The sequence below is a fragment of the Hyperolius riggenbachi genome, chromosome 4, assembly GCF_040937935.1.
Source record: "Hyperolius riggenbachi isolate aHypRig1 chromosome 4, aHypRig1.pri, whole genome shotgun sequence".
Lineage (NCBI taxonomy): Eukaryota > Metazoa > Chordata > Amphibia > Anura > Hyperoliidae > Hyperolius > Hyperolius riggenbachi.
The window spans coordinates 45,970,076-46,114,254 of NC_090649.1; the positions used below are offsets into that span (position 1 = coordinate 45,970,076).

The 144,179-nt window shown below is 45.6% G+C and overlaps 1 protein-coding gene across 2 annotated transcripts; it reads right to left on the bottom strand.

Annotated features, from left to right (window-relative positions):
* Window positions 1–5,718: 5,718 nt before the first annotated feature.
* Window positions 5,719–101,971, bottom strand: RHAG (Rh associated glycoprotein). 2 transcript variants are annotated; one of them, XM_068278986.1, is made up of 10 exons: window positions 101,554–101,971; window positions 47,312–47,495; window positions 42,479–42,626; window positions 40,946–41,093; window positions 35,665–35,831; window positions 29,358–29,495; window positions 25,202–25,323; window positions 23,268–23,341; window positions 17,055–17,128; window positions 5,719–6,645 (listed from the first exon to the last, which is right to left on the bottom strand). In XM_068278986.1, exons 1-10 carry the CDS (start codon window positions 101,600–101,602, stop codon window positions 6,574–6,576), a joined length of 1,176 nt encoding a protein of 391 aa, XP_068135087.1. In that variant the 5' UTR covers window positions 101,603–101,971; the 3' UTR covers window positions 5,719–6,573. The 2 variants fall into 2 exon arrangements, with proteins under 2 accessions (XP_068135087.1, XP_068135085.1); XM_068278984.1 differs by lacking the exon at window positions 101,554–101,971 and adding an exon at window positions 87,153–87,382.
* Between the last annotated feature and the right edge of the window lie 42,208 nt (window positions 101,972–144,179).

Here is a 144,179-nt window from a genome sequence, read left to right on the forward strand (position 1 = left end):
TTTCCGTAAATGGCTTTTGTTATTGAAATGTTTTGTGTGTTATTGTCAATCTTAAACGGTTAGTTTGAACAAAGGGTTGTATGTGGAGTTGATTCACAAAAAAATCCTCATATGAATTTTATTTTCTAATGGGCCTGATACACTAACTTGCTTTAATACTGCTGTGTACAGACTGCACAGCACAATATTACCGTTACTACCAGCAGTGTGTACCACGAGTTACACTATTAGTGCAACCTGCGGTACTCAAGTAGTGCAAGCGTTGTTATGGTAACAAGCAGTACTAATGTTAGTAATGTGCGTTGCCATAGCAACATTCACGCTACTTGATTATGGCAGGTCAGGTCAGGCTAAGAGCGTAACTGGTGGTACACGCTGCTAGTAGTAATGGTAATATTGTCAGACAACGCATGACACAGTTATTGATGTTTTAGTCAGGGATGAGCAGAAAATACGCCAGTGTGAATTTACGCATCATAGTTTGTAGGTGAAGTTTCAAAACTACGCTTACGAATTTACGCGTAGTGAAGTACCGCTACGCGTAGCTTACACCCACTATGCGTAGTTAACATGTGTATTGCGTAGTGAACTACGAATGCGTTACTTGCGTCTAATTTTACGCATGCGATTGTAGGCTTACAAATTTACGCATTGGAAAAGGGGAATGTACGCATAGAAGAGTTCCCGGTATAAGCATATAAGTAGTAATTAATGCGTAAAATTTTCTGCATACGGGCATAAGCATCCGCATACAATACACTTCATACTACGCGTAATTGCGTATTTTAATGCGTATTCTAGGAAATGCATACGAAGAGAATATTTGATTGCGAAGCCGTAGTTTGGCGAAGCGTAATTGCGTAAAACTTTGCGTAGTTCCAGCGTAATGAAGTAGGCTGACAACGACCATCCCTGGTTTTAGTAAGTATCACATTTTTTCTTGTATAGTCTTCAATTCAAGCAGATTGTAGAGTAAAATTCAGATTTCACATGTGGAGTTCCCAACAACGAATGGACTGACACTTGTTTCGTGGTGAGGCACCGCTTCCTCAGAGGAACACAAAGTAATGTGATAATCCTTTCCAGATTTCAAGCCAACTCAAACATATCTGTGATACCATTCAGGGACGCAGTCCCTGCCAAGTGCGTTCTCCTATGGACTGTGAAGGCTGCATGTAAACTATGCGAGGTGCTGAAGTCTCATATCCATTTTCAGAAACAAAATCAACAATGCAATGTAAGTGCATTAGCGATCAGAAGGAAATCCTAAATGTTCTAATACATGCAGTCACGCTTACATCTTTTTACAAAGTCAATATTAGGCATGATACATTTTTCAGCATAGATCCATGTAAATGTATTTTACATTAAAGTGGCCCTGAAATATACCTGAGCAATGCAAAGTGTGTACATGATAAAAAGCTAACTTCAGTGAAAACTGCAAGTCAAAATATTTCACGTAGGAATGGTTGGAAATGACGATTTTGTGGAAATTCTAATTTTCTCCAATGTCAATTTCCGAATTCTGATTTTCTGATTCCCGTTTTTCCGATTTCTGAGAAGTCTTTTTTGCCATTTTTTGCATTTTCTGACTGGCTAAAAAATTCCAAGCTGACCCAGAAGTATTGGACCAATCAGATAGTGCAGAATGTTACTTCGGTAATTGAAATACCATGGATAAGACTCAGGAATACTCAGTAGTTTTCGAGTCTTGTTATTGGTCTATAATTACCGCAGTAATACGACTTTTGCTGAACAATTTTGCATTATCTGATTGGTTCAAATGCTTATGAGTTCTTTGATTGGGCTAAAATTACAGAAATTTGGTGAATTGAATTTGCGCAGAAGTTCCGTTTCCTGAGTTCCGATCAGAAATGCTATAATTTCAATCCTGTGGAATCTCAATGAGCATCCCTAGTTTCATGTGAAACAATTACACCAGCATTTGTTCACTATGCCTCAATGTCCATCTACATCTGCTCCAAACTCTGGAAAAGATAGGTTAAGTTGTGCAGATGTCACTGTGGTTAACCTGTCTATGCATTTTATGATCATTTTGCTCAGCTTATATTGCCCAAGATTAGTTTTTGGGGTCACTGTAAAGAGCTTCTGAAGCTAAAAGAAAAACAACAAAAAACAAAAACAAAGTCATAGACATAGCTCATCATAGAACTCAAACAGTCTAGTTGCAGGGCCTTAGTCAGCTCTCTTGTCTGTGTGCATTACATTAACACCTACTACCATGTAACTGGTTGGAATTGATACAATGTAAGGCTAGGTTCACACATAAACGTTTTTCAGTCCTGTCCTATCAGTTTCTATTTTTTGGGGGGGGGGGGGGGCATCAGTTTTGTATGAGTTTTCTATGGCTTGGCTTACAAATAAAAGGTACATTTCCGGTCTGGTCCATTCCTGTTAGTTTTGTATCACTTCTCTATGGGTGTGGTCACACATAAAAGGTGTACAGTTTGAATCCTGTCAGGTAAAACTGATAGATAACTGATGCAAAACTGACAGGACTGGACTGGACCAGAAATGTACAGATTTATGTGGGAACCAAGCCTAGCTGCGGCCAAATCCTTGTATTTTAGATTTGAATGAATGTTGAGGTTGGTTGATTTGTTTATGGGCACCTTAAAGGGACTCCGAGTTCATAAAAAAAATGAAAGTTGTACTCACCTGGGGCTTTCTCCAGCCCAGTGCTGGTCGGGAGGTCCCACGACGGCGTCCTGGCTCTTCTCCTTCTCCCCGCTCCGGAATGGCTGACAGGCCGCAGCCCGGGCGACACTCGGCAGAGTGTCGGGCTGCTCCTTCCGCGTATGATGCGGATTATGTCACACGCCGGCCGCCTCGCGTCATCACGGCGGCCGGCGTGGCAGTACGGCGCATGCGCGCTTCAATCGCGCATGCGCAGTACTTTCACGCCGGCCGCCATGATGACGCGAGGCGGACGGCGTGTGACGTAATCCGCGTCATGCGCGGAAGGAGCAGCCCGACATACGCGGAAGGAGCAGCCCGAGTGTCACCCGGGCTGCGGCCTGTCAGCCATTCCGGAGCGGGGAGAAGGAGAGGAGCCAGGACGCCGTCGTGGGACCTCCCGGCCAGCACTGGGCTGGAGAAAGCCCCAGGTGAGTACAACTTTCATTTTTTTATGAGCTCGGAGTCACTTTAAGGGCTCATCTACACAGTACAACCTTCCTTCAGATAGACAGATCTATTAGATAGATCTAATAAGAAATTGCATCGTGTGTAGATGTCTAAATTGTTTCAGCTCAATTTTGCGATAGATTTTGCTTTGATAAGTACTCAAAATCAAATTGCAAAATCTAATGTAATCCAATTGGATCGGTTAGAAATGATCTAATAGATCCGTCTAATAGATCTGATCTGATGGAAAATTGTACCATGTAGATGAGGCATTAAGGTGTCCATAATGATCCAATTTTCCCAACGATTGACTGTCTGATCATGGAGATCGATTGGAAGCGATCGTTTGGGCCCACCTCCAGAGTGGAAAATAATAAGCAATCTGATCAGACTAAAAGAACCGTCCCGAAATTTGGATCCACGGAACTATTAATAGAACAATCATTTGTCATCCATAGGCACCGTTAGACAGATTAGCTTTAAACTTACTGCCCCTTTCACATCTGACCCAGAACAGAAAATAGATAGAACTCCAAATTCTTACATTTGTTACCAATACATCTTGGACAACTATCTGGAAATTTTTAAAATGTAATTCATAAGATTTGTAAAATACATATAAACACATGCAACTAGTAAGTACATGAGGAGATGGACGAGACAAATCCTGCCAGTTTTGTTAGATTTCTACTACCTATTGTAAGTGACAGAAATATAGGAGAAAAGTAATGTATGGCTCATTTTATTCTAGAAGAAATATACTTATTATTTTTGTGTGTTTACATGTATTTTACATTTTTTTCACGACAGTGGTCCTACTTTAAAGAGAAACCGAGGTGGGTTTGAAGAATATTAACTGCATACAGAGGCTGGATCTGCCTATACAGCCCAGCCTCTGTTGCTATCCCAAACCCCCCTAAGGTCCCCCTGCACTCTGCAATCCCTCATAAATCACAGCCACGCTGCTGACAAACAGCTTGTCAGAGCTGGCTGTGTTTATCTCTATAGTGTCAGTCTGCTGCTCTCCCTGCCTCCTGCAGAACTCCAGTCCCCGCCTGCATCCCTTCCCTCCCTGCTGATTGGAGGGAAGGGATGGGGGCAGGGACCGGAGCTATGCAGGAGGCGGGGGAGCAGCTGAGACTGACACTACAGATGTAAACACAGCCTCACAGCATGGCTGTGATTTATGAGGGATTGCAGAGTGCAGGGGGACCTTAGTGGGGTTTGGGATAGCAACAGAGGCTGGGCTGTATAGGCAGATCCAGCCTCTGTATGCAGATAACATTCTTCAAACCTACCTCGGGTTCTCTTTAAGATAAGAGTAAAGGGAAATGTCCCCAGCAGAGACAAAGAAAGGTATACAATCCTGATGGGGGTGTAATCCTTTCTTAATGTATCCTAGATTTGAAAAGAAGGCTACAGTTCAATGTTACATCTTGGAGTGGAGCTAAGTAACAGGAATGGGTGGAGCTTAGCCAGGAAGGCCATCCATCATAGATGTTCTCTGTGTACACGTAGCTCTATCTTCTAGGCATAGCAAGGGTTGGACTTTGGTACGTAGATTGTTTAATCACTTTGGTTGTTTGACAGATTATCATCTTATTCAATATCTCCTTTAGGTTTAATCTAGAGATCTTAAAGTAAACCTGTAACTTTATTCTCTATGTGAAAATAATATTGGTATAAGAATGACAGTGAATTTTCATTTCACAAGTCATTACGTTGGAGAAAATAGCGATTTTGCTTTCAAAAAAATGTGCATTAAAGTGAACTTTCTCAAAAATGCATTGAATCCTTTTTAAGACATTACCCTCAACTTCAAAGCATGTTTCTGAAAATACACAAAAAAATTACAGAAAACTAACAAAAACTTTGTGAAAATTCCAAAAATAGAGGTATTGTTTGTCAAATTACAATGGCCGTTTTTAAGCATAGCAACGTTTTGTATATTTGTTTTAGAATAGCACAGCTCCCTTCCAAGCAAATTTGAATTTCAGTTTTGGATAATGTGGGGCTTGGATACCTCTTCTGGAATGTATTGCTGCCTCTGTCTTTGTTTAAGAGAATTTCCCACACCTTAGAGTCAAAACTCTCCAACAAAGAAAGACTGATACAGCAAAAAAAAAAAAAAAATTAGAGAGGGGACAGTTAGAACTTTTGTCAACTTTTTATTGCTGTCCCTATTTCTTGCCTCCAGAAAACCGAACTTAGATCAAAGACACGGAGGTTCATGAAAGCAGGGCCAGTTTAAGGAGCTCCGGGGCACTGGGGCAAACTAAATCGGATGCCCCTGACTGATACGCCCCCCCCTCCCCGTCCCATCCTGCATTACCTTTCTTCTCTGCCCCAGGGTTCTTGTGTGAAGCTGCAACAGTAATTAACCTATCCTGGCGGGCGGCTACACAGTCCGGGCACTCTCTCTCCATGCAGTCCTCCTCCTTCTCTATGACCCGGCGTGTGTTATGTGTAAACATGCGCCGGGTCATAGAGGAGGAGGAGGACTGTGTCGAGAGAAAGTGCCCCAGACTGTGTAGCCGCCGCCCGCCAGGATAGGTTAATTACTGTTGCAGCTTCACACAAGGGCCCCGGGGAGCAGTGCGAGCGGGGGGAGCAGGTATAATTTAGCAGGGTCGGCGGCGCAAGACCCCTGCAGAGGTTGTGGCCCTGGGGCAGTGGCCCCCTTTGCCTCTATTGTAGCGCCGGCCCTGCATGAAAGTCAGAAGAACTGGAAGTGGGGAACTATTTCACCAGTGGAGACTAAAACAGCAGTAACAACCTGACATAAGCTTGTAATGGGGATGGGTGGAGAATCAGGCTAATCTGAAAATCTCTGTCACTTGAAAAGATTAAGTGGAGGCTAACAAATGAATCCCACTAGCTGACAATCAGTTAGCCAGCAGTTGTGTTGATGGAAGGCTAGTAATGTTCATTTGCTAGTATCACTTGCTTTTTCTGGATGACACAAAGTTACAATTTAACCTGAGACTGGATTCACACTGGCACTAAACGTCTTCATTTCCCTCACTGGGGGGAGTGTCAGAAAGGAAATAAAGACAAACTGAGGTGCAATGGCAGCATTCATACTGATATTCGTACTTGACAGTTGATTGGCATCACATTTGGCAGTTGCCACTCGCCGCACTATTGAGCTGTTTCATGGGCATTCCATGGTCATTTCCCATATTGAAATTTTCATGTAAATCGGAGATGGCGCCACTGCTGTGTTAACGTTGCCTCCAAATGTTAGTACTATGCCCATTCCCGATGCTCCTTGTCGCCAGTGTGAATGTAGCCCTATTCTCACCTCATCCCTAACTGTAACTCTTCCCCACTCTAATAACAAGCAACCAAAAAAGGTGTAGATAGAATCGGTATTTGACGGAATAGCTTAATCACGGAGCATAATTATCTTGACTGGTAACATATTTAGGCATCCATTTTAATTTTCCCATGTTCTCCTTGGTAGTGGTTGTCGTGTTCTTCCTCTTCTAGGGGTACCTGTAAGGGTAAAAACAAAAACATCAGTGCGCTTAAAGGAAAACTGAAGCCAACCTGAAAAAAAAAGTTAGATCTTCACCTCTGTAGAAAGAGAGCTCTAAATCCCGTAGAGCCTCCCCGGTCCTTTCACTTCGCCCTCAGTCCACCGTTGTCCCACATTGAAAGTTATTTGACCAACTGGTCGAATACACCTTTGGGAGTTCTCAAGAAGACTTCAGAAGTACTCACATCCCGAGTACTTGCAAAGATGCTCCCGTCTTTGGAGGGATATGGGGAGTGCTTCTAAAGCCTTCCTAGGAGTCCTGAAGGCACAGACTTTCACAGGCACAGCAGTAGACAAAGGGCACGGAGAGTGGGCTGGGAAGGCTTTATGGGATCCAGAGCATTCCCTCCCCACAGGTAAGTACAGTAGAAGCCCAGTAATATCGAACTCAACTAGCCAGAAGCCTCAACCAACCAGAACAAATTGCCGGCAGTACTCACAGAAGTCCAACTTCTTAAGTTTTTTTGGTAGCCTCTGCTGTGCTTATAGACTTCCATGGCTCCCCCAAGGTATTTTGACATTTCATTCAGAGATCATGGTATGTATATAGAGTGGGGTATTTTCCTGTATTAGCTGGGCCTGTTTTTAACATTGAATCTCAAGCAAGCAACCAAAAAGCCCAATTATCCGACATCATCATCCGATCCTAGTTGGTGCCGGATAACTGAGACTCAACTGCAGGGACGTTGCTAGTATCCTAAGAGATCCGGTGCACTTTGGGTATTCATGCCAGAAAATGGGTGTGGCCAAACACCATAATGTGTGTGACCATGAGTAGAGCCAAATCTACATGAACTTAACAGCGGTCTAAGTAGGTCTGCCCAGCAAAATGTTGGATGAAGCCCCCTCTCCATTAATACAAAAAAAATAAAAAAATAAATAAAAATGCAGCATATCACATAAATAGGCAGTGTCACTTAAACATAACTAACTAAGCGTTACTTGGCTTCTGTGCTGGCTGGTCTGGCTTTCTGGCTGGCCTGTCGCAAGGTTGTCTGGCAGTTCCCCCATAGCATTCCCTGACCTTCTACTGGACCCCCTCCCATGCTCCCATGGGTCTCCCATTCAGGACTCATAACTCCCAGCATGCCCCCATAGTAGAACCACAGCTCCCTGCATGCCCCCGCAAAAGCATCACAGTGCCCAGCATGGCACCACAGCACCTAGTATGCCCACACAGAGGCACCCAGCATATCCCCAATTGATGCACCAAGGCTCTCAGCATGTCTGCCATTGAGGCACCACAGCTCCTAGCTTGCCCGCCGTACTGCCAGGCTTTACTGCGCAGGCGCAGTACTTCTGCGCCTGCACAGTACAGTCCATAGGACGTCCAATGATGTCAGCGCGGCGACGTAAGACGCACGTTGGAGCGCAGGAGAGCCCGACCTGGAAGCCGGCCTGGCCAGGTCAGGAGAGCCACGGGAGAAGACCGGGAGCCTCCGGAGCGGTGTCGAGGGCACGTCCTGCCTGCCACGGGCTGGAGGAAGCCCCAGGTAAGTGGATTAGTAGTTTTTTGTTTTTGTTTTTTTACACCGTGGACCCTCCCTTTAAATCAGCTAAGAACAATACTATCTTTTTACATTTTTTTTTTTAATATAATGTAAGACTGGATTGGACCACTAAGTTGGCCACAAATTATACATTTTTTTATATTTCTTTTCTATTTGAGAACAATTAATTTTTCTGATTAATTGTAATATTTAAAAATCTGACCAACTAAAGAAAAAGATTGAAAACTTGCTTGGATCTATAAATAAATAGACAATCTATCCTATACCATTACATTTTCATAGAAATTGACTGGAAAATCAGCTACTCCCAATCAACTTATCATATTATATCGATAAAAATTACAAATTTTAAAAGATTTTTCTGTACAACTGATCATTTTCATTAAATTGCCAAGAAATTGAATCTTTTTTTTTTCCCTTGGTATTGTGCATGGTCACCTTAAAATACCTTAAAGCAAGGAGCACATGGCGGCTGTCATATTTATAATCTTTTAAAGAACAAGTGACACACATGCTAACCTAAATAAAAAACACATATATAAGTAGATAAATACTAGTTCTACTTACATAACAGATGTATTGCACTGTGCACAGTATGATTCCTGTGAATTTTATAAAGGAAAAGCAGAGAATCCTATTCTAGACAGTTTCCATCTTGGTTACCTCTGGCCTCCTGACATTATTTCCTCCCCAACTCTTTTTTTCTCCTCCTGCTAATTGTGTATTCGTTACCCGCCCTCCTCCCAGAGTCTTCAGACACTCCCACTGGAGGAGGGGGAAATAAGGGGAAGAGGAGGAATATTTTATAGATAAAAAGATCCCCCCCCCAGCATGTAACTGTTTGGCAATGGCAATTAAAGGGCCAGTGCTCCTAAGGTATGTGATAACTCCAAACCCTAACAGCAGAAACATTTTTGAATGCAGAATTAGCATCTTTATCTCTTAATACACTCAGACGAGCTGTTGTTGAAATTTGATTTTTATGGTGACAATCCTGCTTTAAAGAGACTCCGTAACAAAAATTGCATCCTGTTTTTTATCATCCTACAAGTTCCAAAAGCTATTCTAATGTGTTCTGGCTTACTGCAGCACGTTCTACTATCACCATCTCTGTAATAAATCAACTTATCTCTCTCTTGTCAGACTTGTCAGCCTGTGTCTGGAAGGCTGCCAAGTTCTTCAGTGTTGTGGTTCTGTGATGCATCTCCCCCCTCCTGGCCCCTCTATGCACACTGCCTGTGTATAATGATCTCTTGAGATACAAAAGGAAGGATGTATACAGCCTGCTTGTGTATGAATGTATTTTCTATGTGTGGACATACTGTACATCAACCTACTTCCTGTTTTGGTGGCCATTTTGTTTGTTTATAAACAAACTTTTTAAAACTGTTTTTAACCACTTTTATTGCGGCGAGGAGCGGCGAAATTGGGACAGAGGGGAATAGGAGATGTCCCCTAACGCACTGGTATGTTTACTTTTGTGCGATTTTAACAAAACAGATTCTCTTTAAACAATACCAGTAGCCACACTGGGAGCCGTGCATAGAGGAGGCTGGAAAGCCATTGGGAGTTACATGGAGGTCAGAAAATGTAGCTGGAAAAGATTGTATCATTAGTGGGCATCTTTACACTTCAAATATGGTCCGTTTGAAAGAGGCCTTGCTCCCCCTACACTTTGTAAGCAGTTGGTTTGATGGTGTTTTTGGAAGGTCCTTATAGGGACTCCGAGCACTTCTCATGGGCATGCCTTTAAACCCGACGACTTCCAACAAAGTCGTGCTATGACCCCTCAGGAGGAGCCTCTTGCAATGGCCATGCGTGTCACTTCCTCTTCCTGCCTCATTCAGTGATGCACTTCTCTAACAGAGAAGACAGGAGTGACCCGGAAGTTATAACATAGCCAAGATGGCAACCACGATTTTAAAGTTGAAATCGAAGGAAAATTATTTGGTGTAGAATGGCAATTCAGTCATCAAATGAAAGAGGAGAGCACAAGCTAGAGAGAAAGGTATGCACCTTTAAGTACTTTGCAGTACTGGTCGGAGTCTTAAAGGCATGCCCATGAGAGGTGCTCGGAGTCCCTTTATGCAATTTAACACTGAAAGTGGATTTGCTGTATTACATTTTCCAAACAATGAAATTCTCTAAGACTTTCACCCGAAATAGCCAGTTGTTTTTGTAATATAACACCAGTGAGATGCTTGTGCAAAATTGCTCGTCAGAAGTTGTTTTTTACATCTCCTGTAATGTACTGACTATATAAATCATGCAGCCAAACCTGTTCCGCCTGTGCCACGAACTGTAATAAAATGTTATTTTTTTCTCTCTAAACTGTTATCATGCTACTATCCAATTAAGTACCGTCCAATAAAGTAAATAAATCATTCACAGCTTTGCTTAGGTTTCCAATGTTCAAGCAGGATTGTCAGCTATAAAATCAAATTCCATTTACCCACTGCGCTGTGTTTATTATACAGTCCTAATCCTGACCCTGCTTTGCAAGCATTCCAATATAATCATAAATGCTTCTGCTGTAATGAATCTTATCTCAGTCAGTCTGGCTCTATCCTAGTACATTCCATAATATCATCATACAATCTGCTTTGCTCAAAAGTCTATGAGTTCTGTTTGTGATGTTTACATTTGGTTCCTATTATTGCTGAACTAGTTAGCACTAATTTATCACCTGAGTTAAGCAAAAAATATCTAAAGCTCGCTATACAAACATTGATTTTGATCAGGGATGAGCAGAAACTATGCCAGTGCGAATTTACGCATCGTAGTTTGCATATATGCATCGTAGTTGGTAGGTGATGTTTCAAAGATACGCTTACGAATTTACGCGTAGCGAAATACTGTTACGCATAGCTTACGCTCACTATGCGTTGTTAACATGTGTATTGCGTAGTCAACTACGAATGCATTACTCACGGCTAATTTTCCGCATGCGATTGTATGCTTACAAATTTACGCACTGGAAAGGAGAATGTACGCATAGAAGAGTTCCCGGTATAAGCAATTGAAAAGGAACGAATGCGTAAAAATTTTCTGCATACGGGCATAAGCATCTGCATACACTACGCTTCGCACTACGCGTAATTGCGTATTTTAATGCATAGTCTACGAAATGCATAGGAATATTTGATTGCGAAGCCATAGTTTGGTGAAGCGTAATTGCGTAAAACTACGCGTAGTTCCAGCATAGCGAAGTTGGCTGACTACGACCATCTCTGATTTTTGATCACCCAAATGGGCCCCACCAGCTAGCCATTGTGCCCCCTTTGTGCCTGAGACACCACTGCCCAGTAATTGCTCAGTTTCTCCCTACGGACACTCTTGTCCTGTCCCCCAAATAACCTCTTCCACCTGTGCAAATGTGGTCACTAGAAGTGAGCCAAAAACAGATTACAGAGTATATTTGACCTGACCTGCTACAATGCAGCACAGCAAGGAAAGTGTGCATTCATTCCATAGATGTGCCCCTGGCCTGAAATGATGTTTGTTGTTGAGACAATCATTAACTAAGGGATATGCATGAAACTTTTACGGTACAGACTCACTTTTATACAGAATAACCCTCCTCGTCAATGAATTACATGTCTGATCTCCAGTTTTATTTCAGCAGCAATCTGAAAGCACCAGCCCACTCCTGAGCCAATGATAAGCCGGTGTCTTTATTCTGGGGTGGTGGGAGCCACATGTGTGCAGTTGTGTATATACATCCCAAATGTCAAGCCAGGGTTATTCTGTGAATACATGATTTGTGGTACTACAGTAACTTCTTGTTTCTTTCCTTTCTTTTCCTTCCCTGTTCTACTGTATTTAGTACATATTTTCCCTTCTATATTACAATAAGAAGGATAACTGTAGCAAGAGAGGCATATGGAGGCTGCCACATGTATTTCCTTTGAAACAATACCAGTTGCCTGACAGACCTGCTGGTCTATTTGGCTGCAGTAGTGTCTGAATCACACCAGAAAAAAAACATGCAGCTAATCTTGTCAGATCTGACAATAATGTCAGAAACACCCGATTTGTTGCTTGCTAGTTCAGTGGCTATGGCTAAAGGTATTAGAGGGAGAGGATCACCAGGGCTGCCAGGCAACTGGTATTGTTTAAAAGTAAAATAAATATGGCAGCCTCCATATACCTCTCACTTCAGTTGTCATTTAACCTAAAGTTAAATAAATGGGACCAGTTTAATGTACCGGGGCTTTTTCCAGCCCTCCTGAAGTCCTCCTGGCTCAGCTCTGTTCTATTCAGCTGCCGTGCCCTGTGGCATAGCAATAGCAGCTGCCCAAGCCGCAACCATACCAGTAGAGGTGCTCCTTCAACCCGTTATTAGCTTTTTATTGGTTCTAAGCTGGTAATGATCATCTCTGTATGTGCTGTGATTAGTTGTAACCACTAATAGACTTTTTCCTACCCAGCCTGCACCTCTGTGACACTAAAGCTGTCCCCTGCCTACACCTCTCTGACACTGCAGCTGTCCCCTCCCCTGCCTACACCTCTCTGACACTGCAGCTCTTCCCTCCCCTGCCTACACCTCTCTGACACTGCAGCTGTCCCCTCCCCTGCCTACACCTCTCTGACACTGCAGCTGTCCCCTCCCCTGCCTACACATCTCTGACACTGCAGCTGTCCCCTCCCCTGCTTACACCTCTCTGACACTGCAGCTGTCCCCTCCCCTGCCTACACCTCTCTGACACTGCAGCTGTCCCCTCCCCTGCCTACACCTCTCTGACACTAAAGCTGTCCCATCCCCTGCCTACACCTCTCTGACACTGCAGCTGTCCCCTCCCCTGCCTACACCTCTCTGACACTGCAGCTGTCCCCTCCCCTGCTTACACCTCTCTGACACTGCAGCTTTCCCCTCCCCTGCCTACACCTCTCTGACACTGCAGCTGTCCCCTTCCCTGCTTATACCTCTCTGACACTGCAGCTGTCCCCTCCCCTGCCTACACCTCTCTGACACTAAAGCTGTCCCATCCCCTGCCTACACCTCTCTGACACTGCAGCTGTCCCCTCCCCTGCTTACACCTCTCTGACACTGCAGCTGTCCCCTCCCCTGCTTATACCTCTCTGACACTGCAGCTGTCCCCCCCCCCCTGCTTACACTTCTCTGACACTGCAGCTGTCCCCTCCCCTGCTTACACCTCTCTGACACTGCAGCTGTCCCCTCCCCAGCCTACACCTCTCTGACACTGCAGCTCTCCCCTGCCCTGCTTATACCTCTCTGACATTTCAGCTGTCCCCTCCCCTGCTTACACCTCTCTGACACTGCAGCTCTCCCCTCCCCTGCCTACACCTCTCTGACACTGCAGCTGTCCCCTCCCCTGCCTACACCTCTCTGACACTAAAGCTGTCCCATCCCCTGCCTACACATCTCTGACACTGCAGCTGTCCCCTCCCCTGCTTACACCTCTCTGACACTGCAGCTGTCCCCTCCCCTGCCTACACCTCTCTGACACTGCAGCTGTCCCCTCCCCTGCCTACACCTCTCTGACACTAAAGCTGTCCCATCCCCTGCCTACACCTCTCTGACACTGCAGCTGTCCCCTCCCCTGCCTACACCTCTCTGACACTGCAGCTGTCCCCTCCCCTGCTTACACCTCTCTGACACTGCAGCTTTCCCCTCCCCTGCCTACACCTCTCTGACACTGCAGCTGTCCCCTTCCCTGCTTATACCTCTCTGACACTGCAGCTGTCCCCTCCCCTGCCTACACCTCTCTGACACTAAAGCTGTCCCATCCCCTGCCTACACCTCTCTGACACTGCAGCTGTCCCCTCCCCTGCTTACACCTCTCTGACACTGCAGCTGTCCCCTCCCCTGCTTATACCTCTCTGACACTGCAGCTGTCCCCCCCCCCTGCTTACACTTCTCTGACACTGCAGCTGTCCCCTCCCCTGCTTACACCTCTCTGACACTGCAGCTGTCCCCTCCCCAGCCTACACCTCTCTGACACTGCAGCTCTCCCCTGCCCTGCTTATACCTCTCTGACATTTCAGCTGTCCCCTCCCCTGCTTACACCTCTCTGACACTGCAGCTCTCCCCTCCCCTGCCTACACCTCTCTGACACTGCAGCTGCCCCCTCCCCTGCCTACACCTCTCTGACACTGCAGCTGTCCCCTCCCCTGCCTACACCTCTCTGACACTAAAGCTGTCCCATCCCCTGCCTACACCTCTCTGACACTGCAGCTGTCCCCTCCCCTGCCTACAATTCTCTGACACTGCAGCTGTCCCCTCCCCTGCTTACACCTCTCTGACACTGCAGCTTTCCCCTCCCCTGCCTACACCTCTCTGACACTGCAGCTGTCCCCTTCCCTGCTTATACCTCTCTGACACTGCAGCTGTCCCCTCCCCTGCCTACACCTCTCTGACACTAAAGCTGTCCCATCCCCTGCCTACACCTCTCTGACACTGCAGCTGTCCCCTCCCCTGCTTACACCTCTCTGACACTGCAGCTGTCCCCTCCCCTGCTTATACCTCTCTGACACTGCAGCTGTCCCCTCCCCTGCTTACACTTCTCTGACACTGCAGCTATCCCCTCCCCTGCTTACACCTCTCTGACACTGCAGCTGTCCCCTCCCCAGCCTACACCTCTCTGACACTGCAGCTCTCCCCTGCCCTGCTTATACCTCTCTGACATTTCAGCTGTCCCCTCCCCTGCTTACACCTCTCTGACACTGCAGCTCTCCCCTCCCCTGCCTTCACCTCTCTGACACTGCAGCTGCCCCCTCCCCTGCTTACACCTCTCTGACACTGCAGCTGTCCCCTCCCCTGCTTACACCTCTCTGACACTGCAGCTCTCCCCTCCCCTGCCTACACCTCTCTGACACTGCAGCTGTCCCCTCCCCTGCTTACACCTCTCTGATGCTGCAGCTGTCCCCTCCCCAGCCTACACCTCTCTGACACTGCAGCTCTCCCCTCCCCTGCTTATACCTCTCTGACACTGCAGCTGTCCCCTCCCTTGCTTACACCTCCCTGACACTGCAGCTCTCCCCTCCCCTGCTCACACCTCTCTGACACTGCAGCTGTCCCCACCCCTGCCTACACCTGCGTGCTATGCGTTAACGCTGTGTATTGCATCACCCCATTGGGCCATATGCAATTCACTTTTTCTCCTGAGTTTTCTCTTAGGTGATATTTTTTAACTTGTCAATAAAATGCCTTTCAAGCCAACAGAAAGCAATATAATACTCCAAATAATTTTGATAGTTACCTTTTCACCTACTTTTTGGTACTTTTTTTTAGTTGAGAATTCCTGGAAAGTTATTTTAAATCAAAAAAGAAAAATGATCTCCTAGGAGAAAACTCAGGTGAAAAAGTGAATTGCATATGGGCCATTGTTTAAAAGGAAATAAAGATGGTAGCCTCTCCATATCCCTGTGACCTTAGGTTCCCTATAACCACTTCACCCCCGCCCATAGGCGGCACCCGGGGCTGCATTCTGATCCTCTGGCTGCTACACGGATCAGTTTAAAACGTCTGTTTTGCAGGAACTGAAAATGTTCTTTTTTTGTTTTCCAGCCAGCTAAATTGACAATAAACTCTCACACTTCACTGATGTGATCGCACTTTACTTTTTGGCAACCATGTCAACACCAGTACTCAGTTTGGAATACAAACTGCTTGCAAATTCCGGCATGAGTACAATAGTTGCACAGAGTAGGAGTAAAGCTACGTACACACATACGACAACGATCGTTCGTTTTGAACGACGAACGAACTTTTGATTGACGAAAGAACAACCTAAGTAAAGTTAGCTTTTAAAGGTATGTAACGATCTGATTGTTAGAATGAACGTTATATCACGTAACACAACTATTGCGCTTGCGCATAAAAAATGAAAAGTTCGATGGAGAAATAGCGAAATGCGCATGTCAAGCCTAGTAGGAACGACCGTTTCCACCGATGTACTACTTTTGCAAACGATCATCGTTGGAAAAAATCCGCCAAGCTAGATCGTTCGTTTTTAACGATCTAGCTCGTCCATCGTTAGACTTCATGGACGTTGGCTGCTTTTTTTTTAAACGATCATCGTTTGAAACGATCGGGGAACGATCGTTTCAAACGACTATAGGCGCATGTGTGCACGCACCTTTACTCCTAACAATTTGCACTGAGCAGCAGCAAGCTTTGATGCCCTCATCTACTCATTTTTGTCTTCAATAGTGTTGCTTGCAAATGTTCCCCAGTGTAATGTACTGACAGACTGGCCATAACATTTTGGCCAAAGTGATGTTGAGGCTAGGTGCACACATAACATAGCATGAAAGGTTGCCACTTCTGTCATGTGCGTTGTCTTTTTGTGTGCGTTTTTAGTGTGTTTTTTTTTTTTTTTTTGCATTTTTTTGTGCGTTTGCATTTGTTTTTTTGTTGCATATGCATTTTTCATGTGTTTTACGCGGTTTTTTATGCATTTGCGGTTCGCATATACAAAAGCAAATGCGTTTTGTATGCATTTTCATATTGCGTTTTACGCAAAGCAATAGAAAGACAACAAGAAGCGGAAATACATCATTAAACTTTATTTACAAAAACGCACATAAAAACGCATCAAAAAATACATTGCCTTTCAATTGACTTTCATTATGTGCGTTTCTGATGCGTTCATGCATAATATGCAGCAAAACTAGTTTTTTTTTTTTTTTTTAAACGCCAAAGTCAAAACGCACGCCCATGCATTTTTTTCCTGCGTCCCATTAACTAACATTGCTGCATAAAACGCAGCGTTTTACGGAACGCTAGTGTTTCTGCCATGTGTGCACTTAGCCTGAACAATTTCTCCAGATGGCATAACTCTGGTGTTAGCACAGGGCTTGTGTTCCCATAAGCTGATGGACATACTTACCTCCCAGTAGATGGTGTCATCATAGCATTCTCCATCAGATGGTTGGCCCCAGATTGGAAGTTTTAGTATGAAGCCTGGAAAGAAAAAAAATAATAATAATGTTCACATTGGTGCAAAGTCTATGTGAATTGTATGGTAATTTGTGCAGGTTGGAAGTGGACCAGTCAGGGGCGTTTCTATGTTCCTGTGAGATCCGGGGCACCCCTGGGCACTAAGAGGGAATGATTGTGCGGCACGCGCATTGGTAACAGCGCCCAGAGCTGGGACAAGGTCCTCCAGCACTCAAGGCTGAGACATCAAAGTGCGCCCCTCCATTCCTCCCACCCCAGCTGTCACACACTGATTGCTATTAGACTAAAAGGCTCCCCAGGGCCCCCAATCCCCCCAACATCTTAATCTCTAGTTATCTGGCTTGCAGTCACTGCCATGTATCCACTTTTCTTATTTCTCTTTGCTTCAAACACAATGGGCCCAATTCATAAAAAAGTTGTTGCGAGAAAACTCCTGGAGGGAAAATACCGCAGCGGTATTTTACACTTCTGGGTGGTCATTCAAAGAAATCTTGAAAGCTGCGATGCAAGTGCGGAGATCTCCCGCTGAAGGCTGGCGGTAAGCTGTCGGAAGGCATGCGGAAACACTTCAGCCGGCAGAGTCCCTCCGTGCACTGCTCTCTCTGGGAGGTCTGTCCCATTCACTTGTATGTAATCCGCAAAATCAGAGGAAGAGGTATTTCCCGTCCACATACCGCTTCCTCTAATCTTTATGAATGGCCATTTTGTTACTTTTTTCTAGATAAATCTAGAAAAACACTGGAGAAGGCGGAAATTTCTCGCTCTGCTGGGGGATTGTAGATTTTCATGCGGGAACAGCTTTTATGAATGCCCACTTTGCTAAATGGACGAGAAAACCCACTGTTTTGAGCGGAAAACTTGCGGTAATGGTTTATGAATAGAGCCCAATAGGGGAATGATAGCTGAGTGAGTTGTGTGCCCCTTCCTACACTGTGCCCTGAGGCTGGAGCCTCTCTCGCCTCTGCCTTGGCCTGGCCCTGCGCCCCTCCTACACTGCGCCCTGAGGCTGGAGCCTCTCTCGCCTCTGCCTCGGCACGGCCCTGACAGCGCCCCCTGTGATGACATCGGTCAGGTCATCACAGGGGGCGCTGTAACCAAGACGATGGACGCCGTGGGAGGAAGTTGGAAGAAGATGGAGGCTGTGCCTCCGGAGATCGGAAGGTGAGTTTTTAACTACACTATGTCTGCTCCGCCCAGTGCCCCCTCCTGGCGCTCAGTGTGATCCAAGGCACTATGGAAACAATTTCAGGGGCGGTGCCCCGGATCAAAGGCCCTAGCAACACAACTGGGACCAGTTAAAATAATTAATCAGCTACTGCACTGGAGCCAATTCCATTATACGTACTAGTACGCCGTGTGAGTTGAATCACGGCTCAACCTGCTGCCGCTCAAATTCCCGGCGACGTTAGATACCATTCCGCCCTCCAAGTCATAGAAACTCAGAGGGAGATGTAATTTGGGGCCCGTCGATTGCCAGAAGCCCGAATTACCCTTGTGTGGGGTGCACACTATGGCATTAGTGCTATAGTGGCATTCAGTTCAGGCGCCGAAACTACCTGCTTCGCCAATTCCATGTTGACAAAATTGGCTTAAAATTTTTTCAGATCCTACAATGAGATCACCCACATCACCATAACCCCACCCCCCGCACTTACTTTTCCATCCTCTGGGCAGGGGAGACCTGGGTGATCTCTACACCACTGCCCATAAGGCGCCTTTAGCAATAAAGAAATAAGTAAGTAAAATAGCATTAGCACTAATCTATTGTCCTAATCAAAAGTTCTGAGAATGACACAAATACTGGTTTTCACAAGTTTGCTGCTTCAGAGTTTTTAGATCTTTTTGTTAGTTGTTTCTGTGGTATATTGTTATCTAATTACAAACATTTTTTGAGTTGCCCAGCCTTTTATTGACAACTAGCCGACCCGTGGCGTACCATACGCCACATAAGAGGGTAGAGGGCAGGAAGGGGGTATTGGGCACAGCGGCGGGGAGGGGGAATGGAGCCCTCCTCAACTGGGTCCCCCATGTGCGCTCCCCCTCCAGCTTAAGCTCAGCAGGAACCCCCCCCCCCATCACCTGGGCCCCCCATGTGCGCTCCCTTTCCCGCTTAAGCTCAGCAGGAACCCCCCCCCCCCTCATCTGGGTCCCCCATGTGCGCTCCCTTTCCCGCTTAAGCACAGTAGCAGCTGCCACTGTTAGTAAGAGGCAGTGGGCGGGGATGACTCACCTCTTCCGTGTTCCAGCGTGCGTTCCACTGTCGTCACTTCCTGCAATGCTGCACACTGTATTGGTGTAATTTGCCTTTTTAAAGGAGAACTGTAGTGAGAGCAATACCAGTTGCCTGGCTATTCAGCTAATCCTCTGCCTCTAATACTTTCAGCCATAGGCCCTGAACAAGCATGCAGCAGATCAGGTGTTTCTGACAAATTTAGACAGATATGACAAGATTAGCTGCATGCTTGTTTCTGGTGTGATTCAGACACTTCTTTAGGCAAATAGACCATCAGGGCTGCCAGGCAACTGGTATTGCTTAAAAGGAAATAAATATGGCAGCCTCCATATCCCTCTCACTACAGTTCTCCCGTTAAAACAGAAGGAAATCTGCAATAATTCAGCTATAAGGCCTAGTGCACACCAGAGCGGTTCTGCTGCGGTTTGCGATCCGCTTGCGGGTGCGGATCCGCTAGGGTAATGTATTTCAATGGGCTGGTGCACACCAGAGTGGGAGGCGTTTTGCAGAAACGCATACTCCCGGGCTGCTGCAGATTTTGGATTGCGGATGCGTTTCTGCCTCAATGTTAAGTATAGGAAAAACGCAAACTGCTCTGAAAAACGGCACTTCAGAGCGGTTTGCCAGGCGGTTTTTGTTACAGTAGCTGTTCATTAACAGCTTTACTGTAACAATACATGAAATCTACTACACCAAAAACACTTCACAAAACCGCAAAATGCTAGCTGAAACGCTACAGAAAAAGAAGAAAAAGCGTTTCAAAATCTGATAGCATTTTTGCGGATCTGCTAGCGGTTACTGTGCACCAGGCCTTTATGAACATATGTGGTTACCCACAATGCACTGCTACTAATTATGCAAATTACCCCTTTTCCCCCTTGGTAAGCCAAGCAAGCATCCAGAGCTGCTGATGTATAGCAAGCATATAGCTTTAAATTTAACACAGCCATATCAAACCCATATGTAGACAGCCTGTTTCAGACTTTTGGTCCACATCAGTACATGGCAGGGATTGATACAGCTGTATGAGATAGGGCTTGGACCAGTACAACAGAGTAACCAAGCAGCTCAGAGTGACCCAAACCACTCGGAATGTATAGGGGAATAAAAGGGACCAAAAAGACCTCCTACTAAAAAAAGCAAAGCTTGGTGTAATGTGCCTTCCTAAAACAGAAGGAAATATGCAATAATTCAACTATAAGTGAACATTTGTGGTTACCCACAATGCACTGCTACTAAATATGCAAATAATTCCTTTCCATCCTTAGTAAGCCAAGCAAGCATCCAGAGCCGCTGGTGTATAGCTAGCCTATAGCTTTAAATTTTACACAGCCATATCAAACCCACATGTGACACAGCCTGTTTCAGACTTTTGGTCCTCATCAGTACATGGCAGGGATTGATACGGCTGTATGAGATAGGGCTTGGACCAGAACAACAGAGTAACCAAGCAGCTCAGGGTGACCCAAACCACTCAGAATGTATAGATGGATAAAGAGGACCAAAAAGATCTTCTACTAAAAAAAATCAAAGGTTTGTGTAATTTTCCTTCTTAAATCAGAAGAAAATCTGCAACAAGTTTGCTATAAGTGAACATTTGTGATTACCCACAATATACCGCTACTAAATATACAAATTATTCCTTTTCACCTTTGGTAAGTTCAGCAAGCCTATAGCTTTAAGTTTTACACAGTCATATCAAACCCACATATGACAACCTATTTCAGACTTTTGGTCCTCATCAGTACATAGCAGGGATTGATAATAGTGTTGTCCGGATCATGAACGATTCGGATCTTTGATCCGAATCTATTTTATGAGTCGATCATCCGAATCATCAAAATTAACGATTCGGATCGCAAAAGGGGCGGGGGCAGGAGCGACACGCCCCCTCTCAGCGGGCAGCGGGGTCCTGGAAGCAGGGATCGCTCAGTTGGAGGGGAGCCAGCCTTGCAGGGAGACAGGTAGATGAGAGAGAGGGGACATGGGTGCCACTGCCAGATATGTGTAGAGCACACATACTGGCTATAACGTGCTGCCCATTATAGGCTGTCTGTTCCGTAGTGCTGCACAGTGAACACATGGGAAGCTTTTGGCTCAGCACAGCTCAGTAACTTTGCAGACAGTGTGATTGAAAGGCAATATAATCCTCCTGCACTCAGCACTAAACAGCTGCACTTATCTTCTGGGAATGCTTTCTTTCACTGTGCGACCTTTTCTTTCAAAGTGTACAGATGAACATATAGGTGAAATATATGTAAAGCATATGATTGCAGCATGTGGGTATTACGTGCAAACATTTCTGCTCTCTGCTCGTCCCTCCTCCCATCTCTGTCCACTCCCTGCCCTCTGTCCATCTTCTCCCCTTCTCTGTGTGTCCACCCCCCTCCCCTTCTCCTGTCCACAGACCTGTCCTGCTGTTCATTTCACCCCCGAATGCTTCCTGTAGTAAAATGATCCGAGATTCGGATCAAAGATCCGGATCTCTTCAATGATCCGATTCGAATCATCCGGATCATTGAAAAGATCCGAACTTCCCATCTCTAATTGATAAGGCTGTATGGGATAGGGCTTGGACCAGTACAACAGAGTAACCAAGCAGCTCAGGGTGACCCAAACTACTAAGAATGTATAGGGGGATAAAAGGGACCAAAAAGACCTTTTACTAAAAAAAGCAAAGCTTGGTGTAATTTTCCTTCTTAAAACAGACGCAAATCTGCAATAATTCAGCTATAAGTGAACATTTGTGGTTACCCACAATGCACTGCTACTGAATATGCAAATTATCCCTCTTTGCCCTTGGTTTGATATGACACTACTTCTTCTTCTTCTTGCTTGGACCAGCCCCTTCTTCTTGCTTGGACCAGCCCTGGGGGCAGGGCGCTACTTCTTCTTGCTTGACGGTTGAGGCACTTACTCTATTATGGGCTCTATTCATAAAACCTTACCGCAAGTTTTCCGCTCAAAACAGCGGATTTTCCCGTCCATTTAGCAAAGTGGGCATTCATAAAAGCTGTTCCCGCATGAAAATCTACAATCCCCCAGCAGAGCGAGAAATTTCCGCCTTCTCCAGTGTTTTTCTAGATTTATCTAGAAAAAAGTAACAAAATGGCCATTCATAAAGTTTAGAGGAAGCGGTATGTGGACGGGAAATACCGCTTCCTCTGATTTTGCGGATTACATACAAGTGAATGGGACAGACCTCCCAGAGAGAGCAGTGCACGGAGGGACTCTGCCGGCTGAAGTGTTTCCGCATGCCTTCCGACAGCTTACCGCCAGCTTTCAGCGGGAGATCTCCGCTCTGCTATCGCAGCTGGCAAGATTTCTATGAATGACCACCCAGAAGTGTAAAATACCGCTGCGGTATTTTACCTCCAGGAGTTTTTTCGCCACAACTTTTTTATGAATAGAGCCCTATATATATATAGATATTTACAGTGCTTGCCCCTTTTTTTCAAGACCTCTGTAATTCGCCCTGGCATGCTGTCAATCAATTTCTGTGCCAAATCCTGTCTGATGGCTGAAAGATCACATTTTTGGATTTTATTCAGTCACTTTTATCTGAGGGGGTAAATAGATTTGACACCGTCCAACACTTGCTGTTTATAGTATTCTGATCATACCTCATGTCGAATGTTACCAATGTTTGTACGCGTCCCCACCTTAGATTGTAAGCCTTTGACCGTTTTGGCAGGGTTCTCCCTTCCCTAGTGTACTGTATTCTACATGATTGTGTGCTCCTGTACTTGTATAACTGGGCCTACCTAACCAGCCCATAATCGCATGATCTTGTCATTGTATGCATTTATTGTCCAGCGCTGCATAATATGTTGGTGCTTTATAAATACAATAAATAATAATAATAATAATGAATCAGGCTGTACGTTGAGATATTTGCCATTTACGTACCTGTGATAACTCCTCCTACCACAGAGATGCCAAAGGTGGCGGCCAGAGCGGCTCCCTGCAGGATGGGAGAACAGCTGGAAGAGATATAACACAAGGCATGAGATGTGGCTGGGAGAAGATTCAGGATTATCACTCTGAGCTGCTGATTTCGGATTACCACTAAGGAGGTTAAAGCACCTAACGTGTTTCCCTGAAAGTAGGACATCCCCTTAAATTAAGGTCTATCACATATTTTGAACATGCTCGAAATATAAGACCTACCCTTAAAGTAAGCCCTAGTGGCTTTGGAAGTGCCGTCCCATCTGTCTGCCCCTCCCCCCCTTCGTCACCCCATCCTACAGAAAGATGCATCCCTGCTCTCCGCTGTCCGACATACCAGTAATTTAAGCGCAGATCAGCGGTAAACTTCTGATCCCCCCACCGCTGCTTATCCTCTGCTGGCCTCGTTCTCCATTGCCAGCCATCATAATTTAAATCGCTGATCAGCGGTAAACTGCGTTAAGGCAGCTCGTTACACTGTGACAGGCAACACTTCCATGTACAGAAAGTGACATCTCTGTTTACTTCCTGTACACGGAAGTGCTGTTACAGTGTGTGTTTTAATTATGATGGCTGGCAATGGAGGGGGGCCAGCAGACGATAAAGCAGCGGTGGGGGACCCAGAACTTTACCGCTGATCTGCGCTTGAATTACTGGTACGTCGGGCAGCGGAAAGCGGGAATGCATTTTTATGGAGGATGGGGTCATGAGGAGGTAAAGTGGCTGTGGGGGAATGGGGATCTTGCTGCCCAAAAATATATAAGACTTCCCCGAAAATAAGACCTAGAGCATATTTTGAAGGACAAAATAATATAAGACGGTGTCTTATTTTCAGGGAAACACGGTATATAGGAAAATATATAAGATGAACATCCCCATAAGTGAGATTCGTAAGAGAGTGGGTCGTTGGTGGGGGTGATTGGCATTACTTACCCCTAGCTGCTCCCTAGATGCCTGTCTGTATGGGATCCCCCATCTTTCCCAGGGAGACCCTCAAGTGCCGCAGAATCAAGCTCTCAATGGTGTTATGTGCCCTCTGACCAGAGCAATGCATGCTGGGGGCTCAAGCTGCTCCATGCTATTGCATAGGTGCAGCTGCACTCGTTCATGGAAATAAGCATGTCTGCAAACTTCCAGAGGTTCCCTTTCTTTCATTGGTGGTCTTCAGGATGATGTGAGAAACCTCTGGAGGATCTAGAAGCTTCCCTCTACTGAGGTAAGTATGTGAGTTGCTCTCTTTTCTCTTCACAGGTTTTCTTTAAAATGTATAAAATGTGTATGCAGATCTCGGAACTCGGTACATAGTAAAACAATTTTTCCTTAGATTTTTTTCAAAATTGATTTTCTCAAAGTCTTTTTGAGAATGTTTTTTTCTTTTACTTGTTCCCACAGAATAAAATTTGGGAATGTAATTAGTTCTGCACTAAATTAATGATACATTTCCCATACATTTTTGCATTAGAATTTTGCATTGTAATTGCAAATTTCAGTGCAAAATTAAAAATATGTGAGATTTGAGCTCAACACGATTGATTATTGCAGATCTGCTTTCACTTTCTTCCTGGAGCCTGAGATGGGGTGCGGTGAAAATACCACACACCGCACCGGCCTAGTGTGAAAGACCCCTCAAGTGACAGTCATCCCAAGCAGCTATTTATTGTTTTTTTCCATGCACTGGCTCCTCCCACACTTACTGGACTGTCACCATATGGGAAATGTGATTTTCTACATAGATGATATTTCTCTGGGATAAAGGCTGGTAGGATGACTATACAGGCAATAAAGACACAGGTATTATTATGCAAGACATAATACATCTGGCACTGTTCTCTGTTAAAAGTGAATGAAAGAATAAAGGGGCATCTAGGGTCCACCCTTGTACAAGAGCTACTCACTTTGTCTTGGCTCCCAAAGCAGCTGCTACAACGCCGGCGGTTCCTCCCAGAATTCCTGGCAAGCCATGCAGGTTATGCACGCCACACGTGTCCTGGATTTTCATTTTGGAAGCTACAAATGGCTGAAAAGCAAAGTCTGGTTATTTTAACATCACAGGCTGCCTTTTCATTGCATTTTTGTTTTCTCTAAACTCACCATTCTGTCAACGCAAGAGATGGGTTAAAAAAGGTATTAGCCAGTGGTGTAGCAAAAAAGGGATACAGAGGTTGCGACTGCACTGGAGCCCTTGGGCCAGAGGGGCCCCAAGGGACCCTCCGTCAACCATCTCATCATTGGTCATGTGTTATTATTATTATTATTGATTTATAAAGCGCCAACATATTCCATGGCGCTGTACAAAGTAAGATGTGATAGTGATGATCCCTTCTATAGATGCTTTGTATAGTGGTAATCCTTCACAAACTGTTCCCCATTCTCTGTTTGCCCCTCTAATACTGTGGTGGTCATTGGCCATCAATTTTTATTTATACAGTACTTGTTGGGGGGGGGGGGGCAATGTAAAACCTACACTGGGGCCCAAAGCTCCTTAGCAGTGTTGCGTGCAAATTTTCTCATCGAAAATGATATTTTTGACTTTGAAAATATATATATTGTAAAACAAATACATTGTATTTTTGCAATTTGCATTTTATTTTTAATCACCAATATTTTAGCCAAAATTGCCAGGATTTTTGCCTAAATTGCCATTCATGAGTTAAGGGAAAATTACCTTTCAAAGCTAAAAATAACAAAAAAAAAGAGTTAAAAATCACACCCTTTAAAGTGACAAATTGTTAAAAACGCCCCAAAAAATATCATTAGCGTATTACAAAATGATTTTCAAAGGCACTTTCACTCGAAAGTCAAATTTAACATTCTGTTTACATTCTGTTTGCAAAATTAATGAGAAAAGAATATCAGAATTTCCGCGTATCACTGATCCTTAGCTACACCACTGGCATTAGGCATACAGGTCATTATAAACTTGATGAATAAGCCAATTTAAAGCTGGTTCCCTCCAGAATTTCCTATTGTATTCAACAGGTCTCCATAAGTTAAAAAAATAAAACTATTAGCTCCTTAAAGTGGTCTGAAACTCTGACAACTGACGTAACATTCAACAAAAATGTGTTTTCCTACTGTTTATAACCCACACAGTTACCATATTTCATTTTGTGCAGAAGGAATATTGTCCATTTAAAAATTACAAGTTACCAAAGTACAGTTTATCTGCTCTGAAAGCTGCCATTGCTTTTTATTCATAGTTGCTTTTATTACATCTTCTAGTGAGCGACAGTATTCTCAACATTGTGCATGCTAGGAGCAGAGAGACAGCTCCTTCTCACTTAGCACCGCTAAGAATGTAACAACTGAGTAATGAAAACAAAAGATAACGTTATCTCTGGATGAAGAACATAAGCTGAAGGGGCTTTACACTGTGTAAAGCCCCTTCAGCTTATGTTCTTCAGAGCAAAGTGCTGTGTTTAACTGTTTGAATGCTGTTCTGCAAATATATATATACGTATTTTGTGCTAGTAGGTGTAACCACCCTGGCGTTTTGATTTTTTGCGGCGCTCGGCTGCGGGTGGGTTTTTCCCCCGCTATCCCTCCCACCCCTCCGATCGCCGCTGACGATCATACCTAACAGGAAATCCCGCTCTGAATGGGATTTCCTGTTAGGGGGTTTCCTCATCTCCATGGCGACGATCGGAATGACGACATCGAAAATTGTAAAAAAACGACCCACCAGGGGCTGAGATATCCAGCCTGGTGGTAATGGACGAGCTGAACACGTCCATAACACTAGACTGGTTAAGGCATCTTTGAGAGCAAAGAAGAAATGCTGAGTTTCAGACCACTTTAAGAGCGAGAGTCAGGGTTGCTCGTAAACTACGCCAGCGTGAATCTACGCGTCGTAGTACGCAACTACGCATCGTAGACGAAGTTTAAGAACTACACGTACGTATAGTTGTAGTCCCGCTATGCGAAGCTTCGCCCGCTACGCGTAGTTGACGTATGTATTGCGAAGTCAACTATGCGTGCGGTAACTGCATCTATATGGATCATTGCGCATTCGCAGAAATATTATTGCCCTTTTAGACGCATACAATTCCGCATTGGAAGGTGGAATGTACGCTTATATTAGTTTATATTTGCAAATAGGTTGAAGATTATTGCGGACATTTTTCCGCATAAGGGCATAAGCGGTCGCATCAACTACGCTTCGCACTACGCAAAGCTTGCGTAATTTAAAGAGACTCCGTAACAAAAATTGCATCCTGTTTTTTATCATCCTACAAGTTCCAAAAGCTATTCTAATGTGTTCTGGCTTACTGCAGCACTTTCTACTATCACCATCTCTGTAATAAATCAATGTATCTTTCCCCTGTCAGACTTGTTGGCCTGTGTCTGGAAGGCTGCCAAGTTCTTCAGTGTTGTGGTTCTGCTATGAACTCCCCCTTCCAGGCCCCTCTATGCACACTGCCTGTGTGTTATTTAGATTAGAGCAGCTTCTCTCTTCTCTCTTATCTTTTACAAGCTGGATAAATCGTCCTCTGAGCTGGCTGGGCTTTCACATACTGAAGAATTACAGACAAGGGCAAAGCTGTTTGCAGGAAGAAAAGAGCAGCCTGAAACTTCAGTGCATGAGAACTGCAGGGGGAAAGAAACACACAAATGATCTCTTGAGATTCAAAAGGAATGCTGTATACAGCCTGCTTGTGTATGGATGTATTTTCTATGTGTGGACATACTGTACATCAACCTACTTCCTGTTTTGGTGGCCATTTTGTTTATTTACAAACAAACTTTTTAAAACTGTTTTAACCACTTTTAATGCGGCGAGGAGCGGCGAAATTGTGTCATAGGGTAATAGGAGATGTCCCCTAACGCACTGGTATGTTTACATTTGAGCGATTTTAACAATACAGATTCTCTTTAACACGCAGTCTACGAAATGCAAATGTAATGAAGTTTCTGATTACATAACCGTAGATTGCAAAGCGTATTTGTGTAAAAATATGCGTAGTTCCAGCGTAGCGAAGTTGGCTGACTACGACCATCCCTGGCGAGAGTTTCTTATTCAGAAGATAAGCTGGCAGAGATTACCCAGGAACACAACAAAGTTGTTGAGAAAACAATGAGCCTGACATGGTCAGAGAATGGTCTTCTTGGTAATCACTGTGTTTGATAGCTCTTCCATCATAGATTCTATGAACAGCAAACTTACTGTAACAAACATGGACAGCTGCGGTGAACAGCGATACCACCGCAGCTGCCTCCATATCTCTGCCTAGCGATACATCCGTGCCTCGAGCGTCTAGCATGCCGAGGACGGGTCTGTCAGCAGCACATAGGGTCGCATTGCGTGCGCACACAGACAGGACCTTTATGCGGGGAGGAGGCGTGTCAGCTGACCGGCCGGTCGGCTGACGTCAGGGGAGACGCTCACCGCTCCTCATTGTTTGATGGGAGTAGGCATGCCTGAGGTGTCTCCTCTGCTTCTTAAGCCTTGCCGAATCACTCGCAACTTGTCTGCTGTTGCGAATACTTCGGGTTAGCGCTCAGACCTTAGATAGATCCGGTGTGCTTTGATCTGGGAGGAAACCGGGGATTTCACACAGTGATAGGATTTGTTGATAGCTATAATTATAATTGTACTACTGTATATTATTTGTGTATGACTCTTGCTAGCTCTGACTATTCTTACGCTCAGCGATTCTGTACTTCTGCCCATCTGATCTTGCGGCCGACTCTGCCTGTTATAACCTTCTTGCCTTTGCCTTCTGATTTTGTACTGTATCTGTTCGTCTGTTGCCAACTCGATTAGTCTGACCACTCTACTCTCACCAGAGAGCCCTTGTCTCTGGTGAGGGGCTCTGTACTGTTAGTACCCACCAGCTCCTCTGGTGAGGTATAGCTAGCCTATCAGTACTACTGTTGCACCAAGCACAATACCTTGCTATAGTTATCACACTAGCTGTCAGGCTATACTTGTATTATTGGTGATTCTGCAGCTCACCATATAATCAGGTATATATCTGTATTATAGGTGATACTGCAGATCACCTAATAATCAGAACTCTGTTATTTGCTGACACGTATCGTTACACTTACAGTTAGCAGCTTGAATCCCACAGTCGAAATGATGCCAGCGAGAAAGCCAATTATCATTGCCCCGTATGGTCCAATATTCATATCAGCACAGGTGCCCACAGCAACACCTCCTGCCAGAGTGGCATTCTGGATGTGGACCTGCATGGTGATACAAAGACACAGCACAGGGTAAAGGCAGCAGGGACACAGCAAATCATTCATACAGGGAATATTTTTTATTTTGCTAAGTATTTATTTAGCACCAACATATTACACAGCACTGTACAAAGTATATTGTCTTGTCACTAACTGTCCCTCAGAGGAGCTCACAATCTAATCCCTACCATAGTCGTATGACTATGCATGGCGTAGTGCATGTATCGTAGTCTAGGGCCAATTTTAGGGGGAAGCCAATTAACTTATTTGTATGTTTTTGGAATGTGGGAGAAAACCCGAGTGCCCGGAGGAAACCCACACAGACACAGGGAGAACATACAAACTCCTTGCAGATGTTGACCTGGCTGGGATTCAAATCAGGGACCCAGCTCTGCAAGACAAGAGCGATAACCACTATGCCACCATACTGCCCGATATGGGCTAACTGCTCAGTAGGTATGGTTAATGAGAAGCTAATAAGTCAGAGTTGATGCAAATTATATTAATTTTATGCCAGTTTATGCAGCTCGAAACGTATACTTTTCTAATATATCGGTTTTCTGTATTTGATTAGTCCATTTTAGATACATTTGCATAAAATTGACAAAAAATTGCATCTACTTGACATTATTTGCATCTCATTAACCATCTCTATTGCTTAGCATGTGTTAAAGGGCAACTGTACTGTGAAACACTGGCAGTACACTGTGTTGTGGGGAGCCCGGGGCATATGGGGACCTCCTTCTTCCCCCTCTCCAGGCAGTGCTGTAATATTTACCCACTCCATGCTGTGTCCAGTCTCCTCTTTTTCCCTGCAGCCGAACACCTTATGCTGCCTTCCTCCAGCTCCTGATGCATGTCATGTGATAAGGAGCCAGAGGATGGTAGTATAGAGCGAGTGGCAGTGAGTGACGGTGCGGTGAGACCATACAGTATAGTATGTAACCACTTGAGGACCATAGGCTTACTTCCCCCTAGTGACCAGGCTGTTTTTTACAATTTAGGCCACTGCAGCTTTAAGACTTTGCTGTAGGGCCGTACAACTCAGCACACAAGTGATTCCCCCCACACACCTTTTTGAGGGGCTCACAATGTAGCACTTACCATAGGCATATGTCCATCATAGTCTAGACCCAAGTTTTTTTAGGGGAAAGCCAATTAACTTTTTAACCACTTAAGGAGCGCAGTCTTTTCACCCTTAAGGACCAGAGCCTTTTTTCCATTCAGACCACTGCAGCTTTAATGGTTTATTGCTCAGTCATACAACCTACCACCTAAATGAATTTTGGCTCCTTTTCTTGTCACTAATAAAGCTTTCTTTTGGTGCTATTTGATTGCTCCTGCGATTTTTACTTTTTATTATATTCATCAAAAAAGACCTGAATTTTGGCAAAAAAATGATTTTTTTAACTTTCTGTGCTGACATTTTTCAAATAAAGTAAAATTTCTGTATACATGCAGCGCGAAAAATGTGGACAGACATGTTTTTGATAAAAAAAACCCCATTCAGTGTATATTTATTGGTTTGGGTGAAAGTTATAGCGTTTACAAACTATGGTGCAAAAATTTAATTTTCCCATTTTGAAGCATCTCTCTCATTTCTGAGCACCTGTTAGGTTTCATGAGGGGCTAGAATTCCAGGATAGTATAAATACCCCCCAAATGACCCCATTTTGGAAAGAAGACACCCCAAAGTATTCACTAAGAGGCATGGTGAGTTCATAGAAGATTTTATCTTTTGTCACAAGTTAGCGGAAAATGACACTTTGTGACAAAAAAAATAAATAAAAAAAAGTTTCCATTTCTGTTAACTGGTGACAAAAAAAAATGAAATCTGCCACGGACTCACCATGCCCCTCTCTGAATACCTTGAAGTGTCTAGTTTCCAAAATGGGGTCATTTGTGGGGTGTGTTTACTGTCCTGGCATTTTGGGAGGTGCTAAATTGTAAGCACCCCTGTAAAGCCTAAAGGTGCTCATAGGACTTTGGGCCCCTTAGCGCACCTAGGCTGCAAAAGAAATGTCACACATGTGGTATCACCTTACTCAGGAGAAATAGTATAATGTGTTTTGGGGTGTATTTTTACACATACCCATGATGGGTGGGAGAAATATCTCTGTAAATGAGATTTCTTTTGATTTTTTTTACACACAATTGTCCATTTACAGAGATATTTCTCCCACCCAGCATGGGTATGTGTAAAAATACACCCCAAAACACATTATACTACTTCTCCTGAGTACGGCGATACCACATGTGTGACACTTTTTTGCACCCTAACTGCGCTAAGGGGCCCAAAGTCCTATGAGTACCTTTAGGATTTCACAGGTCATTTTGAGGCTTTTGTTTTCTAGACTACTCCTCACGGTTTAGGGCCCCTAAATGCCAGGACAGTATAGGAACCCTACAAGTGACCCCATTTTAGAAAGAAGACACCCCAAGGTATTCCGTTAGTAGTATGGGGAGTTCATAGAAGATTTCATTTTTTTTTTTTCACAAGTTAGCGGAAATTGATTTTTATTGTTTTTTTCACAAAGTGTCATTTTCCACTAACTTGTGACAAAAAAATAAAATCTTCTATGAATTCCCCATACACCTAATTGAATACCTTGGGGTGTCTTCTTTCTAAAATGGGGTCACTTGTGGGGTTCCTATAATGCCCTGGCATTTTAGGGGCCCTAAACCGTGAGGAGTAGTCTAGAAACCAAATGCCTCAAAATGACCTGTGAAATTCTAAAGGTACTCATTGGACGTTGGGCCTCTTAGCGCACCTAGGTTGCAAAAAAGTGTCACACATGTGGTATCGCCGTACTCAGGAGAAGTAGTATAATGTGTTTTGGGGTGTATTTTTACACATACCCATGCTGGGTGGGAGAAATATCTCTGTAAATTAAAATGTTTTGATTTTTTTTACACACAATTGTCCCTTTACAGAGATATTTCTCCCACCCAGCATGGGTATGTGTAAAAATACACCCCAAAACACATTATACTACTTCTCCTGAGTACGGCGATATCACATGTGTGACACTTTTTTGCAGCCTAGGTGCGCTAAGGGGCCCAACGTCCTATTCACAGGTCATTTTGAGGCATTTGGTTTCTAGACTACTCCTCACGGTTTAGGGCCCCTAAAATGCCAGGGCAGTATAGAAACCCCACAAGTGACCCCATTTTAGAAAGAAGACACCCCAAGGTATTCCGTTAGGTGTATGGTGAGTTCATAGAAGATTTTATTTTTTGTCACAAGTTAGTGGAAAATGACACTTTGTGAAAAAAACAATAAAAATCAATTTCCGCTAACTTTTGACAAAAAATAAAATCTTCTATGAACTCGTCATACACCTATTGAAATACCTTGGGGTGTCTTCTTTCTAAAATGGGGTCACTTGTGGGGTTCCTATACTGCCCTGGCATTTTAGGGGCCCAAAACCACGAGGAGTAGTCTGGAAACCAAATGCCTCAAAATGACTGTTCAGGGGTATAGGCATCTGCAAATTTGATGACAGGTGGTCTATGAGGGGCCGAATTTTGTGGAACCGGTCATAAGCAGGGTGGCTTCTTAGATGACAGGTTGTATTGGCACTGAAGTGCAGGAATGTTCTCAAATCGTGACCTGGACATGGCAATTAAGTCGTACCAGCAGTGATCAGAAAAAAAAATTCTGTCACTGCGGTGGGGCGGGTGAGGGTTTGGCCGGGTGATCAGAAGCCCGCAGGGGGCATATTAGGGCCTGATCTGATGGGTAGCAGTGACAGGTGGTGACATGGGGTGACGGGGTGGTTGATAGGTGATCAGTAGGTGATTACAGAGGAGAATATATGCAAGCAATGCACTGGCGAGTTGATCAGAGGGGGTTTGGGGGGCTAATTGAGGGTGTGGGCGGGTGATTGGGTGCCCGCAAGGGGCAGATTAGTGTCTGATCTGATGGGTAGCAGTGACAGGTGGTGATGGGGTGATTGATGGGTGATTGATGGGTGATCAGTGGATGATTAGAGGGGAGAACAGATGTAAACAATGCACTTTCGGAGGTGATCTAAGGGTGGGTCTGCACGCAATCTGAGGGTGTGGGTGGGTGATCAGATGCCCACAAAAGGCAGGTTAGGGTCTGATCTGATAGGTGGCAGGGACAGGTGGTGACAGGGGGTGATTGATGGGTGATTGACAGGTGATCAGTGGGTGATTATAGGGAAGAATAGATGTATATAGTACACAGGGGGGAGGGTCTAGGGAGGATCTGAGGGTGTGGGGGGGGGTGTTCAGGAGCCCCCAGGGGGCAGTTTAGGACCTAATCTAAAAAATAGCGTTGAGATAGTGACAGGGAGTGATTAATGGGTGATTAGGGGGGTGATTGGGTGCAAACAGGTGTCTGAGGGGTGGGCAGGGGGGGTCTGATGGGTGCAGTGGGCGATCAGGGGGCAGGATCAGTGTGCTTGGGTACTTACTAGGAGGGCTGCAACCTGCCCTGGTGGTCCCTCAATCACTGGGACCACCAGGGCAGGAGGCAGCCTGTATAATACGCTTTGTATACATTACAAAGCGTATTATCCGCTTTACATGCAGCAGATCGGGGGTTAACAACCCGCCGCCGCTGCTAATTGGCTGGCGGGTTGACGTCGCGGGTGGGCACATCCAGCGTGCAATCCCCGGCCAGCTAGTCCGCAACGAGCCGCCGCCGATCGGCGTATTGCGGTCGTTGTGGGCTCCACTTTGCCGCCGCCGCCGCCCCTATGGTCGGCAAGTGGTTAAAATCACAATCCAGTAAAAAAAAAAAAAAAATATATATATATATATATATATATATATATATATATATATATATATATATATATATATATATATATATATATATATATATATATATATCTATATATATAGATCTATATATATAGATCTATATATATATATATATAGATCTATATATATCTATAGATCTATATAGATCTATATCTATATATAGATCTATATATAGGTGGTTGGGAGGGGATCGAGGGATACATGGGGTTAAAAAGTCTTTTTTTTTAATACTAAAATCGCACAGCCTGTCACGGCTGCAGGCTGTGCGTCTCTCCCTGTCACACAAGATCCACAGTGACAGGGAGAGGGAGGCGGAGAGGGAGGCGGAACGTCAACTCTGTTGCCTTTCGGAGGGTGATCACTGTGATTGGCTCACAGCGATCACACGGCAGGGAGCCAATCAGTGACGGCTCCTGCCGATACCCGGAAGCCTTAGCTGTCATAAGACAGCTAAGTGCAGCCAGTTCGGTGCGCACGATCGCGGCGGGGAGCGGCGGCGCCGGTGATAGAGATCTACGCCCTGCCAGCCAGGAGCCCATCAAAACAGGGCGTAGATCTCTATCACCTCGGTCCTTAAGTGGTTAATATATGTTATTTTGGGAGTGCCCAGAGAAAACTCACATAGACAACATACAAACTCCATGCTCTCCATTTGTTTTTATAACATTGCAATAAACTGTCACAGTAGCCTCACTCTGTATTTTAAGCTATACAACAAATCAGAAATAATGACCTTTGAACTCCCCTGCAGTAAAACCTTATCTCAAGCTGTCTCTCACTGTTTCTTGGCTGTTAGTGCTTCAGAAAACAGGACTGTATTCCACCCAAGTTGGGTCAAAGAGCTCAGAGAAGCTTTTTTGCATAGATAACAACTAATTTTTTTAAAAACTCTTCCTGTACTGGACGACAATGTGAGACTCTTTTCTTTGCTACCAATGTTCTTTTTCTTAGCTGTACTACAAACAGTGGCGTAGCAATAGGGGGTGCAGAAGTAATGACCGCATCGGGGCCCTTGAGGCCCACCCTCAACCACAGTATTAGCTCTTTATTGGTCTTGTGCTGGTAATAATCACTTCTATAGATACTTTGAATAGTGGTAATTATTAGCACACTGCTCCCCATCCCCTTCTTGCATCTCTGACACTGTAGTTGCCATTGGCAGGTTTTGGTGCGCCGTATCAATTGTTATGTAAAGCATGCTTGAGGGGCCCAATGAAAAACTTGCACCTGGGCCCATAGCTCCTTAGCTACACCACTGACTACAAATATACAGTAGTTCCTCATCTCATAGTTTTTTTCTTTGTTTGTTTGTTTGTTTTTTTACTTCACTTTACTGCATTAAAAAGATGTGTGATATATGGAAAACAGTTTTTCTTACCATGTCAAACTTTCCTTTGTGCTCCAACAAGCTGGAGAAGGCGTAGGCGGAGAGCACACAGGCAGCCAATGAGAAGTAGGTGTTAATAACGGCCATCTGCTGGTTGTCTCCCGGGTCAGCAATGGCAGAATTGAAACTCGGCCAAAACATCCAGAGGAAAAGGGTTCCTGGAAGACAGCCAATGACATGTTACTAACTTTGGCACGCACGCGCGCATGAGTGTGTGTGTGTGTGCGTGTGTGTGTGTGTGTGTGTGTGTGTGTGTGCATGTATGTGTGTGTAGTGTGTGTAGTGTGTGTGTGTGTGTGTGTGTGTGTGTGTGTGTGTGTGTGTGTGTGTGTGTGTGTGTGTGTGTGTGTGTGTGTGTGTGTGTGTGTGTGTGTGTGCATGTATGTGTGTGTAGTGTGTGTAGTGTGTGTGTGTGTGTGTGTGTGTGTGTGTGTGTGTGTGTGTGTGTGTGTGTGTGCGCATGCGTGCGCAAAGGGGCTGAGTAGGGGACCTCCTTTAACCACTTTAGCTCTTTATTGGTGCTAAGCTGATAATGATCACCTCTATATGTGCTTTGATTAGCTGTAACAGGATCTAATAAAGAAAACTTCTCCTGTGGGGTACTTACCTCGGGAGGGGGAGACCTCTGGATCATAAGGGCCCATTTACACTTAAAGTAGCAAAACGGTAGCGCTTAGCGGTACCGTTTTTCGCAGGTGATTTTACCATGATTAGCGTGGTAAAATCACTGTACACTCTTGCGATTTAGAGCGATCGCCATCTGCGCTTTTATAAGGACTGTATTGCAATCAGGGCCGGATTTACCATAAGGCACTGTAGGCACATGCCTACAGGCGTCTGATGATAGAGAGGTGGCTTACTCCCCTCCCCGAACGCCTCCCTCCCTCCTTCCCTGTGCAGAGTCCTGAGCAGAGCGTAAATTAGAGGTTACTCACCCGGGTCTCGGCATTCCACTGATGAGATCTTCCTTCAGCTGGGGCACCTCTAGCTACTTAATTCTTAGAGTACCTCTGGCTACCTAATACTAAGGGGCACCTGTACCTATGACGGGCAAGGGAAGTAAGGGAGAAGTGACAGCTGGGACAGCCAGCACACTTGCAGTGCAATTCGGTGGGGGTATGTAGGTTCATGGAGGGCAAAGTCTAGGATGCCAGGACATATGTGCCTATAGGCTCTTGTGATGTAAATCCGGGCCTGATTGCAATTGCTCCTGAATCGCGGCAAAAAGCAGCAGGGAACATGTTTTGAGATTGCCGCTAATCGCGAAACACCCGCGATCGGTGGCAATTGTGGCAGTGAGATCACTGCCATGGGTTAACATTGTGCTGGGGCTGTCCACTCCCCTGCTTACACCTCTCTGACACTGCAGCCGTCCCCTCCTCTGCTTACACCTCTCTGACACTGCAGCCGTCCCCTCCCCTGCTTACACCTCTCTGACACTGCAGCTGTCCCCTCCCCTGCTTACATCTCTCTGACACTGCAGCTGTCCCCTCCCCTGCTTACATCTCTCTGACACTGCAGCTGTCCCCTCCCCTGCTTACACCTCTCTGACACTGCAGCTGCCCCCTCCCCTGCTTACACCTCTCTGACATTGCAGCTGTCCCCTTACCTGATTACACCTCTCTGACACTGCAGCTGTCCACTCCCCTGCTTACACCTCTCTGACACTGCAGCTGTCACCTTCCCTGCTTACATCTCTCTGACACTACAGCTGTCCCTCCCCTGCTTACACCTCTCTGACATTGCAGCTGTCCCCTTACCTGATTACACCACTCTGACACTGCAGCTGTCCCCTCCCCTGCTTACTCCTCTCTGACACTGCAGCTGTCCCCTCACCTGATTACACCTCTCTGACACTGCAGCTGTCCACTCCCCTGCTTACACCTCTCTGACACTGCAGCTGTCCCCTTCCCTGCTTATACCTCTCTGACACTACAGCTGTCCCTCCCCTGCCTATACCTCTCTGACACTGCAGCTGTCCCCTCCCCTGCTTACACATCTCTGACACTGCAGCTGTCCTCTCCCCTGCTTACACCTCTCTGACACTGCAGCTGTCCCCTCCCCTGCTTACACCTCTCTGACACTGCAGCTGTCCTCTCCTCTACCTACACCTCTCTGACACTGCAGCTGTCCCCTCCCCTGCTTACATCTCTCTGACACTGCAGCTGTCCCCTTCCCTGCTTATACCTCTCTGACACTACAGCTGTCCCTCCCCAGCCTACACCTCTCTGACACTGCAGCTGTCCCCTCCCCTGCTTACACCTCTCTGACACTGCAGCTGTCCTCTCCTCTACCTAGACCTCTCTGACACTGCAGCTGTCCCCTCCCCTGCTTACACCTCTCTGACACTGCAGCTGTCCCCTCCCCTGCTTACACCTCTCTGACACTGCAGTTGTCCCCTCACCTGCTTACACCTCTCTGACACTGCAGCTGTCCTCTCACCTGATTACACCTCTCTGACACTGCAGCTGCCCCTTCCCCTGCTTACACCTCTTTGACACTGCAGCTGCCCCCTCACCTGATTACACCCCTCTGACATTGCAGCTGTCCTCTCCTCTGCTTACACCTCTCTGACACTGCAGCTGTCCCCTTCCCTGCTTACACCTCTCTGACACTGCAGCCATTTCCTCCCCTGCTTGACCTCTCTGACACTGCAGCTGTCCCCTCCCCTGCTTACATCTCTCTGATAGTGCAGCTGTCCCCTCCCCTGCTTACACCTCTCTGACACTGCAGCTGCCCCCTCCCCTGCTTACACCTCTCTGACACTTCAGCTGTCCCTTCCCCAGCCTACACTTCTCTGACACTGCAGCTGTCCCCTCCCCTTCTTACACCTCTCTGACACTGCAGCTGTCCCCTCCCCTGCTTACACCTCTCTGAAACTGCAGCTGTCCCCTCCCCTGCTTACACCTCTCTGACACTGCAGCTGTCCCCTCCCCTGCTTACACCTCTCTGACACTGCAGCTGTCCCCTCCCCTGCTTACACCTCTCTGACACTGCAGCTGTCCCCTGTCCCTGCTTACACCTCTCTGACACTGCAGCTGTCCCCTGCTTACACCTCTCTGACACTGCAGCTGTCCACTCCCCTGCTTACACCTCTCTGACACTGCAGCTATCCCCTTTCCCTGCTTACACCTCTCTGACACTGCAGCTGTCCCCTCCCCTGCTTACACATCTCTGACACTGCAGCTGTCCCCTCCCCTGCCTACACCTCTCTGACACTGCAGCTGTCCCCTCCCCTGCTTACATCTCTCTGACACTGTAGCTGTCCCCTCCCCTGCTTACACCTATCTGACACTGCAGCTGTCCCCTCCCCTGCTTATACCTCTCTGACACTACAGCTGTCCCCTCCGCTGCTTACACCTCTCTGACACTGCAGCTCTCCCCTCCCCTGCTTACACCTCTTTGACACTGCAGCTGCCCCCTCACCTGATTACACCTCTCTGACATTGCAGCTGTCCTCTCCTCTGCTTACACCTCTCTGACACTGCAGCTGTCCCCTTCCCTGCTTACACCTCTCTGACACTGCAGCCATTTCCTCCCCTGCTTGACCTCTCTGACACTGCAGCTGTCCCCTCCCATGCTTACATCTCTCTGACACTGTAGCTGTCCCCTCCCCTGCTTACACCTCTCTGACACTGCAGCTGTCCCCTCCCTTGCTTATACCTCTCTGACACTACAGCTGTCCCCTCCGCTGCTTACACCTCTCTGACACTGCAGCTCTCCCCTCCCCTGCTTACACCTCTTTGACACTGCAGCTGCCCCCTCACCTGATTACACCTCTCTGACATTGCAGCTGTCCCCTCCTCTGCGTACACCTCTCTGACACTGCAGCTGTCCCCTTCCCTGCTTACACCTCTCTAACACTGCAGCCATTTCCTCCCCTGCTTGACCTCTCTGACACTGCAGCTTTCCCCTCCCCTGCTTACATCTCTCTGATAGTGCAGCTGTCCCCTCCCCTGCTTACACCTCTCTGACACTGCAGCTGCCCCCTCTCCTGCTTACACCTCTCTGACACTTCAGCTGTCCCCTCCCCAGCCTACACCTCTCTGACACTGCAGCTGTCCCCTCCCCTTCTTACACCTCTCTGACACTGCAGCTGTCCCCTCCCCTGCTTACACCTCTCTGACACTGCAGCTGTCCCCTCCCCTGCTTACACCTCTCTATCACTGCAGCTGTCCCATCCCCAGGCCTCACCTCTCTGACACTGCAGCTGTCCTCTCCCCTGCTTATACCTTTATGACACTGCAGCTGTCCCCTCCCTAGCCTACACCTCTTTGGCACTATGGCTGTCACTTCCCCTGCTTACACCTCTCTGACACTGCAGCTGTCCCCTCCCCTGCTTACACCTCTCTGACACTGTAGCTGTCCCCTCCCCTGCTTACACCTCTCTGACACTGAAGCTGTCCCCTCCCCTGCTTACACCTCTCTGACACTGCAGCTGTCCCCTCCCCTGCTTACACCTCTCTGACACTGCAGCTGCCCCCTCCCCTGCTTACACCTCTCTGACACTGCAGCTGTCCCCTCCCCTGCCTACACCTCTCTGACACTGTAGCTGACCTTGGCAGGTTTTGGTGCTCCATATCAATTGTTATGTATGGACTTGAGGAGGTGCAATACAAAACTTGCACTGGGGCATAGAGTAAGCTATGCTACTGTGTGTGTGTGTTCTATACAGCTGCATACAATTTGCATTGTTGACTGATACCAAAGTCCACAATAGTCAGTAGGGATGTCACTGAGATGTAAATACATTTGCGATGGCTGGGAATAAAGCTAATTAATTAAATACAGAATGATACTAAATATTATCAAAATCTACTTTGTAAATGGACTGATCTGAGCTGAGCTGCAGCTAGGGACCCAAATGACGTCTAGGGGCTGAAAGAAGCCCCTGGTAAGTAAATCTACATTTAAAGGAAACCTGAAAGGACTTTAAAAAGAAGAGTTTTAATTACCTGAGGCTTCTACTAGCCCCCTGCAGCCACCCTTTGGCCGTCCCGTCCTGGAACAATCCTTCGGTCCCCCACCATGGCTAAGTTTCAATATTGCTGACTTGCAAGATATATGGCCACTGCGCCTGCGCGGCCCTGGCACAGGGCAGCTGCAGGGGGCTGGCAGAAGCCCCAGGTAAGTGAAACTCTTTTTTTAAATCCTTTCAAGTTCCCTTTAATATTTTGCCTTGGAAGTCCTTTAAGCAGCAGTTTTTATTCACTTAAGCCTTTGTTCTTCTGTTTTGGGCATACCAAACCTAGAAGGAAATGTCATCTCTTACCAATCATTGCAAACAGATCTGAATGATAGACAGATCCCTCGTTCTTATGGCCCTTCTTAAGACCAGAGCGATACAAGACTGCTGAGACCGCCAGACCAAAATATGCTCCGAAAGAATGGATGGTCATGGATGCTCCAACATCGGAAGCCTGGGAAAAGCAAAAGGATGCTCATTTAACATGTGTGTATTTATTGCAGATGGTCATTCAGACACTCTCTGGCTACATATTGTCCCAGGCAAAAGTGTCAATGGACCACCCTAGTTTAATTGAAAAGATCACAAGTGTCAGCTAAAAATATTGGGATAGTTGATGGTTTCCGATGAATATTGTCCGGAAGGTGGTGCGGATATTGGTGAGGATTGTGGCCACGGTAATAAGGGTTAGGCTTGGGGTGGGGGGTCAGTTAGGGATAGGCATCAATAGAGTGAGGGCTCGTCAGACAGTACTACAAGGGACGTAACTACAAATTGTGGGGATGCCAAATAAAACTAGGTTGAGGCTCCCCCAGCTTTCATACCCCGCACCCTATGGTGCTCTCCTCTGCCAGGACTCTTCTGATAGGGATTAAATTACAAATGTGGCCATCACGATTCCCTCCTAGAGCACTGCAGCCACCTTGACCCCACCCACTAATACTAAGTGTGGAAACAACAATGGCTGCTATGAAAGTGAGAGGGGTGGGGGATCAGTATCACAGAGAAAGATGAGTAGTAACTGGGACCCATCATAGTCCTGCTCTCTTTTCTTCTCTAGACTGAAGGGCAATCCTTTCAGTCATTAGAGTAGGTCCATACTTGTCCATTCCAGATTGGATCCCTTTCAAACGGATTCGTTTTTGTAAAAAAAAAAATGTTCTCCCCGTTTTCATTAAAAAACTTTTTTGCAGCCTACATTTCTAGTCCGTGGAGACGTATCCCCAGCCATGGCAATGGGGGGGGAGATTCAATGCTGGAAGTGGTAGCAGTCAGGACGGGAGGGGTTTGCAGCAGACAGTGGGGAGGGGGGTCGTCCCTCCCCTCCCACACCTGGGTCCCCCTTTCCCTGCTCCCCCTCCAGCTAGTTTCTGCTTAAAAATACTTAAAGATCAATGTTATAAAGCAAGTGTGGCGAGTGAGTAACTTACTTCCTTGCATTCCACCGCTTGCCACGTCACTTCCTGTAATGCCGACAGGAAGTGCCACGTCACTTCCTGGGCGGCAGACAGGAAGTGATGCGGTTGAGCACAAGGAAGTGAGTAAGTTCCCTGTTCACCGCTTGCTTTATAACATTGATTTTTAAGTATTTTAAGCAGAAACTAGCTGGAGGGGGAGCAGGGAAAGGGGGACCCAGGTGAGGGAGGACATGCTATTTTTAACATTGCTCCGGTTTTCATCAGGTTTTGAAAACGGAGCCTCGGATACGTTCCTGGACCTAGTGTGGACCTATTCTTACTCCGAGATCATTTACACTGTATGATGATGCTTGGTTTTGGTAGAGTGGCCTTATCTGGGTATGCGTTTAGCATTGGTAGGAGCTGTGGTACATAAACCCACCTCCAAATAGCCAACGAGGTGTTCGTTACATGCAAAGATGCAGATCTCCAATATCGCCATGATCAGCATCTGAACGGGACTCGTTTTACCCAACACGGCTCCGAAGGAAATCAGGACAGTTGCCGTGCTGAAATCTGCATTTATCATCCTGCAAGAGAAAGAAAAGTTACCAAAACTGCTGAGAAATAATACATTGGGCTTGATTCACTAAGACAAATAGCATGCCTTATCAGAGTTAACACGCCTTAAGTTTGTAGCACTTGCTATGCTACTCTTATAAGTCACGTTAACTCTGATAAGGCGTGTTAACTCTGATAAGGCATACTATTTGTCTTAGTGAATCAAGCCCATTGTGTTTATTACATTGTGTGTGGGGCGGACAGCACAGGGAGTAGCTAAGCCATGAGGGTGCTGAACCTATAGAACTGTAACAGTTCATCTGTAGGTGTTGCCAAAAATAATACATATTAACTTCGAAAAATCTGTTCTCACATATCCAGGTCATGAGTATAGATTGCAATTCATTGTTTTCAACTGAACATTTTTCTTGTTCTGATGTTTTGCCTCTAGTAGGGATGGTCAGAAAATTTCAGTGGAATTCTGATTTCTGACTTTCCAATCGGTAATGGGTGTACTGTGGTGGAAATCAGTATGTGAAAATCGCCATATGGAAATCGGATTTCTGCAGCAATACTGCATTACCGAAACGTGAACGTTTTAGCCTAATCACAGAACTGGGAAACATTGGACCAATCAGAGAATGCATCATTTTTCAGCAGTAATTGGATTACTGAGGTAATTTTGGCCCAATCAGGAGGCTTCATAAGTATTTGGCCAATCAGAGTGAAGCAGGTAATTTTGGCGCGCTCTCTAACCCGCCCTGTGCCCATAAGGTTTTACCATAAGGATTTACCATAAGGTGCTGACACATCATTGCATTCCAGCGGATCTGAAGGTGTGGCTAGCTTCCAGGGACAACTATGGATAATTTGCATATTTCAGCAGTGATGCACTGGGAGACATCTCGGAGCTCATTCCAACCTGAATTATCACAAATACTTTCTGTTTTAACCAGTTAACGGCTGCCTAACGCCGATAGGCGTCGGCAGGTCGTTAGTGGTTTAGCATGGAAACGGCCGTCCGAGCGGCCTTTCTATGCCAGTTCACGGAGGGTGTCTCCGTAAACAGTCTGCGAGCCGCTGATTGTGGCTTGCAGGCTAATTGTAAACACACGGGGAAGAAATCCCCTCTGTTTATATCATACGCTGCTGCGCAGCAGCGCCGTAAAGGAGATCGGCGATCCCCGGCCTCTGATTGGCCGGGGATCGCCGGCATATGATAGGCTGAAGCCTGTCAGTGCCGGCGCAGAACGGATGTCCGTCCTGCGCCGCCCAGGGAAAGGAGGGGAGGGAGGGAAAGCCAGGGAGGGCGGAAAAAGCTGCAGAGGGGGGGCTTTGAGGAGACCCCCCGCTACCCACAAACAGCTGGCGGCGATCAGACCCCCCCCAGCAGGACATCCCCTAGTGGGGAAAAAGGGGGGAAGTCTGATCGCCCTGCGTGCCTGCTGATCTGTGCTGTGGGCTGGAGAGCCCACGCAGCACAGATCAGCCAAAATTCCCCTGGGAAAGCAAACTTTTGTTTTCCATAGCATTTTAGTAAGAGGGCTTTTAGGTCCATTGTAGCCCCTCACACACTCCAGTGAGTTCTGGTTCACCATGACCTGCTGGGTACCCTATACCTCTTAGTAACTGTTAAGGTTATCTATTAAACCTTGAGCGGTTAAAGGGGAATGGTCTGAGTTAGAGCATATGCTTGTTGGAAAAAGATATGTTCAGACTAGGAGAAAACAACAGCATGTAATCATACAATGCAAATGCTGTGAGAGCCACGAGAAGAGATTGCCCAGAATTGGTAGGTGACGTAGCAGTAAGAAAAACGTATTGGAGAGATTGATAGCGTCGTGTGATGAGTGACGAGCCCCTCTGTGTCACATCACTGTGGGTGGGAAAGCAATGCAGGAAATATAAACTTGAGAGCGGTGGAAATGTGACGCCATGTTGTGTGTCTTAATACAGACTGTTGTTTTATAGAATTTGGCAGAGAGATTTAGGAAATATCATGATTTAGTGTAATCCTTATTCCTCAGAGGAAAGCTATCAGGAATAGTGATGTTTGTTTTCCGATTCGGCTGCCTAGTAGTGCAAAGTGAAGAGCAAAATTCTTATTTTCTCCTTCCTGCCACTTTCACTAAAACAATGAAAGAACTTGGGAAAATCTCTGTGCAGTAAAAGAAAATAAAGAAGTGACCTTTTACTGCAACCCTTTTTTTCTTAATGAATTTCCTCAGGTGAGAACAATGTAAACACTGGCAGGTTTGCACGTAAGTCAGAGTAAAGAGAATCTGTAAGGAAAAAAGTGCCTCTCGGGGGTACTTACCTCAACAGGGGAAGCCTCTGGATCCTAATGAGGCTTTCCCTGTCCTCCTTTGTAGCTGCGACCCAGCGCTGACTCCCACCAAAAAATCCATAGGTCATAGTTTCACTGGTCTGGAGGCTTTTTTGAAACCTCGCAGAGCTCACCAATCCAGAGCAGTATCCCTCTTCAACTTCTGGCCATCATCCAAATTGGACCCTAGTTGTGCATGCCCCAGTTTGGATGCGATCATCCACAACCACACTCATGGCCATATTTACTTTCTCCAAGCGTATTTCGATAGATATAGATGGACCCTGTGGTAAAACAGTGTGCTGAAGGGAGGTTTAGGAAACCTTTGGACCGTTTTCACTACTAAGGTAAGGAGTTTGTAACTCATTTCAGGTTTCCTTTAACCTTTTTGGGGTTGGCGCTGCTCTGAGCCCTTATGGGCCTTTTTTTTTCTACTCTAATGCTGTGATCATCATCACTTTGATTGGCTCACAGTGATCACAGGGTGAGAAGCTACCATAATTAAACTGGCTCCTGACCGGCATATGGAACTCAGCTGTCATTAGACAACGGAGGTTATTAGCAATAGGGCAAGGAACTCAATGAGAGCGCGTGGCGCAAACAGGTGAAAACTGCAACTTGTTGTCAGAGACGGAATTGCACAAACATCAAATTCACAAACTTCACATTACGTGGCACTCAAGGGTTTAACCACTTCAGGACCACGGGCTTAAACCCCCCTAGTGACTAGGCTATTTTTTACAAATTAGGCCACGGCAGCTTTAAGGGCTCGCTGCAGGACCGTACAACTCAGCACACAAGTGATTCCCCCACCCCCTTTTTCTGCCCACTGACAGCACTTTCTGTTGGTGGGCTGTGATTGCCCCCCCACCCCCACCCCCAACCAATGTCTATTTATTTTTAAAAAAAGATTTATTTGTTTTTTATCAATAAATTTTGCTATTTTTTAAATTTATTTTTTTAACCCACCCTCCCTACCCCCGCCAGCCAAATAGCGCAATTGGCTGTCATAGGCTTCAGACTATGACTGCAGATTGCTTCTCTGCCACCTGGAGGGACAGCCGCGTCACACGGCTGTCCCCACTACAGAGCTGCCTTAGATCGCAGCGCTGTACAGAGTAAACAGCTGGTGGTTTTGCAGTCCATCAGTCTCCGCTGGGTGACTGATGACGGAGCGGAGATCCATCATTCAAGAGGAGATGCGTGACACCCGCATGCGCAATCTCCTGCAAAACCCTGGAGATTGCAGCGGAGCGGTCCTGGGGCTGCCGATCACGCCGATTGGCGGTCGGCAAAGGGTTAAAGACTTATTCCAAACAGAGCTGTGGGTTTATATAAAAAAAACACAGCCAAGTATAAACACAGTTACAGCCAATTCACGCTTTAAGCGGCAAACCGTACATAAATATAGAAAGCATGCAGCACAGCATATACAGCATACAGTATGGAAAAAAAATATGACTTCTAGGGTGGAACACATAGAAGCAAACAACACAATGGCCTCAATTCACTAAGCTTATCTCCTGTCTCTAATAATGTTTCTAGAGTGATCACCATGGTGATGAGGCATGTAGTATTCAGGAAACATTTTACCTCAGGCAAACCTAAAGTTAACTCTTCTGCCTTTAAGTTAACTCTTCAATCCTTAAAGGGAAGGTTCAGGGACGCCTTGAAAAAAATAAAAATCCATATCCACTTACCTGGGGCTTCCTCCAGCCCGTGGCAGGCAGGGGGTGCCCTCGCCGCCGCTCCAGAGGCTCCCGGTCGTCTTAGGTGACCAACCCGACCTGGCCAGGCTGGCTGCCAGGTCGGGCTCTTCTGCGCTCCAAGGACGGGCTCTTCTGCGTCCCACGCGGGCGCACTGACGTCATCGGACGTCCTCCGGGCTGTACTGCGCAGGCGCAGTAGTTCTGCGCATGCGCAGTACAGCCCGGCGGACGTCCGATGACGTCAGCGCGCCCGCGTGGGACACAGAAGAGCCCGTCCTTGGAGCGCAGAAGAGCCCGACCTGGCAGCCGGCCTGGTCAGGTCGGGTCGGTCACCGAAGACGACCGGGAGCCTCTGGAGTGGCGGCGAGGGCACCTCCTGCCTGCCACGGGCTGGAGGAAGCCCCAGGTAAGTGGATATGGATTTTTATTTTTTTCAAGGCGTCCCTGAACCTTCCCTTTAAAATAACTCCAGAGTTAAAGACAGGCTGTTTATTAACTGCGTGTGAAAATAACTACAGAGGAGGTAAATTAACTACAGAGGAGGTAACTTAAGGAATGAAGAGATAAGATAACTCTCTTACTGTGTGGTGGTACGTTTTCTCTTGCCTTATTACCTCCAGCATGATCTTAGTGAATTGAGGCCAATATAGGGAATACAAAGAGATCCTAGAATATTTACTTTGTGATGTCAACCTCAATCTTCCCATTATGTAAATGCCAGAATCCTTGCATTAAAATCCCCCACTGAAGGCCAAGGGCTGCGATGAGGAAGTTGAAGCCGACACTGCTGAAGCCATATTGCTTCAGGAACGTCATCAAGAAGCCAAAGCCGACAAAAATCATCACGTGGACATCTTGAAAAACTGTGAAGAGCAGAAAAGAAATCATGCTGTTATGAAATACAAATGTACACTTAAAGGACACCTGAGGTGAAAATAAGCTAATGAAATAAACAATTTTATCTATCCTCCTTCTCCTAAAAATGACTTTTTAAGATAACCCACAGTTTTATTTTATATTTAAATCTACTTTTTAAGTTTTTACTGTTTTATTGTTTTTGCTCAGTGACATTCATTGGAGTATGCCAGAGTTATATCTATGAACTATTTACCCTTTTTATCTCTTTCCTGCTCTCAGAAGCCATTTTCTGCTAGAAAAGTGTTTTATAGTTGTAATTTCTTATCAGTGAGGGTCACACTGTAGTCTGACCCAGTCCTGACTCAGACAGGAACTGCCACTTACATACCTGATGTTTAACTCTTTCAGGCAGAGAAAGAAAAAAAGGAACACAGCATAGTTATTTATGTGCACTGTACATACACGTCACATGCACATGTCACACATAGGCCCATATTTTGGCAACTTGTATATAGAATGCCTTTTAACTACCTAAAGACCGCCCCATTCCAATGGGCGTGGCTGCTGCGGCAGCCCCATGTGCCTTCTTCAGTAACATTGTGCCTCCCTCTGTCCCCCTTTGTACCTCCTTCTGTCCCCCTTTTTGCCTCATATTGCCCCCTGTGTGCCTTCTTCTGTCTCCCTGTGCCTCCTTCGGTCCCCCTGTGTGCCTCCTTTGGTCCCGCTGTGTACCTCCTTCTGTCCCCCTGTGTGCCTCCTTTAGTCCTCCAGTGTGCCTCCTTTTTTCCCCATATTGTGCCTCGCTCTGTCTCCCTGTGTGCCTTCTTTAGTCCCCCTGTGCCTCACTCTGTTCCCCTTTGTATATCCTTCTGTCCCCCTTTTTTGCCTCATTCTGTCCCCCATTGTGCTTCCTTCTGTCCCCCTGTGTGCCTCCTTCTGTCCCCCCTTTAGTCCCCCTGTGACTCCTTCTGTCCTCCTTTGTGACTCCTTGTGTCCCCCTTTGTGCCTCCTTTTGACCCTCTTGCAGAGGCGCCTGGTCCACTAGGCCGACCTGGCGGTCAAGAATGCTGTGCGCGATCGGAAGGGGGGGATGGGGGGCCGCGGCCACCCCCTGCCAGATGATGTGTATGCAGGTGGTGAACTGGCTTGCAGCATCCAATAGACACCACGCCAATTCACTGGCAGCAGCCCGTAAGCTCATTTCTGCAGCCTGCGGAGTCTGTGGGTTCCGGCAGGCAGAGAAGGGCTACAGGAAAATAGTGTCTGGAGCCCTGCACTGGAGACTATTTGTTTCTCCAGTACTTTTGGGTGCAATTTTCCCGTAGCCTTGCTTTGCCTGTCAGCGCAGGTGTTTTGCAGCTGGAGTTGCTGTATGAAGATAATCAGGGGAGCTGCTGCGCAAGAGGGAGGCCGGGAGGGAGTCTTCTGCAGGTGAGTAAATGTTATTTTTTTTATAAGTGCAGGTAGATATCAGGGCTATAAGGGGGAACTAATGGGAAAGGGGGGGGGGGGTAGAGGAGCTCTGCCTGTGTGTATTTACTGGTGAAACACTGCTCACATTATGTGTATTTTCTGGTGAAACGCTGACACATTTACATATATTTTCTGATGAAACGCTGCCACAATAAGTGTAATTTCTGGTGAAACACTGCTGCAATATGATTATTTTATAGTGAAACGCTGCTACATTACGATTATTTCCTGGTGAAACTATTTCCTGGCATTACAGTTATTTTCATGGGGGGCGCCATGGGGGCGGGTGCGCCACAGGTTCTCTTGCCTGGAGTGACAAAATGGCTAGAGGCGCCCCTGGTCCCCCTGTAGATTAAGTTTGCGGCGGGGAGGGGGGTTGGACCCCACTCCCTCACCTGGGTCCTCCATGTGCGCTCTCCCTCCAGCTTAAGCAGCGGAGAGGGGTGTTGGACCCCCCCCCCCCTCACCTTGGTCCCCCATCTGTGCTCCCCCTCAAGCTTAATTTTAGCAGCAGCCGCTGCTATTACTAAGAGGCAGTGGGCGGGGATGACTCACCTCTTCCTTGTTCCAGCGTGCGTTTCACTATCATCAATTCCTGCAATGCTGCCCACTCTATTTTAAGTGGGCAGCATTGCAGGAAGTGACGATAGTGGAACGTACACTGGAACGCGGAAGAGGTGAGTCATCCCCGCCCACTGCCATTAATAATAGCGGCGGCTGCTGCTAAAGTTAAGCTTGAGGGGGAGCATAGATGGGGGACCCAGGCGAGGGTAGGGGGGGGTCTGACCCCCTCCCTGCCGCTGTGCACAATACCCCCTTCCTGCCTGCTACCCCCTTGAGCTCGGCAGCCCTCCACCCACGGCTGGGGCGGGGTGGGGGTGGCGAAAAGTCTAGGACCGGCCCCGGGGGCGAGGAGCTACTTCTTCTTCTTGCTCCAAGGTTGAGGCACTTAGCCTATTATATATATATAGATATGGCCTGGTCTTTGGGGGGTTTAGCTCTGTGGCCCTCAAGTGGTTAAACACCCAACAAGCAAGAAAATACGCAAAATAATTTTAACAGCACCTTTTCACCTATTGTTTGGTACTTTTTTCAATTGCAAAGTGCTGAAAAAAATATTTTAAATACAAGATGAAAAATTATCTCTAAGGAGAAAAAAAGTTAATTGCATATGGGCCATAGACTCATCCATGCAAACATACTGTATGTTCAAAATACTTAAGTGAATTCTGTAAACGTACTCTACATGATTTGCAAAAATTACACAAAACCAAGATTATAGAAAACAAGCAAAAAAGAGACGTGTACATGAACAATGCACCACCAACTGAATGTACAAATAGTAAGCTTTAGTGAACAAATGATTTTGCAGCTCAGGTAATTATTCATTGTTCAGAGGTGAGGTACCATTGTTATTTCTTTGACATTTATCATGTGTCCAATAGGTTTTTTTTTCTAGTGGTTTATACCTCTTTTTAATTGGTTTAATGTTTACTCTGTTGTTCAATAAAGCTTACTATTTGTACATTTAATTGTTGGTGCAGTGTTCATGTACAGTGTTCTTGTTCTTTTTTGCTTATATGACTCAATTGTCCAGTACCTTGCACACCACTCATTTTAAGGAGTGCAGATGTCCTTTTTTGCTTAAAGAGAACCCGAGGTGGGTTTGAAGAATATTATCTGCATACAGAGGCTTGATCTGCCTATACAGCCCAGCCTCTGTTGCTATCCCAAACCCCCCTACGGTCCCCCTGCACTCTGAAATCCCTCATAAATCACAGCCAGGCTACTGACAAACAGCTTGTCAGAGCTGGCTGTGTTTATCTCTATAGTGTCAGTCTGCTGCTCTCCCTGCCTCCTGCAGAACTCCAGTTCCCGCCTGCATCCCTTCCCTCCCTGCTGATTGGAGGGAAGGGACGGGGGCAGGGATCGGAGCTATGCAGGAGGCGGGGGAGCTGCTGAGACTGACACTACAGATGTAAACACAGCCTCACAGCATGGCTGTGATTTATGAGGGATTGCAGAGTGCAGGGGGACCTTAGTGGGGTTTGGGATAGCAACAGAGGCTGGGCTGTATAGGCAGATCAAGCCTCTGTATGCAGATAACATTCTTTAAACACACCTCGGGTTCTCTTTAAACAAAACCAAGATTACATGCAAACTTGTTACTATGATTTGGATTATAATTGTGACAATTATGCAAAATTTCACAAAAGCTAAATTATCCATTTCACCAACACTAATCATCACCAGTAGTACATGCTGTAGGAATGGGCCAGACTTGGTTTTCACAATGCCCTGAGTGAAACTAGCATTTGGTGTCACACCACCACCAGTTGGACTGGGAGGTGGAAAAACGGTGGAAGTCCACCTGCTGGCCAAGCAGCAGTAACCCCAAGTTATCACTCCCAATAGAAACCTGCAGCAAGGCGTACGTTAAAAAGGGGCGCTGGGAAAAAAGGGCGCGGGGTTTTAAACGATAAACATGGATAACGTTTAAAAATATAATGTACTATATTTCGTTTAAAAATAATGTTTTATAAAGTTATAAATCATTAAATAATGTTCATGAAATCGTCAATTGTGAAAACGTTAATCTTCCGTTTAAAAAGTGAAACGTATAATAACGTTTAAAAAAATTAGTAAGTAACCCTCCCTGTACCTACCCCTAACCCCTAGACCCCCCTGGTGGTGCCTAAACCTAAGACCCCCCTGGTGGTGCCTAAACCTAAGACCCCCCTGGTGGTGCCTAAACGTAAGACCCCCCTGTGATAAGCATTAATAACGTTTAAAAAAAATATTGTGCGTTTTTTCGTTTAAAAATAATGTAAAAAAATTTGTACTGTTTTTCGTTTAAAAATAATGTTTGCAAAAAATATTGTACTGTTTTTCGTTTAAAAATAATATTAAAAAATGTATAAATCATTAAATAATGTGTAATCATGAGAAGCAGTTATAAAACATTAAGTCTCCGGGCGCCGCTTTTAAAACGTTATTTTTCTCCGGCGCCCTTTTTTCCTGTCGGGCGCCCATTAAACGATATTTATTATGGGAGTGAATGGCGGCGCCCGATTTGTCCACTAGCCTCCTGCGCCCTTTTTTTTACTGTTACCTGCAGCAAGTCCTCACTGTGAGCAGCAACACCGAATTACTGCTGCTTGGCCAACAAGTGGATTCCCTCAGCATTTCCAGCTCACAGTCCGGCACTGACCACCACCAAGACCATCTCTGCCACCAAAGATTACAGCACTGTGGCAGGCATGAGCGGTCCCGTATCTGAGCAGTTTGGCCATACTCTCTCATATACAGGAGACCAGCCATGAGTTGTCAGCAAATTACAAATTAAGGCGTGGATATGAACCCGCTATGATGATGTCACAATAGCTGTGACTATGATATCGACATAACTTAAGACACCTTTTAAAGTAGTAATTTTGATCTCTGATATACAGATATGCCCGCTTTATGAGTTCTTTTATCAAACAATCCCTAATATATTGGTACAAATATGAAAGAATGCAACAAACTTTCAGATGTTGTGTGTCCCAGGTGATGTGTTTGATGATCTTCTTTGATGCCCTGCCATTTTTATTTTCATCGCTATCTATGAACCTGCCCAGGAGATTAGATCTTCCAACCTATCAGTGGCCAGTTGGTGTGTTTACACGTTAATAATGATGTACTTTAAACGTTTACACGTTAATAATGACCTGGCCAGAAAAAAAAAAATTTTTTTTAACTTGCAGTGTTTTGCCATCACCAGTAGGTGTCATCATTGGATCACCAATAATTTATGCTGTTATGCGGTTATTTCCCCAGCAGGTGGCGTTATTAAATCACAAAAAAATAACGTCTGACCTGTGTTTCCTCAGCTTAAAGGGACACTTAAGGCTATAAAAAAATGAGTTTTACACACCTGGGACTTCCACCAGCCCCCTGCAGCTGTCCGGTGCCTACGCAGTCTCGCTCGGATCCTCCTGGTCTCGCCGGCAGCTACTTCCATTTTCGGCGACAGGCGCCGACAAGCCTGGGAACATGAGTGATTCTTCACATTCCTGGCCGCAACAGCAGTATAGAGGGCGCTATTGCAGCCAGGAACGCAAAGAATCACTCTCGTTCCCAGGCCTGTCAGCGCCTGTCGCCGAAAACGGAAGTAGCTGCTGGCGGGGCCAGGAGCATCGGAGCAAGACTGCGTGGGCACGGGACAGCTGCAGGGGGCTGGTGGAAGCCCCAGGTGAGTAAAACTCATTTTTTTTTTATAGACTTAAAGTGATCCTTAAGTGTAAAAAATAAATTGAGTTTGACTCACCTGGGGCTTACCTCAGCCCCCTGCAGCTGATCGGTGCACACGACGAGTCGCTCTGATGCTCCGGGTCCCGCTGGCGGCCACTTCCGGTTTCGCCGTCAGGACCCGTCAGGCTGGGGAACGCGGCTGATACTACGCGTTACCAGCCAAAATAGCACCCCTATGCGGCCATATGGCTGCATAGGGGTGCTATTTTGGCTGGGAACGCATAGAAACGGCCGCCTTCCCAGCCTGTCGGGTCCTGACGGCGAAACCGGAAGTGGCCACCAGCAGGACACGGAGCATCAGAGCGACTCGTCGTGTGCACCGATCAGCTGCAGGGGGCTGAGGTAAGCCCCAGGTGAGTAAAACTCAATTTATTTTTTACACTTAAGGTTCACTTTAAGTGACCCTTTAAAGGGGAACTGAAGAGAGAGGTATATGGAGGCTGTCATGTTTATTTCCTTTTAATCAATACCAGTTGCCTGGCAGCCCTGCTGGTCTATTTCATTGCAGTAGTATCTGATTAAAACCAGAAACAAGCATGCAGCTAGTCTTGTCAGATCAGACTTATAAGTCTGAACCACTGAAACACCTGATCTGCTGCATGCTTGTTCAGGGGCTATGGCTAATAGTATTAGAGGCAGAGGATCAGCAGGGCTGCCAGGCAACTGGTATTGCTTAAAAGGAAATAAACATGACAGCCTCCATATACCTCTTTCTTCAGTTCCCCTTTAAGGAGATTAATAATTATTTACTATTCCCTATGAAGAAATAATGGGCAAACTTTCAGTACATAAGGTCTATTTGAGAAATACACAGAGTCAGCTTGGAACTATTTACAGCCATTGTTGTATTTCTGGAATTCTTGCAAATAGAGTTACTTAGAGTTAGATGATTAACCAAAGCAGTGCTCTCCAGTTTTATCATGACAGGGAGAGAAAAAAGAAAACTTTTAGAAAATATATATTACTATCCCCTAACAATCTATGAAAAATATAATACTATCTGTTCTTCCTATTATTAATAACTAGCTGGACGCCCGGCGTTGCCCGGGTATGTATTTGGCTAGTGTTGTTGACTCTGCCCACTTTTCCTAACCCTAACACACAATTACTTAATGACCAAGTATGTGAGCTTTGCGGTCTTTGGCATCAATAATTTGCAATGAAATAAAATTAATCTGATTGGATGTGGCTCCACCCCTTTTCTGAATTTGAACCCCAATCACCCAATGGCCAACTGTACCAGGTACAGGTGATTAACAGTGGCAGCAATTAAATATTCCCCTTAAAAATCAATAGGTGGATTTTGATTGGCTTTTATAGGCTCCACCCACTTTTCTGAATATTAATCCCAGTCGCCCAGTGACCAACTGTGCAAAGTTTGAGAACCCTACCATTAACAGTGTAATAATGACTGCAGTTTACATTTGCGCAATTAAATTTGTATTTTTCTCTACCCACTTATTTCCTAACATTGTTCAGGTATGTATTTGGCTGGTGTTGGCTCCGCCTACTATTTCTAACCCTAACACACAACTACTCAATAACCAAGTTTGTGAGCTTTGCGGTCTTTGGCATCAATAATTTGCATTGAGATTAAACAAATCTGATTGGCTGTTTGTGGCTCCACCCCTTTGTCTGAATTTGAACCCCAGTCACCCAATGACCAACTGTACCAGGTTTAAGGCTTGTGCCATTAACAGTGCAAGAATGGTAGCAATTACATATTCCCCTTGAAAATCAATAGGTGAATTTTGATTGGCTTTTGTAGGCTCCACCCACTTCTCTGAATATTAATCCCAGTCACTCAGTGACCAATTGTGCAAAGTTTGAGAACCCTGCCATTAACAGTGTAAGAATTGCTGCAGTTTACATTTTCTCAGTGAAATTTGCATTTGTCTCCGCCTACAGTAACAAACATCCAAACATCCAAATATCCGAACGTTCCCATTTATTATATTAGTAGGATCGAAAATATATATATTTTTACTTATAGGAGATATTTGTTTATGTATTCTGACATATGATCTTGATGAACCATTTTTGGTTCATATTTCCTATTTACATATAAAAGGATAACATTTATTCTAACATGACCTATATACGGTTCTTCATATGATATACATCAGATTCTTTAATAAGCAATTTTATACACTCCCACTAACTTTGAGTTACTTTTAGACAGTCTTCAGATTTCAATCTACAACAGCAACCCTTGGACATAGTAAATAGTAAATACTGCCATATTTATATAGGTCTTAAAGACACAAGGTTGTGCATTCAAAGGAAGGAAATATTCTGCAAAACATGTTGCTTAACTTTCTCAACATTACACAATAGAGCGTATTTTGCTATCTCTCCGCCAGCTAAAACCAGTACTGTTTAGGCTGATTCAGACCATTCAGTATTAAGCCCCATCTACACCATACAATATTTTGTCCAATTCGATTCAATTGCATTCTATTCATTGATTCGATTCGATTAAATCCGACATGTCCGGTCAGGATTCGATTCAATTTGCCATTGTTTTGCAATGGCAAATTAAATTGAATCGAATCCCGATCGGACATGTCAGATTGAAGTACCAGCCTGTTTGTTTTTTTCTTCTAGCCCTGGTGATAAAATAACTTTTATTCATTGTTTTTGTAAACAATGAAGATGGCCGCCAAACAGGAAATATATCATCAGAGCAGGTGCCTGTTTGCAGAGGCTCCTCTCAAACGTGACTTGACTGCTGGAATGTTACTCCCACTTGTTGCCTTAAAGAGAATCTGTACTCTGAAATTCTTACAATAAAAAGCATACCATTCTATTCATTATGTGCTCCTGGTCCCCTCTGTGCTGTTTCTGCCATTCTCTGCTGCAAACCTGGCTTGTAATTGCCAGTTTTAGGCAGTGTTTACAAACAAACTAACCAGCTTCTAATAGGCTCAGCTAAGCAGAGTGTGTTAGTCACACAGAGCCTGCAGGGGGTGTGTACAGCTTCTAGCTAATCACAAGCAGCCCTGCACATTCCAGTCTGACTGCCTCAGCCTGACTGTGCCGACTATAGAGAGAAGATTAGATCATATAACAGAGATAACACAGCTACTGTGCAATTAGGAAAAGCTGCAGTAAGCCAGACCACATTAGAAAAGGCATAGGAACTTATAGCATAGAAGAAATAAAGATAAACAATTTGTTACAGAGTCTCTTTAAGCTGCTTGTCTGGGCTTTGAACTGATCTTTCTGCACTCACAGCTGTTCACAAGGTCACAGACAGGCTAGCTGTGAGCAGAGACCTTGCATGGACTCATACACACAGCACACACACAGAGCCGACAGGGGGCAGGGAGCCTACATAGCTTCTCCCTATCACAGCAGAGGCAGCACAGTCCTCCCTGGCTTGACAAGGCTTGACAAAGAAAAGAAGATTAGATATATTACAGAGACAGTGCAACTAGAAAAGGCTGCAGTAATCCATAGCACATTAGAACAGGTATAGGAACGTATAGGATAGAAGAAATAAGGCTGAAAATTTTGTTACAGAGTCTCTTCAAGTTTTCTTAAACATTAGATTTGAAAGTTTCGATCCACTGCAAGGAGAACTGTCAGGACTGCATAATGGAGCTTCATCGTGTCTTATCTATCACAAAGAGGTTGAGCACCATCCATTATCGTGGAGAGATGGGGATGGGTGGGGTCAGATAGGTGCAGTTGTAAAGATCAGTAACTCTGCACAGAAGAAGCCTGTTGTCCCAACGGACAATGTAATAGCCTAGCAACCACAGTACCATTAAAATGTAATAGTACATTCATATTGGCGTGTTAGCAGTGCAGCTCGGCAGAATCTATCACAATAACGCAAGGCATGCTATGTATTAACAGACTCTGTTCGCAGTTGCAGTGAAGCGTATTTTATTATGTACTGTATACTTCACATTATGCGTCACGTTTGCACACGCAACACACAATGGCCTCAATTCACTAAACTTATCTCCTGTCTTTAATAACGCTTCTAGAGTTGTTACCATGGTGATAAGGCATGTAGTATTCAGGAAACATTTTACCTCAGGCAAGCCTAAAGTTAACTCTTCTGTCTTTAAATTAACTCTCCAATCCTTAAAATAACTCCAGAGTTAAAGACAGGCTGTTAATTAGCTGCATGTGAAAATAAATACAGAGGAGGTAAATTAACTACAGAGGAGGTAAATTAACTACAGAGGAGGTAAATTAACTACAGAAGAGGTAACTTAAAGAGACTCTGTAACAACAAAAACCTCCCCTGGAGGGTACTCACCTCGGGTGGGGGAAGCCTCCGGATCCTAATGAGGCTTCCCACGCCGTCCTCTGTCCCACGGGGGTCTCGCCGCAGCCCTCCGAACAGCCGGCGACTGTGCCGACTGTCAGTTCAATATTTACCTTTGCTGGCTCCAGCGGGGGCGCTGTGGCGACTTTCGGCACGGAAATAGACGGAAATACCCGATCTCCATCGGGTCCGCTCTACTGCGCAGGCGCCGGAAACTTGCGCCTGCGCAGTAGAGCAGACCCGACGGCGATCGGGTATTTCCGCCTACTTCGGCGCCGAGAGGCATCAGAGCGCCTGCGCAGGAGCCAGGAAGGTAAATATTGCGTCACCGCTGCACGGAGGGCTACAGCGAGACCCCCGAGGGGCTACAGCGGCGTGGGAAGCCTCATTAGGATCCTGAGGCTTCCCCCACCCGAGGTGAGTACCCCCCAGGGGCCGTTTTGTCGTTACAGTTCCTCTTTAAGGAATGAAGAGGTAAGATAACTCTCTCACGTGTGGAGGTAAGTTTTCTCTTGCCTTATTATCTCTAGCATGATCTTAGTGAATTGAGGCCAATGTGACTTTTTTTGGTGTTCATCCAGCTGGTTTTTCCAGGCCTCTGATGAGTGTCCACGCAACGAAACGCATTGGGAGGAGCTGCAGAGTGACGTAGTACATTTTACACATGCGTCTTACACATTACGCAATGGCTATGCAGCACGGTGTTTTGCCATAAGGCGGTCTGGCATCACACGGAATTTTTTACACATTAAATGCATGGATGTTTAGCGGTGGTGCACATGAATGGGAGTAGGACCTAGCATGTGTGGGCAGACACCGGGAGCAAAGCCAGCCTGAAAAAGCCTTTTACACTCGTTTTTGCTTTTGTACTGCAAACATTTTAAATAAAAACAGTTTTACATGATCTTCCTTTTTTCTTTTTATTCACATATCAGTGAACCATGAAGAGGAGTGGTCGCTGCTTGGTCCAGCCTGGAGGGTGCTTGCGAAGCTGAAGGACTAGCCATAGAGATACGAGTTAGTCCTAGATAATAGAAAAGAACAAAAACAAAAAAAACAACACTAACGAGCCTCACCCACTATCCTCACAAGTGACACTCCAGCGCAAATCTTCTAATCACCCAGCCTTGTCTTATTGATTAATGTCTGGTCTGAAATTACGGCATAAAAGATGTCAACATGTTATGGCAGGCGTTTTCCTGCACCATGTGCCAGAAAGGAAGGGAAAATCAGGATTAAGGAAAGGGATCACATTGTTTAAACGGTTCTCCCTCAACAAATCATAATGACTTTTAAACTCCTAAATGTCTTACAGTATAAACTAAACCTTTGTTAAAGTGGACCCAAATTAAAAATATAAGATTTCAGAAATAAAACCTATTTTCTAATATATAATAATAAATAGGAGCCTTTTTTCAGCTGCATGATGACAAATATAAAATATTTTACATTTATTGGAGGAACCCCTGCCTTCTTTTCAAATTGCCGGGATTTTTCCGGCAAACTGGTAGAGTAGATGGTGTCTGGCAATGGAGGAATTGCTAATGGCTGCCCCCAGTATAACCCTAGATATAAAAAGAGAAGGGTGAAAAGCATGCACTGAAATGATCATAGGTTTGAAGGAGTGATTATTTATCTTTGTATGTGTCAGAGTGGTGCAACTAAATATTTTTAATAAAAAAAAATGTTTGGTTTGGGTCCGCTTTAATAAGATGATAAAAAACAAATTCCTATGGGTAAAACATGCACATTACCGTAACTGTGTCAAACATTATTTCGGCGTTCTTCATCTGATATAAAAGCAGAGGAGATGACCAATGAGATGCAAATAATTTTGGCTTGCATGCAAGTCTCCTTTCTTCGTTCTTGGTAGAAGACAGGAACTGAGTATATTTTCTTCATACCATCAGGGCTATTTCACAGTGGTCAGTTGCGTTGCAGAACAATTCTGCATGTCAACTCAATGCCCATACAATTCTATAGGCCTGTTCACAGAACTGCATTGTAACTGATCCCTGAGCGTCGAAATAACCTGCTTTGAAAATACTACCAATTTGCAGGTGCTCTTACCAACAACAACAACAAACAACATTTGTAAAGTGCTTTTCCCCTGTAAGACTCAAAGTACATAAGCGTGGTTCAGACCAGTAATTGGTTAAATGGTAAATTGTGGTACAGCTGCAGAATTCTACAAGTCCTCAAATGTAGGGCTAAACAGGTGGTTTAATAGTCTGGACTTAAATAACCCCAGGGATGGGGCTGTCTTTACTGGGTGTGATAGGGAGTTCCAAAGCATAGGGGCAACATGACAGAAAGCTCTGGCTCCAAAGGTTTTGAGGTGCACTCTGGGAAATTCAAGTTTATGAAACCAGCTGATCTGAAGTTATGGAGAGGTGTGGTGCAGTTTCAGCAAATCCCTATGTATCCAGGGCCCAAAGTGTGTTGGGATTTGAAAGTCAACAGTCCAATCTTGAAGAGTATTCTCCATTTTAAAGGTAGCCACTAGCCAGTAGAGATGTTGTGAACATAGAATGTCATGAACATAGACTTCAATGGGCAGGCATATTTTAAAACGGTCAAAGACTGTTTATGGCCACAAAAGTGATGGAAAAGTTGTTTCAAGGGTTCTAACACCTGGGCTGTGGCATGCTGGAGGGGGATCCATGCCAAGAGTCCCACCAAAAATTATAGAGTTGATGCAATGTCGGGTTTTAATCCCTAAAGGGCAGGAATCACATTAGTACTATCAGAATACAGTGAAATAATAATGCACTGGAGTGGTACTGTACGTGCAACTAATGTAGCAACAGCAGTAGTGTGCACACAGCTCTGGGTGTCAGTGGGCTGTGGAGTGTCACACACACAAAAAAAAAAAAACACAGGAGACCGATATGCTAGCCCTCAAAAAGGTTGTTTGGGGTCCTTTCACAGCAAGTGAGGAACAATGACACAGGCCTAGCTAATGCTTTCCATACCTATCTGCAGCAAGTCTGACCCTGCTCTCACTAACAGTCAGCAGCCAGCAGAGAATGAATCTTCCATGGTCATCGCAACTGCTTTTTGATAGGGGGGTTAGAGGGTCCAGGAGGGGGTGCTAGCTGATTGGCTGCCATGTGTCTGCTGACTGTGAGGTAAGGGGTCAAGGTTTAGCTCAATGATGATGTATGGGGGCAAGTCGAACACGCCAAATGCTATCTGTTTGCCACGAATGCGAGGAGCAGATGTTCGCAGAATACTGTCCGCCGGGGGAAAAGTTCGGGCCATATCAAGTAGCCAGTGCAATGAGCGAAGAATTGGTGTAATGTGACAGTGGTGAGGCTGATCTGTTTGCAATCTGACAACAGCATTCTGTACTAATTGTAGGCAGTACAGGTCTTTGTTTAGAAGGCCTTTATAGAGAGCATTGCAGTAGTCCACTAGTCCAGCCATGATGTGATGAAGGTGTGAACTAGGGTTGGCAGCCCTCCAGCCCCATAAGTACCATGGCCTCCCTCACCATCCTCCTTGGCCCCTCCATTAACCACTTGAGGACCGCAGTGTTAAACCCCCCTAAAGACCAGGCCATTTTTTGTTAAATTAGCCACTGCAGCTTTAAGGCCTCGCTGCAGAACCGCCTACCAAGCGGAGATGCGCACGAAGCAGAGTATGCATTCTCCTGCAAAACAGGCACACAGTACACCAATCGGCATTAGGCGGTCCTGGGGCTGCCGCCGCAGCCACGCCCATCGGCGTGGCGAGGTCAGCAACAAGTTAAGCTGATAGGACTCCGGGGAATCCGGACCGTTGTGGCCTTCCGTGCATGCACGGCTCAGCTGCGCGAGCACCCCTCGTCGTGCACCTATGCCCTGGACCATTCTGTGCCTGCGCAGTAGTACTGCACAGTCGCAGAATGCTCCAGGGGACAGAAGTGTGGTGGGGATGCTTGTGACTGAGCCACGCATGCGCATAAGCCCATGACTGGCAGTGACTGATTGGATTACTGGAAGTCATCCTGGTAACTTTTGCAACGTTCCTCAGATGAAAGTAGAAAATTTGACTGCACCTGAGTTTTTGGTTTATGAAGCTCAATTTCCCATCGATTAGAGCACCAAGTTGGAGCTATTTATGTCTGAATTCCCTATCCTGATTGGTAGATATGGCCCAAACGGTTCGCCGGCGAACAGTTCCCGGCGAACTTCCGTGGTTCGCGATCACGGCGAACCGGGAACTTTTCCGGAAGTTCGATTCGCCCCCATAGTGCATCATGAGGGTCAACTTTGACCCTCTACATCACAGTCAGCAGGCACATTGTAGCCAATTAAGCTACACTCCCTCCTGGAGCCCCACCCTCTCTTATAAAAGGCAGGCAGCGTCAGGCAGTGGACTCACTCATGTGCCTGCAGTAATTAGTGAAGGGATAGCTGCTGCAGACTCTCATAGGGAAAGCTTAGTTAGGCTCCTGTAGGCTTGTTAGCTTGCTCCTGGCTGATTGTTATTGCTAAAAAAGCACCCCTTAACAGCTCTTTTGAGAGCTAATCTTGTTCTTGTGAGCTATTTTTTTTTATTTTGTGTGGCCCACTTGCATTATATACAGCCCTGACAGTCAGTGTCACTGTGCCTGTCTGTGTGTGACAGGTACACATGTAATACCCATCACTGCATATACCTACTACCTTTTGCGCACTTCAGTGCACCCACCTACCTACGTGAGCACACGCAGTGTGATATACCACTCCGTGCATACCTGTTAACTGCACCTGTGTGACTGACTGATTAGTCAAGTCAGTGCATACCTTCCACTTCATCTCCCCCCCCCCCCCAATATGGACAAAACAAAAAGCAGAGGCAGGCCTGGCAGGTCTGTTCGAGGTCACGCTGTCGTGATTTTGTGTGGCCTGCGACCAAAGTACAGTGTTCAGAAGAAGGCACGTGCCATCAACCCCCAATATTGTAGTTGACTATTTAACACAGAACACCTCATTTTTCTCAGCTTCCGCACGGAAGCGTGACATATCTTCCTCCTCCTGCTCTGATTCTGGCACCCCACTTAACACTCAGCCGGCCGCCACCACCAAAGTGCCATCACCCCAGGGCTCAGCGGTGTGGAAATTTTTTTGTGTGTCTGCCTCAGATGAGAGCAATGCCGTCTGTACTCTCTGCCACCAAAAATTGAGCCGTGGAAAGACCAAGTCCCGCGTAGGGACAACTACCTTACGAAGGCACATGATTACAAAGCACAAACTGCAATGGGATGACCACCTGAGGGAAAGCAGCACACAAAAGCAAATCCAGGCAATGCAGTGGAAGAGAAGAAATTTTTTCTCAAAAAAGGCGATACCCAAACTGTACCGTGATGTTGAAAGGCAAGTGGTGTCATCTCTGGCAGACAGCGTTGGGTCAAGGGACCATCTGACCACGTGGTCTGCCAAGCACGGTCAGGCCTGCCCGAAGACTAAGTCAGTCCCCACACACAGCATCTCTGCCTGCACGCCGTGTGACTACCTGCCCCAAGACTAAGTCGCTCCCCACACAGCATCTCTGCCTGCAGGCCGCTTGACTGCCTTCTCCACCACTACCAACAGGGTCCAGGACTCCAGGCGGATTCCTGAATTTTTAAGGCCACTGCTAGCAGCAGCTGCTATAATAATTTTTCTGGTACATCTACATGCCTGCCTAATTTTTCTGGCTGCACTGCGGCTGCAACAACAAAACAAAAGGCATGTACTTGTGCCAATTCCCCTTCATGATCATTACCTTGCCGCGGTGAAGGGGCTTGTGTATCACAATGAAGCAATGACCGCCGGCTACAAGAGTGTCTCGGGTGGGGGGGGGGGGGGGCACATCGAAGATAATAAGGTTTTTGCTTCATTGTGGACAGACCAAATTTGATCAGCTGGACAGTCACTGTTCTGTCATTCAGCTACCTCAGCCCGACGACCATATGGGCTTGAAAACCGCCGCGGCCTGCACTCAGGCCATCGTGCGCACCAGTCCAGCACGGCCGTCACTACACAAACAGCTGTTTGCGGTGCGTTACACAGTGAGTTTGGTGTGTTAGTGTGAAGCAATACTCTAAATACACTCCCTGATTGATGTATACAAATGCAAGATGTTTTAAAGCACGTTAGGCCTGCAATTTAGCATTCAATGTGATTTTGGTCCTTAAAAACGCTGCTTTGCGTTAAATACAGATTTTTCCCCGGGACTTTTGGCATCTATCCCACTCCGCCATGCGCCCCTCCAAGTGTTAGACCCCTTGAAACATCTTTTCCATCACTTTTGTGGCCAGCATAAATGTTTCTAGTTTTCCAAGTTCGGAGGTTCGAGTCATCTCTACTGATTGATGCCCTCACTAACTCCTGGGATTCTGGTGTCTCATTAGACTCCTTCCTTGCTGGACTGGTGCTCTCGACAGACTCACACCATGCATGTAGCTATGGAAACAGGGGCTTAACTAGAGGGGAGCAGTCCCTACAACGGCAGAGGGGCCCAGAGCTGTATGGGGGCGCCAACTACTACTCCACTCCCTCTTATAGATGGGTCCATCTTTCAGATCAGGTGTTATTATGACCCTTGCAAGATGGGCGCCAGGCTGTGAGGGTCCAAAGGGGTTGGAAAGTGAAAGGTTGTGAACATTGAGGGGGTCCCCATCAAAGCTTTGCTTGGGGACCCCATGATTTATGGTTATGCCCTTGTATGGAAGAAGTGGTGAAAGTCCTTCTTCACAAGGGGCTTGGTCAAGCAGGTTCCAGTGCTAGAAAGAGAATGTTTTTCTACCCCTCCCTTTTCCTAGTAACAAAAACCAGTGAGTACTTTTGTCTTATCATAAATGCTCAGGAGGTGAATTCATACAAAACTAAAAGGGGAAAAAATAATGAGGAAGCCGTTTCCATTCATTGTACACCTTCTGAGAAGGAGATTTCACAAATGCTGTCCCTATTCACAATGAGTCTGTGAAATACTTTAGGTAATCTCTCTGGCTGATGTTCCAGTTTCTACATCTGCAATTTGTCATTTTGGGGGCTATCCGCAGCTTCTTGGCTGTGGTGAAGGTGGTGGCTCTCTTCCAACTGCGTAAAATAGTCTTTGTGTGATATCTTAATGACTTTTTCCTGGCAACACAAAGTACAGATTTACTACTCTCCCACATACATTTTGCAAAGAAAAAGCTTCTAAGGCTACAGTGGATCATAAATTAATGAAGAATATTAGATCTGATTAAAACCCAGCTAAATATTTTCATTGGAGTCAGCTTGTGTATTGTCTTTCAGAGTTTACTTCATCCAAAGGGGAAAATGTAGAAAAGTCTTAAAATCCAAAGTATCTTATCAGTTTCGGTGGGAAAAGCCATGTCCCTCCGGGGAAGCCTTACTCTGGGAGTCAGGCAAGCACAGCAAGGGGTCTTCCCTTGCAACTGGTGAATCTATTCTTTTGGGATTGCAATCTTGAACTTCTTCAGGGTTGACTCCACAAGTGAATACTTAAAATGTTGGTCTCTTCCTTCCAAACTGGAGTAGATTCCTCAAATACTAGTCCTTCAGGTTGGGGAACACATTAATGTTCTCTAGTTTATTAGGTTCTGTGGTTCATATTGGAAAAAAAAATTGTCAAAATGTGATGGAGCCACACCGTCTATGCTGCATACCTGGCTTCCGGTGTATCTCACGTGATCGAGAGTAGGAGATATGCAGTATACAGTGTGAGAGAATGCGGAAAAGCCGCCGCGTGTGCTGACAGCAAGGCGGCTGATTCCGCGTCCAGCGCGGCGGTTTGCACACGGAAGCATGCGTCTGGTAATTTGAAGGAACGCGGAAAAGCCACCGCATGTATGGACAGAGAGGCGGCTGGTTCCGCATCCAGCTCGGCGGTTTGCACGCAGCAGCGTGCATCTGGTGTGGCTGAGTCTGTTAGTTCACATAGGTTTAGGAATACGCTCGCGCGTGCTGAGAGGCAGAACTTTTATGGTGGCCAAGGAGGGATCAGCTGACCAGGCTGGTCAGCTGACCTCAGAGCGGGTAGCCATTGGTTCATCACTTAGGGGTGGCGCCGGAGAGCGCTGCTCTATATATAGTTACTGCTGACCACTCACTAGTTGTCTGCCGTTGCGAACACTACGTGGAAGCACTCAGACTTTAGTCAGATCCTGCAGTGTGTTTGAACCAGGAGGACCTGGGAATTCACACTGAGTCAGATTACCTCTATTGTTATTATTGTGTTATACTTCAGACTAGTTCCAGGGTGTAGAGACCACTGACCTCACACCCAAGACTAGGGAACTTGTGTTATCATTCTGTTATTAATTAGACTTGTTCCAGGATGTAGAGACCACGGACCTCACACCCAAGACTAGGCATTGTTTGATATCTGTTATGACCTATTGCTTTCCTGACTATTCCTCTGCTTTCTGATTCGGTACCACGCATATCTGTTATTCCGTTGCCAAACCCTACTTGCCTTGGATACCGAATCAGCTTTCTGTCTTTGTACTTTGTCTATCCGTGTGTTGCCGACCTGGCTTGCCCGACCTCGAGAGCTATCTCTCCCCTTAAGAGATAGTCTCCAGTGACATCCACCTTCAGGTGTCACTCACGCCCTGGTCCTTCCTACCTTCAGCCTGACTCCACCCCTTAGAGAGTCTCAGGCTGCTGGAAGGTTTCTGTGCTCTCTGATAGCAGTGTTGCCCACACTGCCTAAAGATCACCTGCTCATCAGGTGCGTTACTCAAAGTCATACTGTTACACCAAACACTCACGATTATATACAGGTGTCCAGAGGTTAGTACTATATCTGTATTATTGGTGATTCTGCAGATCATCCATAATCAGGTATATATCTGCATTCTTGGTGATACTGCAGATCACCAATAATCAGATTCTCTCTGCGTGCTGACACCGATCGTTACAGAGAGTGAGTGGCTCACAGGCAAAAGAGGGGACTTGATGCAGCACTAGTGTTGGGCGAACAGTGTTCGCCACTGTTCGAGTTCTGCAGAGCATCACCCTGTTCGGGTGATGTTCGAGTTCGGCCGAACACCTGATGGTGTTCGGCCTTTTAAGTTCGGGTTCGCCCCGAACTACTAAATGGCCACGAACAGGGCCGAACAGGGCCCCTGTTCGGTCGAACAGGGCCCTGTTCGGCCGAATACTGCCCCCCTATGGGGTCGCAGGCATAAGGGGGGAGCATGCCCCAATTGCGGGGGGGGGTCGGAAATTCCCCCCACCCCCTCCGCTAGCGCTCCCCCCTCTGCCCGCTACCCCATACAAAAGTTTAATGAAGTAAAACAGTACCGGTCCGGTGGTAGTGGGTGGCTGGCAGTGGGCGGCACTGTTTAGTGAGTGACTGAGGAGGAGGAGTCCGGAGAGTGACGCGTTGAGGGAGGCCGGGCAGCGGGCGGTTCAGCAGTAGTACCGTACTACTGCTGAACCGCCCGCTGCCCGGCCTCCCTCAACGCGTCACTCTCCGGACTCCTCCTCCTCAGTCACTCACTAAACAGTGCCGCCCACTGCCAGCCACCCACTACCACCGGACCGGTACTGTTTTACTTCATTAAACTTTTGTATGGGGAAGCGGGCAGAGGGGGGAGCGCTAGCGGAGGGGGTGGGGGGAATTTCCGACCCCCCCGCAATCGGGGCATGCTCCCCCCTTATGCCTGCGACCCCATAGGGCCCCCAAAAGCGGGATGTTCGGGGAGTTCGGGGTTCGGCCCGAACATGCCGAACATCGCGGCCATGTTCGGCGAACTTTCCCGAACCCGAACATCCAGGTGTTCGCCCAACACTATGCAGCACCAGAGCAGGTAAATATTACAGTACTCCATTATGCTTACTCTGCAGAAGAGGCAGAAGGAGCACGGCCCCATTGTGTGGGTCAGGTGGACTTTTGTTATGCCACTGTCTCCAACACTATGCAAAGGTAACCCTAGTGTTGGGCGCCACTGTTCGGGTTCTGCAGAACATCACCCTGTTCGGGTGATGTTCGAGTTCGGCCGAACACCTGATGGTGCTCGGCCAAACCGTTCGGCCACATGGCCGAACTAAGAGCGCATGGCCGAACGTTCCCCGAGGTTCGGACCCCGAACGCGCTCTGATTGGCCGAACGGGTCACGTGGTTCGGGTAAATAAATACCCAAACCACGTCATATCTCCGCCATTTGTCTGTGGGTTTAGCTTTGGGTAGGCAGGCAGGGTAGTTCGCTCTCCAGCCTTGCTAGCCAGGGTCCCCCCCAGTCATTGTGTGTCGCTGCTGGGAACAGTAGTACACCGCTCGCTCAGCCACACTATGTATAGCATTGTTTAGTGCCACTGTGTACCTCGCTCAGCCACACTATATATAGCATTGTGTTTACTGCCACTCTGTGTACACCGCTCAGCCAGACTATATAGCATTGTGTGTACTGCCACTGTGTACCTCGCTCAGCCACGCCATATATAGCATTGTGTTTACTGCCACTCTGTGTACACCGCTCAGCCAGACTATATAGCATTGTGTGTATTGTCACTCTGTGTACACGGCTCAGCCAGACTATATAGCATTGTGTGTACTGCCACTCTGTGTACACCGCTCAGCCAGACTATATAGCATTGTGTGTACTGCCACTCTGTGTACACGGCTCAGCCAGACTATATAGCATTGTGTGTACTGCCACTCTGTGTACACCGCTCAGCCAGACTATATAGCATTGTGTGTACTGCCACTCTGTGTACACGGCTCAGCCAGACTATATAGCATTGTGTGTACTGCCACTCTGTGTATACCGCTCAGCCAGACTATATAGCATTGTTTACTGCCACTCTGTGTACACGGCTCAGCCAGACTATATAGCATTGTGTGTACTGCCACTCTGTGTACACCGCTCAGCCAGACTATATAGCATTGTGTGTACTGCCACTCTGTGTACACCGCTCAGCCAGACTATATAGCATTGTGTGTACTGCCACTCTGTGTACACCGCTCAGCCAGACTATATAGCATTGTGTGTACTGCCACTCTGTGTACACCGCTCAGCCAGACTATATAGCATTGTGTGTACTGCCACTCTCTGTACACCGCTCAGCCAGACTATATAGCATTGTGTGTACTGCCACTCTGTGTACACCACTCAGCCAGACTATATAGCATTGTGTGTACTGCCACTCTGTGTACACCGCTCAGCCAGACTATATAGCATTGCGTACTCTGCCAGTCAGTGTGTATATTGCTGGGATCAGTAATACTCCACTCACCGCCAACCACTATATGAGCTCACCATGAGTTCCTCAGAGACCTCCGCTGTGAGCAGCACTCCCAACAACAGCAACAGCCAACGCCCCACGCAAGCTATAACATCCACCCCAGCAGCCAGTGGTCAGCAGCAGCCCTCCCCGGAGGAGAACGTTGTGTCCATCGGGCCGTCGCCAGAGCGATTAATGAGGGCTGCCATTGAGGAGATGATGGGGCCTGATGTGGAGGAGGAGGTCTGGCTCAGGCCAGCATCCCAAGTTAATGTTGAGGACGATGAGGGGTCTGTGTCTGGGGATGTTGGGGTGGCAAAGGTGGTGGGTGGGTCAGACTCAGGAGAAGAGTTGTATGATGAGGATGATGATCGGGACCATCTGTATGTGCCTCAGAGTCCGACCCCGGAAAACATGTTGTATCGTGTGTTTAGGTACTAAAATCTGCGTTCCCACTTCCCAGTACTGCCCGCAGTGCCCGGGTCCACAGATCCATATAATTTTTTGGGCAGCACTATCAAACTGTGGTACTATGAGTGAGTTGCTATGGTCCTTCTGTGCTGCCTGTCACACTCACCGTCTGTCTGCAGATGGATTGTTCAACACAGCTACGCCATCTGACATGTAGTCCTGGACCTTGACCATCTTCTCCAGGCGATTGGTGTTGGAGGACGTGGAACTGCCCGATTGCTGTTCTGTGGGCTGCTGCATGGGTGTCAGAAAATGTTCCCACTCCAAGGACACTGCCAATACCATTCCCTTTTGGGCACTAGCAGCAGCTTGTGTTCTTTGCTGCCCTCCTGGTCCTCCTGGGTTTGCTGAAGTCAGTCTGTCGGCGTACAACTGGCTAGAGAAGGAGGAGGATGTCAATCTCCTCTCTAAAGTCTCCATCCTCAAGGGCCTGCTGGAATTGTTCCATTTTTGACTTGTCGGACACTTTCTTCAATCAGTTTTTTAACATTGTGTTTGTATAAACTGGGTATAAACCCAGTAATTGGTGTTGTCCAGATTCCAGAATAATGAATAATAATGAATAGTGAATAATGCGCGGGCCGCGTTCAATGCAGTCTAGCATGAATTGAGCCATGTGTGCCAGAGAGTCCTGCCAGACTCCTCTGTCTTCATGTTCTTGTGAGCGTTGTGATTGTTGTGATGCACCATATTCGTCACCAGCATCACTTTCTTCCTCTTCTGCTGTCCATTCCCGCTAAATTGTGGAAGTCCAACGTGCACCGCTCTGTCCCTCGGCAGTGGGGGCATCCAATTCCTGCTCCAACTCCAGCTGTTCCTCGTCCTGTTCTTTGTCATAGCTGGGACCAGCGTTTCCTGAGGCAGGTTGCCTGATGTTGGTATCATCACGCTGATCGTTTTCATCTTCAGAATCCCCCACTTGCATCATGCCAGCGGTTTCCATCTTCAACACTGATTTCTTCAGTAAACACAGCAGTGGTATTGTAATGCTGACTGTAGAGTTGTCACTGCTCAGTCACGCAACGTGGATTGCTCAAAATTTTGGAGGACTTGGCAGAGATCCAACATGGTGGCCCAATCAGATCCACAGAAGCTTGGTAGCTAGCTGCTGGAATGCGCCTCGGCACTGCGCAAAAGCGTGCTAGCATGTGCAGCGTAGAATTCCAGCGCGTAGGAAGGGACATCACCCAGCGAGCGATGGTGCGCTAGATTGAAGCTAATTTGGGGTATGTAGCATGTAAGGAAGCTTTACAAAGCACGAAAGTTCGGGTCCCTATTGACTTCCATTATGTTCGGAGTTCGGCGCGAACACCCGAACATCGCGGCGATGTTCGGCGAACGTTCGCGAACCCGAACATCTAGGTGTTCGCCCAACACTAGGTAACCCTAACCCATTAACACTGTTACCCAATGTTGTGGAACACTACGGAAATTTTAGGCCAATCACGAGACTTGTGAATACTCGGTAGTGTCCAAATCTTGTGATGGGTCTAAAATGAGAGCACTAATCTGATTTTCGTTGAGAAAATCTGCAGTCTCTGATTGATACAATGCTTCAGAGTTCTGTGATTGGGCTTAAATTACCAAGTTGCAGTAATGCAGTATTTGTGTGAAAATGCGACTTCCGTTTTCCAATTGGAAAAGTTGATTTCAACGTGGAAATTTCAATCCCATTAAATCCAAATGAGCATCCCAAATGTCAACCATGGCTGAAGTGGATATCCCAGAAGTTGCCCCTATCCCCTTCCACTTCACCATTCCAGTGCTGAAACCCTCTGAGTTCATTCAACAAGATCTTGTCAAAAGGGTTTTATTTATTTATTTATTTATTGTATTTATAAAGTACCAACATATTACGCAGAGCTGAGGGTTTGCACACTCCTGTCCATGAATGATTGTGACCACTGTGCAGCCTCTGTTCTCTTGTACAATATATGTCCTTTCAAAGAACTGTTAAGGTCCATTGGTGCTGAAAGTTGCAGGATCCATATTAACTTTTCTCCAGAGTTCCAAGAATTCCAAGGAGATATTTTTGAACCTTGCCAATAAAACACATTTAAAACTTCCAGCATGCAAGAAAATACTCCAAATAAGTTTGGTATTACATTTTTTAGCTACTTGTTCAAACTTTTTCAATTGTTAAGTGCTATAAACTTGTTGTTTTTTTTTTGTTTTTTTTTAAGATGCAAAATGTCATGGGAGAAAACTTATGAGAAAAAGTTAATTGAATTTCTTTCAGCAAGCTCACAAGTTATGCTACTTCCTTGTTTAAATGCAGTAGATATGATTATATTTTCTATAATAATTTAGCCAAAAATACAAAATGACAGTGAAAGTTAAATAATAAAAAAAAAAAAAATAAGAATATACCATCAGATCAATCTATTTTGTAGCTAAAAGTATCCTGTAAGCAAGTCAAATTTTTTATTATTATTAATACTATTATTATTTGAAAACAACGTGAGTACTCATGGGAAATGGGAATCCTCTGCATTTCAGTAACTCATTAAATCTGATCTGACCTTTGGCTAAGCTGTAAAAAAGAAAAACAAAAAAGCAGATGCAAACTGACAATCAAGTGACTCCAACACAGGAAATTCCAAGTCAGAGTCCTAACATCAATCCCACCGAAATGCTGTAACAATGTATGAAGCAGGATATTCAAGCATTGCATTTGTAAAATATGATATATATATATATATATATATATATATATATATATATATATATATATATATATATATATATATATATATATATATATATATATATATATGCAACCAAGAAGACGTACCCAATTCAAACAGCACCAAACCTCTCAAAGTGATGTTCAAAAATACAAAACTTTATTGGTAACATAGCAACCATATATTTTAAAACAATATTAAAATTCACCAAAGGTGAAACTGGCGGAGTACATAATGAAGTAGTTGGAAAATACACAAATACATAAATCACAGGTCCTCGCAATTAATCCCAAAGTAGTAAAATATTTGAGTGGTACATTAATAAATAGACAAGACAAGACAAATAACATTTATATTGCGTTTTTCTCCTTGCGGACTCAAAGCGCCAGAGCAGAGCAGCAGCCACTAGGGCGCGCTCTATTGGCAGTAGCAGTGTAAGGGAGACTTGCCAAAGGTCTCCTACTGAATTAGTGCTGGCTTACTGAACAGGCAGAGCTGAGATTTGAACCCTGGTCTCCTGTGTCAGAGGCAGAGCTCTTAACCATTACACCTTCAGCATCAATAGTTGTAATAGATCAGTAAGTCAATCATGCTCTCGAAATAACTTGTTCAATAGACATGTATATATATATATATATATATATCATGTGTATCAGAGCACCACAAATAATTTTACAATTTATTTTTTTTTTAAATTTGTGTTTGTTTGTTTGTTTTTTTCAAGTGTATTCAATTAAAAATCCATACATCAAGGTAAGAAAATTGCTGAAATAATGTTTTCACATTTTGCAAAGGCAACTAAAAAAAGGGGGGGGTCTATTGGGGAGTGGTGTGAAGATGATGTTAATTAAATTTTTGCAAACAAAGATGTTTTTTTTTGTTTTTAAATAGTGGGCTATTAATACTTAAATTGTAAAAGTTTGTGAGTGACCATCTTGTTCCTGCTATTTATGGAGGAGCATCCTTAATCATAATAATCCTCTCCAACAATCACCTCTATGTGCCAGTGATTGAATGATTGGGATTTTTTTATACCTAGAATTGGGCAGTAAAAGAAGACAAAGGGACGTTTACTCTTAACCCTTCTCTTGCATTTTCTTCTTCTTTTTTTGCATAGATAACAACTGGAGTTTCTTAACTCTTCCTGTACTGGAAACAATATTAGACTCATGTCTCTGCTCCTAATGTTTTATTTCTTAGCTGTACTACACATACAAATCATTATATCATAATTTTTTTTTTCACTTCAGTGTCTCTTTAAAACTTCCACCACCAAGAAATTACTTAAAATAAGATTGATTTTACTATCTTTAACCTATATTTTAGTACTTTTTGAATCTTTAAAGGGATACTTAAAGAGAATCTGTATTGTTAAAATCGCACAAAAGTAAACATACCAGTGTGTTAGGGGACATCTCCTATTACCCTCTGACACAATTTCACCGCTCCTCGCCGCATTAAAAGTAGTCAAAAACTGTTTTAAAAAGTTTGTTTATAAACAAACAAAATGGCCACCAAAACCGGAAGTAGGTTGATGTACAGCATGTCCACACATAGAAAATACATCCATACACAAGCAGGCTGTATACAGCCTTCCTTTTGGATCTCAAGAGATCATTTGTGTGTTTACCTTCCTCCCCCTGCAGCTCTGTCCACTGAAGAGTGACAGGCTGATTGTTTCTTCCTACAGACAGCTCTGTGTCTGTAATTCCTCAGTATGTGACAGTCCAACCAGCTCAGAGGATGATTTATCCAGGCAGGCAGCTCTCTTCTCTCACTGACAAGAGAGCAGAGAGGCTGCCTAATCTAAATAACACAAAAGGGAGTGTGCATAGAGGGGGCCTGGAGGGGGGCGTGCATAACAGATCAACAACACTGAAGAGATGGCAGCCTTCCAGACACAGGGTGACAAATCCGACAGGAGAGAGATAAGTTGATTTATTACAGAGATGGTGATAGTAGAAAGTGCTGCAGTAAGCAAGAGCACATTAGAATAGGTTTAAGAAAATTTAGGATAGTAGAAAAGACGATGACATTTTTGTTACAGAGTCTCTTTAAGTCAAAATGCAGTTTTACTTACCTGGGGCTTATACTGCCATCATCCCCCCCTCCCCCCTTCTCCAGTCCCACCACTACAGCTCAGTTTTGATTTTCGTTACTAAGCCAGTCGCTGGCCAATGTGCATGCGTGGCTCTGGCCACGCATCCTCTTTAGCGCTCCCGTCGTTGAGAGCTTCCTGTGCAGGCACCTCTTTTATGCTTCCATCGCCAAGAGCTTCCTGCACAGGGCCGCACAGGCGCAGTGGCCTGTCATCACTGAAAGTGAAAGTAATGAGTGGTGGGGAACCGGAGCATCCTAGATTACCAGCGTGGGCAGAGGCTGACTGTGAGGGGCCGGTAGAAGCCCCAGGTAAGTAAAACTTTATATTGTAGAGTGAAGAATTATAAAGTTTGCCTTTAAAAACCACTTAAGGACCGCCTAACACCGATAGGCGGCGGCGGGTTTAAGTGGTTATTACATGGAAATGGCCTTTCCATGTGAGTTCACGGAGACTGTCTCCGTGAACAGTGTGCGAGCCGCCGAACGCGGCTCGCACGCCTAATGTAAACACGTGGGGAAGAAATCCCTGCTGTTTACATAAATATGGCACTGCTGCGCAGCAGCGCCGTAAGGCAGATCGGCGATCCCCGGCCTCTGATTGGCCGGGGATCGCCATCATTTAATAGGCTGAAGCCTATCCTACATTGCGCAGGACGGATATCCGTCCTGCGCAGCATAATAAGGAAGAGGGAGGTAAGGGGAAGGAGGGAGCGTGAAAAAAGCTGCGGAGGGGGGCTTTGAAGAGCCCCCCCTCCGCTCGGCCACACGGAGCAGCGGCAATCAGACCCCTCCAGCAGGTCATCCCCCTTGTGGGAAAAAAAGGGGGAAGTCTGATCGCCCTGCCTTGCACACGATCTGCGCTGCGGGCTGGAGAGTCCACGCAGCGCAGATCTCAAAGAACAGCCCCGGTCCTTAAAGAGCTGAAAAGTTTTTTTTAGATAAGATAAAAATGTATCTCCCTTCCTAAAACTCAGGAGAACAGTTAATTGGATAGGAGCTAAAGTTTGTGACTGGAAACTCCCAGTTGCAATTCACTTTTTCTCCAAAGTTTGCTCCTAGGTGATAATTTTTCATCTTCAATTTAAAATAACTTTCAGCATTTCACAATTGAAAAAGTACAAAAAGTAGTAGAAAAAGTACTATCAAAACTATGTTGTGTATTTTCTTGCTTGCTAGGGGTTCAAAGGGCATTTTATTAACAAGGTGTGAAAATATAACTTTCAGAAAACTGAGTTAATTTTCATATTCTCTTTAAAAGAACTTCTAAGCATTTTACAATTGAAACGGTACCTAAAAGTAGGTGAAAAAAATTTCAAAAATTATTTTGAGTAACTTCTAAGTTTTCTCCTAAATAATGTTTTTAAACCTCATCAATAAAATGCCTTTCAAGCCACCAGCAAGCAAGAAAATACTCAAAATAATTTTGACAGTACTTTTTTCAATTATCAATTGTCGATGCGTTTTAAAAAGCAAAGTTCTCTAAAATTATTTTAAAGAGAAGATAAAAAATTATCCCCTAGGGGAAAACTTAGGAGACAACACTAGTTGAATAAGGGCCTGGGGCCCATATACAATTCATTTTAATTCTCACAGCAGATTTTTTTTTTTTTAATCTACTAAATAACGTTTTGGTATTTAATGCTTTAACAAGTACTACAAAACAGGTAAAAAAGTAATATTAAACATATGTTCTGTATTCCTGTGCTTGCTAGTGGCTAAAGAAAGATATTAATGAAGTGTGAAAACATCATCGTGGCTCTTAGGCCCCGTTCACACTTGCGTTTCTGTAAAGAACGGACCGGATGACCGGACCGGATCTGACTCGGATCCGGTCCGTTTGCATACGTATTCATCAGGTATGAATACGGCTGCGATCCGGATCCGTTTGGTAAAAGAGATAACAAACTATATAATATTGTTGGGGTCTGGGAGGTCAGCAGAAGGTGCGATTGTAGAATCAGGTCCTCGGCTGTGTAGGGCCTCACCTCCATGTCCGACATACTGCCAAACAGCTCTAGCACAAAGTCACTGCTGCTCCACTCCAGAAATGCTGGGCCCATGTGTCCCCATCCAAAATGGCCGCTAGAATACGCATAGGAAGTGGGGTAGAACGTCAACGTCAGGTGTTTGTAGCCAGTGTGTTCTGTGCTTTCCGTTTCCCATTGGTTTCTATTTCCGGATGGTGCAGTCAGGCTCTGGTCCGGGTGCGTCGGCCGGATGATCCGGACCCAAAAAATAGAGCATGTTGGAAAAGTGTCCGGAGTCCGGATCCGATCTGGCTGCATAGACTTTGCATTGCTATGCGGAACATCCGTTCCGTTTGTACAGTATACAGTCCAGATCCGATCAGGCGAATCCGGACAGCGAACGCTAATGTGAACCGGGCCTTATACAATTCACTTTTTCTCCTAAGTCTTCTCTTTAAAATAACTGTTCAGCATTCTGCAATTGAAAAAGTACTAAAAAGTAGGTGAGAAAGTAATATTAAAGCGGATCCGAGATGAAAAACTAAATATAACAAGTGACTTGTCTATATATCTTATCTAAAGTTTAGATAGTTTACACAGCAAATCTATCTTCAAACCGCTTCAACAGTATATTAATATTTTTTCCTGTGATACAATGGGAGCAGACATGTTTTCTGCTTGTCACTATTACACAATTACACACACAGGCAAGCTTTTCTGTATCTAGGCATGCTAATCTGCATATTCTGTGAAAACTCCACTCTTATCTCCTCCATTACACAGGCAACTGATCTGTATCTGCACTGCAGCTCTCAGATTGTGAAAACTCTGCCTCTGAAATCTATAGCTAGTAACACCTTTTTCACCTGCCCAGACTGAAATCCCACAATCCCTTGCAAGCGCCAAGGCACTCTGGAGAAGCTGTGGGTGTGGCTTGATTAGTTTATAGGAAATTAGAGTATTAAAACAAAACAAAACAAGTATTTGGCTTGAGGAATGCCCTATAAACTATATGTAAGGAACACAATTACGCAAGGAGTAAAAGTTCATCTCGGATCCACTTTAAAAATGGTACAGACTAACCAGCAAGCTCATGGTGACCCAGAACTCATTGGAGTGTGTACTTTAAAAATGAGTATTGTTTTGCTTGCTGGTAGCTTGTATGTAAGTTTCCATAGACTTACATTGCCGTTATGACAAGCTGCAGCGAGGGAGAGTACTGTGATACATATCGTTGTGTGAAAGGAGCCTTCAGGACGTGCTACATAAAAAGTATCCTTATTATATAAATTATTAATATTTATATATGGTTTTAACTGGTAACTAGGGATGGTCAATTAGATGCAAATAATTCCAAGTTGATGCATAATTTGGAATCTGAGGTAGGATTTGATTGGTCTAATTTTAAGCTGCATATATTTACATACAAATTGCACAACTCTTCATCAGCTTGGATTTAATTGCATTTCATTTACCATCCCTACTTACTGTAAGCTTTGAAATATCACTGAATACATGTCTTGTTTCTTTTAAAAACACCACTTAACCACTTTACTTCCCAGCGGAACGGATATCTCCGTCCCTTTTTCCACCTTTTTCCATCCTTTCACCCCCAGGGACGGAGATATCCATACCTCCCACGCTCCCGCCGCTGCCTGCGCTCCCGCTCGCGCGCGCGCTCCCGCTCTCGTGCACGCGCTCCTGCTCTCGTGCACGCCGCCACCCCTCGCCTGGAGATCAATGAACGAGAAAAAAAACATTCCCGTTCGTTGATCTAAGCCCCCGCAATGATCAGCTGCTTCTATGAGAAGCAGTGATCATTGTGAGAAAAAAAACTGTTTACCAGCCTCCTAACACTTCTTGCAAGCGTACTTCCTGTACGCTTGCAGGTCACATAAACAAAAAGTTACTGTGGCCATCTTGTGACCAAATAGTAAAACTACACCCTAAAGCATTTTTTCATACACAAATACAATAGTTTTACACTAAAAATGAACTCATTACCTCTCACACTACACAATTTTTTTTTGTAATAAAAAAAAAAAAAAAAAAAATTACAATTAAAAAAAATACATAAATAGTTACTTTAGGGACTGAACTTTTTAAATATTTATGTCGAGAGGGTATAACACTGTTACTTTATAAACTATGGGCTTGTAATTAGGGATGGACGCAAAACTGAAAAACATGCACCTTTATTTTCAAATAAAATATTGGCGCCAAACATTGTGATAGGGACATCATTTAAACTGTTTTATAACTGGGACAAATGGGCAAATGCATTTCATGGGTTTTAATTACAGTAGCATGCATTATTTAAAAACGAATGGCCGAAAACTGAAAAATAATGATTTTTTTCCCACATTTTTTCCTATTTTCCCATTAAAACACGTTTAGAATAAAATAATTCTTGGCATAATGTCCTACCTAAAAAAAGCCCAATTGGTGGCGAAAAAAATAAGATATAGTTCATTTCATTGCGATAAGTAATGATAAAGTTATAGACGAATGAATGGAAGGAGCGCTGAAAGGTGAAAATTGCTCTGGTGCTCAAGGGGTAAAAACCCTCAGTGGTGAAGTGGTCACACCATTTATCACAGTAATTTTATAAAAAAATAAATAAATCATGTTTTCACATCCCATGCTGTGTAAGCTCCGACAAGTATGATATGGAATATGTTGGCAGTAGCAATTCATAAATTCATAATAATAATAATAATAAATAGCTAATCCCAGTCAGACATCAGAGATTCTTTTTGACTTTATACTCTATTGTCCATACAGTTGCAATGAAGTAGCCAGCTTCTCTGCTTTTGATCTAAATTATTCAAAAATTCAGGATAATATGCACAATGCAATTTTCTCGACGGGTCGATCAATAATTTTCAGCCTGTCCAATCTGTTACTGATCGAGAAAGGGATTGATTTATAGATCAATACTGCACAAAGTTGATCCATTTCTCGATCAGGAGCAGATTGGACATGCCGTAAATTATAGATCGACCTGTCGATCTGATGGGGAAATTGCATCATGTGTACCAGGCATGCGAATTTCATAAAGCGCAATCTGCCAGGAAAAAGGTGCTTGGTGGCCCCTCGAGCAGCTGTCACCCAGGCACCTGCCTGCTTTGCCTATTCTCAAAATTGGCCCTGATGCCCAGTTCAGTGATAGATTGATGGGAGACACAGACAGACACACAAACCCAGGGAGAATGGACTACGCCAAAAAGAATAAAATAATAATAATATCATTGTGAGTAGTGTTGAGCCGAAATTTGTGTAATTTTGTGTTTACGTAATTATGGGCGCAAATGTTACCAATACGACGCAAATTTGTAGTTTCGTAATTGCCATACAAACCATAATTCAGAATTCTGTAAGTATAATTTCCATCACATAATTTTGCATTCTGGTGCAAATTTACGTTTAACGCAAAATTTCGTAATTTCGTGTTTTCTATAGAAACAGTTACTTTAATGGATGTAAAAAAAAATGGACGTAATTTTGTTTTTATTAGTAATTATGTAAATTTAAGTAATTACTAAACTCAGGAAAGTCACTCATTAATTGCAATTACTGATTGCAATATCTGATAATGCAAAGCTCCCTGCACGTGCTGTCGCTTTAAATGTATCAGGAGGCTCTACCTGCACTTCTAAGACAGGTGCTCTTTGTCAAGGTGCACTTAGCAGTCATGCATGCTGAGACACTTTGTTTAGGCCTTGCAATAATGCAAAGGTCCCTGCAAATGTATCAGGAGGCTCTGGACTGGAACACAATTTAGATGGAGAATTTTCGCGTTAAATACGAATTTCCAAATCGTTTCAGTTATGGAAACAACCGTAATTACGAAAAACAATCAGAATTATGAAATTGCACATAAATGCAAAATTTTGTGTAATTTCGTGAAACTGCACATTTTCGATTACGGACGTAATCGTAATTTCGGGAATTATGTGAAATTTTGCTTAATCGTAATTAGGTTGTTATGCTCATCACTAATCGTGAGCAGAAAAGGACGAGAGAACGAGAATCACTTCCTGCTGCACTGCCCCAAGTATACTGCAACCAGGAAAACCTTCGATAAGAAATCGATGCAACTATTTCCAGACATATTAGAGGATGAGAGAAAGTTCTACATTCTACTGAGAGAAGAGAAATAACAGTAACAATTGCTGCACACTATGTCAAGGCACGCAACAGACTGAGAGGAAAAATCCACAGTGACAATCATTGCACATTATGTCACAGCACGCCACACTTGAGAGGCGGAATCCACAGTGACAATCGCTGCACGCTATGTCACAGCATGCCACAGACTGAGAGAACAAATACACAGTGACAATCGCTGCACACTATGTCACAGCATGCCACAGACTGAAAGGAGGAATCCACAGTGACAATTGCTGCACACTATGTCACATCATGCCACAGACTGAGAGGAGGAATCCACAGTGACAATCACTGCACACTATGTCACAGCATGCCACAGTCTGAGAGGAGGAATCCACAGTTACAATTGCTGCACACCGTCTCACAGCATACAACAGATTGAGAGGAGGAATCCACAGTGGCAATTGTTGCACACTATGTCACAGCAAGCCACAGACTGAGAGGAGGAATCCATAGTGGCAATTGCTGCACACTAGGTCACAGCATGCCAGACTGAGAGGAGGAATGCACAGTGACAATTGTTACACACTGTGTCACATCATGCCACAGATTGAGAGGAGCATAAATGCATTGTAAACCTAAAAATGTCCACGAACTGCTAACCCACAGTACCCGTACACCACTTCCTCCCATGTTCCCCATTCCCCCCCCCCCCCCCCCCCTGCTTTCACAATGCCTGCATGAATCTTGGTCAGGTCAATAAAGCTACAGTGGGTTGCAAAAGTATTCGACCCCCTTGAAGTTTTCCACATTTTGTCATATTACTGCCACAAACATGAATCAATTTTATTGGAATTCCATGTGAAAGACCAACACAAAGTGGTGTACACATGAGAAGTGGAACGGAAATCATACATGATTCCAAACATTTTTTACAAATAAATAACTGCAAAGTGGTGTGTGCATAATTATTCGGCCCCCTTTGATCTGAGTGCAGTCAGTTGCCTATAGACATTGCCTGATGAGTGCTAATGACTAAATAGAGTGCACCTGTGTGTAATCTAATGTCAGTACAAATACAGCTGCTCTGTGAGGGCCTCAGAGGTTGTCTAAGAGAATATTGGGAGCAGCAACACCGTGAAGTCCAAAGAACACACCAGACAGGTCAGGGATCAAGTTATTGAGACATTTAAAGCAGGCTACAAAAAGATTTCCAAAGCCTTGAATATCCGACGGAGCACTGTTCAAGCGATTATTCAGAAATGGAAGGAGTATGGCACAACTGTACACCTACCAAGACAAGGCCATCCACCTAAACTCACAGGCCGAACAAGGAGAGCGCTGATCAGAAATGCAGTCAAGAGCTGCAGAGATCTACAGCTCAGGTGGGAGACTCTGTCCATAGGACAACTATTAGTCATGCACTGTACAAAGTTGGCCTTTATGGTAGAGAGGCAAGAAGAAAGACATTGTTAACAGAAAGCATAAGAAGTCCCGTTTACAGTTTGCCACAAGCTATGTGGGGGACACAGCAACCATGTGGAAGAAGGTGCTCTGGTCAGATGAGACCAACTTTGAACTTTTTGGCCAAAATGCAAAACGCTATGTGTGGCAGAAAACTAACACTGCACATCACTCTGAACACACCATCCCCACTGTCAAATACGGTGGTGGCAGCATCATGCTCGGGGGGGGGGGGGGGGGGCATCTCTTCAGCAGGGACAGGGAAGCTGGTCAGAGTTGATGGGAAGATGGATGGAGCCAAATACAGGGCATACTTGGAAGAAAACCTCTTGGAGACTGCAAAAGACTTGAGACTGGGGCGGTGGTTCACCTTCCAGCAGGACAACGACCCTAAACATAAAGCCAGAGCAACAATGGAATGGTTTACAACAAAACATATTCATGTGTTAGAATGGCCCAGCCAAAGTCCAGATCTAAATCCAATCGAGAATCTGTGGCAAGATCTGAAAACTGCTGTTCACAAACTCTGTCCATCTAATCTGACTGAGCTGGAGCTGTTTTGCAAAGAAGAATGGGCAAGGATTTCAGTCTCTAGATGTGCAAAGCTGGTAGAGACATACCCTAAAAGACTGGCAGCTGTAATTGCAGCAAAAGGTGGTTCTACAAAGTATTGACTCAGGGGGCCGAATAATTAGGCACACCCCACTTTGCAGTTATAGATTTGTAAAAATTGTTTGGAATGATGTATGATTTTCGTTCCACTTCTCATGTGTACACCACTTTGTATTGGTCTTTCACGTGGAATTCCAATAAACTTGATGCATGTTTGTGGCAGTAATGTGACAAAATGTGGAAAACTTCAAGGGGGCCGAATACTTTTGCAACCCACTGTATCTTTTGATTTGATTTCTCCTTTTTAGAATACTTGTACTAGAAAACAATGCCGCTGTAATATTTTATAACTTAGCTTTAAGCTGCACAAAGTATTACACAACTTCAGGAATGAGTCATTCTCCATCTATTAGCAGAGCAATACATGTCAGCACAGTCTATACAGTCACACTTCGCATGAGCTCAGGGCATTGCTGTCTGCATTTACACTTCATCACTTGAAAAGCTATCAGTGGAGAGGATATCCTGCTCCATGGGGACATTAGGCACAGCCAAGTGTGTCCCTGTGCAGTATTTCCTGAGATAAGATGTGTATTGTAGCAGTAATATTTACTACAGCTGACCACATTCCACTGTAAACTGTAGTAAAATAACTTCTGGAATAATAATAATAATATTAATAATAATAGCTACATGTTTTTAGTATTATTGCTATTATTGTTGCAGTACTTCACAATTCCCACTGTTTTTAAGTTATGCCAAGAATGCAATATTCTATAACAGTTATTATTGTTATTTTACAGTCCAGAATATTGAAGCTCATTCCTGAGAGTCCAAATATCTGCTACTACTACTACTACTACTACTACTACTACTACTACTACTACTACTACTACTACTACTACTACTACTACTACTTCTACTATCACCACCACTACTACTACTACTACTACTACTACTACTACTACTACTACTACTACTACTACTACTACTACTTCTACTATCACCACCACTACTACTACTACTACTACTACTACTACTACTACTACTACTACTACTACTTCTACTACCACCACCACTACTACTACTACTACTCATACTACTACTACTTCTACTACCACCACCACTACTACTACTACTACTACTACTACTACTACTACTTCTACTACCACCACCACTACTACTACTACTACTCATACTACTACTACTTCTACTACCACCACCACTACTACTACTACTACTACTACTACTACTACTACTACTACTACTTCTACTACCACCACCACTACTACTACTACTACTACTACTACTACTACTATTACTACTCTACTACTTCTACCCTACTACTACTACCACCACCACCACCACCACCACCACTACTACTACTACTACTATTACTACTACAACTACCACCACTACTACTACTGCTACTGCTGCTGCTACTACTACTACTACTACTACTACTACTACTACTACTACTACTACTACTACTCATACTACTACTACTTCTACTACCACCACCACTACTACTACTACTACTACTACTACTACTTCTACTACTTCTACTACTACTATTACTACTCTACTACTTCTACCCTACTACTACTACCACCACCACCACCACCACTACTACTACTACTACTACTACTATTACTACTACAACTACCACCACTACTACTACTACTACTACTACTACTACTACTACTACTACTACTACTAATACTACTACTACTACTACTACTACTACTACTACTACTAATACTACTACTACCACTACTACTACGACTACTGCTGCTGCTGCTACTACTATTACTACTTTACTACTACTACTACTACTACTACTACTACTACTACTACTACTACCTCTACTACTACTACTACTACTACTACTACTACTACTACTACTACTACTACTACTACTACTACTACTACCACTATTATTACTATCACTACTATTACTACTAATACTACTAAAACTGCTAATACTACTCTACTACTACTACCACTACCACTACTACTACTACTACTACTACTACTACTACTACTACTACTACTACTACTACTACTACTACTACTACCACTACTACTACTACTACTGCTGCTGCTACTACTATTACTACTTTACTACTACTACTACCACCACTACCACTACTATTACTATCACTACTATTACTACTAATACTACTAAAACTACTACTACTACTCTACTACTACTACCACTACTACTATTACTACCACTACTATTGCTACATTTGCTACTAGTACTGTAGGGATGGTCGGAAATGCACATGTCTGATTCTGCGGAAATTATGATTTCTGCCAATGACGATTATCGTTTCCAATGTCCACTTTTCCGATTTCCGATTCTCAAGGAGTATTTTATACGTTTTTTTTTTTTTGTTTGTTTTTTTTGCTTTACAGGAAATCAGAAAATACAGAAATTGGAAAAAAAAATGGAAAATAAGTCTTCTGATTGCTTTAAAATTACTGCGGTAATCCGATTTTTGCTGAAAAATTCTGCATTCTCTGGTTGCTCCAATGCTTCAGAGTTCTGTGATTGGGCTAAAATTATCGAGTTGTGGTAAATCAGATTTCCACGGAATTCCAATTCACTTTTTCCGAATTCCGATCAAAATGCACATTTCCAATCCGAAATGCAGAAATTTCAATTCTGCGGAATCTGAATGAGTTTCCCTGCTGTCCTAAGGCCAGGTACACACATGGCAGAAATGCTTGCGTAGCGGGAAACGCTGCGTTTTATGCAGCAATGTTAGTCTATGGGACGCAGAAGGACCAGCGTTCCACCTGCGATTTACAGTAAGCATTCTCCAGACGCTTGCAGTGTTGCATAATATGCAGGCTGGCTGCCAAAACACACATAATGCAAGTCTATGGCAACGCATATGCGTTGCATTTTTTATGCGTTTTTCACAGAGTATTTAATTTAAAAGTAAAGATCTCTAACATGTTTCCACTTCCTGTTGTCTTCTTAATGATTTGCATATATTTAATTAAAAAAAACAACATAGAGAACGCATATGTATTTTCTATTAGGGAACCGCAAACGCGTACAAACGCACGCAATACGCATTAAATAGGCTTCTGGGAAAAAATGCCAAACCAAAAACGCAGTAAGAACGCATTCACCTAACACAAACGCACCTGCGGAAAACACCAGTAACAATGTTATGCTTTATGTGAACCCAGTCTTACTTCTATGGCTGCTACTACTACTACTACTACTACTACAAGTACTACTACTACTGGTAGTAGTAGTAGTAGTAGCAGTCTACTAGTAGTAGTAGTACTGCCAATACTGCAACAACTGCTACTGCCGCCCATTACTACTACTACTACTAGTACTGTCACTACTACTACTTCTAGTGCTGCTACTACTTTTAGCACTACAACCACCATTTACTAGTACCCCTACTACTTCTGCTGCTATTACTAATATTTATACTACTATCATTAGTAGTACTGCCACTACCTCTACTGCAGTGCCGTTTAGACTACATCTAGTACTACTAATAGTAATTCCAATACTATTACTAATAGTACTGCCACAAGAGCTACTTCTAGTATTACCACTACTGCTATTACTACTGCTGCTTCTGCCACTGCCACTTATTGTAGTATGCCACTACTAGCACTACTACTATAACTAGTTGTTCCAGTACCACTACTACTAATAGTACTGCTACTACCACTACTAGTACTCCAACAGTTCAGTTTCCATTACTACTATTACTTCAAAGCACAGTTTGCAAAGCTTGTGTTGTGGAGAGGATGAGGTCAGAAGATACCAACGTAACCACTGATATATGATATTATTTTAATAAAAAAGTATTATTATTATTTATGTATTAATTATTATTATTTTATCATCATCATGATCATCATTATTATGTTGTTGTTTTAGTTTTTTTTCCAAAACCCACTCATTTTTAAGATCTGCAAGAGAACACTCTATAGGCCACCCTGGGAGTCTTGCCCAATGACGCCTTACTTAATAGGTACTGAAATAGGAAGAGCCAAGCTTTAAACTCTGGTCTCCTAGTATTTACAGATGGTCGATGAGATGCTTATAATTTTGACTAAGTGCAAACATTATGTTAACTATATGCCAAGTTAGGGAACTTTAAATGAATAAGGGCTCGTTTCCACTATCGCGAATCCGCATGCGTCCAACGCATGCGGATTCGCACATGTAATGCAAGCGGATGGACCTGTTTCCACTGTAGCGTTGTTGAGGTGCGTTTTTTTCAGCGGTGAAAAAACGCACAAAAGAGCCTCAGAATTCGCCTGCGAGTGGAATGCATGCGAATCGCAGGCAATGTATTTATTAGGGAAATCGCATGCGTTTTTCTTACGCGGTTTTTTTACGCGATTACGCATGCGATTCCGCATAGGAACCAATGTAAATTAACACAGGCAGTGACATGGTTAAAACCGCATACAGCCTAACCTATGCGAAATCGCATGCGTAATCGCGTAAAATAACACGTAAAACACCGCACCTGCATGCGATTTCATCAGCGGTGGAATCCAGGCGATTCCGCACCGCAATAGTGGAAATAAGACCTCACTTGAAATACAATCAGCTTTCCGAGCTACAAAGGTTTGCATACATTTAACAAAACATTCGCTTCACCTCAAAATTATCAGTACCTCATAGTGCCTTTCTAATAGTAGTAGTAATAATACTTATAATACTAATAATAATTATAATAATAATAATAATATTGTGCCTTCGCAATTTACTAACGTTCAATATTCAGATTGGAAAGTAAATACATGATAGAGATATCATAGCAGCAGCAGTAGTTTGCAAACTCATAGGAATTTAATGTTGTCTGTATTCATACTGTAAAAATAAAAATCGTATTATTAGTCATTTTCGCAAAGTTGAATGAAATTATTTAAAGTTACACTCGAAAACTATGTAAAATCTAGTAAGCACCCCGACACCAAATACATATCAAGATCAATTTTCATTTTTACTCACATGGATACAGGTCAAGGAAGTTGTCCCGAGTGGCATTCTGAGGAGGGTCATGTGCATGAGCAGAGTCATGTTTCTGGGTGTCATATCGTACAAAAATCCCAAATAAAATAATGATGAGGATCTCAAGTCCAATAGCCAATATGGAGAACTTAAACCTAATATTAGTGTCATATGTCATGGTGGCAGAAGCTGCAGTTAGCTCTGGTGAAGTCCTGCAAGAGACTGATAAAGGGAGACTATGCCCTTCTTATTTATGGGTTACTCTAGATAGGGATGACACTGCAGAAAGAAAAGGGTCTGGTCTGAGGGACACTCCCTCCAAGGAAACTCTGGCAGCTCAAATACTTATCAGGCATCAACAATTCAGGACAATTAGTAGCAGGGAGAGGGATACAAACAGGAGTAAAAAATACAAATGTACATTTTTTTGAGTATTTTTGAAAAACAAAACTTACTGAAAAGTAAGATGAAATAAACTCAATAAATCAGTCAGTATGTTGGTTTAAGCACTGTATTGCCTTAGCTAGAGTTTTTAATTTTCTAAACACACTAGTCCTTTTGTTATGCATTTAGATTGCACCGACACATTTATCACATTTCAGCACCTTGCTGAGAACATTTTATAATGAACCTTCAGCAGGGTTGATAAACTGTTATTTATTGTTCTTTATCATTGTATTGTACTAACGAGCACATGGTTTGGTGTGTTGTTTTTAGGGATGTCCCTTTTATGGTTAATTCTGAGCTGATATAATTTTTTTGTTTTTGCAAATGTATGCAGCTTGAAACCTGACTATAGAAATAATTATTTCCGTATTTTATATAAACTTTTTTTTTTATTTACGTATGTATTTATTTATTTTTAGAAGTCCTTCTTTTAACCAAACAAGGAGGCTGTGCATGTTAATTATTTAAGTGGTGCACTTTTAGTTTTTTAGGTTTTTTTCCGCATTTTTGGGGGAGGGGTTAGAATGGGAGTGGTTGTGTATTGTCAAAGATTGTCAGAGGTTGCCATCCAGCTCTGCTAGGATATAATTCACTCAGGACAATTATGTTATTACATGTTAATACATAATGTCGAATGATGTATATATATATGAATATATATATATATATATATATATATATATATATATATGCGTACATTTGAAATCGGCGCCGGTAGACTTGGGCGCAGGATACAGCGGTATATAGCTGATCCTGCTTCTGCACAAGTCCGGGCCGATTTAATTACTATTCCCCCTCCAGGCCGACATGGATAGTGGGGGAATTAAATAATTTGGCTTCCAGCGATTGCTGGAGGCCGAATTATTATGTTTTTAAGCAACTTCGGCTCTGTCTTCTGACGGAGCCGACGTTACTCACTGAGCGCTTCAATAGGAATGATTCCTATTGAAGTCTATGGAGGCGCCGGCTGCGCCCAAATCTAGCAGCGCTGAAAAGCACTGCTCCGATATATATATATATAGTATATATAGTATATATATATATATATATATAGTACCTGGCTGGCTGCATCTCTTAGCTTCTTGCTGCCAGGAGACTGGGGTCTGGTATTTGTCTTCTAGCACAGAGCAGATCACCTGACTCTCTTCACTCTGCTATGGAGAAGCTAACTGTCCTCTCTGTGGTTAGCACTGCAGCACTGCATCTTAGCATCATTTGTCTAATAAAGCATGGAAGTATTCCAACACTCTGCACGGTGTGTTTATATATAAACCATGTATATATCTCTCACCACCCTGCCCTGTCTGCAAAAAGAAATGATTTTTACTGCTGTGTTGTTTAAGCTTTTTATACACAAAGATACACAAAGATACTATGGTGCATGCTTTTTGAAACACTGACCAGACACAGGGAGACCAAACTTTAACCCCCTTGGCGGTATGAAAAATACCGCCAGGGGGCAGCGCAGCAGTTTTTTGTTTTTTTTTTAAATCATGTAGCGAGCCCAGGGCTCGTTACATGATAGCCGCTGCTCAGCGGCATCCCCCCAGCCCCGCCGATCGCCTCCGGCGATAGGCGATCAGAAAATCCCGTTCAAAGAACGGGATTTCCTGGAGGGCTTCCCCCGTCGCCATGGCGACGGGGCGGGATGACGTCACCGACGTCAGCGACGTCGGGACGTCATTGGGAGTCCCGATCCACCCCTTGGCGCTGCCTGGCACTGATTGGCCAGGCAGCGCAGGGGTCTGGGGGGGGGGGGCCCGCGCGCCGCACCGGATAGCGGCGATCGGGCACGCGGCGGCGATCGGGGTGCTGGCGCAGCTAGCAAAGTGCTAGCTGCGTCCAGCAAAAAAAAAATTATGAAAATCGGCCCAGCAGGGCCTGAGCGGCACCCTCCGGCGGCTTACCCCGTGTCACACACGGGGTTACCGCTAAGGAGGTTAAATGGAATGTGCACCACAAGATTTGATTTCTCCGATTCAGAGGGAGGAGCCAGGCTAGATCAGTTGGTCCCTGCTCATAGGGAAAGACTGGCTGGTGTCCCCTCCCAGCTTCTCCCTTCCAGCTCCTCCACTCCCCTGTGTATAGGTAAATGCAGCAGCAGCGCATCTCCCAAGTCCTTGGTGATCAGAGACCTCTCCTCTTTCTCACTGTTCCCCTAGTGCTGATCACGTGTAATGACACGATCAGCAGAGGCCAGCACTAGGGGAGCAGGGAGAGGAGATGTCTCTGATCACCACAGGCTCTGATGTGGGGGAGGTTATAGATGCACTGTCACTTTTTATCTATGCATAAGGCAGTGAATGACACAAGGGGGGGCAGAAGACACAAGGGGTACACAGGAAGACAGGAGGACACATGGGGACACAGCGGGACACAAGAGATACAAGGGAGACTCACATATGGTACGGCGGGTGATTTGGGCGCGGGGCAAGCCGAAAAATGGCTCTCCCTGCTGCTGCAAAAGTCCCCGGCTGCATTAAATACTATACCCCCCTCCCCAAAGTTGTAGCAAAACAGAGGGAGAAGTAAATTGGGGGCTGGGTACAGTTTGTAGGAGGAAAAAAAAAGAGTATGATAGGAAATTACATCAGTCAGAGGCAGTAAACATGGAAAATGACTGGGACAGTTTTCTCTTTATTTACTATGTAATATTCACTGAAATCAAAACATGGACAGTACATATTTTGTGAATATAGTAAGCATAAAGTATTTATTAGTATTTACTTATATAAGTGTTTTTTTCCTGGGATAGTATGGCTGTCGCTGCTGCTCTGAATTGAGAATATGGAGGCTGCCATATTTATTTCCTGTTACACAATATCAGTTGCCTGGCAGCCCTGCTGGTCTATTTGGCTGCAGTAGTGTCTGAATAACCCCAGAAACAAGCATGCAGCTAATCTTCTCAGATCCAACAATAATGACAGAAACACCTGATCTGTTGCATGCCTGTTTAGGGTCTATGGCTAAAAGTATTAGAGGCGGAGGATCAGCAGGACAGCCGGGCAACTGGTATTGTTTAAAAGGAAATAAATATGGCAGCCTCCATATACCTCTCGCTTAAGCCGTGTTTATTTAATTAAAAACAAAACAAAATGAAGTGAATACATTACAAAAGACAAATATTATTGTTATTCCAGTATCTGTGTCTGCTAGCATTTCTCTGGTTCAGCAGTGGAGTTAATGAGAAGAATGTTTTGGCTAAACTTGATTTTAGAGGAAGTCTATTAGATGGTTGCAGTGGGGCACATGTAATGCTGTTTTTACATATAATCACAGGAACAGCTTCCAGGAGTACAACTTCCTTTTATCAGATCTATGAGCAGAAATATGTGTTATAAGTTTTCTGTAGGTAATTAAAGCGGAACTTTCAGCATCACATAAAGAGTATGGTGGCCCCTGGCCTTCCCTCAGTTCCTTATGATTGCAATAAGCTTGGCGGATTGGCTCAGCCGAATTGGCATAGCAGTAGGGACAGCAGTCGGATTGGTTGTGATTAATTAATACCCAGTGCATGCTGCATGTGGTCTCCTCTTCCTCCCGGCAGTGACTAAGTCTATGGTGCTTCAGGTTCTGGCCAGTCAAAGCTAGAAGTGGCCGACTAAAGCGGCCAGTGTGAGGAACGGCGAGTTTTTGCGGAATTTGGCCAGCCAGAACCCGTTATAGCTACATGTGGCCAGCCAAGTCCTGAAGTTCCGTTCCCCGCCGCAAATTACCTCCTCTCCCTGCCTTTACCTGCCGCCACCGCCTTCCCCTTGGTCCACCTCACCCCTCTCCTGCATAGACCCCGGGCTGCCTTTCATGCCGGTATTTGGTCGGCAGACCGGCTACAGCTGACTCTCCTGAAAGGACCTGGCTGGCTCGTGGCTGGGGCTGGCTCGTGCGCTGCCGGCAGCAGCTGATTCCCTCCCCCCACCTTCCGTCTCCGGCTCCCCGCCTTCTCTCCATCTTCTTCCCCACTGCCTTCTGAATTTTTTTCCATCTGCTCGTGTTTCACTGCTCCCTGCCGCTGCCTTAAAGTTGACCTGCACTCACAGGACAGAAGTAAGAAAACAGAAAAATGCACCCTGTTTGTATTTAGAGAGTTTACCCTGTCTAATTCCTCCTTATCTACCTTTAAGTGGACCTAAACTCTTGCTCAGGACAGAAGGAAAACAGAGAAATGCACCCTGTAATATTTAGAGAGTTTAGCCTGTTTAATTACCCCTCATCTGTGCCTAATCACAAGTTGTAATTTGATGTCTCCCCATGTTACCTGACTTCCACAGCAGATAAGCTCATTTAAAAGCACAGGATGTTAACAATATGTTTGCGTCCATGAAAGCAGGATGTAGACCCACTGCAGATTTATTGCAGGATTTGTATCAGCTGTAACAAAGAAATGTTTTTCTTTAAAGATTATTTTGATACTGCGTGTGTTTCAGAGCAGAGAAGAAGCTTCTGAGTGCCTTTCATGCTGCCAGACAGGACCCGGGATGTTCTGCGACTTGTACATTTTGGACTTTGGCCAGTTGACGTTGGCCACTTTGCAAACTGGCCGGCCAATGTCAAAAATTCCCCAGCATTTTGGACTTTGGCCGACGTCAGATCGGCCAGTTCTAGAAGTGGTCGCCTGGCCGGCCACTTCCCACGTTGGCTGGGAAGTGGCCAGCCATAACATATATACTTTCTATTACTTTAAACCAGATCAAGGTCCTTATTTCTGTTCAGCACGAGTATAACAAAGAAAAACCCATGGGCGTATCATGTAAAATGGCAACCAAGGCGCCAAGCCATTGTCATCATTTTTTTGCACAGAGTAGGTGGAGAGGACCATGTAATAAAAGATTAAATGGAAGGAAATTACAACCACTTGTGAGGGTTCTGGGACTTCATTTAAGCTCCTCCAAGCAGGAAAAGCTTCCTTCATTCCATTCATCTTCATGTATACACAATCTCAGTGGCTTCTGTTTTATGTGTCTTTCTCTATAAATTACTTACAAGTGGCTTTTTCCTGATCTCTGTTCCGAGAAGCAGAAAGTAAAGTTTACAACTTGGTCAAGTTAAGATAACGTATGCAGTTTTCACCAGTAGATGTATTCAAGAATATAGTTGTAGCTCACCTACAGCTCATAGCTGCATGTCATAAATATCTTCATACACTGGGGAGACTTTCCAGGTCCATGTTAGCCCCAACCATGGTCTGCAAGCTCTATTTAAGCTTTCCTGCTTCAAACGGATCTAATATGGCTTCTATTGCCATTCTCCCTATTTACAAAAGTAGGACCTTTATTTTTGGCCTGCTTCTCCTGAGGATTTATACTGGATCTACACTTAGAAGAACTTCTTGTCTGTTGCTGAGTAGCTTTAGCCTATGTAAGGCTAGGTTCATACTCATGGATTTATAGATGGCTGGGAAACTCCGTGTAGGTTTATTTCAGGTGTTTGCAAGCCTTCTTAAACCTGACTGTCATTAATCATTGGTTATGGGGCAGTTAAAGAAGGTGTTTACCAATTTTCCTAATGGCAATCTCAAAGTTCTCTAAGTGAAGTGGGCCATCTATTCGGGTGTGTATCTCATATTGTTACTCTGGATTTTAAAGGTGTCCATGCTTTTTAAAGTGCTGGTGACAAATCTTGCAGATGACCAGGGCTTGATCAGAAGGTCAAAGAATGAATAGACAGGTGAGGTTAGATTCTTTTTGGACACCGTTTTTCTCCCTACTTCACCCCTCTGACTCCGTGACTTGACTGGCTACTCTGTAACACCGCTATCTCACAAACTCTACCATGGAGCAACATCCTCCTTACCTCATAAAGTCCATCATGTTATGTTTGTCCTTTCCCTCTACTGTACTCTTTCTTCACAGTTACCACTACAGCCATTCCTTTTTCCTACCCGATACAAATGTATGGTTTTAAATGTTAATTATGTTTAGAAGTGTAAGTAAAGTCATCTTGATGCCACCTGGAATCCTCGTTTATGCTGAATGCAGATACTGAATGATGATTGTAATCACACGTAATTACGATTTGGACATTCAATTGATTTCATGTAATCTATTTGTAATTTTTTTGCATAATTTTCATGCCGAATTTAGCGCTTATTAGCAAATGCCCCATATATGTAACGTTTGTTAAAGGGAATAGTGGGAATAAGTAAAAAAAATGTTTTTCATTTTGAGAAAATGGCACTAGTGTGATGGGATTGTTGTGGAATCCCACACATGCTGCATGGTGCATTTTTCACACAACAGCATTGCTGTCCCATTCGGCACAACTGATTGGAACTTTGCAATGATTTGAAATATTGCACAGCAAAAGAAAACAAAAGAAAAACAAATTGGCCCACATGCAATTATTTTTTCACCTGAGTTTTCTCCTAGGTGATATTTTCACACCCTGACATAAAACGCATTTTAAACCAGCAGCAAGCAAGAAAATACTCAGCATACATTTGATAGTACTTTTTCACCAACTTTTGGGTACGTTTTTTAATTGTAATATGCTAAAACAGCCTTTCTCAACCTTTGTACAATGGAGGAACCCTGCAAATAACTTTTGGATCTCAAGGAACCCCTGCAAACTATTTTTTTTGGTCTCGAGGAACCCCTTCATTTATTTTTCAGGAGGCGTGGTCTTTAAAAGTAGGGGAGCCTTTTAATTTCACTACTTCCTATTACACTGCCACTCATTATATTGTGATCATTATTATTCTGAGCCCCAATTTAGTGCTTCTTTTTACAGTACCCCTTATTATAATGTGCTCTACTATACTTCCGTCACAATGGGGGAAAATGCCAAGGAACCCCTGCAGAGTCCTCAAGGAACCCTGGTGGAGAAAGTAATTTTTTAGAGAAGATGAAAATGATCTCCTAGGAGATAACTCAGATGAAAAAGGGAATTGCATATGGGCCACTGTGTCTGTGCTTCACAATTCCTTGTAGAAACCCTCCCAAAAGTTGTGCACCTTCCATATTCATTTCTTTCCTTGGTAACACTAGCTTGTTTTGACAGTCAACCAGTAATAAAAAAAAAGTAACACACCGGGAACCATGGCTGGATGGTCTGTGTTACTGAAATATATGAACGCAGCTGGAGCCTTTTGTTTTTAAAGAGACACTTAAGCCAGAAAAAAAAATGAGTTTTCCTCACCTGGGGCTTCTACCAGCCCCCTGCAGCAGTCCTGTGCCCTGGCAGCCACTCACTAATCCTCTGGTCCCCCGCTGCCAGCTAGTTTCGTTTTTGCGGACAGGCCCGTCAGGACTAGTGTTGGGCAAACATCTAGATGTTCGGGTTCGGGCCGAACAGGCCGAACATGGCCGCGATGTTCGGGTGTTCGACCCGAACTCCGAACATAATGGAAGTCAATGGGGACCCGAACTTGTGTGGTTTGTAAAGCCTCCTTACATGCTACATACCCCAAATTTACAGGGTATGTGCACCTTGGGAGTGGGTACAAGAGGAAAAAAAATTTAGCAAAAAGAGCTTATAGTTTTTGAGAAAATCGATTTTAAAGTTTCAAAGGGAAAACTGTCTTTTAAATGCGGGAAATGTCTGTTTTCTTTGCACAGGTAACATGCTTTTTGTCGGCATGCAGTCATAAATGTAATACATATAAGAGGTTCCAGGAAAAGGGACCGGTAATGCTAACCCAGCAGCAGCACACGTGATGGAACAGGAGGAGGGTGGCGCAGGAGGAGAAGGCCACGCTTTGAGACACAACAACCCAGGCCTTGCATGAGGACAAGAAGCGTGCGGATAGCATGCTTTGTACCACCATGCAGTCATAAATGTAATAAAGATAAGTGGTTCAATAAACAGGGACCACGCGGCAACGCTAACCCAGCAGCAGCACACGTGATGGAACAGGAGGAGGCGCAGGAGGAGAAGGCCACGCTTTGTGAGACACAACAACCCAGGCCTTGCATGAGGACAAAAAGCGTGCGGATAGCATGCTTTGTACCGCCATGTAGTCATAAATGTAATAAAGATAAGAGGTTCCATAAACAGGGACCGGCAACGGTAACCCAGCAGCAGCAGCACACGTGATGGAACAGGAGGAGGCGCAGGAGGAGAAGGCCACGCTTTGTGAGACACAACAACCCAGGCCTTGCATGAGGACAAAAAGCGTGCGGATAGCATGCTTTGTACCGCCATGTAGTCATAAATGTAATAAAGATAAGAGGTTCAATAAACAGGGACCACGCGGCAACGCTAACCCAGCAGCAGCAGCAGCAGCAGCACACGTGATGGAACAGGAGGAGGCGCAGGAGGAGAAGGCCACGCTTTGTGAGACACAACAACCCAGGCCTTGCATGAGGACAAAAAGCGTGCGGATAGCATGCTTTGTACCGCCATGTAGTCATAAATGTAATAAAGATAAGAGGTTCAATAAACAGGGACCACGCGGCAACGCTAACCCAGCAGCAGCAGCAGCAGCAGCACACGTGATGGAACAGGAGGAGGCGCAGGAGGAGAAGGCCACGCTTTGTGAGACACAACAACCCAGGCCTTGCATGAGGACAAAAAGCGTGCGGATAGCATGCTTTGTACCGCCATGTAGTCATAAATGTAATAAAGATAAGAGGTTCAATAAACAGGGACCACGCGGCAACGCTAACCCAGCAGCAGCAGCAGCAGCAGCACACGTGATGGAACAGGAGGAGGCGCAGGAGGAGAAGGCCACGCTTTGTGAGACACAACAACCCAGGCCTTGCATGAGGACAAAAAGCGTGCGGATATAGCAGCAATGCTTTTTGCCGCCATGCAGTCATAAATGTAATACAGATGAGAGGTTCAATAAACAGGGACCGGAAACGCTAAACCATCCCAGATGTTCATCGGTCATGTTACTTGGTTGGGGTCCAGGAGTGTTGCGTAGTCGTTTCCAATCCAGGATTGATTCATTTTAATTTGAGTCAGACGGTCTGCATTTTCTGTGGAGAGGCGGATACGCCGATCTGTGATGATGCCTCCGGCAGCACTGAAACAGCGTTGTGACATAACGCTGGCTGCCGGGCAAGCCAGCACCTCTATTGCGTACATTGCCAGTTCGTGCCAGGTGTCTAGCTTCATGCCCGGTTTCAGGTCCAGCGGTGCCAGCCACAAATCCGTCTGTTCCTTTATTCCCCTCCAAATTTCCTCCCCTGTGTGCTGCTTATCCCCAAGGCAGATCAGCTTCAGCAACGCTTGCTGACGCATGCCAACAGCTGTGCTGCACTGCTTCCACGATCCTACTGCTGCTGGTGCTGGGTTAGCATTTCCGGATGAGGTACAGCTTTGAGATGCGTTGGAGGAGAAGGAGTCAGAGAGGTAGGTGCTGCTGTTGTTATCCAGCTGTTTGCGGCGTGGGCAACACCCGCGCCGTAGCAGGTGAGGAATCGCTGCCAGGCTCCACAAGGTTCACCCAGTGCGCGGTAAGGGAGATGTATCGACCCTGGCCGAACGCACTCGTCCAGGTGTCAGTGGTGAGGTGAACCTTGCAGGCAACGGCATTCTTCAAGCTTCGGGTTATTTAGCTGACCACGTGCTCATGCAACTCAGGCACTGCAGAGCGCGCAAAGTGGTAGCGGCTGGGAACCACGTAACGTGGGATGGCCACTGACATCATGCCCTTGAAGCTGTTTGTCTCCACCACTCGATATGGCAGCATTTCGCAGGCCAGAAGCTTGGCTATGCTGGCTGGCTGTTACTGCCACGGCCCGGGGGTCATTTGCTGGCAATTTCCTCTTGTGCTCAAACATCTCAGAGACAGACAACTCAACCGTAGCGCTGCACACCGAAGGGCTGTTGGTTGTTGTGTTTGATGAACACTGGGAGACCTCAAGAGCACTAGTCCGGAAAGTGACAGTGTCAGCATCGTCTGATGTTTGTGAATGTTGTGAACCACGCAATGGCTGGGCTACTGCTGCTGCTGAGGCGGGTCTGGTGGTGAGTCTGGTGAACCCAAGGGAGGCAGTGTTGCTGGTGGTACCCTGTCCTGCCGCGTTTGCCCACAGAGTGGGATGTTTGGATAGAATGTGGCGGCTCATGCTGGTGGTGGAGAGGTTGTTAATACTTTTCCCCCTGCTCAGGCGGGTCTTGCACACCTTGCAAATCGCCATGGTAACATCCTCAGTGCAGTCTTCAAAGAAAGCCCAGACTTTAACTGGCTGAGGACTCGGACCTCGTGCGTGATGTGCTGGTGCTGCTTAACCCACTGCTGGACGCTTGAGAGGTCATCCAAGTAATTATCTGGTCCTGTTCTTTTGGATCTGTGAGGGTTGTTGTCCTGGACAACATGGGCAGTATTGAGTGGGTTTTCTTGGGTGCTCCCCTGTGGCCTGTACGTGAACCGTCAGGGGAAACACCTCTTCCCTTGCCCCTCCCTCTTTCACCGGATTTCTTCCTCATTTCACTTATCCTTAAAGTACACGCTGACTGGCAGCAGTACAGTGGCAGTACAGAAATGCTATACAGTGGTGGGTGAGCGGTGTACCACTATTGTCAGCAGTGACACAGAGCACAATGCTATACAGTGGCGGGTGAGCGGTGTACTACTGTTCCCAGCAGACACAGAGTGGAAGTAAACACAATGCTATATAGTGTGGCTGAGCCGTGTACACAGAGTGGCATTAAACACAATGCTATATAGTCTGCTATATAGTCACCCCGAACAGGGTGATGTTCTGCAGAACCCGAACAGTGCCAAACACTGTTCGCCCAACACTACTGGGAGGGAACGCAGATTTTAGTACCTAAACACACGATACAACATGTTTTCCGGGGTCGGACTCTGAGGCACATACAGATGGTCCCGATCATCATCCTCATCATACAACTCTTCTCCTGAGTCTGACCCACCCACCACCTCTGCCACCCCAACATCCCCAGACACAGACCCCTCATCGTCCTCAACATTAACTTGGGATGCTGGCCTGAGCCAGACCTCCTCCTCCACATCAGGCCCCATCATCTCCTCAATGGCAGCCCTCATTAATCGCTCTGGCGACGGACTGATGGACACAACGTTCTCCTCCGGGGAGGGCTGCTGCTGACCACTGGCTGCTGGGGTGGATGTTATAGCTTGCGTGGGGCGTTGGCTGTTGCTGTTGTTGGGAGTGCTGCTCACAGCGGAGGTCTCTGGGGAACTCATGTTGAGCTCATATAGTGGTTGACGGTGAGTGGAGTATTACTGATCCCAGCAATATACACACTGACTGGCAGAGTACGCAATGCTATATAGTGTGGCTGAGCGGTGTACACAGAGTGGCAGTAAACACAATGCTATATAGTCTGGCTGAGCGAGCGGTGTACTACTGTTCCCAGCAGAATCAGAGTGGCAGTAAACAATGGTATATAGTCTGGCTGAGCGGTGTACACAGAGTGTCAGTAAACAATGGTATATAGTCTGGCTGAGCGAGCGGTGTACTACTGTTCCCAGCAGAATCAGAGTGGCAGTAAACAATGGTATATAGTCTGGCTGAGCGGTGTACACAGAGTGTCAGTAAACAATGGTATATAGTCTGGCTGAGCGGTGTACACACAATGCTATATAGTCTGCTATATAGTGTCAGTAAACAATGGTATATAGTCTGGCTGAGCGAGCGGTGTACTACTGTTCCCAGCAGAATCAGAGTGGCAGTAAACAATGGTATATAGTCTGGCTGAGCGGTGTACACAGAGTGTCAGTAAACAATGGTATATAGTCTGGCTGAGCGAGCGGTGTACTACTGTTCCCAGCAGAATCAGAGTGGCAGTAAACAATGGTATATAGTCTGGCTGAGCGGTGTACACAGAGTGTCAGTAAACAATGGTATATAGTCTGGCTGAGCGGTGTACACAGAGTGTCAGTAAACAATGGTATATAGTCTGGCTGAGCGGTGTACACAGAGTGGCAGTAAACACAATGCTATATACTCTGGCTGAGCGAGCGGTGTACTACTGTTCCCAGCAGACACAGAACAGTAAACAGAATGCTATATAGTGTGGCTGAGCGAGCGGTGTACCACTATTCCCAGCAGACACAGAACAGTAAACAGAATGCTATATAGTGTGGCTGAGCGAGCGGTGTACCACTATTCCCAGCAGACACAGAACAGTAAACAGAATGCTATATAGTGTGGCTGAGCGAGCGGTGTACCACTATTCCCAGCAGACACAGAACAGTGAACAGAATGCTATATAGTGTGGCTGAGCGAGCGGTGTACCACTATTCCCAGCAGACACAGAACAGTGAACAGAATGCTATATAGTGTGGCTGAGCGAGCGGTGTACCACTATTCCCAGCAGACACAGAACAGTGAACAGAATGCTATATAGTGTGGATGAGCGAGCGGTGTACCACTATTCCCAGCAGACACAGAACAGTAAACAGAATGCTATATAGTGTGGCTGAGCGAGCGGTGTACCACTATTCCCAGCAGACACAGAACAGTGAACAGAATGCTATATAGTGTGGCTGAGCGAGCGGTGTACCACTATTCCCAGCAGACACAGAGTGGCAGTAAACAGAATGCTATATAGTGTGGCTGAGCGAGGTACACAGAGTGGCAGTAAACAGAATGCTATATAGTGTGGCTGAGCAAGCGGTGTACTACTATTCCCAGCAGACACAGAGTGGCAGTAAACAGAATGCTATATAGTGTGGCTGAGCGAGGTACACAGAGTGGCAGTAAACAGAATGCTATATAGTGTGGCTGAGCAAGCGGTGTACTACTGTTCCCAGCAGTGACACAATGACAGGGGGGACCCTGGCTAGCGTGGCTGGAGCGCGAACTACCCTGCCTGCCTACCCAAAGCTAAACCCACAGACAAATGGCGGAGATATGACGTGGTTCGGGTATTTATTTACCCGAACCACGTGACAGTTCGGCCAATCAGAGCGCGTTCGGGTCCGAACCACGTGACCCGTTCGGCCAATCACAGCGCTAGCCGAACGTTCGGGGAACGTTCGGCCATGCGCTCTTAGTTCGGCCATATGGCCGAACGGTTTGGCCGAGCACCGTCAGGTGTTCGGCCGAACTCGAACATCACCCGAACAGGGTGATGTTCTGCAGAACCCGAACAGTGGCGAACACTGTTCGCCCAACACTAGTCAGGACTGGCCACGCTTAGCTTTTTCCATATTCCCGACTGTAATTAGCGCTATTGCGGGCCGCAACGCGTAAAAAAATACGCGTTGCCGCATTACGCACGCGTAGATATGCGGCAATGCGTACTTTTGTACACGTTGCGGCCCGCAATAGCGTTAATTACAGTCAGGAATGCGGAAAAATCTACGCGTGGCCAGTCCTGACGGGCCTGTCCGCAAAAACGAAACTAGCTGGCAGCGGGGGACCAGAGGATTAGTGAGTGGCTGCCAGGGCACGGGACTGCTGCAGGGGGCTGGTAGAGGCCCCAGGTGAGTAAAACTCATTTTTTTTCTGGCTTAAGGTTCACTTTAGGCTAATTTCACACCAGGACGTTGCGTCAGAGGGGGCGTTAAGGTCGCATAACGTCCCCCTAACTCAACGCCTGGTGGTGCTGGATCTGGACGTCAGAGTGAGCCGCGTTGTGCAGCTCACTCTGGCGTCAGTGATGCCGTGATGCAGCATCACGTGGTCCCGCCGGCCAATCGCCGCACAGAGCGGCTGCTCCAGGAAGTAAACACTGCACGTCATAACGTGCAGTGTATATTTATTAGCCATGTGCCTGGCCGCTCTCCGCTCCTCCCCAACATTACTGAGCACGTGCAAGCAGTCTAACGCGGCTCAGCCGCGTCCAAAGTACTGCATGCAGTACGTTGCCTTGTGACGCAGCGTTACAATGTAACGCAACGTCCGCACTGTGAACAGCCCCATTGATTTTTCATTGCTGTGCGGTGGGGTGCGTTACAGGCTGCTCTAACGTGCGCCTGTAACGTCCCACTGTGAAACCAGCCTTAAAGGAAGTATGTTTCTTCCACAGTGTAAGGAGCCATAAATTACTTTTCTCCTATGTTGCTGTTACTTACAGTAGGTAGTGGAAATCTGACAGAACCAACAGGTTTTGGAGTAGCCCATCTCCTCGTGGGGGTTCTCAGGGTTTTCTTTATTTTCGAACGCACTTAGTGAATGGCAGTTGCTCTGTCCAACTGCCCAAAAAGTGTGTAGCGAGCACAGAGGCTGGCCAGCATATTAGTATAAATCCTTTTCAGGGAGTGTCTTTATTAAGAACTAGTAAAAAGGCCCGCCCGTTAAAAAATGGGCGCTAGGTCACAGCCGCTACCCGCCGCAATGCGTGCACATACGCGTCTCGCTTGCTCGTTCCCCACCACTGTCTGAAGTATATGCACACAGGGAGCTGCTTGCTTGGCAGTTGGAAAAAGCTGTTATTTCCCACAATGCAATGAGAACCTCTGTGAACCACACACAGCAAACTGTCAGATCCGGCCGTGTGTCCTAACGGCCCTGGCTGCGCACATGCTCAGTACAAAAAAAGCCAGGGACACACAACCATTCAGTTGATGACGCAGGGACACTTGCATTTTATTGTATAGGATAAAGGCCATGCTGAGAATCCCCCATGATGAGATGAACTAGCCCAAAACTTGTAGGTTCTGTGAGATTTCTACTACCTACTGTAAGTGACAGCAACATAGGAGAAAAATAATTTATGGCTGATTTTACTCTGTAAGAAATGTACTTCTTATTTGTATGTGTTAACGTGTATTTTAAATTGTAAGATTTTATTGACAGTTCCTCTTTAATTTCAATGTAATACTTAATTGGAAAGTACAACACTGGTTTCCAAAAACAGAAGGTATGTGCAAATATTTAGCTTCATGTGAGAAAAATGATTCCCATGATGCATCTCTTCAGGATGTGAGCAAAACCATTCCTTATGTCTCTGATAAGCCAGACAAGCCTTCAGAGCACACGTATATTTTATTTCGCACATTTACAAACACAACTTGCAGCCAGCTGTTTCAGGTTGTATTGGCTTGATCAGTATTGCTTGCGGATTTTCACCAAAGTCATTTTCGCATCGAAAATGCTATTTTTCGATTTAGAGAAAACATTAGCAAAAATACATTATAATCAAAGGAAACAAGTTTGGGATAATTTGAGGAAAGCACAAAAAAAATCAGTATTTTTACTGCGAAAATTTGCAAAAAGTATGAAATCGATTCTATTTAGTACAAAAATTTGCACAAAAAAAGTGAAATGTCAGAAACGCATGCCCCCTCCTCACTGTAAAGTTTTAGGGTAGGTGCACACAAAGCATAACATGAAAGGCTGCATTTTACGTCATGTTTTATGTTAATGTTGTGTGCGTTTTTGAGCGTTTTTCCTGCTTTTTTTGTGCGTTTGCGTTAGCATTTTTACTGCAGATGCGTTTTTCAAGCGTTTTGTGCTTTGTATGCGTTTTCATGTGTTTTTCTATTGCGTTTTATGCAAATTAGTAGGAAGACAACAGGAAGCAAAAATACATCACAAAACAATATTTTTTACCAAAAACGCATAGATGCATGGAAAATGCATGAAAAACGCATACAATTGCCTTTCCATTGACTTTCATTTTGTGCACTTTTTATGCATTTTTGAAGATTATGCAATAAAACCAGCATTTTTGAAAATGCACGCATCAAAAACGGATATGCGTTTTTGAATTGCGTTTTTTTCCTGCGGCCCATAGACGGCAAAAACGCACCATTTTCCGCAACGCTAGCGTCAGTGCCGGGCCGAAATTACGCATTAGCGTAATTACACATCGTAATTCACTACAAATGCACCGTAAGCTTTACGTGTAAGGTTACGGTATTACACGTAATTAATTACGCGTAGACCACAAGTTACGTTATTACGCGTATCAAATTACGCGTAAGACCGTAAACTCCTATTGAAATTACACAGTCTGCCGTAATCGCGTAATATTACGCTCCCGTATAATATAAAAAGGCCGCCGACTTTAAGGGTTAATAGCAAAGCCCCCTTAAATGCTAAGAGCCTCAAGTTTGGAGAATATATTAAGGAGATCAGAAGGAATAAGAGGAAACATTTTTTTTCAAAAAGACCTTATAGTTTTTCAAGAAATTGATTGTTAAAGTTTCAAAGGAAAAATGTATACATTTAAAAACCCGCCGACTTTAACGGTTAATAGCAAAGCCTGCTTAAAATTTAGGAATACCAAATTCCCAGGGTATATTAAGGGGATCAGTGGGAATAAGAGGACATTTTTTTTTTCAAAAAGACCTTATAGTTTTTGAGAAAATCGATTTTTAAGTTTCAAGGGGAAAAATGTGTTTTAAATGCGGAAAATGTCAGTTTTTTTGCACAGGTAACAATAGTGTATTATTTTCATAGATTCCCCCAAGTGGGAAGAGTTTTACTTACTTCGTTCTGAGTGTGGGAAATATATAAAAAAAAACGACGTGGGGTCCCCCCTCCCAGACCTCTTTAACCCCTTGTCCCCCATGCAGGCTGGGATAGCCAGAATGCGGAGCACCGGCCGCGTGGGGTTCCGCACCCTGACTATACCAGCCCGCACGGTCCATGGATTGGGGGGTCTCGGAAGGGGAGGGGCAGCCAAGCTTTCCCCTCCCCCTCCGAGCCCTTGTCCAATCCAAGAACAAGGGGCTCTTCTCCACCTCCGATGGGCGGTGGAGGAGGAGGCCGCGATTTCCTGGGGGGGGGGGGGGTTCATGGTGGCATCTGGCAGTCCCTCAGATGCCCCCCCCCCCCCCGCTCCCAGGAGAAATTAGTATAGGGGTACTTGTACCCCTTACCTATATCCTTTAAGAGTTAAAAGTAAATAAACACACAAACACTTAGAAAAAGTATTTTAATTGAACAAAAAACATAACCACGAAAAAAGTCCTTTAATATTCTTAATTAACCATTAATACTTACCTGTCCCTTTAAATAAATGATCCCTCGCAACAGCCTCGGAAATGTTCTATCAGCTACAATGTAACAAAGTTATTACAATGTAACAACTTTGTTACATTGTAACTACGCCGCACCCGACATCACTCGCCGCTCAGCCGCCGCATACACTTACGCGTCCTTGCAGGACGCTAAGTCCCCGCCGGCTCCCGCTGTCCACACCGCCCACATCTGTCAGCCACATGTGGGTGACATGTGGGTGACATGTGGGAGAGGCGGGGAGGGCAGCAGGAGCCGGACTTAGCGTCCTGCAAGGACCCGACAGAGCTCAAATCAGAAGGAACCCCATTGGTCTGCTAAGGACCAATGGGGCTCCTCCGAGCCCAAATTCAAAGATGCTTAGAGAGCTCTGAGCTATGTAGCTCAGAGAGCTCTGTCGGGTCCGTGCAGGACGCTAAGTCCCGACGGCTCCCACTGTCCTCCCCGCCTCTCCCACATGTGGGTGACATGTGGGTGACAGATGTGGGCGGGGTGGACAGCGGGAGCCGGCGGGACTTAGCGTCCTGCAAGGACGCGTAAGTGTATGCGGCGGCTGAGCGGCGAGTGACGTCGGGTGTGGCGTAGTTACAATGTAACAAAGTTGTTACATTGTAATAACTTTGTTACATTGTAACTGATAGAACATTTCCGAGGCTATTGCGAGGGATCATTTATTTAAAGGGACAGGTAAGTATTAATGGTTAATTAAGAATATTAAATGACTTTTTTCGTGGTTATGTTTTTTGTTCAATTAAAATACTTTTTCTAAGTGTTTGTGTGTTTATTTACTTTTAACTCTTAAAGGAAATGGGTAAGGGGTACAAGTACCCCTATACTCATTTCTCCTGGGAGGGGGGTGGGCATCTGGGGGACCCCTTTTTAAAGGGGACTCCCAGATGCCACCATGAACCCCCTCCCCAGGAAATCGCGGCCTTCACCTCCACCGCACATCGGAGGTGGAGAAGAGCCCCTTGTCCTTGTATTGGACAAGGGCTCGGAGGGGGAGGGGAAAGCTTGGCTGCCCCTCCCCTTCCGAGACCCCCCAATCCATGGACCATGCGGGCTGGTATAGTCAGGGTGCGAGGCCCCACGCGGCCGGTGCTCCGCATTCTGGCTATCCCAGCCTGCTTGGGGGACAAGGGGTTAAAGAGGTCTGGGAGGGGGGACCCCACGTCGTGTTTTTTTAATATTTCCCACACTCAGAACGAAGTAAGTAAAACTCTTCCCACTTGGGGGAATCTATGAAAATAATACACTATTGTTACCTGTGCAAAAAAAACCTGACATTTTCCGCATTTAAAACACATTTTTCCCCTTGAAACTTAAAAATCGATTTTCTCAAAAACTATAAGGTCTTTTTGAAAAAAAATGTTCCTCTTATTCCCACTGATCCCCTTAATATACCCTGGGAATTTGGTGTTCCTAAATTTTAAGCAGGCTTTGCTATTAACCGTTAAGGTCGGCGGGTTTTTAAATGTATACATTTTTCCTTTGAAACTTTAAAATGGATTTTCTGAAAAACTATAAGGTCTTTTTGAAACGATTTTTTCCTCTTATTCCTTCTGATCTCCTTAATATATTCTCCAAATTTGAGGATCTTAGCAATTAAGGGGGCTTTGCTATTAACCCTTAAAGTCGGCAGCTACCTAACATTGATCCATGCGTCAACTTTTCCACTTGGGAGCATGGCCTTACGCTTTAATTGCTAGTAAGAAAATTACGAGTAAGACCGTTCCATATCAACCTGCATTACGGTATTCTTACGCGTAATTGCGTAAGGACCATGCGTAATTACAGACATGAAACGTAGATAAATGTATACGCCGTAACCGTAATTCCGTAATGCGTAATAGCGTAAAATTACGCGTAATGATCCGTAAGCGTAGTTTTTTCCATTACGCCCAGCACTAGCTAGCGTTTCTGCTATGTGTGCGCACAGCCTTACTGTGCAATGAGTAGAGCAGGATGCAATGATTTTAGATGGCATTTTCGCTTGAAAGTCGAATTTAACATTATTTTGTGTGAAAATGAATGCGCAAAGAATATCAGCATTTTCGCTCGTCACTGCGCTTGATCAGTACAAGGCATGGAATGATGTGTTACTGCTGTAGCAGTATGCTTTCCTGCAGTCTCTTTACATAGTGAGAAGATGTCATTGAGAGAAGACACTCCCAGTCTGACGGTATTCTGAGCTTTTGGGGGTCTTTGAAGTCAGGAAGTGATTGTATTTTTGGAATTGCCATGTCCTCCTTGCTGAGTGACCTTCTCAAAATACACATAATACACAAACATGTATATGTTACGGCCAGAACCCGAAGTCTGGCCACTTCGGGTTCTGGCCGGTGAAAGCTAGGAGTGACCGTATCCCTGCGGCCAGTGTGCGAAATGGATTGGATTTCAGGCCGGATGCGCCAACAAAATAAATTACCGATCGTCGTTCATCTCCCCCGACTATGACTCCTCCCCCTGAGTTCTGGCAGCCGGGGACACTTGCATACCACCCACCCCACCCCCAAGACTCGTTCATCACAGCAGGAAAGCAGGGATTCCTGCCATTCGTTCCTGCAGAGCGGGTGTTGGCAGAAGCAATGTCTGCAGCATTCCTGCTCTACTTACATGCTATGACGAACAACTCTGGGGGGGCCCGAGTGTCCCCAACTGCCAGAACTCGCGGGGAGGACCCAGAGCCGGGGGAGATGAACAACGCCGGCCTGAATTCTAATCCATTTCGCACATTGGCCGCAGGGACACGGGCACAACAGGCTTTGACCGACCAGAACCCAAAGTGTCCAGAGTTTGGGTTCTGGCCGTAACATATACAATTATGGGTGTTGTAGTGCATTTATATAGTGCTGTTGCCTGTTCTATAGCGCACAAACCTTAACACTGAAGTAGTAAGCCAAAAGGGTTGCTTAGGCGGCCCAAGACCTAGCGACAGAATGACGGGTTGCTGGGAGGTCACAGGGGTGAGCAAAGAACCGTAGGCGATCACATTAAAAGCTCCATTGAAGCAAATAGGGAACAGTGCATGCATGTGCATGTTTCATGCCCATATGGATTTCATCGGAAATGAAATTTCCCCATTCTAGATCGGAAAATGGCTTTTCCAATTGAAACTCGGAAATCAGAAACTGTAATTCTGGGGAAATACCTCATTACCGCAACCAGGTAATTTTAGCCCAATCACAGAACTCAGAAGCATTGGACCAATCAGAGACTGCAGAGTCAACTCAGAAGTGTTTGGCCAATCAGAGAATGCAAAAAGTGACCAAAAATAAGACCCCTCGGAAATCGGAAAAGGTGTTTCTGCGGAAATACTGCATTGCTGCAACTGGGTAAATTTAGCTCAATCAAAGAAGCATTGGACCAATCAGACCAAAAATGACCAAAAAAGGCTCCTCAGAAATCGGCGGAAGTGACTGAGATTGGAATTTCTGCAGAATCATAAATCAGCATTTCCGACCATCCCTAGTGAAGCAGAATTGTGTGCGTAAGGTGTTATCTAACGATGAGTGCAGCAGAATGCATTGCATGTAATGTATTGAATTCTGCTCTACTCATCATGTGATCAGACTTACGCACAGAATTATTCTTAACAACATTTACTGCATACACACCCCCATGTTCCTTGCCAGGCATCTAACTGCCTGCATTGTTTCCTACAATAACACATGGTTGCCATACAGAATGATGTTGGGTGAAACTTTCACACACTCCAAGCCAACAAATACAAGCAGTGAAGAAAGTGAGCAATTAAAAAAAAACAGCATGCCCCCTCCTCTGGCCGTAAGGTTTTACTGCGTGATGAGTACAGCAAGATGCAATGCATTACATGCAATACATAGCATTCCACTCCTTGGGCTTGATTCACTAAAGCGTGCTAACATAGTTAGCACGCCTAAAAGCTTTGCACGTGCAACTAGGGTGCTAAGTAGTTTGCACGGCAAAGCTGTTACTGTTCGCGTGCTATTTCACACTACTTAGCACGCAAAGCGGCTGATTTTGCATGCGAAGTAGTGCGCATAAAACTTTACGCGCACAAAACTTTATGCGCGCTAAACTTTACACGAAAACTTTTATGCGCGCGAAGAGGCAGTTTGCACGTGATAAGCGGCTTTTCACTGGCGTGCTAACACTTAGCACGCTTTTGTGAATCAAGCCCATTGTGTGTTATGCTGGGAAAACATGTTACGTTTTTTGTGAAGAATTCTTCCGATAGATGCCTTCGATTATAAAGTTCCGACATGTCCGATTGTCATTCAATTCTGTTCCGCTCAATTTCTCATAGAAAATAAATGAATGGAAAAAAGATAAAAAAAATGAAGATAAGATATGAGAATCCAGCAGAGAATCGAATGGTTAATAGATCGCGCAGAGAATCAAACGCGAAAAATGCAAAGTGTATTCCCAGCATAAGACTTTATGCACATCATTCTGCTTAGTACAGTTTACTCCATACACTCCATAGTTTCTTAACATTGTGCTGAGCCAACTTGGAATATGGGGCAGCAAATCTTGGCAAGAAAGGAAGTGAGACCTTACCACTCCAAGGTGAGCAGGGGTAGCGCCACATCTGCACAGAACTCTGCCCCAAGCTCATTCCTCAATCCCTTTGAAATACAGTCATTTGAATGTATGTTAACCTTGGAGGAGCCACTTTTATGCACAGCAGAACAGAGCCCACAAACAGCCTAAGAAGTTGGCCTTCACCACTGTGAGTGCTGCTGGGGATTTGTGCTGGTTGGTTGAGCCTGCTTGTTAGTAGAGATGGCCAGAACGGTTCCCAGGCGAACTTCCGGGGGTTCGTGATCGCGGAGAACCGTAAACTTTTGTGGAAGTTCAGTTCGACCCCATAATGCACCATTAGGGTCAACTTTGACCCTCTACATCACAGTCAGCTGGCACATTGTAGCCAATCAGGCTACACTCCCTCCTGGAGCCACTCCCCCCTTATAAAAGGCAGGCATTGCCTGCCATTATACTCACTCGTATGCCTGCAGTAAATACAGAACGGACAGCTGCTGCAGACTCTCATAGGGAAAGATTAGTTAGGCTCTTGTAGGCTTGTTTACTTGCTCCTTGATGATTCTTATTGCTAAAATAGCACCCCACAACAGCTCTTTTGAGAGCTAATCTTGTTCTTGTGATCTATTTTTTTTCTGTGTGTCTCACTGTGTTGCATAGACAGCCTTGATAATTCATACATACTGCCACTGCCAGGCCCAGCACATTCAGTGACCAGTTGTGTCTGTGACAGGTGCACATTGTAATACCCAGTACTGCATATACCTACCTACCTGTTGTTCACAGTGCACCCACCTACCTACGTGAGCGCACGCAGTGTCACTGTGCCTGTCCGCTACCGGTCTGTGTGTGACAGGTGCACATTGTAATACCCATTACTGCATATACCTACCTGTTGTGTTCAGTGCACCCACCTCATCACTGCATATACCTACCTGTTGTTCACTTCAGTGCACCCACCTACCTACGTCAGTGCACACAGTGTGATATACCACTCCGTACATACCTGTTAACTGCACCTGTGTGACTGCACATTGTATTAGTCAAGTCAGTGCATACCTTTCACTTCATCCCCCCCAATATGGACAAAACAAAAGGCAGAGGCAGGCCACCTGGCAGGTCTGTTTGAGGTTGCGCTGTCGTGGTGTCATGCGGCCCTCGACCAAAGTACAGTGTTCAGAAGAAGGCACGTGCCATCAACCCCCAATATTGTCAGGACATAGTTGACTAACACAGAACTCCTCATCTTTCTTAGCTTCCACACAGAAGCGTGACATATCTTCCTCCTCCTGCTCTGATTCTAGCACCCCACTTAACACTCAGTCCGCCGCCACCACCACCAAAGTGCCATCATCCCAGGGCTCAGCGGTGTGGAAATTTTTGTGTGTGTCTGCCTCAGATGAGAGCAATGCCATCTGTACTTTCTGCCACCAAAAACTGAGCTGTGGAAAGACCAAGTCTCGCGTAGGGACAACTACCTTACGAAGGCACATGATTACAAAGCACAAACTGCAATGGGATGACCACCTGAGGAAAAGCAGCACACAAAAGCAAAGCCACACACCACAGTGGAAGATACCAGGCCGCAAATTTTTTCTCAAAGAAGGCAATACCTAAACTGTACCGTGATTTTGAAAGGCAAGTGGTGACATCTCTGGCACACAGCGTTGGGTCAAGGGTCCATCTGACCATGAATGCCTGGTCTGCAAAGCACGCTCAGGCCTGCCCAAAGACTAAGTCAGTCCCCACGCACAGCATCTCTGCCTGCCTGCATTCCGTGTGACTGCCTGCCCCAAGACTAAGTCGCTCCCCACACAGCATATCTGCTCGCAGGCTGCTTGACTGCCTTCTCCGCCACCACCAACAGGGTCCAGGACTCCAGGCAGATTCCTGAATTTTGGCAGCGGCCGCTAAAATAATTTTTCTATTGCGTGTACATGCTTGCCTAATTTTTCTGGCTGCACTGCAGCTGCAACAACAAAACAAAAGGCATGTACACGTGATCATTCCCCTTCGTGATCATTACCTTGCCACAGTGAAGGGGCTTGCATATCACAATGAAGCAATGACCACCGGCTATTTGAGTGTCTCGGGTGGGGGTGGCACACCAAAGATAATAATGTTGTTGCTTCATTGTGGACAGACCAAATTTGATCAGCTGGACAGTCACTGTTGTTCTATCATTGAGCTACCACAGCCCGGCGACCATATAGGCTTGAAAACTGCCAGGGCCTCCACTCTGGCCATGGTGCGCACCAGTCCAGCACGACCGTCACTACGTAAACAGCTGTTTGCGGTGCGTTACACAGTGAGTTTGGTGTGTCAGTGTGAAGCAGTACTCCAATTACACCCCCTGATTGATGTATACACATGCAAGATGTTTTAAAGCACTTGATTTCTGCCCTTAAAATGCTGCTTTGCGTCCAATCCGGATTTTTCCCGGGGACTTTTGTCGTGTATCCCACTCCGCAATGCCCCCTTTAGGTGTTAGACCCCTTGAAACATCTTTTCCATCACTTTTGTGGCCAGCATAAATGTTTCTAGTTTTCAAAGTTCGCCTCCCCATTGAAGTCTATTGCGGTTCGCGAAAGTCACATGTTGAGGGAAACAGCGGGAAGAAGACGGGAGCAGCATGCCGGCCACCAGGACAATTAAGTTACAATGCTAGTATTATGCAGGGACCCTGGGGAGCAAGTAGGAGTTAAGCGGGAGATTGGGGAGGCGGCAGCTGTTTCGGGGGGCCCTGGAGGTTGAGTTTGCCCCAGGTTGCCTTTGCCCTTGGACCTTGAACCAGCCCTGTGCATTAGTATGCGTTAGTACGTGTTGAAGGTGTTTTTTCCATAGCAGTGCATTGTGAAAAAGCATTCAGTTAAAATGTGTATAGTGGGAACTGAGCCATAGGAAAACATGGGCAATACTTAAAGGAATACTATCGATTCACATATTTTTTTCAATTGACACAGGAATTGTTTGGGAAGTGCTGCTGAGTACTGGTGTATACATTTTAGTAGCAACTTCTTTGTTTACTGTTAGCAAAATACATTCAAAGTTTACTGACACCAAAACTGAGGACTGACTGAGCCATGAGGAGAGGGGAAATTCCCCTCACACTTGATCAGTTAACTCTATGTGTAACTCTGTGTGTGACAGAGAGAGACAGGACACAGGAGCTGCAGCTGTTGGGAGCTCTGTTTCTGACTGAAGTGTCTGAAGAGAGCAGAGGAAATGTAACTAATTGTCACAGCTTTTTCATATTGTTTTTGCTTTCAGAGTTTGATATGTTTGATATTTGCTTTCTGTAGTCTGATATGCAACTCTGGCTGTGCATTGAAGCAGACACCCCTTCTGCAATTGATCTGTCCCAATATAGCTAAATCCTACCCTCAATAAATTACAGCTTTTGCCTCTGATATTTAACATGAAAAGTAGGAAAATGTTTACACAACTACTTAGAGATTATTTGCACATTGTCATTTTAGAACACTTGGGTATCAATAGTATTCCTTTAATCAGTGTTCTTTCAGTTATAACTGAGAGCAACTGATTAAAGAGTAACTCTAGTGATAATAGTGTAATTAAAAAGTGCTTAATTTTTACAATAATAATGTATAAATTATTTAGTCAGTGTTTGCCCATTGTAAAATCTTTCCTCTCCCTGATTTACATTCTGACATTTATCACATGGGGACATTTTTACTGCTGGCAGGTGAAGTCAGTGGAAGAAGATGCTGCTTGCTTTTTTTGGCAGTTGGAAACAGCTCTTATTTCCCACAATGCAACAAGGCCCCCACAGTGTGATGTAAGTGCCTTAGAGCTGTGAGGCGCTGACATCACACTGTGGGAGGGGTTTCACCACAATATCAGCAATACAGAGCCCCTGATGATCCGTTTTACAAAAGGAATAGATTTCTCATGGGAAAGGTTCTATCAGCTACTGATTGGGATGAAGTTTAAATATTGGTTACGGTTTCTCTTTAAAGGGGCACTATGGCAAAAAATTTTAAAATTTAAAATATGTACAAACAGACAAATAAGAAGTACATTTTTTCCAGAGTAAAATGAGCCATAAATTACTTTTCTCCTATGTTGCTGTCACCAACAGTAGGTAGTAGAAATCTGACAGAAGTGACAGGTTTTGGACTAATCCATCTCTCCATAGGGGATTCTCAGCAAGGCTTTTATTCTTTGTAAAGATATTCCCTAAAAAGGATTTCAACAATGATGCTGGCCAACCTCCCTGCTCGCTACAGGTTTTTTTTTGAGGGGGGCAGTTGGACAGAGCAACTGCCATTCACTAAGGGCTTTTGAAAATAAATAAATCCCTGAGAATTCCCCATGAAGAGATGGACCAGTCCAAAACCTGTCACTTATGTCAGATGTCTGCTACCTACTGTAAGTGACAGCAACATAGGAGAAAAGTAATTTATGGCTCATTTTACTCTGAAAAAAACGTACTTCTTAAATTTTACATTTTTTCGCCATAGTGTCCCTTTAAGTGTAAAAGGGGCCTAACAGTTTAAAAAATTGCCTTTTGAGCAGAGCACTTTTGTGTAGTTCACCTTATATGCCTTAACCTATAACATAACTATCTCTGTAGTGTCCTTTGAACCATAATTACATGTACTGTATATCAACACAAAAAAAAGTTCACAGAGAATTCATTTTGTAGAAAATATGCCAGCCGACAGCTCGGCCAAGACATCCTTATCGCCTCTAATGAACATGATCCGGGGATTAAGTGATAAAACTTATCTTGTTTGCGTATATTAATAATCTCACCAGGGATTACACAGAGCTGCGGTTTCATATATAAATGCCGTAGAAAGTCTTGGCAGCCGCACAGCGTTTATTTAAACAAGACTCAAAGATAAACACATTAGAGGTTGTTGACTCCAGCTGAGTTTTTGAAATACTTTGATACTGTCTAATCAGCACTTTTGTTACTTTAAAGCACCACTCCAGAGAAAAAAAGTAAGCAGTTAAAATCTGACAGGACCGACAAGTTTTGGGATAGTCCATCTCCACATAGTGGATTCTTTGTTTTTAAAAGCATTTACTGAATGGCAGTTTAACTGCCCAATTAGTGACATACCAGCCTCACTACACACTATTACATACTACTCACTTGCACACTACTTTGACAGTTCGACTTAGCAACTGCCTTTCAGGAAATGCTTATGAAAACAAAGAAAACCCAGAAAATCCACCATGAGGAGATAGACTAGTCCAAAACCTGTCGAATCCGTCAGATTTTGAGGCTTTGTTCACTTCTAAAATAGAAATCACTGACGCCAGCGATTTTTGATTTTTTTTGCATGTTTTTTCCCCCTCCCAGTGCTTCACTGCACGTTACGATTTTGTACCAAGCGCTTTGTAAGCGCTTTTGCAAACAATTCAGTTTTTTCACTTTCTGACGTCAGTCAGAAAGTGAACTCTTTCACCCGGAAATTAATAAATACAATGGGCTCGATTCACAAAGTGGTGATAACCCAGTTAAAGATTTTAGGCGTGATAACCATTTTTATCATGCCTAAACTCAGTGTAGGCATGATAAGTTTAGGCATGATAAGTTTAGATAAGTTTAGATCGCGCGCAAAGTCCCGCACGCAAAGCAGGGCCATTAAACTCTATGCGAAGTGCACCAGACTTTGCTAGCGCAAAACTTTTGATCAGCTGTGCACTGCGGTGCTAACCCAGTTGGTGCTTAAACTTATCACACCTAAACTTATCACACCTAAACTTATCACACCTAAACTTATCATGCCTAAACTTATCACACTGTTAGCACCGCTTTGTGAATCAGGCCCATTGTATTTATTTATAAAAGCACGAACGCAATCGCTGGATAATCGATAAAGCAATTTGTAAGCGTTTTGCACTTTTCCTATACCTTAGCAAATGGTACACGCAGCACTTTGCTGAGCAGAAAGCGGACGAAACGCACTGATACGAACTATCCCATAAGGATTCATTGCACTAGCCATTTCAGAGCGTTTTTAAAATTCGCTGGCGCTAAAAAAAAAACGCAAAACGCCGAGGTGTTAACAAGACCAAACTGCTTACTTTTTTCACATGAGTGGTCTTTTAAATGGACAAATAGTTCTGAAAAGAGATTGGAGAGCAACACTACAGGATGGATGGTGGCTGGAAGGTGTAATGGTTAAGGGCTCTGCCTCTAACACAGGAGACCAGGGTTCAAATCTCCGCTCTGTCTGTTCAGTAAGCCAGCACCTATTCAGTAGGAGACCTTAGGCAAGTCTCCCTAACACTGCTATTGCCTATAGAGCGCACTCTAGTGGCTGCAGCTCTGGTGCTTTGAGTCCGCCAGGAGAAAAGCGTGATATAAATGTTATTTGTGTTGTCTAAATATATCATTAGCAAAAAGGTGCCCATAAATAGGATTTTTTTCCCTGTCACTGTGATCAAATCTGCCTCAACATCCCCACCTTTTTGAAATTACAGTCAATTTTTGGCCAATACCAATTACAGTTATCCATCGCACTGGACTGAAGATCTTGCTCAAACAAGGGTGGGGCAGGAGTAGACCAACGTGGCCCAGCTTTGCACTGCATGGTAAGTCATTTTTAGGAATGCAATAGATTCAGAATTCCCCATGGCAGGTACAGAAGCAGTGATGATCGTAAGCAGCTAATTACAATTACGCAAAATTTTTTTGCAATTACGCCTATACGTAACTACAATAGGTAAATTCAATTGATTTTGCATAGTCATTCGTAACTTCATGTAAAATTTTGCATCAATTTTGCGTAATTTCGTGTCGACTTTAGCCGTGATTAGCAAAGCCCCCATACACGCCATTGACATCAAAATTGCTCCATGTATTACGGAGAATAGTGGGTACAAGTCAAAAAAATAATAAGAATTTTCCAAAAAGACCTTGTGGTTGTTGAGAAAATCTATTTTAAGTATGCAAATATAATATGTTTTTTAAAATAAAAAATCATACTTTAAAAAACATTTTTCTTTGCATTTTTTAAATCGATTCTCTCAAAAACTACAAGGTCTATTTGAAAAAATTATTTTTCTGACTTATATCCACTATTCTTCTTGACATAGGTAGTAATTTTGGTGTCAATAGCATGTATGGTGGCTTTGCTATTCATGTTGTTAAGGAGAAAAAGCAGTATGACCGGCACTCAAAGATAGGGACTGGAAACAGCACTGGATTCTGGTCACCACTGTGCTCACATCCATAAACCAAAGTAGTACTTAAACGAAGAGAATGAAAGCAGATCTGGCACCGGCTGCAGTTAACCAATTTCCTTTAATCCAGTGGGTACAGCATACAAACAAGTAGTGAAAGGGTCGGCTTTGCTATTCACTGCTAAAGTCGGCACAAAATGGCGCGAAACGACACAAAAATTACGCAAAATTATCAAATATTACTATTACATACGAAATGAATTACAATTTTCTCTAAAAATTCACATTACAATTATGATGCTTAATTGCAATTTTTATGTGAATTTGGCCCACCACTGTACAGAAGCTCTTAACAACTATAAGTGAAAATAAGCTGAAATAGGACATTATTTACTTTAGTAGCTAGAAGTGAGGATGATCATAATCTGCTTATTATGATGCGCAAAATTTTGCCTAATTTTTTTAAGTTACGGCCCTAAGTAATTACGATTTGGACTTTCAATTGATTTCAAAAAGACCTTCTAGTTTTTAAGGTCATTTTTTCTGAGATTTGGACTTTTAATTGATTTTGCATAATCCATTTGCAATTTTCTTGTAATTGTGTGCAGAATTTAGGAGTGAATATCAAAGCCCCCAAACATGTTATTGTCATTAAAATGGCTGTGTATATAAATGTAAATAGTTGGAACATGTAAAAAAAAAATCAAAAAGAACTTGTAGTTTTTGAGAGAATCAATTTAAAACATGAAAGGAAAAACATTTTATCTTTGAACTTTCATAATTGATAATCTCAATTGACTGGTTACCCAGAACTGGAGTAGGTGTATATGCTTCCTGAGAAGTAGAGCCCACGACTATAGTTTTTAGAAGTTTATAATTGACATGCTCATAGGTAGGGATGGCCCAAATGCTTTGCCGGCGGACAGTTCCCGGCGAATATCAGCTGTCCGTGCCCGCGTCGGATAGCAAACACATGGCGTGTTCAACCCACCCCCTATAAATCATCATTGAGCTAAACTTTAACCCTTCACAGTCAGCAGACACAAAGCAGCCAATCAGCTAGCACCCGCTCTTGGACCCCGCACACCCCTTTAAAAATGCACTGCCCCAGCCATTTTGGATTTAGTCTCTGGCTACTGTAGTGAGAGCATTGCTGCAGCAAATAGGGAAAGTTAGCTAGGTCTGTTTTCTTATTCCTCACTGACTGACTTGCTGTAAAAGCACCCCAAATAGCCCTTTTGAGGGCTATTACATCATTCTGATTTCTGGTTTTTTTTAGTGTGCTATACTCCACAGCCCACACTGACACCCAGAGCTGTGTGCACAGCAACCTAAGGGTTGTAGACTGCTGACGGGGGAGCCTGCGGGGGGAACATGGGACTGGGAGGAGAGCGGGAAGGCTCTATAGGAACCAGAGCTCTCCTTAGGTAAGTATCTGTTTTCTGTTTCTGAATCGCCTCAGACTCCCTTTAAAAATATTCCAAAAAGGTGCCAACAATTCTTCTTCATTAATAATCAGCATTGAAAAAACACCCAAATGTTTGTGGTGTAATGGTCATCTCAGATGTGTACGTGCTCCGGGGAACCAAAATATTTCACAGTGATCTCTGAAATTCCATTTCATAACTGTAACAAGGCTCCGTGTGAGACAGTTACACTGACCAGATGGTTTTATATCAAGAAATTATAAGTCTGATAGCGTTTAGTGTACGTAAGACAGTCAAGCATGTTTACTTGATTATTCTATGCCCATCCAAATCACTATGAGGATTTCTGGGGGAGAAAATACACCTGTGTTGCACCATAGACCGCTGGAACAAAAAGCACTGCCCGCATTTCTAAAGTGGAACTTAGGTCTGAATTCTGAACACTAAAGACTGCGAAGAAGGTATTATTTAAATTCATATATAAGTGAAGGAGGCTCTAGTGTCGGGGTACCCAATAAGTCGATTGCGTTCTACCGGTAGATCGTGGCCATATGGCCACGTCACATTACATTTTGCTGCCGGCAGCTGTAGAACGCAGCCTAAATTCTGCTGCCAGCTGCTAGTCTCTCTTATTCACGGCCAAGGAGGCAGGGGAGGAGAGAGGCGGCGCAACTGAAGAGGAGAGGCCGGTGTCATGGCTGTGGGCGGTGCTGGGCATACATACATGCATCTACGCACGCTGCCCGCTGCCCCTTCGCCCACCGGAGCATTCCCTCAGCTGCCGGCTTGCTCATCTACCCTCAAGATGGAGGAGGGCAGACCAGGATGAACCCCAGACACCGCCGCTGGAGCTGGAGGGAGGAAAGTGGCACCCAGGCACCTACACCTAGCTATCTATACTGAAAGCACCTATACAGTATTTAACTACCTATACTGAAGTCACCTATACCTAGCAATCTACACAGAAGGCACCTATACCTAACTACCTATATTGAAGTCACCTATACTTGGCTACCTATAGTGAAGGTACCTATACCTAACTACCTATACTAAAGGCACCTATACCTGGCTATCTATACTGAAGGCACCTATACTTAACTACCTATACCTGGCTACCTTTACTGAATGCACCTATACCTGGCTACCTATACTGAAGGCACCTATACCTATCTATCTATACTGAAGGCACATATGCCTAACTACCAATACCTGGCTACCTATACTGAAGGCACCTATACTTAACTATCTATACTGAAGGCACCTATACCTAACTACCTATATCAGTGATGGCTAACCTTAGCACTCCAGCTGTGGTGGAACTACAAGTCCCATGAGGCATTACAATACTTTGACAGCTCTAAGCATAACTCGGGGAGGCAGAGGCATGATGGGATTTGTAGTTTTATCACAGCTGGAGTGCCAAGGTTAGCCATCACTGACCTATACTGAAAGCACCTATACCTAGCTACTTATACTGTAAATGTGTACTGTAAATGTTGGTAGATATCCTGGACTTTGTAAATTTTAAAGTAGCTCGCAAGCCGAAAAAGTGTGGACACCCATACTCTAGTGAATTTGAGGTCTTGGGGTGTAAGCAATAAACTGTGTTAAAATGAATTACCGTATTTTTTCAGACTATAAGACACACTTTTTCTCTCCCAAAAGTGAGGGGAAAATATCAGTGCGTCTTATAGTCCGAATGCTACATTTTTGGTCCTGCACCTCCCTTTCCTTGTTCTCTATCCTGTGTCTGCTATGTCTGCATGCCCCCCTGTGCCCCAGTGACTGCATGTCTCCCTGTGTTGCAGTATCTGAGTATCGGTGTCCACATCGCATATACTCCGTGTCCCCGATGTTTGCGTGTCCCCGGGTGTCCCGATGTATCAAACACAGACTTGCAGCTGCCACTTGTTCACGATCAGGCTGTTCCCGTGTCTCAAATACAGGCTGTTTGCGTGTGCCCGGGCATCCCGATGTCTTAAACACATACTTGTAGCTGCCACTTGCTCAACAGGCTTTCCCCGGTTCACCTTCCTTGAAGCTTTGATCATCGCGGTGTCCACCGGTACCGCCGCAGTTTGTATCGATCAGGAAGTCCCGGGCGTCCGTGCAGACAAATGCACCAATCAGGTGGCGGCGCTAGCCTTAACCGCCAATCACGCTCCGCACTGCTCAAGCGATGTCTGGAGGGTGAGGCCACTTCTCCGTCATTGGGGCCAATCACAGCTCTCCCCGCCTGATTGGCGCATTTGTCTGCACGGACTTCCTGATCGATATAAACTGCGGCGGTACCGGGGAACACTGCGATGATCAATGCTTCAAGGGAGGTAAGTCGGGCAGCCCAAAGAGCAAGTGGCAGCTGCAAGTATGTGTAATCGGGACACCTGGGGACACGCAAACACTGTGTATATGGGACACGGGGGACAGCCTGATGATAAACAAGTGGCAGCTGCAAGTATGTGTTTGATACATCGGGACACCCATGGACATGCAAACATCATGTATTTGGGACACGGGGGACAGCCTGATGATGAATAAGTGGCAGCTGCATGTATGTGTTTAAGACACCAGGACAGCAGACCCCGGGGGCATGGAATACATGCAGACACACAGATACTGGGACATAAGGGGACACAAAGACACTAGGACATAGGGGGACAGGCGGACATAGGGGACATGCAGACACTGGTACAAGGGGACATGTAGACAGGGGGACACAGGGATAGCAAAATCTGGGACGATGGGGATAGAAGACACTGGACATGGAGGAAACAGTGGACAAGGGGACAGAGGAAGGAGAACAGAGCACAGGACATCAGACACCAGGACAGAGGACACAGGTGGACAGAGGACATGGAGACAGAGGAAGGGGTAAAGAGGACATGGAGACACCAGTGGACACAGGGGGCAGAGGACCAGGGCCGGGCCGAGGCAGAGGCTGAAGAGGCTCCAGCCTCAGGGCGCAGTGTAGGAAGGGGCGCACAATTCATTCAGCTGTCATTTCCAATTGTGTTTGAAGCACAAAGAAATAAGAAAAGGACATACATAGCAGTGACTGCAAGCCAGATAACTAGAGATTAAGGTGTTGGGGATGTTGGGGGAGCTGGGGCTTCTCTTAGTCTAATAGCAATCAGTGTGTGACGGCTGGGGTGGGAGGGATGGGGGGGCGCACTTTGCTGTCTCAGCCTTGGGTGCTGGAGGACCTGGTCCCGGCTCTGCAGAGGACACAAGGGGGACAGAGAAACATAGGAGAACACAGGAGAAGTATAAGAAAGACATAATTGGGGAAAAGGTCCATAAGACGCCCCTGCACCATGGATGCACCAGGTTTAGTATATTATTTTTTTCCCCTGGTTGTTGTCCTCTATACCTAGGTGCGTCTTATAGTCCGGAGCATCCTATAGTCCAAAAAATACGGTATGTGCATAAAAGTCTTACACACAATGTAGTAATGAGCTTGAATTTCACATAATCATAATTTTTCATCATAATTCCCAATTACAATACAAAATCATAAGCAAATGTTCGTCAAAAATCATAATTAATTTGTATATAAACATAGTCAGGAACCGTAATTTTGCCATTTTGTATAATTTTTGCGTCATTTCATGCTGACCTTAGAGGTTAATAGCATACATGCTATTGTCCCCAAGATTGCTACGTTTGTTAAGGGTAATTGTGGGAATAAGACAAAGAAGGAATATTACAAAAAGACCGTGTAGTTTTTGAGATAATCGATTTTGAAATTGCAAAGGAAAAATGTTTTTTAAACTGTCATTTTTCTTAGTTTAAAAGCCATTTTTCCTTTGTGTTTTTAAAATCGATTTTCTCAAACACTATAAGGTCTTTTTGACCATTCTGTAACGATCGGTGTAACTAGTGTTGGGCGAACATCTAGATGTTCGGGTTCGGGCCGAACAGGCCGAACATGGCCGCGATGTTCGGGTGTTCGACCCGAACTCCGAACATAATGGAAGTCAATGGGGACCCGAACTTTTGTGCTTTGTAAAGCCTCCTTACATGCTACATACCCCAAATTTACAGGGTATGTGCACCTTGGGAGTGGGTACAAGAGGGAAAAAAATTTAGCAAAAAGAGCTTATAGTTTTTGAGAAAATTGATTGTAAAGTTTCAAAGGAAAAATTGTCTTTTAAATGCTGAAAATGTCATGTTTCTTTGCACAGGTAACATGGTTTTTACCGCCAGGCAGTCATAAATGTAATAAAGAGAAGAGGTTCCATAAACAGGGACCGGTAACGCTAACCCAGCAGCAGCAGCAGCACACGTGATGGAACAGGAGGAGGCGCAGGAGGAGAAGGCCACGCTTTTTGAGACACAACAACCCAGGCCTTGCATGAGGACAAGAAGCGTGCGGATAGCATGCTTTTTACCGCCATGCAGTCATAAATGTAATAAAGATAAGAGGTTCAATAAACAGGGACCGGTAACGCTAACCCAGCAGCAGCAGCAGCACACGTGATGGAACAGGAGGAGGCGCAGGAGGAGAAGGCCACGCTTTTTGAGACACAACAACCCAGGCCTTGCATGAGGACAAGAAGCGTGCGGATATAGCAGCAATGCTTTTTGCCGCCATGCAGTCATAAATGTAATAAAGAGAAGAGGCTCAATAAACAGGGACCGGTAACGCTAACCCAGCAGCAGCAGCAGCACAGAGCACACGTGACGGAACAGGAGGAGGCGCAGGAGGAGAAGGCCACGCTTTGAGACACAACAACCCAGGCCTTGCATGAGGACAAGAAGCGTGCAGATAGCATGCTTTTTACCGCCATGCAGTCATAAATGTAATAAAGATAAGAGGTTCAATAAACAGGGACCGGTAACGCTAACCCAGCAGCAGCAGCAGCAGCACAGAGCACACATGATGGAACAGGAGGAGGCGCAGGAGGAGAAGGCTACGCTTTGAGACACAACAACCCAGGCCTTGCATGAGGACAAGAAGCGTGCGGATATAGCAATGCTTTTTGCCGCCATGCAGTCATAAATGTAATACAGATGAGAGGTTCAATAAACAGGGACCGGTAACGCTAACCCAGCAGCAGCAGCAGCACAGAGCACACGTGATGGAACAGGAGGAGGCGCAGGAGGAGAAGGCCACGCTTTTTGAGACGCAACCCAGGCCTTGCATGAGGACAAAAAGCGTGCGGATATAGCAATGCTTTTTGCCGCCATGCAGTCATAAATGTAATACAGATGAGAGGTTCAATAAACAGGGACCGGTAACGCTAACCCAGCAGCAGCAGCAGCACAGAGCACACGTGATGGAACAGGAGGAGGCGCAGGAGGAGAAGGCCACGCTTTTTGAGACGCAACCCAGGCCTTGCATGAGGACAAAAAGCGTGCGGATATAGCAATGCTTTTTGCCGCCATGCAGTCATAAATGTAATACAGATGAGAGGTTCCATAAACAGGGACCGGAAACGCTAACCCAGCAGCAGCAGCACACGTGATGGAACAGGAGCAGGCGCAGGAGGAGAAGGCCATGCTTTTTGAGACACAACAACCCAGGCCTTGCATGAGGACAAAAAGCGTGCGGATATAGCAGCAATGCTTTTTGCCGCCATGCAGTCATAAATGTAATACAGATGAGAGGTTCAATAAACAGGGACCGGAAACGCTAAACCATCCCAGATGTTCATTGGTCATGTTACTTGGTTGGGGTCCTGGAGTGTTGCGTAGTCATTTCCAATCCAGGATTGATTCATTTTAATTTGAGTCAGACGGTCTGCATTTTCTGTGGAGAGGCGGATACGTGAACCTTGCAGGCAACGGCATTCTTCAAGCTTCGGGTTATTTTGCTGACCACGTGCTCATGCAACTCAGGCACTGCAGAGCGCGCAAAGTGGTAGCGGCTGGGAACCACGTAACGTGGGATGGCCACTGACATCATGCCCTTGAAGCTGTTTGTCTCCACCACTCGATATGGCAGCATTTCGCAGGCCAGAAGCTTGGCTATGCTGGCTCTTACTGCCACGGCCCGGGGGTCATTTGCTGGCAATTTCCTCTTGCGCTCAAACATCTCCGAGACAGACAACTGAACCGTAGGGCTGCACAACGAAGGGCTGTTGGTTGTTGTGTTTGATGAACACTGGGAGACCTCAAGAGCACTACTCCGGAAAGTGACAGTGTCAGCGTCATCTGATTTTTTGGAATGTTTTGAACCACGCAATGGCTGGGCTACTGCTGCTGCTGAGGCGGGTCTGGTGGTGAGTCTGGTGAACCCAAGGGAGGCAGTGTTGCTGGTGGTACCCTGTCCTGCCGCGTTTGCCCACAGAGTGGGATGTTTGGATAGCATGTGGCGGCTCATGCTGGTGGTGGAGAGGTTGTTAATACTTTTCCCCCTGCTCAGGCGGGTCTTGCACACCTTGCAAATCGCCATGGTAACATCCTCAGTGCAGTCTTCAAAGAAAGCCCAGAATTTGGAGCACCTGCCTTGCTGGCGATTTCTGTTTGCGCCTCTTTTGCCTCTCACTTGAACTTCCACGCTTGTGGTGCCTGAAATTGCGCGCCGCCTACCTTGTGGCACAAGGCGAACTCGTGCAGCAGTGGGTTCTTCAACAGACTCATCTGTGCTGCTGCTACGACGGCGATGTTCTCGTTCACAAACAAAATCTGGGTCTATGTCCACATTGTCCATACCCTCCTCTTCCATCTCCTCAAACTCGTCATATGTCATTGTGGGGGGCCGCCGCCGTGGAGTACAGCTCCCCAGCACAACCGTCAGGGGAAACACCTCTTCCCTTGCCCCTCCCTCTTTCACCGGATTTCTTCCTCATTTCACTTATCCTTACAGTACACGCTGACTGGCAGCAGTACAGTGGCAGTACAGAAATGCTATACAGTGGTGGGTGAGCGGTGTACCACTATTGCCAGCAGCGACACAGAGCACAATGCTATACAGTGGCGGGTGAGCGGTGTACTACTGTTCCCAGCAGACAAAGAGTGGCAGTAAACACAATGCTATATAGTGTGGCTGAGCCGTGTACACAGAGTGGCAGTAAACACAATGCTATATAGTCTGCTATATAGTCACCCCGAACGGGGTGATGTTCTGCAGCACCCGAACAGTGGCGAACACTGTTCGCCCAACACTACTGGGAACGCAGATTTTAGTACCTAAACACACGATACAACATGTTTTCCGGGGTCGGACTCTGAGGCACATACAGATGGTCCCGATCATCATCCTCATCATACAACTCTTCTCCTGAGTCTGACCCACCCACCACCTCTGCCACCCCAACATCCCCAGACACAGTCACAGACCCCTCATCGTCCTCAACATTAACTTGGGATGCTGGCCTGAGCCCGACCTCCTCCTCCACATCAGGCCCCATCATCCCCTCAATGGCAGCCCTCATTAATCGCTCTGGCGCCGGACCGATGGACACAACGTTCTCCTCCGGGGAGGGCTGCTGCTGACCACTGGCTGCTGGGGTGGATGTTATAGCTTGCGTGGGGCGTTGGCTGTTGCTGTTGTTGGGAGTGCTGCTCACAGCGGAGGTCTCTGAGGAACTCATGGTGAGCTCATATAGTGGTTGACGGTGAGTGGAGTATTACTGATCCCAGCAATATACACACTGACTGGCAGAGTACGCAATGCTATATAGTCTGGCTGAGCCGTGTACACAGAGTGGCAGTGAACAATGCTATATAGTCTGGCTGAGCGGTGTACACAGAGTGGCAGTACACACAATGCTATATAGTCTGGCTGAGCCATGTACACAGAGTGGCAGTAAACAATGGTATATAGTCTGGCTGAGCGGTGTACACAGAGTGTCAGTAAACAATGGTATATAGTCTGGCTGAGCGGTGTACACAGAGTGTCAGTAAACAATGGTATATAGTCTGGCTGAGCGGTGTACACAGAGTGTCAGTAAACAATGGTATATAGTCTGGCTGAGCGGTGTACACCGAGTGTCAGTAAACAATGGTATATAGTCTGGCTGAGCGGTGTACACAGAGTGTCAGTAAACAATGGTATATAGTCTGGCTGAGCGGTGTACACAGAGTGTCAGTAAACAATGGTATATAGTCTGGCTGAGCGGTGTACACAGAGTGTCAGTAAACAATGGTATATAGTCTGGCTGAGCGGTGTACACAGAGTGTCAGTAAACAATGGTATATAGTCTGGCTGAGCGGTGTACACAGAGTGTCAGTAAACAATGGTATATAGTCTGGCTGAGCGGTGTACACCGAGTGTCAGTAAACAATGGTATATAGTCTGGCTGAGCGGTGTACACAGAGTGTCAGTAAACAATGGTATATAGTCTGGCTGAGCGGTGTACACAGAGTGTCAGTAAACAATGGTATATAGTCTGGCTGAGCGGTGTACACAGAGTGTCAGTAAACAATGGTATATAGTCTGGCTGAGCGGTGTACACAGAGTGTCAGTAAACAATGGTATATAGTCTGGCTGAGCGGTGTACACAGAGTGTCAGTAAACAATGGTATATAGTCTGGCTGAGCGGTGTACACAGAGTGGCAGTACACACAATGCTATATAGTCTGGCTGAGCGGTGTACACAGAGTGGCAGTACACACAATGCTATAGAGTCTGGCTGAGCGGTGTACACAGAGTGGCAGTACACACAATGCTATGTAGTCTGGCTGAGCGGTGTACACAGAGTGGCAGTAAACACAATGCTATATATAGCGTGGCTGAGCGAGGTGCACAGTGGCAGTACACACAATGCTATATAGTCAGGCTGAGCCGTGTACACAGAGTGGCAGTACACACAATGCTATATAGTGTGGCTGAGCGAGCGGTGTACTACTATTCCCAGCAGACACAGAACAGTAAACACAATGCTATATAGTGTGGGTGAGCGAGCGGTGTACCACTATTCCCAGCAGACACAGAACAGTAAACAGAATGCTATATAGTGTGGCTGAACGAGCGGTGTACCACTATTCCCAGCAGACACAGAACAGTAAACAGAATGCTATATAGTGTGGCTGAGCGAGCGGTGTACCACTATTCCCAGCAGACACAGAACAGTGAACAGAATGCTATATAGTGTGGCTGAGCGAGCGGTGTACTACTATTCCCAGCAGACACAGAACAGTAAACAGAATGCTATATAGTGTGGCTGAGCGAGGTACACAGAGTGGCAGTAAACAGAATGCTATATAGTGTGGCTGAGCGAGCGGTGTACTACTGTTCCCAGCAGCGACACACAATGACTGGGGGGGACCCTGGCTAGCGTGGCTGGAGAGCGAACTACCCTGCCTGCCTACCCAAAGCTAAACCCACAGAGAAATGGCGGAGATATGACGTGGTTCGGGTATTTATTTACCCGAACCACGTGACCGTTCGGCCAATCAGAGCGCGTTCGGGCCCGAACCACGTGACCCGTTCGGCCAATCACAGCGCTAGCCGAACGTTCGGGGAACGTTCGGCCATGCGCTCTTAGTTCGGCCATGTGGCCGAACGGTTTGGCCGAGCACCGTCAGGTGTTCGGCCGAACTCGAACATCACCCGAACAGGGTGATGTTCTGCAGAACCCGAACAGTGGCGAACACTGTTCGCCCATCACTAGGTGTAACACAGAGAGGATCTGATTACCGGTGATCTGCAGTATCACCGAGAATGCAGATATATACCAGATTAATGATGATCTGCAGTATCACCGATAATCAGATATATCTACTAACCTCTGGACACCTGAGTGACAAGAGTGTTTTGATGCAACAGTAATACTTTCAGTAACACACCCTGAAGGCAGGGGCAAGAGCAGATAGGAATCCTGCTTGGCAACTGGTTCCTTCCGTGGACTGAACTCTCCCGGGGAGGAGTCAGACAGCGAGTGGGAAGGACAGAACGTGAGTGACACCAAGGGGAGTGTCACTGACAGGTCTGTGAACTATCTCCTAACAGGAGAGATAGTTCTCGAGGTTGGACAAGCCAGGTCGTTAACACACGGACAGATAAAGTACAGAGACAGAAGGCAGATACAGAATACAGGGACTAGCCGAATTTTGGCAACAGAGAATCAGAAAGACAAGGTACAAAATCAGAGATCAGGAGAATGGTCAGGAATGCTGAAAGTCATAACAGATAATCAACAATGCCTAGACTTGAGTGTGAGCTCCAAGATTCTCAGTTCTCACACTCCAGGAACTAGACTAGATAATACGAATAATACAGATGGTACAGAATTCTTAGACTAAGGTGTGAGATCCCTGGCCATCAACACCTTTGGAAACTGGACTTAAATAACAATACAGAAAATAACAGTATTCCTAGACTAAGGTGTGAGTCCCTTGGCCATCAACACCTTTGGAAACTGGTCTAATAACACAGATCCAGACAAGGTCTGAGTGCTACCACGTAGTGATCGCAACGGCAGACAACCAGCAAATGCCCAGCCACCAGTATATATAGTTCAGCGCTCTCCAGCGCCTCCCCCAAGTGCTGGACCAATGGAAACCATTTCTGGCGTCAGCTGACCAGCCTGGTCAGCTGATCCCCCACTGACTGGTATAAAGCTCTTCCTCTCAGCGCGCGTGCGCGTCCACCTAAACCTATGTGGACTACAGCTCCCAGCCACACCAGACCCCTGCTGTGAAATGCCCGTTGTGCTGCACGCGGAATCTGCCGCCATGCCGCCAGCGGGCAGACGCAAAGACGAGTGAACACACACATCAGTAGCCACGCTGGACGCGGAATCCGCCGCCTTGCCAGAAGTGCATGCGGCGGTGCTTCCGCGTTTTCTCACAGTATCCTCCCCCCCCCCCCCGAGGAGTGGACTCCGGACAGCTCCTACCCGGCTTCTCAGGGTGCAGGGCATGAAATTTCTTTTCCAACTTGTTAGCATGCATGTGACTGTCAGGTACCCATGATCTTTCCTCAGTGCCATAACCCTTCCAGTGCACCAAGTACTGCACTGAGTTCTGTACAATACGGGAGTCTAATATTTTTTCCACTTCATACACTAGGTTGATCGTCCACCATCACCGGTGGAGGAGGAGTGGAATCAGTATGCACGGCCGGTTTGAGGAGAGACACATGGAACGATCTTACGCCACGCATGCTGGCAGGAAGATAAAGGGAATAAGTGACCTTGTTGATCTTTCTGACGACCGGAAAAGGACCCACATATCTTGGTCCCAACTTGGGCGAGAGTTGTTTCAAAGCCATGTGACGTGTGGACACCCATACCAAGTCCCCTGGCTGGAACCTCCACTCAATGGAGCGTCTCTTATTAGCTTGCCCCTTCTGGTTACAAAAAGCCTTCTCCAAATTCCTTTTCACCATTCCCCATATGTCCCTAAAGGACTCCTGCCAGGCCTCCGGGGCCGGAAACGGAGTTGAAGCCACTGGCAAAGGAGAGAACTTGGGCAATTTCCCTGTCACCACCTGGAATGGCCAAAAACCCAGAGGAAGAGCTTTTCAGGTTATTGTGCGCAAATTCCGCAAAGGGCAAGAACTTGACCCAGTCAGTCTGAGCCTCTGCCACATAGCACCTGAGAGACTGCTCCAGGGACTGATTGACTCTCTCAGTTTGCCCATTGGTCTGTGGGTGGTAGCCTGACGAAAATGACAGCTTCATGCCCAAATGTTGACAAAATGCTCTCCAAAATTTCGAAACGAACTGGACTCCCCGATCAGACACTATATCTTCCGGAATGCCATGCAGCCGAAAGATGTGCCCGATAAAAAGATCGGCCAACTCCTGAGCCGAGGGGAGTCCTTTCAGGGGCACGAAATGGGCCATTTTGCTAAATCTATCGACTACCACCCAAATGACTGACATGCCCTCAGATCTCGGGAGTTCCCCCACAAAATCTATGGACAAATAGGTCGATGGTTCACTCGGGGAGGGCAAAGGCTGCAATGTTCCCACAGGTGCCAGACAGGAGGGCTTACTCCTAGCACACACTGCACACTCTCTTACAAACTCCTTACAGTCGGATGCCAAGGGAGGCCACCATGCACATCTTGCGACAAGATCCTGTGTTCTGGTGGCGCCGGGATGACCGGAGTTCTTGTGAGAGTGGAACATTTGCAAAATCTGCAGACGGTATGGTAGGGGCACAAACATAACTCCCTCAGGCTTCCCTTCAGGAACGTCCTGCTGAAAGGGGCTCAATGTCTCTGTCCAGTCCCCCCAAGTCTCTGTGGCTGCCAAAACCATTCTTTGTGGGAGGATGGTCTCTGGGTCTGAGGGCTGTGCTGTCTCTGGCTCAAAACATCGTGACAAGGCATCCGCCTTGATGTTTTTACTACCCGGGGTATACGTAATTACAAATCTAAATCTTGAAAAAAAAAGTGACCACCGAGCCTGTCGGGGGCTCAATCTCTTAGCTCCCTCGATATACTCCAGGTTTTTGTGATCAGTGTAGACTGAAATAGTATGTTCTGCTCCTTCCAACCAATGACGCCACTCCTCAAAGGCTAACTTGATGGCAAGGAGCTCTCCATTGCCTATATCGTAGTTTTTCTCTGCGGATGAAAACCTATGTAAAAAGTAGGCACACGGGTGTAATCTGCCCTTTAACCCCGAGCGTTGAGACAGCACAGCCCCTACCCCAACCTCTGAGGCATCTACCTCCACCACAAAGGGATAGGAAATGTCCACCTGTCTCAAAATGGGGGCGGTACAAAACAATTTTTTCAGAGTGGAGAATGCAGTCTGTGCTTCCCGGGACCAGTGATTAGTATCCGCCCCCTTCTTAGTGAGAGAGGTTAGGGGCGAGATGACCGTGGAGTACCCCTTTATGAACCTTCTATAGTAATTCGCAAACCCTAAAAACCTCTGGAGAGCCTTCAACCCCACTGGCTGAGGCCACTCCAGAACAGCTGAGACCTTGGCAGGGTCCATAGAAAGTCCTGAGGTAGAAATTATGTACTCCAGAAACGCGACTGATGTCACCTCAAAAATGCACTTCTCCAGTTTGGCATATAATCTGTTTTGTCTCAGTTTCTGCAAAACCAACCGGACGTGAACTCTATGTTCCGAGAGGTTAGACGAGAAAATTAGTATATCGTCAAGATATACCAAGACAAACTTCGCCAAGATCTCTCTAAACACTTCGTTAATAAGTTCCTGAAAGACGGCCAGGGCGTTACACAACCCGAAGGGCATCACCAGGTACTCGTAATGCCCGTCGGGTGTGTTGAAGGCCGTCTTCCATTCATCGCCCTCTCTGATCCGTACCAGGTTGTATGCCCCTCGTAAATCTAGTTTAGAAAAAATCTTGGCATTGGTGACCTGAGTAAATAAATCGTCAATCAGAGGCAACGGATAGCGATTTTTTTACCGTAATTTTATTCAGGCCTCTATAATCAATGCACGGCCTAAGACCTCCATCTTTCTTCTTTACAAAAAAGAACCCTGTTCCAGCAGGTGACCGAGAAGGCCGGATTAACCCCTTGGCTAAATTCTCACGAATGTATTCCTGCATGGCCAATTTTTCTGGCCCGGACAAGTTATAGAGGTGGCCTCTAGGGGGCATACAACCTGAATGGAGATCAATAGGACAATCAAAAGGGCGATATGGGGGAAGTTTGTCGGCTGACTTGGCACAAAACACGTCTGAAAAATCTGAGTACTGATCTGGCACACCCTCCACATGAACCTTAGTCTCTCCCAATGTTACCTTCACTAGGCAGTTTTGAAAACAGTGGGAAAAACCAACTGGTTAGCTGACTGGTATCCCAATTGATCTGAGGTGAGTGCACCTGTAACCAAGGCATACCGAGAATAATCGTGGAGGTGGCCATATGTAACACAAAAAACTGTAACTTTTCAACATGTAACACCCCGATAGTAATTCCTACCTCTGGTGTCTTAGACAGCGGACTGTTTCCCTGCAGAGAAGAGTCATCCACCGCCGTAACCTGAATACGTGGGTTTATCGGCGTGACCGGAATACCCAATTTTTTTGCAAACTCAAAATCCATAAAGTTAGCTGCTGAGCCTGAGTCAATGAAGGCCTCAGTAACTTCAGACTTATCTTCCCAAGAAATAGTACAAGGGAGAAGAAGTCGCTCATCATTGAGGGGTACCAACTGAGCGCCTAGGGCCTGACCCCTGAGTACACCTAGGCAGAAGCGTTTCCCGACCTCTTGGGACAATTTTGTACCCTATGTCCCCCCTCTGCACAGTAGAGACACAACTGTTCAGACAACCTGCGCTTCCACTCCACCTGAGACAAACGAGACCGACCAATCTGCATTGGCTCAGATGGAGGCGAAGCGGGTGAAGGTGGAATTACTGGAGGTGGAATCACTGGAGGTGCAGCATGAGACACAATTTTTACAGTACTTCTTCCACAGGTGTGCCTATGATAGCACAGACGGCGATCAATTCGGATGGCAGATGCAATGGCTTCATCAATGGACCTAGGTTCAGGTTGTCCTAACATGAGTTCTTAAACCTCATCTGAAAGCCCTGACAAAAAACAATTAAGTAGTGCATATGTGTCCCACCTGGCAGACACTGACCACCTCCTAAATTCTGCTGCATAATCCTCCACCGAACCCTTGCCTTGACGCAATAATTTGAGCTTCCACTCAGAAGTCGAGGCAATGTCCGGATCATCGTAGATTATGGCCATAGCATTAAAAAATTCCTCCACAGAGGTCATGGCTTTGTGATCGTCGTGGATTCTATATGCCCAGGTCTGGGAATCGTCTGATAACAGGGTCTTAATAAACGTGATTCTTTGAGTAATGATTCCTGACATATTGGGTCTTAACTCAAAGTATGACAACACTCTACTCCTAAAATTTCGGAAATCAGATCTGTGACTAGAAAACCTTTCTGGTACGGGCATACGTATGTCTGTGCTAAGAGGAGATCGCACATCATTCACAGCCGTCTGTACGGCATGAACAGACCCAGACAATGCATTAAGTTGCGTCTGGTGACTGCCCAGTACCCGGTTGATATCTTTCACCACAGTGGTGAGGGTACCCAGACGGGCCGTGAGTGCGTCCATTTGTGTTTGGTCTGCCGTTCTGTAACGATCGGTGTAACACAGAGAGGATCTGATTACCGGTGATCTGCAGTATCACCGAGAATGCAGATATATACCAGATTATTGATAATCTGCAGTATCACCGATAATCAGATATATCTACTAACCTCTGGACACCTGAGTGACAAGAGTGTTTTGGTGCAACAGTAATACTTTGAGTAACACACCCTGAAGGCAGGGGCAAGAGCAGATAGGAATCCTGCTTGGCAACTGGTTCCTTCCGTGGACTGAACTCTCCCGGGGGAGGAGTCAGACAGCGAGTGCGAAGGACAGAACGTGAGTGACACCAAGGGGAGTGTCACTGACAGGTCTGTGAACTATCTCCTAACAGGAGAGTAGTTCTCGAGGTCGGACAAGCCAGGTCGTTAACACACGGACAGATAAAGTACAGAGACAGTAGGCAGATACAGAATCCAGGGACTAGCCAAGTTTTGGCAACAGAGAATCAGAAAGACAAGGTACAAAATCAGAGATCAGGAGAATGGTCAGGAATGCTGAAAGTCATAACAGATAATCAACAATGCCTAGACTTGAGTGTGAGCTCCAAGATTCTCACACTCCAGGAACTAGACTAGATAATACGAATAATACAGATGGTACAGAATTCCTAGACTAAGGTGTGAGATCCCTGGCCATCAACACCTTTGGAAACGGGACTTAAATAACAATACAGATAATAACAGTATTCCTAGACTAAGGTGTGAGATCCTTGGCCATCAACACCTTTGGAAACTGGTCTAATAACACAGATCCAGACAAGGTCTGAGTGCTACCACGTAGTGATCGCAACGGCAGACAAACAGCAAATGCCCAGCCACCAGTATATATAGTTCAGCGCTCTCCAGCGCCTCCCCCAAGTGCTGGACCAATGGAAACCGTTTCTGGCGTCAGCTGACCAGCCTGGTCAGCTGATCCCCCACTGACTGGTATAAAGCTCTTCCTCTCAGCGCGCGCGCGCGTCCACCTAAACCTATGTGGACTACAGCTCCCAGCCACACCAGACCCCTGCTGTGAAATGCCCGTTGTGCTGCACGCGGAATCCGCCGCCATGCCGCCAGCGCATGCGGCGGTTCCTCCACGTTCGGGCAGACGCAAAGACGAGTGAACACACACATCAGTAGCCACGCTGGACGCGGAATCCGCCGCCTTGCCAGAAGTGCATGCGGCGGTGCTTCCGCGTTTTCTCACACATTCTCATTAACAATTGTAGCAACTTTGATGACGGTATCATGTATAGGGGCTTTCCTATTAAATTAACTGACCGCTAAAGTCGGCACAAAATTACCCCACATTTTCGTAATTACGTAAAATTACAAATGGAAACACAAATTACGATGATCACTAAAGATGAATAGAGCATAATGCAATGCATGTTATTTTGCTGAACGCAGTTTATTACATATACCTTCTTTTATCTTAAAATGGGGCCCTGATCAATGATGACATATGTCTACATCATTTATTGTACCTCCTTTTTAAGTCATCACCCACGCTACATATGGCGAAACTACGCTGTGCTATAGCAGTGTGAGATGTCCATACAGTGGAATAATCATTTTATGTCTAGAATATATGAAGTCTGAGGTATATTTGGTGTATCTTTATGTTAAAGAAAAAACATCTAAAAAAAAAAAACACATACATACCATAAATAGATAAATACTTGCTCTTCTTACATAACGTATGCATTGCACTGTCCACATTTAGATTTTAGTGATTTTTCTATAGTAAAAAAAAGAGAAAAACCTTTTTAGGATTCTCCATTTTAACTGTGTCTATCTTGAAGCCAATCCTGATGTCATTTCCTCCCTTGTCTCCTCTGCCTGATTATGTATGCATTGCCCGCCCTCCTACTAGTCTTCACTCCCACCCAGCTCTGCAATAGAAAGAGTAGAAAGTGCATTGTCTCAGCATGAGAAATATTGGCCAATGAGAAAGGAACAGAGGTGTGGGAGGGGAAAACAAGGGGGAAAGCAGCTTCAGCCAATCAGGCTGCATTAGTTAAGTCTGAGAGCAAAGTAAAGAAGCACATGAAGACAGTCCAGCATGCCCTGCAACTTCCTTTGTGTGGCAATGTACCAAATAAGAGTCAGGTAAACTGGGGGACGATCATTTATCAACTAGAAAGATAATAGTGATTTTAACTTTTGGATTGCCTGGTTAGCATCCTTATTACTTGTTTACCTGATAAAAATAAAAAAAAATGATGACAGTTACACATTAAAGTAGGCACTCTAGGAGATAGATTTTATTTATTTATTTTATGTTAAGGGAGAGGGAGTAACACTAAATTGAAGTTTGCTTGGAAAGCATATAGAAGGCGGGGCAGTGGCGTAGCAATAGAGGATGCAGAGGTTGTGACCGCAATAGGCCCTTGGGCCCATTTTTAACCACAGTATTAGGTCTCTAATGGTCTTGTGGATACAAAATATAGGTAAAAGGCTGCGCATCCCTGACCCAATACTGTACAATTGAATGGTTAATCGCTGTGGCGCACACCGCCCCCCCCTGGACTAAAATGTACGCCCGCATCCAAACAATGCAATACTGGTCTATGGAGAAATTTTAGCTTCCATCATAGTTTTGCATGCAAAAATATAGATATACTGGACATCTGCACCAACGTTGAGGTAAATCTCCAGAGCAGATGTCCTAACACTAAACTGACCTAAGTTAAAAGCAAATGTCTTTACCCTGGCAGCTGCTATGCTAAAATGTGTAACTTACATTCAATACAGACAGCAGGAAACAAAGCAAGCGCTCACCAATATGGGCCGCATCTGAATGACTCACCACCTCATATGCACCGCTTAAATAGCTCAAATACACACTCAGCAATCAGACAGATGCAAAACATATGCAAAACTAATGCAGTACACAAAGACAGGGGTGGTTGCCCGGCACTCAGTAGCGGGGGAAGAAAAAGTCTGCTGCACCTGTGGTATTTAAACAATCCCGTCCCTTTAAAATTCCCTGCTGCAACCTGGATCCTTTATATGCAGAAGCGTGCAATCAGGCTTAAAGGTCAACACATAGGGAACAGTACATCAAGAGCAGTCCGTGCACCGCTTCCTAAAACACATTTATTCTTCCAGTGTTGGAAAATCAGCAAATGGATAGGCACATGTACATCACAGCTTTATGTTCTTAGACATGTTCATAGATACATCAAACCTGTGCCATGGACGGGTGCGGGAGGGTGACCAGGGGAAGATAGGACTGCGCGACAGCCGTTTCGCGCCGGTACGGCGCTTGCTCACGTGCAGTTGTCCTTGGGCAAATGGCGGCGTGTACGGGCTTCCGTGATGTTACTCGGAGGCCCCGCCCACCACGCACGCCATTGGTCCCTGTGTGCTGGAAGGTGATTGTGCAGAGGAGTGAGTGGGAGGAGTCCGGCCTGTGACGTCTCCTGCATCTGTGGTTGCCATGCCAGTCGGGCACGCGTGATTTAGTGTAACAAGTCGCCATACCTTGGCGAATACAAGTGACATGCATACTTTGTACAAACATCCCGTGATGGTGCTCAGTAAACATTACGTGACCTATATGTAAACAAATCTAGTACATCAAAACGACACATCTTATAACATTAGTGCATTCATTGTGCCTTGGCTGTGCATTCCACATCACATGACTGTCAGCACTGTGCCTCAAATCCCTACCTGCTTTTCCAATTATATTTTAAAAAGAAAATTTTATTAGACTATAGATCTAAAATCACCCTCTTGCCCTGCTAAAAACCACCTGAGGTTGGGAGAAAGTGAGAGGAGTCAAGTCCCTGAACCTGTGCCCTACATGACTCTTTACTGCACCTCCACTGTGCCTAACCCTATTCAACTGGACATCTCCATGACACATTTACATATTATGGGATTCCCAATGGAGTGCAAAAAGAGGGGAAGAAGGTACTAAGCCCCTTACTATCTGTACTGGGGGGCATAAACACCTCTATGTTCAAACTAGCTCCAGGATCCTCTGGTGCCAACCCGGGGACAGTATCACTACAGCCGGGGAAGAGGGGGAGAAGGGGACCAAAGGAGGACCCTATTCGCACCTCCAGGGGCGGAACACCCCCAGGCCACGCAGGCGCTGCGGGTCCGCGACAGTACAACTGTACATTGGATCCGTCCTGGTGGGGGGGAGGGAAGCAACAGAGGGCTGCACTTGCCTCTCTTGGAGCACCCACCTGCCCCCCCAGGGCGACGGACGGGGGTATGACCACCACCCATCCCTGGGACCCATCCCCTGGTCACCCTCCCGCACCCGTCCATGGCACAGGTTTGATGTATCTATGAACATGTATCTATGAACATGTACAAAATATATATATACATTTTAGCATAGCAGCTGCCAGGGTAAAGACATTTGCTTTTAACTTAGGTCAGTTTAGTGTTAGGACATCTGCTCTGGAGATTTACCTCAACGTTGGTGCAGATGTCCAGTATATCTATATTTTTGCATGCAAAACTATGATGGAAGCTAAAATTTCTCCATAGACCAGTATTGCATTGTTTGGATGCGGGCGTACATTTTAGTCCAGGGGGGGCGGTGTGCGCCACAGCGATTAACCATTTAATTGTACAGTATTGGGTCAGGGATGCGCAGCCTTTTACCTATATTTTGTATCCACAGTTCTGTAACTACCAGGCTAGCAGCACCCATTGTGCTATCCTGTTTTGCATGGTAAGTATTTAGTTTAGTTTTGCATATGTTTTGCATCTGTCTGATTGCTGAGTGTGTATTTGAGCTATTTAAGCGGTGCATATGAGGTGGTGAGTCATTCAGATGCGGCCCATATTGGTGAGCGCTTGCTTTGTTTCCTGCTGTCTGTATTGAATGTAAGTTACACATTTTAGCATAGCAGCTGCCAGGGTAAAGACATTTGCTTTTAACTTAGGTCAGTTTAGTGTTAGGACATCTGCTCTGGAGATTTACCTCAACGTTGGTGCAGATGTCCAGTATATCTATATTTTTGCATGCAAAACTATGATGGAAGCTAAAATTTCTCCATAGACCAGTATTGCATTGTTTGGATGCGGGCGTACATTTTAGTCCAGGGGGGGCGGTGTGCGCCACAGCGATTAACCATTCAATTGTACAGTATTGGGTCAGGGATGCGCAGCCTTTTACCTATATTTTGTATCCACAGTTCTGTAACTACCAGGCTAGCAGCACCCATTGTGCTATCCTGTTTTGCATGGTAAGTATTTAGTTTAGTTTTGCATATGTTTTGCATCTGTCTGATTGTTGAGTGTGTATTTGAGCTATTTAAGCGGTGCATATGAGGTGGTGAGTCATTCAGATGCGGCCCATATTGGTGAGCGCTTGCTTTGTTTCCTGCTGTCTAATGGTCTTGTGCTGGTCATTATCACTACTATAGATAATATGTATAGTGAGGATCATTAACAAGCTGTTCCCCATCCCCATTCCCTTCTTGCACCGCTGACACTGTGGTTGTCCTTGATTGGTTTTAATATGGTCTATTTTAGTCCCCTATACTTTCCTTGTAGTTTTGGGTGACCCCAAGATGCCCATCAGTGACAGATTCCTCAGTGACAGAATCCTAGCAACAAATCCCTCAGTGACAGACACCCATCAGTGACAGATCCCTCAGTGACATATTCCTCAGTGACAGAATCCTAGCAACAGATCCCTCAGTGACAGACACCCATCAGTGACAGATCCCGCAGTGACAGAATCCTAGCAACAGATCCCTCAGTAACAGACATCCATCAGTGACAGATCCCTCAGTGACAGACACCCATCAGTGACAGATCCCTCAGTGACATATACCCATCAGTGACATATCCGTCAGTGACAGAATCCTAGCAACAGATCCCTCAGTGACAGACACCCATCAGTGACAGATCCCTCAGTGACAGATCCCTCAGTGACAAAATCCTAGCAACAGATCCCTCAGTGACAGACACCCATCAGTGACAGATCCCGTAGTGACAGAATCCTAGCAACAGACCCCTCAATGACAGACACCCATCAGTGACAGATCCCTCAGTGACAGACACCCATCAGCGACAGATCCCTCAGTGACAGAATCCTAGCAACAGATCCCTCAGTGACAGACACCCATCAGTGACGGATCCCTCAGTGACATATCCCTCAGTGACAGAATCCTAGCAACAGATCCCTCAGTGACAGACACCCATCAGTGACAGATCCCGTAGTGACAGAATCCTAGCAACAGATCCCTCAGTGACAGACACCCATCAGTGACAGATCCCTCAGTGACATAATCCCTCAGTGACAAAATCCTAGCAACAGATCCCTCAATGACAGACACCCATCAGTGACAGATCCCGTAGTGACAGAATCCTAGCAACAGACCCCTCAATGACAGACACCCATCAGTGACAGATCCCTCAGTGACAGACACCCATCAGCGACAGATCCCTCAGTGACAGAATCCTAGCAACAGATCCCTCAGTGACAGACACCCATCAGTGACGGATCCCTCAGTGACATATCCCTCAGTGACAGAATCCTAGCAACAGATCCCTCAGTGACAGACACCCATCAGTGACAGATCCCGTAGTGACAGAATCCTAGCAACAGATCCCTCAATGACAGACACCCTTCAGTGACAGATCCCTCAGTGACAGACACCCATCAGTAACAGATCCCTCAGTGACAGATACCCATCAGTGACAGATCCCTCAGTGACAGAATCCTAGCAACAGATCCCTCAGTGACATATACCCATCAGTGACATATCCGTCAGTGACAGAATCCTAGCAACAGATCCCTCAGTGACAGACACCCATCAGTAACATATCCCTCAGTGACAGAACCCTAGCAACAGATCCCTCAGTGACAGACACCCATCAGTGACATATCCCTCAGTGACAGAATCCTAGCAACAGATCCCTCAGTGACAGATACCCATCAGTGACATATCCCTCAGTGACAGAATCCTAGCAACAGATCCCTCAGTGACAGACACCCATCAGTGACAGATCCCTCAGTGACAGATACCCATCAATGACAGATCCCTCAGTGACAAAATCCTAGGAACAGATCTCTCAGTGACAGACACCCATCAGTGACAGATCCCTCAGTGACAGATACGCATCAGTGACAGATCCCTCAGCGACAGAATCCTAGGAACAGTTCCCTCAGTGACAGACACCCATCAGTGACAGATCCCTCAGTGACATATCCCTCAGTGACAGAATCCTAGCAACAGATCCCTCAGTGACAAACACCCATCAGTGACAGATCTCTCATCGACAGAATCCTAGCAACAGATCCCTCAGTGACAAACACCCATCAGTGACAGATCTCTCATTGACAGAATCCTAGCAACAGATCCCTGAGTGGCAGAATCCTAGCAACAGATCCCTCAGTGACAGAATGCTAGCAACAGATCCCTCAGTGACAGACACCCGTCAGTGACAGATACCTCAGTGACAGAATCCTAGCAACAGATCCCTCAGTGACAGACACCCGTCAGTGACAGATTTCTCAGTGACAGAATCCTAGCAACAGATCCCTCAGTGACAAACACCCATCAGTGACAGATACCTCAGTGACAGAATCCTAGCAACAGATCCCTCAGTGACAAACACCCATCAGTGACAGATACCTCAGTGACAGAATCCTAGCAACAGATCCCTCAGTGACAGACACCCATCAGTGACAGACCCCTCAGTGACAGAATCCTAGCTACTGATCTCTCAGTGGCAGACACCTATCAGTGACATATTCCTCAGTGACAGAAACCTAGCGACAGATCCCTCAGTGACAGACACCCATCAGTGACAGATCCCTCAGTGACAGAATCCTAGCAACAGACCCCTCAGTGACAGAATCCTAGCTACTGATCTCTCAGTGGCAGACACCTATCAGTGACATATTCCTCAGTGACAGAAACCTAGCGACAGATCCCTCAGTGACAGACACCCATCAGTGACAGATCCCTCAGTCACAGAATCCTAGCAACAGATCCTTCAGTGACAAAATCCTAGCAACAGATCCCTCAGTAACAGACACCCATCAGTGATAGATACCTCAGTGACAGAATCCTAGCAACAGATCCCTCAGTGACAGACACCCATCAGTGACAGATCCCTCAGTGACAGAATCCTAGTAACAAACCCCTCAGCGACAGAATCCTAGCAACAGATCCCTCAGTGACAAAATCCTAGCAACAGATCCTTCAGTGACAGACACCCATTGGTGACAGATCCCTCAGTGACAGAATCCTAGCAACAGATCCCTCAGTGACAGAATGCTAGCAACAGATCCCTGAGTGACAGACACCCATGGATGACTGAATCCTGATAACTTCATGCTCCGTGGCAGCTGGCCTCTCTCTGCCAGCCTGACCTCTGCCTGTTGTGTGTACTTCCACGACGTGCAGGAAACAGGAAGCAAGGTAAGTGGCCGGCTGCCAAGAAGCATGGATTCCTCGTAATCAGGTGAGATTCACTCAAAAGCCGCAATGCTGAGCCCATACTCTGCAGGGGGACACAGGAGGGTTGCCCAGGGAGATGGAAGGGAGGAATAATGTATGGCCCGCCTCCCATGTCCCCAGACTCCCTAGCACTAATCAGCCCTGCCTGGAACGCTTCTGCTCAGGTGTCACCTCTTACATGGTGATACCCAGAGTGGTCTGCATCTCACCCCCCCTGCACCCCACTTAGTACGCCACTGGTCAGTGGCGGACATACGGCCGTGCAGGCCGTGCTGCCACACGAGGCCCCCTGAAGTTCCGTTGCTTCAGGGGCCAATTAAGTATTGCTGTGTTTTTTTTTTCTGGGGGGCCCGACTCCTATCCTCCCTCCCTCACTCACCTCGGGAGGCCCCCCTCCCGGTATGCGTGGCGGGAGAGCGGCAAATTCAGGAAGTCTCCGGGGCTCCAGGCAGGTGCTAGAGGCTCAGCGGCCGCTTGGTCTCCGATGTCTCCAACTCTATATACTGCTCGCTAATATACCAGGAAGTAGCGAGCAGTATATAGAGTTGGAGACATCGGAGACCAAGCGGCCACTGAGCCTCTAGCGCCTGCCTGGAGCCCTGGAGACTTCCTGTATTTGCCGCTCTCCCGCTGCGCATACCGGGAGGGGGGCCCCCCGAGGTGAGGGAGGGAGGATAGGAGTCGGGCCCCCCACCCGGATAGCTACCCACCCACCCGGCTACCTACCTACCTACCCACCCGGCTACCTACCCACCCGGCTACCTAACCACCTACACACCCGGCTACCTACCCACCCACCAGGCTTCCTACCCACCTACCCACCCGGCTACCTACCTACCTACCCACCCGGCTACCTACCTAACCAACCACCTTCCCGGCTACCTACCTACCTACCGGGCTAGTTAGCAACCCACCCACCAGGCTACCTAACCACCTGGCTACCTACCCACCCACCTACCTACCCACCTGGCTACCTACCCACCCACCAGGCTACCTACCCACCCAGCTACCCAGCCACCCACCCGGCTACCCAGCCACCCACCCAGCTACCTAAACCCACCAGGCTACCTACCCACCCGGCTACCCACCCACCAGGCTGCCTACCTACCCACCCACCAGGCTACCTACCTACCTACCTACCAGGCTAGTTACCAACCCACCTACCAGGCTACCTACCCACCAGGCTACCCACCCACCAGGCTGCCTACCTACCTACCCACCCACCCACCAGGCTACCTACCTACCTACCTACCGGTCTAGTTACCAACCCACCCACCAGGCTACCTACTCACCTGGCTACCTACCCACCAGGCTACCCACCCACCAGGCTACCTACCTAAACCAGGCTACCTACCTACCCACCCACCAGGCTACCTACCCACCCGGCTACCCACCCACCAGGCTACCTACCCACCCACCAGGCTACCTACCCACCCAGCTACCCAGCCACCCACCCGGCTAACTACCCACCCACCCACCAGGCTACCTACCCACCCGGCTAAGGGCTACCTACCTACCCAGCCAGCAGGCTGCCTACCTACCTACCCAGCAACCAGGCTACCTACCCAGACCAGGCTGCCTACCCACCCACCCAGCAGACTACCTATCCACCAAACCACCCATGGGAGCTGCGCTCCGGATGGAGGCTGGGACAGGAGGTCTGCTGCTGCAGGTGAGTACATTTTTTTTAATTTATATTAGCAGGTGTATGTTCTGGGCAGGTCTGCCACATGATTGCATGTATTTTCTGGGCAAATCTGCCGACATGATTGCACGTATTTTCTGGGCATATCTGCCGACATGATTGCACGTATTTTCTGGACATATCTGCCAACATGATTGCACGTATTTTCTGGGCATATCTGCCGACATGATTGCACGTATTTTCTGGGTATATCTGCCGACATGATTGCACGTATTTTCTGGGCATATCTGCCGACATGACTGCACGTATTTTCTGGGCATATCTGCCAACATGATTGCACGTATTTTCTGGGCATATCTGCCTACATGATTGCACGTATTTTCTGGGCATATCTGCCAACATGATTGCACGTATTTTCTGGGCTTATCTGCCGACATGATTGCACGTATTTTCTGGGCATATCTGCCCACATTATGTGTATTTTCTTGAGAAAACCTGCACAATTATGTGAATTTTCTGGGGAAAGGGTCACCAAAACTTGGGCGCACTGTCTTTGCGTTGCACTTTTCAAGGGAACCTGAGGTGAGAATAATATTGAGGCTGCCATATTTCTCTCCTTTTAAGCAATACCAGTTGCCTGGCTGCCGTGCTGGTCCTCTGCCACTTATTCTTTTAACCATAGACCCTGAACAAGCATGCCGCAAGTCAGGGGTTTCTGACAATATTGTCAGAACTGAGAAGATTAGCTGCATGCTTGTTGCTGGTGTAATTCAGTTTATTACTGCAGCCAAATAGATCATCAGGGCCGCCAGGCAACTAGTATTGTCTAAAAGGAAATAAACCCTCACCCCGGGTTCGCTTTAAATTAAAGTTAGCTCCGCCCTCATCCGGTCATTGCCACGCCCATTTTTTTTGCTGTGCCGCAGGTTCTGCCCACACTCAATTGCACAGGGGCCCACTGCTGGCTGTGTCCGCCACTGCCACTGGTCACATATATTCTGTAACTGGAGACCATTGTGGGTAAGTATTGGTGGAGGTCAATAGGAGAGTGGGGCACTTCTTTATGTTATGTAAGAAAATTCAGGCAGAACGGTAGAGAAAATAAAAATCCTATTATAGTGCATAGACTTTAGAGATGAACTATAAAGGGTGGAAGGGTAGCACTGATTGTGGCCTTTGCAGGCGCCCAGCCCCGATTACAATACAAAACACTTGTCTTGCTGACAGCATAGTTTTCGCTTTCACACAGGAGAAAGGCTGATAATTCCTTTGCACACAGATTACATCACTGAAGAATTTCCTCTTTGGTTACAGTGAAAAATGTTTTAATTTGTTCTGATTTGATTCTATGAGTCTTCTGAGGATTTGGAATAATAACAGTGTGACATGAGGCGGAACTCTCACTGCTGGGGAGAGAGAGATTACATTTATTCCAATCCATCGGAAACCGGGCTTTCCAGAACAATCAGAGATACATGCTGAACGTGTTTATACTTCTGCAGTGGCGTAGCTACAAACCTCTGGGCCCCGATGCGG

Bases quoted from the DNA above. Each gene is read 5' to 3' on its own strand.
- RHAG (XM_068278984.1), bottom strand. From the start codon at position 87,330: ATGACATATGACACTAATATTAGGTTTAAGTTCTCCATATTGGCTATT. The intron at 42,627-47,311 runs GTAAATATTCTA...TTTCTCTTGCAG, and splicing joins ATTGAGGTTGACATCACAAA to GATGATAAATGCAGATTTCA. The intron at 41,094-42,478 runs GTGGGTTTATGT...TGCTTTTCCCAG, and splicing joins ACCTCGTTGGCTATTTGGAG to GCTTCCGATGTTGGAGCATC.